General features: G+C 46.4%; 4 protein-coding genes and 3 non-coding genes across 13 annotated transcripts; 3 read left to right on the plus strand and 4 right to left on the minus strand.

Moving 5' to 3' along the window:
• Positions 1–771: 771 nt before the first annotated feature.
• On the plus strand, positions 772–20557 carry Ift46 (intraflagellar transport 46). Of its 2 annotated transcripts, none has more exons than XM_052758573.1 (12): positions 772–931; positions 1541–1637; positions 5958–6034; positions 9852–9985; positions 12128–12202; positions 12359–12452; positions 13050–13178; positions 15423–15544; positions 15984–16050; positions 19215–19275; positions 19546–19631; positions 20131–20557. In XM_052758573.1, the coding sequence occupies exons 3-12, from the start codon at positions 5993–5995 to the stop codon at positions 20224–20226; spliced, it is 906 nt and encodes a 301-aa protein (XP_052614533.1). In that variant the 5' UTR covers positions 772–931; positions 1541–1637; positions 5958–5992; the 3' UTR covers positions 20227–20557. The 2 variants fall into 2 exon arrangements, with proteins under 2 accessions (XP_052614533.1, XP_052614542.1); XM_052758582.1 differs by lacking the exon at positions 772–931 and adding an exon at positions 1053–1196.
• Positions 4424–4526, minus strand: LOC128105665 (U6 spliceosomal RNA). Its single transcript, XR_008216440.1, has one exon. It is a non-coding gene; the product is annotated as a U6 spliceosomal RNA (small nuclear RNA).
• A 2375-nt stretch (positions 20558–22932) lies between the features above and the next one.
• On the plus strand, positions 22933–23035 carry LOC128105691 (U6 spliceosomal RNA). Its single transcript, XR_008216451.1, has one exon. It is a non-coding gene; the product is annotated as a U6 spliceosomal RNA (small nuclear RNA).
• Positions 23036–23451: 416 nt separating this feature from the next.
• On the minus strand, positions 23452–28776 carry Tmem25 (transmembrane protein 25). 6 transcript variants are annotated; one of them, XM_052758562.1, is made up of 9 exons: positions 28649–28776; positions 28013–28106; positions 27455–27766; positions 26036–26326; positions 25696–25827; positions 25358–25388; positions 25087–25187; positions 24865–24951; positions 23452–24718 (listed from the first exon to the last, which is right to left on the minus strand). In XM_052758562.1, exons 2-9 carry the CDS (start codon positions 28080–28082, stop codon positions 24645–24647), a joined length of 1098 nt encoding a protein of 365 aa, XP_052614522.1. In that variant the 5' UTR covers positions 28083–28106; positions 28649–28776; the 3' UTR covers positions 23452–24644. The 6 variants fall into 6 exon arrangements, with proteins under 6 accessions (XP_052614522.1, XP_052614511.1, XP_052614488.1 ...); XM_052758551.1 differs by having other exon boundaries at positions 28013–28109; XM_052758528.1 differs by having other exon boundaries at positions 28013–28158; positions 28649–28763.
• Positions 28777–28856: 80 nt separating this feature from the next.
• Positions 28857–32902, minus strand: Ttc36 (tetratricopeptide repeat domain 36). The gene is made up of 3 exons (XM_052758590.1): positions 32394–32902; positions 31324–31512; positions 28857–29190 (listed from the first exon to the last, which is right to left on the minus strand). The coding sequence occupies exons 1-3, from the start codon at positions 32500–32502 to the stop codon at positions 28928–28930; spliced, it is 561 nt and encodes a 186-aa protein (XP_052614550.1). The 5' UTR covers positions 32503–32902; the 3' UTR covers positions 28857–28927.
• A 172-nt stretch (positions 32903–33074) lies between these two features.
• Positions 33075–117924, minus strand: Kmt2a (lysine methyltransferase 2A). The gene is given in 38 exon segments (XM_052758598.1): positions 33075–37945; positions 38802–38931; positions 39544–39627; positions 40658–40761; positions 40924–41102; positions 43127–43201; positions 45372–45542; positions 47431–47492; positions 49200–49280; positions 49770–54018; positions 54187–54369; positions 54903–55063; positions 55918–55996; positions 56113–56230; positions 57342–57500; positions 59471–59608; positions 61702–61808; positions 62020–62213; positions 63021–63094; positions 63558–63668; positions 64369–64542; positions 66369–66553; positions 67348–67461; positions 69637–69757; positions 69965–70060; positions 70411–70557; positions 73429–73542; positions 74188–74319; positions 74951–75024; positions 75335–75715; positions 76148–76212; positions 79496–79590; positions 79592–79731; positions 81446–81623; positions 82011–82373; positions 82375–84662; positions 87587–87656; positions 117484–117924. Coding segments are annotated over 38 exon segments (11904 nt in total). The 5' UTR covers positions 117916–117924; the 3' UTR covers positions 33075–37669.
• Positions 117925–137902: 19978 nt separating this feature from the next.
• LOC128105892 (U6atac minor spliceosomal RNA) lies at positions 137903–138033 on the plus strand. The gene has a single exon (XR_008216529.1). It is a non-coding gene; the product is annotated as a U6atac minor spliceosomal RNA (small nuclear RNA).
• Positions 138034–141202: the final 3169 nt, after the last annotated feature.

The raw sequence follows: 141202 nt of genomic DNA on the forward strand, positions 1-141202 counted from the left end.
TAGCCCAGGCTGGCCTCAAACTCACCAAGTTTGAAGCTGACCTTGAACTTCTTTTTTTTTTTTAAATTTATTTATTTATTATGCACACAGAGGAGGCTGCCAGGTCTCATTACAGATGGTTGTGAACCACCATGTGGGTGCTGGGAATTGAACTCAGGACCTCTGGAAGAGCAGTCGGTGCTCTTAACCTCTGAGCCATCTCTCCAGCCCGACCTTGAACTTCTGATCCTCCTGCCTCTACCTCCCAAGTGCTGGGACTGCAGCCATGCACCACTTCGCCAGGCTCACAATTCTCTTTAGCAAGTTAAAAACACAGGAAACAGTTAAATCCTAATCTCAGTTAAAGGAAGAATAAAGTACGTGACACAGGGCACCGTGAGGAAAAGAGCTATCGTATCATAGTATCATAGGGATGCTATAAAAGGGCTTTTAGACATTCTTGGACTTTCCCCCTGAAGAGTGTCTAAATTCTGATTAGGCTTATCTAGCACAAACTGCATGACAAGTGAGCCTTGTCTTTGAGGTGACAGTTTCCAGTCGGAGGGAAGAAATTCAACAGCCTGCCCTACCACCTTTGACCACTAGATGTCACAACCGACTCAGTTGCGGAAACCATGGACAAGTCGTCTGCCTGGCCACCTAGAGCGCCGGGCCGCTCTATCCCAGCACCGCGACCCCACTTCCGCCATCACCGGGAGGGGGTGGGGCGGGGGTGGGCGGGCCGTGCTGTAGGTCTCGCGATTATTCCTCCTCGCTCTCGCTCTATTTTTTTTTTTTTTTTTTTAAATTTATTTATCCTTTTGCCTAGCGACTGACAACAGCCGGCTTACTGCTCTTAGGGATCCCTGAAGTGGCCGGGCCTGAGAGTGAGACCCCAGTCCTCGGCTGGGGTTCTTTCCAAATAGAGGAAACGGATCCAGAGGGGCTACAGGTAATTAATTGGTGCTCACGCCAGGAGACTACCCACCGCGTTCTTCGCTCTCCGCGCCCAACCAGCTACTCTGGATCCTTGGCTCTCCAAGAAACCAATGGGATCCTGTCTTCAAAACGGGTGGAAGGGTAGAGGTGATGCTTTGGGGATTAGTGGATGGGGCTGAGACTGGAGTCGGCCTTCTCTCAGGACCATCTTTCCCTTCTCGGCCCAGAGGTGACCCACAGGCTGAACTCTGTCTAGACTCTAAAACCTCTGTAGTCCGGTACGGTCCCTATACTCTCGCCCCCACCCCCCGCCAGAAGCCTCAACATCTGTGGGAAAACTGACCAAACCCGAGACGATCGCAGTCTACCTATGCATGCTGTGCTTCCCTTGAGCGCATCTTATATTAGCTTTTGGTTTACTGCTGGAAAAGGTTGGATGTCTTTTTCCTCCGCGGTTCTCTCGGCTCTCAGCCAGTGCTAGTAGCTAAATAAGCGTTGAAGCTGGCTAGCCGCTTGCTCTGAGATCAGGGGAAAGCTTGGGTAGGAGTGAGTGCATCTCTGCGCGGAGTCTTCAATGTGTATGCCGTGGTAGGAGCTATGTAACCGACCTCCTTTTGCTTAGACCAAAATCGTTGAGAACCAGACTTACGATGAGCGTCTAGAGATTAACGACTCCGAAGAGGTTGCCAGTGTTAGCCCTCCAGCCCCAGGACATCAAGGTAAGAGAAGAAGAAAAGAGAGATAAGAAGGGAGGTGGTTTTCAAAACGCTAGCACAGATTGGGTTCATGTTTGTATTCAGTAAGCTCCTAGGTTGTTAACTTGGTGAGCCGAGCACTTGCTGCAGTTTTCTCGCTAGTGGAGGGAGAAATCGGTTCATCCGGAGAAATCAGTTCATCGGATTGCAGTCTTGGACTGCAAACCCATCCGCTATCACTGTGTGCTTCATGTTACTTGCACTGTAGAGATTCTGCCACCGGTTCGCTGTGCTTAGTTGTTTTTTAATTACTATTTTTAAACATTTTATGTGTGTGAGTGTTGTCTTGTTTTTCTCTTTGTCTCCATGTGTGTCTGTGTACCACCTGCGTGCCTGGTGCCCCCAGAGGCCAGAAGAGGGCGTTGGATTCCCTTGAACTGGAGCTACAAATGGTTGTGAGCTGCCATGTGGGTGCTGGGAATTGAACCCTGGGTCCTCTGGAAGATTAGCCAGTGCTCTTAATCATTGAGCCATCTCTCCAGCAGGGTTCACTGCTGTGTTTTTCTCTTTAACTCATTAAGATGTGTCATAGCCTGCCTTTAACCTGCCACCCCAACTGTGATTGCAGCAGAGTTTTAGCAGAGGACTTGACATTATTCATTTATTCACTTAACATTTTTTGTATGTGGTTATTTTAGATGTTTTTTTTTGTTTGTTTGTTTTGTTTTGTTTTCTCAAGACAGGGTTTCCCCTGCTGCCCTGCAACTCACTCTAGACCAGGCCTGCCTCTGCCTCCCCATTGCTGAGAATAAAGGCATGTGCCATCACACCCAGCCCCCTAACATTTTTGAATGCTTGCTATGTGCCATGCTAGCACTGGGTAATACAGTGGTAAACAAAAGACACATTGTCTGCCATCGTGATGCTTGTAATTGTAGAAGACAGATGGCCAGTGTATAAACAGTCATTATTACACATGTCATGTATGCATTGATGTAGGCAGATTGTTTACTGCTATGAAACATAATGGTGATGGGTGAGACCCATTTGTGGCCAGGGAAGACTCAAGAGAAAAGACCAGTGTATGATGAGAGGGGTCTGATCAGGAAGGAGGGAAGAGGCGTAAGAAGCGGGATGCAGAATTTCAGAGGCGGTGCTGCTGTCACGTGTAGAATTTCTTGGAGGGTTCACAGATGAAAATGAGGCTGCAGGTAGAAGTGCTGTGGTAGAGGCTGGGTGGAGATGGTAATGGTTTGGACTGTGGCTTAAAGAGACATGACACAAATACAGGGTAGACTGTGGTTACAGAATCATCAAGGCTTGCTCAGATTCCGGTCCTGGGTTGGGGATCACACCCATGTATATTTTGCCATAATAAACAAAAACTAAGGGACTGGAGAGATGGCTCAGAGGTTCAGAGGGCTGGCTGCTCTTCCAGAGGACTCAGGTTCAATTCCCAGCACCCACATGGCAGCTCACAACTGTCTATAAGTCCAGTTCCAGAGGATCTGACACCCTCACACAGACATCCATATGTAGGCAAAACACCAGTGCACATAAAATAAAAATAAATAAACTAAAAAACAAAAAAAACCAACTGAGTGTGATCGCCAACTCAGTGTTTATTGTAGTAACATATACGTGGTATAGAATACTATTTTAGCCACTTTAAACGGCATTTGAAGTTAAATGGCTTTACGTACATTTACATTGTCTGGTAACTGTCACCACTGCCTTAGTTACTTTTCTGTTGCTGTGATAAGACACCATGGCCAAGGCAACTTAAAGAAGAAAGAGTTTATTTGAGGCTTACAGTTTCAGGGGATTAGAGTTCATGATGACTGAGTGAAATCATGGCCGTAGGAACAGCTGAGAGCTTACATCTTTAGACAGAGCCGTGAGGCAGCTAACTGGGAAAGGCATGGATTTTTGAACTCTCAAAGCTCATCTCCAGTGACACACCTCCAAGAAGACCACACTTCCTAATCCTTCCCAAACAGCTCTACCAGCTGCTAACCAAGCATTGAAACAGATGAGCCTCTGGGAGCTGTTCTCATTCAAAATCCCACAGCTACGTTTCTAGAACTCCCTCATGGTTAAACAGTGACTGCTGCCAGGCATGGGGGTATATGCCTTTAGTCCAGCACTGGGGAGGCAGACGGGTGGATCTGTATGAGTTTGAGGCCAGCCTGATCTGGCCTCCCATAGTGAATTCCAGGCTAGCCAGCGCTATATAGTGAGACCCTGCCTGAGAAACAAACAAACAAACAAACAGATCTCTTGACTCCTTTCTTCCTGCTAACCACTATTTTGCCACTGTGAGTTTGCCTATTAGGGGTACTTTGTAGGTAAATCATGTCCTTTTTTGGCTGGCTCTTGTCATGTATACATGTTTCAAGGTTTGTTTATGCTATAGCATGTATCATAATTATGTTCAATTTTATGGCTGAATAGTATTCTATTAATAGAGTCTATTGTGTGGATATACAACATTTTTTTAAAGATTTATTTATTATGTATACAGTGTTCTGCCTGCATGCCAGAGAGGGCACCAGATTACAGATGGTTGTGAGCCACCATGTGGTTGCTGGGAATTGAACTCAGGACCTCTGGAAGAGCAGCCAGTGCTCTCAACCTCTGAGCCATCCCTCCAGCCCCGACATACAACATTTTTAAATACCTTCATCTCCTGACAGACAGTTGTGTTGCTCACTTGCGGCTGTTGTGAACAATGTTGATGTATGTGGTGCTGTACAATTATTTGTCTGAATTCTTGTTTTCAGTACTTTTCAGTATATACTTTATTTTCCAAAATTATGGAATGCTTCATGGATTTCCATGTGATCCTTGCACAGGGGCTGTGGGAATCTCTGCATCATTCCAAATTTTAGTATATGTACTGTGGAAGTGAACATGTTGAGTATTACTGAGCCACTAGGGTTTTTACTCCATCATGTTTGGTTTTTATGTGTTTATTTCAAAATAGGGTTTTACTCAGTGGTGCCTAGGCTAAACTGGTACTCACTATGCAGCTCAGGCTGGCCCTGAATTTGAGGTACCCTTCTTGCCTTAGTCTTCCGAGTGTTGTAAGCTACCATGTCCAGTGACTTGAGCAAATTTATGCTCTTGCTAGCTGTGGACTTGTTTGCAGCTGGGTAATTTAATAAGTCAAAAATGTTGATTTGCATGTGTTTGACTTAGGGTTCATCTAACATGTTTTCATGCTGGTTAGTCTGACATCTGGTTATACTTTCAATTTCAGAATATGCTGTTATTTTTACAGATTCTCTTACTGCTCGTATGCCCTGATTCAAATTCAAATTCACAACTAGCTGCTATTTGCCAGGCTCTAGGCCACTCTCTTCCAGATAGGCTTTTCACCCGATCCTGTCACTGACCCCATTTAGGCAATACTGACACTCGGAGAGGGTAAGTCATTTTGTGCAAGTGATAGAGTTGCCCTCAGACCGATCCTCCTATTAACCAAATACTCTTTCACTTTATTAATCACATACCTCAGTTTGCCCCAGTACAGTTCAGTTTCTAGTCGTATAATTGCAGGTAATCAATTAGTATAACATCTAGCCCAGTGCGTAGGCAAAGGAATATTTATAGTAATGTCTTGAATTGACAGAGCTATGACTAGAATTCAGTATCCTGTCTTTCCTCCCAAGTTTTGTTTTATTTTATTTTATTTTTGAGACAAGGTCTCACCATGTAGCCATGGCTGGCCTGAAACTCACTATGTAGATCAAGCTGGCCTTGAGCTCATAGATCCACCTGCCTCTGCCTCCCTGGACCTGGGGCTAAAACATACCATCACACCCGGCTTGTTTTTTATTTGTGTGTGTGTGTGTGTGTGTGTGTGTGTGTGTGTGTGTGTGTAGGCCAGAGGACAACTTTCAGAAGTCCTTTCTCTTCTTTCACTGTGAGTGCTGGGGATGGAATGCAGGTCTTGAGGTTTAAAAGGCCATGAGGTTTCCCCCAATCTGAGCTATCTCATTGGCTCCCTTCATGTTCCTATAAATGTTGTTACATAAAATATTGTAACTTTAGGCTGGGCGTGGTGGCTTATGTCTTTTAATCCCAGCACTCAGGAGGCAGAGGCAGGTGGATTTCTGAGTTTGAGGCCAGCCTGGTCTATAAAGTGAGTTCCAGGACAGCCAGGGATACACAGAGAAACCTGTCTTGGGAAAAAAAAAAAAAAAAAAAGAAAAGAAATAAGAAAAAAAAGAAGAACCAAAAATAAATAAAATGACAAATTAAAAAGGTTATGAAGTGAAATTTTTGGTTTTGTTTATTTTCACGATGATTTTGCACTAACTGGGAAACTCTTCCTCTAAGGCCCCCCTCTTTCTGCTGGCCTCCCTAACAAGACTATGGCTGACAACAGCAGTGACGAGTACGAAGAGGAAAACAAGGTGCAGTACAGCCACAGCTTCCTCAGGGCTCTGGTGGTGGGTGTGAGAGGACCCGAGTCAGCAGGAAGCATTTCCTGAGCACTCACCTAGTGGCTTCACATTTACTGATGAGACCATCCCCGACTCAGACTATCATTATGGCTGGCTTTTTTTTTGAAATGTGCATTGATGTTTTGCCTGCATGTTTGTCTGTGTGATGATGTCAGAAACCCTGGAACTGGAGTAACAGATAGCTATAAGCTGCCATGTGGGTGCTAGGAATTGAACCCAGGTCCTCTAGAAGAGCAGTCAGTGTACTTAACCACTGAGCCAGCTCTCCAGCCCCTGTAGCTGGCTTTTAGTGAGGAGCTTCATCTAAAATCGACAGAGTTTCAGAGTTTATTGATTATAAAAATCAACTGGAATACTTGCTCTTAAAAATACAGATTCCAGCTAGGCAGTGGTGGTGCACACCTTTAATCCCAGCACTGGAAGGCTAAGGTAGGCAAATCTCTGTGAGTTTGAGGCCAGCCTGATCTACAGAGAGTTCCAGGACAGCCAGGGCTACACAGAGAAACCCTATCAAAAATGTGTGTGTGTGTGTGTGTGTGTGTGTGTGTGTGTGTGTGTGTGTGTGTACATGTATTCATTGTTTGGCTAGAGATATGTCTCAGCGGTTAAGAGCACTGATTGCTCTTCTAGAGGAAGGTTCCCATCCCCCAGATGACAGCTCACAACCTTCTGTAACTCCCATTCCAGGGAATCTCTGTTCTCTTCTGGCCACTCTGGGCACCAGATACATACACAATAAAATAGTGACACATAAAAGTATAGATTCCTAGTCCCCTTCTCAAAGGTACTACCTAAGAACTTGTGTGTTTGTGTGTGTGTGTATAAATTTTGTTTTGTTTTGTTTTTTTGGAGACAGGGTTTCTCTGTGTAGCCCTAGCTGGTATGAAACTTGCTTTTGAGACCAGGCTGGCTTCTAACTCAGAGATCCACCTGTCTCTGCCTCCCGAGTGCTGAATAAGCAGCGTAGGCAATTCATATGCTAAACAAGTTTGGAATTATTGGCCCAGGGATGATTTTATTCCCAGCACTTGTGGTGATGCCAATATTTTATGAAACTTCAATGTCTTAAGATACATGTCCCTCAGTTATTATCCTGTGAGCAGTCACTTGTTTTGAGGAAAGGCTGGGAACGCCATAGTCTAGCCAGTTAGGAGTGGCACCTGTGCCCTGCATAGCACCTTTTTATGCTTTGGCCTCCACTCCTGGCCCATTGCTCATGTCTTATTTGTCCTTGGTTATTGTGGCACATGTCTATAATCCCAAAACTTGGGAGGCTGAGGCAGGATGGTGAAGAATTTAAGGTCAGCCTGGACTCCATAATGAGTTCCAGCACAGATTGGATTACAGAAAGACCCTGTCTCATAAACAACAACAAAAGTCCTCACATTTTTATTGTCCTTTAAATGGGGGTATTGATGACTGGAGATTGGCACTTGCCTAACATCCCTAAGGCCCTGGCTTTAATCCCCAGCACCATAAAACAAAGAAATGGACTGGAGAGATGGCTCAGTAGTTAAGAGCACTGGCTGCTCTTCCAGAGGACCCAGGTTCAATTCCCAGCACCTGCATGGCTGCTCACAACTGTCTGTATTCCAGTCCCAGGAGAATGAAACATCCTCTTCTGTCCTCCATGGGCACCAAACACTCATGTTGTGCACAGACATACATGTAAGCAAAACACCTATACATATAGAATTATAAAGGAAGAAACAACAACAAAAACTTTGGAAGTTTATATGAAGAGTATTTATAGTAATGCAAGAAGCTGAAATGATACAAATTGACTACATTAAAACATGAGGAAGTAAGGTTTTTAAGGTCTCACTCTATGACTAGTGCATCATTTTATCGTCTTATACACAAGATAGTATCCTAGTCATTTGTCTGTAGAAAGCATCTGACATTGTGTCAGGAAGTTCCCAAAGCATGACTCTGAAGAACAGTCAGAGAAAAGTGAGCCCTTTTCCTGGTTGGTCTCCACAGTTGGTGGAGCCATACTACATTCTTTTAGGCTTCATGCAGTGGACGGTAGTCAAGGCTGGTTTATCTTTCCAATTTAGTACACATCTATAACTAGAAGAAGCCATCTATTTTTGAACTAAAACGACAGTCAATTTTTTTGTTTTTTGTTATTCTTTTTTTTTTTTAAAAAAGATTTATTTATTTATTATGTATGCAGCATGTTTTGCCTGCAGGCCAGAAGAGGGCACCAGATCTCACTACAGATGGTTGTGAGCCACCATGTGGTTGCTGGGAACCGAACTCAGGACCTCTGGAAGGGCAGCCAGTGCTCCCAACCTCTGAGCCATCTCTCCAGCCCCCGTTTTTTGTTATTCTTGAGAGGGTTTCTCGGTGTAGCCCTGGCTGTCCTGGAACTCATTCTGTAGACCAGGCTGGCCTCGAACTCACAGAGATCTGCCTACCTTTGCTTCCCAAGTGCTGGATTAAAGGCATTTGCTGCCACCGCCCACCTTCCTGCATATTTTTCTATGCATATATTTTTATGCACCATGTGTATCTTGTGCCCATGGAGGCTAGAAGAGGGCATTGGATCCCTGAAACTGGGATTATAGATGGTTGTGAGCTGCTATGTCGGTGTTGGGAATTGAATCCATATCCTTAACAATGCTCTTAACCCCTGAGCTATCTCCCCAGACCCTAAAAGCTACTTTTAAAGGAGGCTAGTTGACCACCTGTCAGGTCCCAAGGCAAAGCATGCTACAGGCTACAGGCCACAGAGACAAAGATAAGGACCCTGTCCCAACTGTCTCTGCAAGTGCAGATACCAGTAGACCCTCTCTCAAGGACCTGAGAGCATAGGATGCAGCATAGCCAGCCAGCTCAAAAATATAGACTGTTGCCGGGCGGTGGTGGTGCATGCCTTTGATCGCAGCACTCAGGAGGCAGAGGCAAGTGGATCTACAGAGTGAGTTCCAGGACAGCCAGCCAGGGCTACACAATAAAACCCTGTCTGGAAAAACCAAAATCAAAACCAAAAAACCCAGCAACAATGACAATGACAAAAAACTCAAAAAACTTAGGCTGTAATGCCAAGGACAAAGGAGCCCTCATCCTGAACTAGAGTACATAGTCACTTAACTCACAGGGAAAGGTACTGTGAAGAAACCACTGAGCAGAAATAGGAAGCCCCGACTCTCCAGAGCTGCTTGTGTGAATCCAGGCTCAGGGTTGAGTATCCACTTATTCTCGTGATAGTTTCCAGCCCTTACTGTGAGCATTCTTACAAATTAGATGCTAGGTTTCTCTATGATCTTTATGAGTACCATATGCCTATATAAATTTTCTCTGCCCCACTTCTTCTTTCCTTACTCCCTAAACTCAAGTTGTTACCCTTTTCCAATGTTTATTTTATTTTTAAATTATGTTTGTGTGTCTGTGCATGTGAGTGCAGGTACCCATGGAGGCCAGAAGAGATCAGATCCCCTTGAGCTGGTGTTACAGGAGGGGAGGTTGTGGGCTGCCTTTTGTAGGTGTCAGGAGCTAAATTTTGGTCCTCTGCAAGAGCAGTATGTGCTCTTGGCCACTGAGCTTTTTCTTCCACTCTATATGATTTATTTTACCCTTAATTATGTATAAATGTGTGTGTGTGTGCAGGAGTGCGGGTATGTGAATGTGAGTGCCGGTGCCCTGTTGTAGAATATTATTTTAAGGTGTGTTACTTTTGTTTATGGTGCATTTGTTTAACTCTGTGAAGCTGTGTTCTCTTTCTGTAATTGTTTCTCCCCTGCCCACCTGCCCTGCCCAGGAGAAGAAGAAGCCCTCACAGTTGACACCTCAGCGGGGCTTCAGTGAAAATGATGATGACGACGATGATGACTCATCCGAGACTGATTCTGATGACGATGATGATGATGAGGAGCATGGAGCGCCTCTGGAAGGGTAGGAAGGACCCTGCACCAAGGGGGATTTTGTTCAGAGTGGCAGTTAGAAGGGCTTATCTGGGAATAGACTGCAGTGTCTTTTGATATCGTCTGCTTAGGGTTTTCTCATGTCTCAGGAGCCTGGCATTGTGAGTTGTCATTTCTCTCTGGCTCCACTGCTTGATCTGCTCCTGTGATGTCACCTAAACTATCTGAAACATTTGTGGGCTCAGCAAGTACACAGGGTTAACTGAAAGCATGGCCTCTGCCTTCCAGGAGCTCCCAGTTTGGGGAAGAAGTGCACTTGTGCATATACCAAAGCCTGTCTGTCTAGGGGGCAAACTACATGCACATAAGCATTTCCATTGTAGGCTGAGATCCTTCAGGACAGGAGAGAAGAGCTTCAGGGGCCTCATGTCGAGGCAAGGTTCTTGGGTGGTGCTAAGTCAACAACAACAATAACAACAACAACATTTTACTCTGTTGCAGCCCCGTTGTCACAGTGAGTCATGATTCACTCCTGTAAGTTATAATCAACATATACACTGGGGATATAGATACAGCTCAGTGGTCGTGTATTTGCCGCTATATGTGAGGCCTTGGGTTCAATCCCCAGAACTGCAAAACAAACATATAAAATACAATTACTAGCCAAGTGTAATGGCACATACCCAAAGTCTCAGCTACTTGGAAGGCTGAGATAAGAGGATCTCTTGAACCCAGTAGTTTAAGGCCAACTTGGGCAACATAGCAAGGCTTCATCTTAAACAGATAAATATAACAAAAAAAATTAAGAAGTTATGTATATAAAATTACCAGTGAACTAAATGGTCAAATAACCAATCAAAATTTTGTCTACTTGTTGAAAGTATGTGTTGCAGCCAAGTGTGGTGGCTCTGTGCTTAAGAGTGCTTTTTTTCTTCCAGAGGACCCAACTTTGGTTCCCAGCACCTATGTTGGCTGGCTCAAATTCACCTGTTACTCCAGTTCCAGGGATCCAGTGCCCTCTATTGGCCTTTGCAGTGTTCATGCATGTGCATGCACATGCACTAGCATATCTATATAAAAAATAAATCTTTTTAAAATATGTATAAAATATATCTAGTAAGTTGGACATGGTGGCACAGACCTGTAATCCCAACACTCAGGAGGCTGAAACAGGAGTATTGCAGGCCTGTGACCAGCTTGAGCTACATACACAACAAGGCCCTATCTCAGAAAACCCAAGGGTTGGGTCAGCCGGCTCAGAGGGTAAAGGCACCTGCCACCAAGCCTGAAGACTTCAGTCCATTCCTTGGGACCCACGTGGTGGAAGGAGAGGACCAACTCCCTCTAGTTGTCTCTGATCTTCACACACACACATCTCTTCACTTACACACCAGCCCTCTCTCACCTCCATGTGCATTCCCTGGCATGTGCACCTGCACACACATGTGTGCATGCATCACATTCACCACACATGCTTGCGTACACACGTATACTCAAAGATTTTTAAAAGTCATGTTGTGGGGCTGGAGAGATGGCTGAGGGGTGAAGAGCACTGGCTGCTCTTACAGAGGACCTGGATTCAGTTCCCAGAATTCACATGGAAGCTCACAGCTGTCTGTAACTCCAATCCCAGGGGATTTGACACAATCTTCTGGCCTCCTTGGGCATAAGATATAAACGTGGTGCACAGACATACTTGGCAAAACACCCATACACATTAAAATAATAATAATAATAATAATGATAATGATAATAATAATTGGAGCTAGAGAGATGGCTCAATGGTTAAGAGCACTGGCTGCTCTTCCAGAGGACCTGATTTCAATTCCCAGCAACCACATGGTGGTTCACAACCATCTATAATGTGATCCAGTGCCCTCTTCTGGCATGTAGGCATACATGCAGACAGAGCACTTATACCTAAGAAAAAGTACATAAATAAAATTTTAAAAAATCACATGGGTTTTCTGAAGCTTTTTCCTTTAATTAGAGATCATTGAGAAGTAATTATAATCAATGTCAAAGTTTCTTTGTAAGCCACCAGAAAAGTAGGCAGGGGCAGGTGGTAGGTTCAGGCTCACATCTCTATAGTGCAGATCACATGGGCTGGCCAGGGCCCTGCCACCTGTGCTCCTCGAGGGTGGCTTTGACCTGCCTGTGTCTCCTTCCCCAGGGCCTACGATCCTGCAGACTATGAGCATCTGCCGGTCTCGGCTGAGATCAAGGAGCTCTTTGAGTACATCAGCCGGTAAGCACTCGAGCATCTGCTGTACCCGACCATGCCTGCCTTGCCCGAGCCATTCCACTCCCTAGTTCGAAGCAACACTCAGTGCTTCTGATGCTTTTTAACCCAGTCAAGTGACATTTCTGACTGCTTCCACCTTCCCTTAACTGTCTCTTGTAGGTACACACCTCAGCTGATCGATCTGGACCATAAACTGAAACCTTTCATTCCTGATTTTATTCCAGCTGTTGGAGATATTGATGCATTTTTAAAGGTACAGATGGTGAATCCTAAAAATGATTCCCCTGGGGTTTGCTCCAGCTCATCTGTTCTAATAGTTCCTCTAATTTCTCTGATGACAATGGCTACCTTAATAGTCTTCATTGCATTGGAGTTCTTTTTGTTTGTTTGTTTGTTTTGTTTTTCAAGAGAGGGTTTCTTTGCATAGCCTTGGCTGTCTTAGAACTCACTCTTTAGACCAGGCTGTCCTCAAACTCGCAGAGATCCACATGCCTGCCTCTCAAGTGCTGGGATTAAAGGTCTGCAGTGCACCACCACTGCCTGGTGTTGCATTGGAGTTCTTAACCTTGCTGTCTCCTCAGATTCCACTCACTGGGTTATGTGATGCATTATTATGTGTTTATTCCCTAACTGACCATGAATTTAGCCCCATATTTATGCTCCATACATCATGTTGGTTCATTCTAGGACTCAGTCTAGTATAATAGAGGGGCATGCTTTTTACTGTTGACACACTACTGGAAATTCACTCTGGAAATAATAATTTCAGCAGTTTATGGGAAGCAGAAGCCATGGCTCTGCTGTGAATCTCCCATTTCCCCTCAGTGCTCCTAACCTTTCTCTGAACCAGGTGCCACGTCCTGACGGAAAACCTGACCACCTTGGCCTCTTGGTGTTAGATGAGCCATCTACAAAGCAGTCAGACCCTACTGTGCTCTCACTCTGGTTAACAGAGAATTCCAAGCAGCACAACATCACGGTAAGCTGCTGGTCAGAGCAGGGCCCAGCGTGAAAGCAGGGGATTAGGTCAGAGGCTGCACTGACCATTGCCTGTTGAAAGGGGATGTGGCTTCAGACCAGCCTGAGTTTTTTTCTTTTTTGTTTTTCAAGACAGGGTTTCTCTGTGTAGTTTTGGTGCCTGTTCTGGAACTCACTCTGTAGACCAGGCTGGCCTGGAACTCACAGAGATCCGTCTGGCTCTGTTTCCCAGATTAAAGGCATGCACCACCACCGCACGGCCAGCCTGGGTTTTTAGTGATGGCTTTATTGAGATAGTTTACATATCATAGGAGTCACATACACACCTTTTTTTATTTGAAGATTTGTGTGTTTGTGCCTCACATGAATGCAGTGCCCGGGGGGCCAAGAGAGCATCAGATCCCCTGGAGCTGGAGCTACCAATGGTTGTGAGCTGCCATGTGGGTGCTGGGAATTGAACCTGGGTCCTCCATAAGAGCAGCCAGTACTCTTAACCCCTGAACCATCTCTTTAGCCCCAGGAGTCCCCCTTTTAAATTGGACAATTCACTCACTGACTTTCAGTACATTCACGGAGTTGTATGCTTATTACTCTACAGTGCTTTTCTGTTCCAGCCAGGTGTCCTGGCACTGAGTCTCCTTCACTGACTTACAAAGCTTCCTCCCTTCAGAAAGGAGCCATAGCTGGTCTCTCTTCCTAGCTCTACGGGCCACGTCATTCCTCCTGTGACTAATACTCTTTTTAGTGTAAGCCACATTTCCTTAGGCTCGTCAGTTCCCACTTCCGTTAGGAACACAGCTAGAGCATTCAAGTGTATGTCTTTGTATGGCGGATGTGTGATCTCTCTTGCATATATGTGGAGGAGGAGGAGGATTGCATTGCTGTTTATTGACTCTGGTCAAAATTTTGAAGAACTGCCGGAAAGTTTTCTGAGCTAGTAGCAGTCCCACCAGCAATGAAGGAGAATTGAAGATTCTCCAAATCCTAACTTACACTTGTGATTGGCCCTTTTGATTCCAGCCGTCCTAGCAGATGTGAAATGGCATTTCACTGTGGTCAGCCCCCCTTTTACTGTGCCTCCTTCTCATGGCTCCACCAGTCTTTTTCTTTCTTTTTTTTTTTCTTTTTGAGACAAGTTCTCAGGTAGCCCAGGCTAGCCTCAAACTCCTGATCTTCCTGCCTCTACTTCCCAAGTGCTGGGATTGTAGTTGGCAGGTGTGCATCACTGTGCTCAGCGAACAGCACTTTTTCTTCTCAAAAGAGAAGGCTTTTTGAGATAGGGTCTGTCTATATAGCCCTGGCTGGCATGGAACCCACTATAGAGCAGGATGGCCCACCGAAATCTACCTACCTCTACCTCCCAAGTGCTGGGATTAAATTATGTGCCATCAGGCCCAGCAAACAGCACTCTTCCAATTAATGGTTTTAAATTACTGTCCTAATCTGCTTCCTGTTGCTGTGATAAACGTCATGACCAAAAACATCTTGGGAAGGAAAGGGTTAATTTGGCTTACACATCCCATGTCACAGTTCATTCATTGAGGGAAGTCAAGTCAGGAACCTTAAGGCAGGAACTGAAAGTGAACCATGGAAGAAGTGCTGCTTGCTGGCTTGTTCTTCCTGCCTGTTCTGGATCTCGCTCTGTAGACCAGGCTGGCCTCGAACTCACAGAGATCTGCCTGGCTCTGCCTCCCCAGTGCTGGGATTAAAAGCGTGCACCACCACCCAGTGCTCAGCCTGCTTTCTTATACACCCAAGACCGCCTTCTTAGGGGCTGGGTCCTTCCACATCAATCATCAACAGAGAAAATGCCCCCCTCCCCCCCACTTACCCGCAGGCCAAATTAATGGAGGCAGTTCCTCAGCTGCTGCTCCCTCTTCTCAGAGGACTCCAGCTTGTGTCAAGTTGACATAAAACACCACCACCCTGGGGCTGGAGAGATGGCTCTGAGGTTAAGAGCACCAACCAGCTGCTCTTCCAAAGAACCCAGGTTCAATTCCCAGCACCCACATGGCAGCTCACAACTGTCTGTAACTCCAGTTCTAAGGGACCCAGCACCCTCACACAGACATGCAGTCAAAACACTAATGTTCATAAAATAAAAATAAATAAAATTAAACGATTATTAAAACCCCCCCCCCACACACACACCAAAAAATAAATAAATAAAACAAGTAACTCAGTTATACAAAATAATGGGTTTCATTATAATGTATCTGTATCATTGTTCTCCTTATTTTTCTAGCAACATATGAAAGTAAAGAGCCTGGAAGATGCAGAAAAGAATCCCAAAGCCATTGACACCTGGATTGAGAGCATCTCTGAGTTACACCGTTCTAAGCCCCCTGCGACTGTGCACTACACCAGGTGATGATAACTAGAGGCCGCTGTGTAGTCTTAGCTGGCCTTCAACTCAGTCTTCTTCCTGCTTCTGCCTCCTCATGACAGTACATGGCAGAGACGTGACTTCTCTGCTGTAGTGTATAGTGACCCTTTGCTCCTGAGGAAAGGCCAAAACCTGGGGGTAAAGCAGCTTAGCATGAGATCCTTAAAAAGATGTACATCACACTGTGCCTCATCTGACTTAGAAATCGGAAAGTTGGCAGCTGCTGGCACAGATTGCAGATGCAAAGATGAGCGTTCTCTGCATCATTACGTAGCTGGCTGCTTCAAACCACGCCATGGTACATATGCTTTTCCCTTCTAGGTTCTCCTGCAGCCCTGGCTCACCCAGTTGAGTGCCTGGGTTAGAGGTAGCTGATGCCGTTGGTCAGTGATTCTCTTCATATTTACTTCTCCACTCTAGGCCCATGCCTGACATTGACATGCTGATGCAGGAGTGGTCCCCAGAGTTTGAAGAGCTCTTGGGAAAGGTGAGTGGGAAGGAGCAGGAGTGAGTGTGGCTTCCATCCAGGGCCCAGGGGTTTCTCTCTTCTGTGTTAGCACTCTGACTTATAAATAGAACTGGAACCCATGATAGAAATATATTCATACTGTAAAGCTTGATCATTTTGCCACCTGACCACACTTATGTAATCAACACATTAGATTAGTAAACCATACACTGCCAGCCTTCCAAAAACCCCTCTGCTCTCCCCATCCAAAGTGACCACTGTCCTGTTTTTGTATTTTCTCTAAATCTTGCCCCTTTCCATCCCTGCACTGGAGGTTGAACCTGGGAACTCATCCAAGGTAGGCAGGTGCTCTACCACTGAGCTAGTCATAGGATCAGCCCCTAAACCTACTTTGATGCCCTCTTCTCTACATGGTGGGAGACTCATCCATGTTCTAGGTCTTGTTTACTCATTTTCATCAATGAATTGTAGACTCATCCATGTTCTAGGTCTTGTTTACTCATTTTCATCAATGAATTGTAGACTCATCCATGTTCTAGGTCTTGTTTACTCATTTTCATCAATGAATTGTAGACTCATCCATGTTCTAGGTCTTGTTTACTCATTTTCATAAATGAATTGTAGACTGTTCTTTAATCTGTAGTGACTGGCATTTAGAGAGTTTCCAGTTCCCATGTATTGCAGTAATGCTCCTGGGACATTCCCTTGAGCAGCCGGCTCTGATAAACATGTCTCCCCTGCGTTATTACTGTCGGTGGCACTTTCTCTGGAGGTGTTGTCTATGTTAGAAGCTGATGTCTCATTCTTAATTGCCAGATGTTTAAATCTTATCTGTCTGCCCATCCGTCCATCCATCCATCCATCCATCCATCTCTATCTATCCATCCTTCCATCCATTTTTTGTCTGTCTGTCTAACAATCATCTTTTTCTTGGGGATTGAACCAAGAGCTTCCTGCATATTAGGCAGGTACTTTGCCAAGTGAGCTATATTCTTGCCCTACACTCTTAATTTTTATAACCAAGAGAAAAAAACTTAGGAAAAAATAAAATTTAGGAAAAAAATAGGAAACCATTTTGTTTGTTTGTTTTAGAGACAGAGTCTCACGGTGAATCCTAAATTAGAACTCATTCAATATCTAAGGTTGGCCTCCAACCCATGGGACTTCTGCTTCAACCTCCTGAGGTCTGGGATTACAGGCGTAAGCCACCAACCCACGCCAAACCAACTCTATTTTTAATTCTTTTCACTAGCATACAGACTAACAGCTTTAATTATGACACGTTCACGCACACTGACCTGCAGTTGGTCCTGTCATACTGCTGTGTTCACGCACACTGACCTGCAGTTGGTCCTGTCATAGTGACGTGTTCACGCACACTGACCTGCAGTTGGTCCTGTCATAGTGACGTGTTCACGCACACTGACCTGCAGTTGGTCCTGTCATACTGCTGTGTTCACGCACACTGACCTGCAGTTGGTCCTGTCATAGTGACGTGTTCACGCACACTGACCTGCAGTTGGTCCTGTCATAGTGACGTGTTCACACACACTGACCTGCAGTTGGTCCTGTCATACTGACGTGTTCACACACACTGACCTGCAGTTGGTCCTGTCATACTGACGTGTTCACACACACTGACCTGCAGTTGGTCCTGTCATACTGACGTGTTCACGCACACTGACCTGCAGTTGGTCCTGTCATACTGACGTGTTCACGCACACTGACCTGCAGTTGGTCCTGTCATACTGACGTGTTCACGCACACTGACCTGCAGTTGGTCCTGTCATAGTGACGTGTTCACGCACACTGACCTGCAGTTGGTCCTGTCATATTGACGTGTTCACGCACACTGACCTGCAGTTGGTCCTGTCATATTGACGTGTTCACACACACTGACCTGCAGTTGGTCCTGTCATAGTGACGTGTTCACACACACTGACCTGCAGTTGGTCCTGTCATAGTGACGTGTTCACACACACTGACCTGCAGTTGGTCCTGTCATAGTGACGTGTTCACGCACACTGACCTGCAGTTGGTCCTGTCATAGTGACGTGTTCACACACACTGACCTGCAGTTGGTCCTGTCATAGTGACGTGTTCACACACACTGACCTGCAGTTGGTCCAGTCATAGTGACGTGTTCACACACACTGACCTGCAGTTGGTCCTGTCATATTGACGTGTTCACACACACTGACCTGCAGTTGGTCCTGTCATATTGACGTGTTCACACACACTGACCTGCAGTTGGTCCTGTCATAGTGACGTGTTCACGCACACTGACCTGCAGTTGGTCCTGTCATATTGACGTGTTCATGCACACTGACCTGCAGTTGGTTCTTTCCCGAGTCTTGTCTCCATCACTCTGTCCTCCCAGGGAACTCCTTTCTACCCTCATGTGGTGTATTCTGTGACCCTTTCCACTCACTCACACCCTCGTTTTTCCCTTCTCAAGGGCCCCTTTCTCATTTCCTAGCCTCTTCCAACACTCACGCTCACAGAAGTACACATTTACAAAACTGAAAATGAGAGGACATATGTTATTTGTCTGTCCATGTTCCTGTATATTTCATTTCATCTTTCTTTGTGGCTAAACGAAATTCTGTTGTGAATAGGTACCCATTTTCACTATCCATTCATCTGTTGATGGACATCTAGACTGAATCCATTTCCTGGCCATTGTGAATAAATCAGCAATAAACATTTATGAGTGAGTGTGTCTGTAGTAGGCAACCTTTTGGGCATGTGCCCAGGAGTAGTAGAGCTGAGTCATATATTTTTATTGTCTATTTTTAGTGTTTTGTTTTTCTTTTTCTTTTTCTTTTTTTTTTTTTTTTTTGGTTTTTTTCAAGACAGGGTTTCTCTGTGTAGCTTTGGTGCTTTTCCTGAAACTCACCCTGTAGCCCAGGTTGGCCTCGAACTCACGGAGATCCGCCTGGCTCTGCCTCCCGAGTGCTGGGATTAAAGTCCTGTGCCACCACTGCCCGGCTTCCAGTCCCTTTTTTTGTTTGTTTGCTTTTGACAATTTCACAATGGAGGTGCAGATGGCCTGGAACTTACTATGTAGACCAGGCTATCCTGGAACTGGTAGAGATCTGTCCATGAGTTTTGTCTCCCAAGTGTTGGGCTTAAAGGCCCTCTTGAGCCTTTTGACTGTGTCCATCCTGTGTTGCTGTCAGGTGAGTCTGCCCACCGTTGAGATTGACTGCAGCCTGGCCGAGTACATCGACATGATCTGTGGTGAGCTCCTCCCTGCCTCTACCCTGTCTCTGGCAGCTGCGTTCTGGGCCTTTGGAAGGGCTTGCTGATCCCTGTACAGTGGTATCTTGATTTACAGTCTTCACTGGAAGCCAGCTGTACTGTTGGCAGCCCTCTAGGGTGGTGTTGGGGCTGAACATTGAACCCCAAAGTAACATGTCCCATTTGGGAGAGGAGAGGCATCCGGAACAGAAGTGCCTCCAGTTCTGGAGTGTGTTGGCGTCTGTCCCTGTGAGCTCTTCTCTGTTACAGCTATCCTGGACATTCCTTTCTACAAGAGCCGCATTCAGTCCCTCCACCTCCTCTTTTCCCTCTACTCAGAATTCAAGAACTCCCAGGTGAGACAGGCTGTCCAGGGCCCTGCTGTGCCTGTGTTCCCGTTGGGGTCACAGTGCCTGTTACATGATTATGTGAGCAGCAGAGGAGACTGGGGTGTGGGAGGAAGAGAGGATGGGCTTAAACAGAACTTAGTGAGGAGGCACACAGAAGCAGGCGGCCTCAGGAATGCGAGCAGGGAGGAGACAGACACGGGATTGTTTTGAAGGGATGGGTACATCACTGTCTCTTTCAAAGATAAACCAATGCATTAGTTGGAAGTAGACTTAGGACATGTTTTTGGACATGTCTCACTGTGGCCAAGGCTGACCTGGAAATGATGGTGTAACCCAGGCTAGTTTTGAACTCACAGTGATCCTCCTGCCTCATCCTCCCAGTTGCTAGGATTCCAAGCCTGTGCCACCTTGCTCAGTTTGGCTTAAAGGGGTTTTAAAGTAGTCATCCTTGTTAAAATGTAGCAACTGGCATGTTCCAAACTCTGTCCTCTCCCTTTTCTTGCAGCATTTTAAAGCTCTCGCTGAAGGCAAGAAAGCATTCACCCCTCCCTCCAACTCGGCCTCCCAGGCTGGGGATGCAGAGACACTGACTTTCATCTGAGCCGCCTCCTAGGGCTGCTTCAAAGTCAGATGAAGACATGGGCTTTGGTGGAGCTTAACATCTGCCTGCCCCACAGCTAGCTCGGGCAGCACAGGTCCTGCTGCCCGTCGGCAAGCGCAGGGCACACATTTACCACTGGGCTCCTTCCACCCACCTCCGATTGCCTTCCCCAAGGAAGGACGTGGCCACACTGCTCTGGGCATCTGAGTTAGAAGAACCGGATTTTGGAGAGCCATAGGACACAGGTTGGGGGTGGAGCTTCCAAAAACACTCTTTAGTTAACTGGAAGAATGTTCTGTCAGGTTGTGATAGAATATATATTTGGTTTTCACCCACGGCTCCTGACTCATTCCTCCCCCACTGTCCTGGTGATTTCCAGCGTGACTAGGCTAGAGCTCGGGCCTGCCTCTGCCTTTGGACTCGGTCTTCCTGTCTCTGACTCCCTCCCCCTTTCGCCTGCTCTCTTTTCTCCCCAAGCAGCCACAAAGACTGAATCTCTTCCTCAAGGCAAGTTGTGGATATTCGCCCTTACAGTCTTACCTTCTTCTATTTTTCTTTTGTTGGGGGTATGAGACAGGGTCTCATGTAACCCAGGCTGGCTTTGAACTGGCTGTGCAGACTAGTCTTGAAAACTTGATCTTCCTGCCTCTATCTACCTCCACCTCCCAGGTTGAGGCTTACAGACATCTTCAGCCAAGCCCAGCTTATTCTCAAATCCTTTGACCCACTTGGCTGATGATAATAGATCAAGACCCTCATTTAGATGAGGTCTTGCCCCTTCTTAGCAAGGAAGCAATACTGCGGAATTTCCAGACCCCACGCCCCACAAATCCACAGTATTAGATCAGACCATTTTTGCCCGGTCACATGTCAGCCCAGCAGTCCATGTTTCAGCTGTGCCTTTGTGTGAAGTCAGTCTCCGTGGAAACTTCAAACGTCAGGGCGTGGAGAACTTTCAGACAGAGGCAGGGAGGTTCTGAGAAGGTGGCATGCATCTTACGTGTCTTTTTTAATTTTAAAATAATCTTACTAGTTTATTTTAGACAGGGTGTCTGTACAGCCCAGAGTGGTCTGTAATTCACTGTGTAGCTCAGGCTAGCATGAACTCATTATTCTCTTCCCTTTGCCTCCTGGGTGTGAGGATTACAGACCTGAGTCACCATGCCCACTGTCCACCCCTTCACCTGTATCCTTTGAGTGTCCTTTATGAGAATCTGGGAAAGGTGTTTCTCTGAGTTCTGCAAGCTGATGAAACCCGAGGAGCAGGTTGTGGGGACACCTAACTTACTGGTGGGTGTTAAGAAGCACAGGCAAGGCCTTTAATCCCAGCACTTGGGAGACAGAGGCAGGGGGATCTCTGTGAGTTCAAGTCCAGCCTGGTCTGCTGGAGTGCTATCAGCCACTGTCCTGTCAGGAAACCTGAAACCGTTCTAATTGTTTTAACAGAGGATATTGAACATAACAAAGTGGTTACAAAAGTATGTGCAAGATGGTACAGCAGGTAAAGGTGCTTGCCACAGAGCCTGCCAACCCGAGTTCAGTCCCTGGAACTCACAAGGAAAAGGAGAGAACTTTTTCTGGTAGCCACATGCACTTGCATGAATATACACACAACACACATGTAATTTTTAAAAAGTTTGGCGTGGGAAAACAGTAAAACAAGGGAGAATAGGAACTGATGGAAGTTAAAGATTGGTACCTAGGACAGGAGTTGGCTGTGGCTGGATGCTGAGGGCTAAGAAAGATTGCAGAGCCTCATCCATCACTGCAGGGACTTTGAGCAAAGCTGTTGCTTCCTCTCTCCCCTGCCTGCCTCCTGTGACAGACACGAATGCAGGCCAGGAGCACGAGAACAAGGAATTGTGTGTGTGTGTGTGTGTGTGTGTGTGTGTGTGTGTGTGTGTGTGTGTTTGGAAGCTCTGAGCCCCGTCTTCTGGAATTTTTATGGGGACCTCGTTGCACAAGCTTGACTGACTCCAGGACAAATATGAGAAATAAGACTAGCCCCAAAGACTGTAATCGATTGCTAGATGCTGGGGAGGGAAAGCTAGCAAGGCCCGTCTGCTTGCTCCTTCAGTATTCCCTGCTCTGGAGAAACAGGCCAGTAGAGGTAGAGCCAACAGAGCCTGATAGAGACTAGACATGGCGGATGGAGAGAAAGGCAGCTTGGGCGTAAGCAACTGTATTAATGGATAATGGAGCCAAGTACTGACGGGAAGCAAGTGGGACCTCGATGGATTAGGGGGAAGGTTCCACTGTCAGCCTGACAGACCAACACACACAGACGATAGGTCACGTTTCTACGAACGCAAACCATCTGTGATCACGTCAGGCTGGAGGCTTTGGTGCTGCTCACTTGGACATGAGGCCAGGCAGTCTGTTCTGTTCTCTTAGCATCAGTGTTAGTGTTTAACTGGAGGGGAGGTGTGCTGGGATAGGAGCTCAGATACTGCATTAGGTTTTCAGGGAACAGACCACCTTGGCTGTGGTTCTTACCCATGGTAGTTAATGTTCCATGTTAAACTAACAGACACTGAACTGCTGCTCCTGGGGGTACACAGGTGCTTGCTGTGACTGAAAACTCAGTACAGAGAAGATTGGCATGGCTGAACTGCTGCTCCTGGGGGTACACAGGCGCTTGCTGTGACTGAAAACTCACTTAGTACAGAGAAGATTGGCATGGCTGAACTGCTGCTCCTGGGGGTACACAGGCGCTTGCTGTGACTGAAAACTCACTTAGTACAGAGAAGATTGGCATGACCCCCTACACAAGTATGACACACACATTGGTGAAGTGCTCTGTGTTTTCCCTCTGTTTGAATCTGTTGTGTTTTGTACAGGATGTGTTTTGCACATCCTGTGTGCTATTTTGTGATTGTAAAACTGTTGGAAATGTTTAAAAGAGAGGGAGGGAGAAGGCTGTGTATACACTGGCAGTGTAGATTAGTAGCTGAGCACTTGTGTGGCATGCACCAAGCCTTGGGTTCCGTCATTAGCACAGCAAAAAGAAAGGGGGTGGGATTCATTCTAAAACTTACTTGGAAAACCAGGGTGGTGGTACCTGGCTGTAATCCCATGTACATTGTGGAGGCAGGCAGATCAGACGTTCAAGGTTATTGATCCTCCTCTGTCCAGTAGTGAATTCAAGGCTAACCTACACTACATGAGTCCTTATCTCAAAAAACAAACACAAATTAAAAAGTGTTGAAGGGATGAACAAAGACATACTTATTCAGTCAAGGTAGTTTACTGTGTGTGCAGCACGAAGCAGTAACAAGAGAAAAATTACAAAACAAGATACCAAGAAGGGAAAATAGACTCTGTACTCTATTGCTCTCCGGTCATTTACATGTTGCTGTTTAAAAGCATTCTTAGCTCCTTGGGGTTATGTGGGTTCCTGATTTCTCTATGTCCCTAAATCTTCTGGCACTGTTGACTTACATGCCCACTGTGACCATCTCCTAAATAGGGTGGGGCAGCCAGGGACTGGTCAGGGATGTTGCTGCATGGGGGAGAGGCATGCAGAGAGAGAAACCATTAATCCTGAGTGCTCAGAACACAGTGAATTGCTGAAGGCCAAACATGGGGAGCCTGAGAAAGCCATGGGCCCTTCTTTCCCTGGGGAATGTGCTTAAAGTGGGAACACTTGTATAAAACGATGCATAGCTACACGCCGTCCTGGGAGCCAGCCAACCTGTCCCCTCCTCCCGCTCATCTTGTGCTAACACCAGAGGCTGGCACCCGGGGGCTCCAGCCAGTGGAAGTCTAATGCCCAGTGAAGAAGAAGGTCTAGTGTATGACCTTTGATGCCCAAGAGGAGACGGGGACAGAAGGGCAGAGAGATATGCAGCAAAAGGGGCTAATTTGTGCTTGGCCAGGTCCCTGGGCAAGGGGTCGGTTCCTGAGCAAAGGGCAGTCTGGTTCTCTACGACTAGCAGGGGGATAGTTTCCCTGAGGGAAAAAGCTGCATAGCATAGGCAGGACATACATCCGAGCTGTGCAGGGACCCTCCTGTCCCCCACACAAGCATCCCTCTGCCTACTGTATGAGGTACAGAGGACACCAGTGTGGAGCACATAGTAGGCCAACCTCTTACATGTGGGGTGACACCTGAACATACCAGGTTCCATCTGCCTGGGCCCAGCTATCACATGCAAGACCCCAGACTGAGTGAGTACAAGGGGCCTAGCTCTGACCAATGGTTTTGCCAAGGCTAGACCATGCCTTTCAGGTTAGAGTGTAATAAAATCCATCATGCATGACCCACAGGGTACCCCTACCAGGAGGGCCATGTGGCAGTGGCATGGCTTCTTCATGGTCACAACATGGCCAGGCAGAGGAAGGCTTGAAGGAGACACTGGAGTGGGGTGCTCTGGGGAATCCACAAGCCGCCTGGGCCTCATGCCTCACCCTCAAGCTCAGAGCCAGATCTCATCACTGCTTACACTGGACACCCGGTAGATGTAGCCCAACATCGGGAGACGGATGAAGCCTGTGTGTCAGAGATGCCAAGGGCTTAGTGACGTTGGTTCTCTGGAGCTTGGGAGAGCCCTTTCTGCCCCAGCACCCAGGGGTGTTGGGTATGAGCACAGGGATGTGAAGAGGAGCTAAGGAGAACAGCAGGGCCCCGCTCAGTACCTTGGCTGGTGAGGAGTCCACCATGCTCGGCTTCTAGAAGCTCTGGACGGCTGCTGTGCTGAGCCACTGGCCGCTCTGTTGCTTTCCCTGTTGGGTAACAGATGGGGTGGTGCCAAGACAGGGCTTGGCCTAAAGGGACACATGTCCTCCTAAGAACCGGGGGCTCTCTCTCTTAGAAGTTCTAAAGATTAAGCCCAGGGAGGGAACTGGTCCCAGGCATACCTCTGAGATCCGGAGTGAGGTCATTGAGCTGAAGGTTGGATGGGAGGGACATGTTCTCACGCGGCAGGCGTACATTATTCAGTTTCAGGTTATTGGAGTCACTACAGGAGAGACAAAGGCTGAGACAGACCCTGGTACCAGCAGGCACGCAGTCTGCTTTGAGGCTCAATCCAGACCTCCCAGAAGCCCAGGTTACCACCTGTCCTTTAGTTTCAAATCCAGTGCCTTGCATTTTAGTTTAGCCCATCTGCCCAGCCCCAGGAAGCATTACCTAGATATCAGAGATGGGCGCCGGGAGGGGCCTGAGGACAAAGAAACCATGCCACAGAGTCAGTGTGCCCTCCCATGCTGGGCTCTGCCCCCTGCCCGTTCAGACTCAAGACCCTTGAGCCAAGAGTCTCTCAAATGCCCAGGCCTGGTCCTGGGACCGGAGACAGCTCCAGTACCTGTCCCTGCTGTCTGCAGGGCAGGCAGCCACACCCCCAGCCCTGCCCAGCAAGTGCTCTGCCACATGGCAGAGATGGCGGGCTCTGCCCAGCTCTGCCTGCCACCCCCCAACTTCACTGTCACTCTTCCACCACCCTCAGCCTCCACTGCCTCTGACCCTACCTTTAGTTTTCCTCTCTTTCCTGCAGACCAGGCAGGCCACCAAGGTACTGAACCCCACTAGAGTGCCCAAGGCAAGCCCTCCAGCCACAACGATGCCCAGCAGTGGCACTTCCACTCGGGAGGCCAGGAGCCCTGCAGATTGTCCACTGGTTAGTCACTGGTTAGTTTGCAAGTGAGCATCACCCCCGACCCTGACATGCCATAGCTCCAACTACTCCGCCCTTGCCCAAGGTGGCTGGGAACAACTCATGCACAAGACCCACCCACGGGGCAACAAGGCCTCCCTTTCCATTCCAGGACCCCGGCACCCACCCGAGGGTTTGCCAGGCCAGTGGCTTACCTGGAGCCGGAAGTGAGGCACTGGTGACACCCACATCATTGGTAGCCACCACTGAGAGGTTGTGTGCCAGGCTGTGGAGCTGCAGGTGCACGGTGTGGTTTGTGAGCCAGGGATAGTTCTGAGCATCCAGCACCAGGAAGTCAGAGGCATTCACAGTCACTGACCCATCCTGGTCAATCCAGGTGACATTGGCAGGCGGGTTGGCCCGCACCAGGGCAAACAGGACAACCAGAAGGCCTGGGCCCTGACCTTCCTGATACTTGGCCCCGACCTGGGCAATCTCTGGTTTAACTAGAGCAGAGCAGAGAAAAATGTGCTTTCGTTACAGTCCCTCACTCTGGCCCCTTTTCCCAAATGTGGATGGAAGCCAGGGCCTAGGAATTTCCCCAGAAGGATGTTAAGGAACAAGTAAGTAGCTGGGCCAGCCTGCTGGCCCAGCATTAACTCACAGTGATTAAGAGAATAAAAGCCAGGGGACTGGGCTTGTGGCTCAGTCAGTAGTGTTTGCCTACCATGCAAAAAGCTCTGAGTTTGATACCTAGCAAAGCACAAAACCAGATGTGGTCGTCATGCCTGTAATCTCAGCACTCAGGAAGCTGAGGCAGGGATTTCCAGTTTGAGGCCACTTTTGGACACACAGCAAGACTCTGTCTTAAAATTTAAAAACCCAGCTGGGTGGTGGTGGCGCATGTCTTTAATCCCAGCACTTGGGAGGTAGAGGCAACGGATCTCTGTGAGTTCGAGGTCAGCCTGGTCTACAGAGGGAGATCCAGGACGGGCTCCAAAGCTACACAGAGAAACCCTGTCTCAAAAAACAAACAAACAAACAAATTTAAAAAACCCTGGGCTGAGGCTGTAGCTTAGTTGGTAGAGACTTTGCCTACCATGCACAAAGTCCTGGGTTCAGTCATACCAGGCATGGTTGCACCTGCCTATGATCTCGGCACTGGAGAGGTAGAAGAAGACCAGAAGTTGATAGTCACCCTTGGCTATGTAGTAGCTTTGAAGAAAGTCTCAAAGTATAAAAATAAAAAAGAATAGAAAGCTAGCCAAAGGGTCTAGATTTGCATCCTGGCCCTGCTTCTTTATGTCTGTATGACTTTAGGCAGACTGTTTAACATGTTTGTGCCTCAATTTCTCATTTGCAAAATAGGGACAAAAATAGAAATTCCCTTATAAGATCAATGAGGATAAAGCAAGCTGCATTGCAAAGTGTTTAATGTTTGTGAATGTCCGGTTAAAGCTGAATGTGTCATGCATACCAGTAATCTCAGCACTAGAGAAGCTGAGACAGATTTGCAAGTTTGAGGCCAGCCTAGGCTATGTAGCAAGACTGCCTCAAAACGAAACACTCAACACTCAAAACTCTCTTGCTGGGGTCCAGTAATGTCTCTCCTTGCCCACCTCAGGAATACTTACATTGCACATTGAGAATGACAGAGGCGTTGGCTGACCGGCCACTCCCTGGGTCCTGTAGGGAGCAGTTAAGTTCATGCTGGGCACGCTGGGCAGTGACCGTAAAAGTGCTGGTGCCTCCAGAGAAGGCCTCCCCGCCCACACTCAGTAGTCTTGAAGTGGTGGCCTCCTGTAGCTGTCCATCCAGGTACCAGGCTAATCGGGGAGTGGCAGATCCCCCTGCCACCCGACAGGTGAAGGCATGGCGCTCATTCTCCCGAAGTGCTCTCTCAGCCCAGGTCTGACCATCAATCTGTGGCGCCAGTTCCCCCTGACCTGGAACACAGCAGGCAGCCTCTGGGAGGGGCTTAGACAGACCAGTTACAGAGGGTCAGCAGGCCAAGAGACAAGCAAGCTGGTTTCTCTCACCAGGGCCTGGCTGGACTTAGGATAGGGATGTGGGGATAGGGGAACCCAGATCAGGGGCCTGGAGCGGGTATTTTGAGAAGAGAGGCAACAAGGAGAGCAAAGAGGGGGCTCTGGCCCCTTAAATGTTTGGCCAAAGGATGAACAGGGGTGTACCTGAACTTAAGAGGGCTGGCAGGAGCAGCAGTGTGTGCCGGAGGGTAGCTTGGCTTAGAGGCAACTCCATGGTGGTCAGGGATCGACCTCCAGGCTGCTGAGAAAAGGGTATAGCCTCCGTACCAGCCAGGCAGGTCTAGCAATTCCTGCAAGAATTTACCATGCGCTGGTGTAGACTGGCCCACAGCGGCCAAGACACGGGCACAAACAGGCACAATCAACAAGATCCAAAGGAAGAGAGACACTCTGCGGGCACAGAAGCCAGCACTGACAGTAGGTGATGACAGACAGACAGACACATAACACACACACACACACACACACACACACACACACACACACACACACACACGTCCTTCCCCTTTCCTCCATGGGATGACAGACAGACAGACACATAACACACACACACACACACACACACACACACACACACACGTCCTTCCCCTTTCCTCCATGGGATCGTCCTTCTCCTGACCCGGTCCTCTCCTGGACTGGCTCTCCCTCCCAGCTCTCGCCATGCACCTCTTTCCCAATCTCCGCTGCTCAGGTGGACTTGTATTGAGAGCATCGCGGAGCCGGGGGCGGGAGGGGGGGAAATCGGCGGAGCATCCGGGGCTTCGGAGCATCCTGGCTCACCTGGCTCCCTCCCGGAGCAGCGCCCCAGCAATTGCTTAAATCTGGGGAGCGCCGCAGTCCGCTGCAAGGGCGGGGCCCACGCCAGGCAGGACCAATCGCTGCCCGAGTACGGGCAGGTGGCCGCTCCAGCCCCGCCTTCTCCCGTCCGCTCCGGGGTCCCCACCCTGAGGCTGGCTGGTGAGTCGGCGGACGCAAAGCAGACGCAGTCGGCAGTCCAGGAAGTTTTATTGGGTCCTGGTTGGGTCAGGGTTCCCCTTCTCCATCATCCCGCGGCCGCGCTCAGCGCCCATTGGTGGGCGCGCGCAGCTGCCCCATCATGTCGGCCAGCATCCGGTTGCACAGCGCGGCGTACGGGTTGAGCAGCACCAGCTGGCGCCGCGCGAACGGGCTGCCCAGTCGCGCCGCCTGCTCGAAGTCCCTGCGGGCGTCGTCGTCCCGGCCCTGCAATCGCGCCAGCAGCCCGCGCTGCACGAAGCTCTGGCAGGCGGCACGACCCCGGCCGCCGCTCAATGTCACCGCGCGCTCCAAGTCCTCCAGGGCGCCTGCGGGCCGACGAGGGAGGGGGAGGGGGGATGGCGCGGGTCAGCGGGGTGCGGGCATCCGAGCCCCAGCCCACCCGCTGAGCAGCCCATCCCCGCAATTCACAACCCGCCTTTGTGTGGCATACTTTTGAGCCAAGAGGGATTGTCATTCCTAATAGGGAGGTGCCGGGTTAATAGACGTGGCTTGGGGGCCACCCACGGGCAAAGCTGAGATTAAAGTCCAAGGCTCGCCCTGGCCTCGTCCCCGGTATGTTCTACCACTGATGGACCCAAACGTGAATGTTGCTGAGAGCATTTGGTCATTGTATTAGTGAATCTGCCAACTGCCAAAGAACTGAGGCTCACACCGCGGATAAATAGCTAAGCATCTACTGTATGCTTGGTGACCCACTCTGAATCCTAGAGTTCAAAAAACGTATCATTGGGGCTGAAGAGATGGCTCAGCGGTTAAGAGCACTGACTGACTGCTCACAACCGTCTATAACTCCAGGTCCAGGGGATCAGACACCTTCACACCAACGCACTTAAAGTTAATAAGAAACATACCATTAGCTACACAACGGTTTCCTGCTATAAAGTCAATCTCCTCTTTTCGTCTTTTCCCCTCTTTTCTACTGCAGGCTATGAAAGCGGCATTCTTCTCATTTCCTCCTTCATTATCTCCATGGTCTTTATTACCCTGTATCTAATTTCACTGGAAGAAGGTCGTGGAGCCAGAGCTGGCTGCCCTGTTTTATTTTTGTGATTCTCAGAGGAATGTACTTGGGTTGAGTCTCAGAACTCAGAACCTCAGGCAGCCAGTTTGGGGGTTTTGTGAAGTCCACCAGCTGCTGTCTCTGGACCCTGCTTCAATCCATATTCTCTATAGTCTCCTAAAGTGGCTGCCAGGCCCCTGGCTTTGCTCAGCACCATCCCAGAGAAAGGCTAGTTCTGGTTCAGGAAACACAGTAGAGCTACGCTCCCTACCCAACCCAGACTGCAAACTGAGCCCCTCTGGGACCAGGCATTGCTCAGTTTCCCTCTCCACGGCTAGTCTGCTGGAATCCAAAGCCCCTACAGGTGGAGTCACCTCTGACACCCCGCTTTCCATCTGCAGGCTCTCACCAACAGCCTATGGCAGACAAGCCTACAAAAGGAGCTCTTTGGGTATCTTCTACTGTCATTAGAATGGAGTCCAATTCTCTAGTTTAGGTTCTAGGACACCCCTGCCAACTAGTCCTATCTATGACCTGGTTCTCTACCAGGTCTCTGGCTTACATACACTTCACACCCACCTGGCCTCCAATCCCTAGTACTATTCCTTTCTGTCCCATGATCCCCATTCTAGTCACAGTAACCTGAATACACCAGGTTTGATCCCAGTTACCTTCTCTGGCCAAGCTAAATCCTTGAGTGACGACCACCTTCTCAGTCTGACACTTGTAGTTTGTCACCCTCGGGTCTCTGCACACTTCTGCAAAGCTCCGCTTTCCATCCTTCCATGGGGGCTGCTGCAGCCAGCCTGGAGAGCTGAGGCTCCTCGGACCTAGGCATGCTTTCTAGGCTCCTGCAGACTGTATCAACTGATTCCTCATCTTTCAGAACTTGCCCTTCAGGAAGAGGTCTAACGCTGCTTTCTCTCAAATGTGCCCGCTGTTAGCCTAGTTATGAGTTCCCTGGGGAGCAGTACCATGGGATTTAGAGCCCCGCCACCCCTCAGCTGGAGGACACTGGGGAAGCTATTTAACCTCTGTATGCTTCCTTTTCTCCATCTTCACAATGGAATGACAACACATACCTTTTCGGGTGGTCATGAGGATTGTTAGTACAGCCTAGTTGAGTACATCATGCCTATCCACAGTGACTGCTATATAAATCTTTTATCCTCGCGCCCTCTACTTCTAGCTTATTGTTGCCTGGAAGGCTCTTATTAAATGTTCCTTAAGTTCATGAACAGAATGTAGCCTCTTGGTTTTCCTAACAATTTCATGAAGCTAGCAGAATCCATACCCTGTCCTGGATTTTATAGGCAAGAACATGGGTGTCAGGGAGTTTAGGGTTTCTGTTCCTGTGCTCTCACCCCACAGCCAATTCATCTCTGCCCTTCATGGAAGGGATTCTTTCTGTGGAGAATCTCCGGTGTCTTCCCCTCACCTGCTACATCCCCCTGGAGCCGCCGGGCTTGAGCCCGGTTGTTGTAGGCAGAGGCTCTCTCAGGTAGCAGGCCAATGGCTTGGCCAAACCTCTCCAGGGCTGTGTGGAGGTCCCCAGCTTCGGCGGCCCTCACTCCCTGCAGCTCCAGGGCCTTGGCCTGCTCCAACTGTGCTTGAGGGAAAACTCCATCTGCACCGGGCAAGAAACAAGGTGGCGACGTGTGCAGTGGGGGAGAAAATGAAAAGACACCTTGGGCTTCAGCATTATGGCACCTGAACCAGAGCTGCCCGGGTGTGAATCACAGCAGAGGTAACTTGCGGAGTCAGGGAGGGAGAGGTGTAGCTGAGGTCATGAAAACTGCGAACTAGCACTAAGAGACCCGAGAAAGGGACACTTGTACATTGGTGACTTGTTCTAGACCACAGTCCCAGGTTGTGGAGCTTAGATGTGAACCCTTCTCTTTGGCTCTTTTGCTTGTCCTCATTTTGCTTTACACACTGCCTTTGACACAAAGGCCACCATAACAGTCCCAGGTTGTGAAAATCACTCCAGATCTGTCCTTCAGATTTTCAGCCTGAGGCTGTGGTAAGGCTCAACTCCTGCAGAAGCAAAGCCCCGACCATCTTCATTATCAGGCAATGCCCCCCCCCCGCCCCCCGCTGTTCCCCCCTGGGGGGGGAGGGGGAGGGGGGGAGCTAGCTAGCTCTCGGGTGTGTCAAGCCGCCATCCCGCCCGGTTGGTCCTCCACCCTTGTTGCTGCGGGGGAGGGTGTGTGTAACATCCCTTATGTCAAAGCTTTGCGAGTTTGACTTCAGCCAGCACTTATGCTCGAATCATGGGAAGATTAGTTTAGTGGTATGAGGGCTGAATGACTGAGAAACTCTGGCCTTCTCTGGCAGAGCGATTCCTGCCAACCCTAAGCCCTGAACTTTAGAGGACCTCTCTGGTTCCAATCGCAGACATAATCTGCAAGGGTGGAATGAGTGAGGGGTCCTGCCTCACCACATCCTTCACCTCAGGCGCCAGCCAGCCGGCCTATGGAGAGGGAGATGCCAGGGTCAAAGATTTACCTTCATCTTCTTTCTTTGCTTCTTCTAGGTCCAAGCCAATGACATCTCCAAACGGGGAATCAGGGTTGAAGATGGCCTGCAGCACTGCCTGATCATTTGGACTCCCCATGGTGCTCAGCTCCCAAAGTCCCAAAAGGTAACTCAGGGTACAAGGGAAGATGGGGAACAGGGTAGGGCTTTTGGCTGGTAGTTGTGAATGGAGGAGGTTCTGTTTGGGGACCACCCCCGAGTCAGAAGGAGTGTCTTCCAGCCCTTGGCTCAGCCTCCATGGCTAGGGTTAGTGACCTGGCCTGGTAGTTATACAGTATTTCCCAACTGGACCCATACCCCTAACACAGAATAAACAAATCCTGTTTCAGTCTTAAGGTGGAGTAGAACACCGAGGCTACCAAATGCTTTCATTTTATTATGGCTGGGTTAGAAACCACTAACCTATTAGAGGAGATAGGTAGACAGAAAGGAAGTCCTTCGACCCAGAATCTGTGAGGTCCTCGATACACATCGCTGCTCAGTGGAGGACACTCCAGGCAAGGGAACCATCTTAAAGAAGAGAGGTTGATCGAAAAACCAAAAAAAAAAAAAAAAAAAAAAAAAAAAAAGGGAGGTGGGAAGGCACCGGTAACTCATTCACAAGCCCCTCCCTTCCCCACCCCCACCGAGGCCAAAGGAATCGAGGCAGAGTGCAGCAATAAACTTGACATGTTTATTAATTAAACTATCACTTAAATAAAAAAAAGTGCATAGAAAATAAACATGTTTAAAAACTCCTTTTTTTGTTTTTACAACTATGTACACTTTTTACTTTTACATTCAGTCTTTCGTAGAGAGCTTTCAGCATTATTATTTTTTGAACTATTAAAGTATTCTCCTTCATCCCTGTCTCAGGGAGTTAACACTGATGGACTTTAGACACATTTTCCTCCCCCACCCCCGCTTTTTCTCTAACCAGAAGCTTGGAAGAACACAAGGGAAAAAAGGGAAACAAAACAAAACAAAACAAAAAAACCCCCAAAAGATCCATTTTACATGATACAGCTGCTGAGAAATGTCTTATTCTAGAAATGAAGCTTGTCACTGTTCAGCTCTTGAAACAATTATTCAACTACCTGTATTTGCTAAGGAGACTGTTAAGTTCAGGAAAAGAAACACCACAAATCTATTTTCTTGGTTGAAAGACAGAACTAGTGTACCTCAGAACAAGAAACCAGAAAGCACAGAACACAATTTCCCCTAAATGCAGGTGGTAACCCCAACATTCATAACCAAAAGTAGAGAAACGAGGAGTACAGGTACCAGCCGGCAATGTTCACAGGCAGGAAGAGCCCAGGTGATCGTCTCTGCATTGCACTCTGACCTTGGGGACGGGCATCTGTCATCCCTTTGTGGTTCGGGGTTCCTGTGCAGGAATCAGAGGCTCCAGGAACCTGATGTTTTCCTGCCTCTACTAGCAACTGCAACACAATCCTTATCTATAGTGTTAAGAGAAGTAAAAGCCATGGACTGAACTAGGCTTTGTTACACTGGTGCATTCCTATATTAGTTCCTATATATATATATATTTATATTTATTTGAAAACCAAAACAAACAAACAAACAGAAAGGTTGCAAGTTTTCCGAGTGTGAGACTTGACTGGTATTCATGATTTTTCATGATTCGGCACAAAACTATCTGTTCAATAACTTTGTATTGCTTTAAAACGAAGGAAAGGAAACGTAAAATTACACCCAGCCCTTTGCAATGACCCGCTTTTCCTTAAAAACAACAACAACAACAACAACAACCCAACTTGGTTTCTATGAAAAAGAATCCCAAATCCAAAAAAAGTGAACATCTGATGAGGCTCTGACCTTTAGTATTTTCAGGTATCTGATTGAGCGTCAGTCCTTTAGAAAGATACATTCATTAAAATATTTTTTTGTCTTTTTTATATGCGTGTTGTATTTTTTTAATTTTTAGGTTGGTTTTTTTTTTTTGCTTTTTTTTTTTTTTTTTTTTTTTTAGTCTTTTTTTGTTTTTTTAAATCAAGGTTGCTGCATGGTGCTCATTGGATTGGCCGGGGGTTGATAGAGGTGAGCTGGGTCCTGGCAAAGGAGGTTGGGTTGAAAACCTAAGAGGTGCCAGGGCTTCCTCCTAAATTGTGATTGGTCTAAAAACAGGGAAGGGGTTGTGCTGGACATGGTGGATAACGATGAAGGAGTCCAGGGACCAAGTTCCGGCCAAAGGGTCAGCGCCATGCAGCTATTCTGGTTCCACAGTTGTCCTGGCCACCAGGAGATGCAGCCACAACAGGTTCTAGCAGCAAAGCCTTAGTGAGCTGGCTCTGAGAACCTAGGGTTTGCAGCTGTCACTCCTGGGGATGGGGATCGCCCCTTGGGGGATTCTCGGGAATGACCCACCACACAAGTCCTCAAGCTGCACTCTTGTGAGGAGGTTCTCTTGGTCACTTTCACAATGAAGTCAGACATGTTTTGGAGACAGCTGTGCCCTTTGTTCTGTCGCCCCCGTCCCCCCTTGTGGGGAGACTGACTTATCCCCCAAGTTGCTGGCAGGTATGCTGAGTTTTGGCAATGGACTCAAGGCTGAGCTGAAAGAAGGATTTCTCTTTCTGTGGTTGACAGTGGGTGGGAAGCAAGGCAAACCTTCTGCAGCTGGTAGGAGGAGGAAGGTGGATTCCTCCCCTGTCCTCAGGGATCAGGGTTGTAGAAAGAGGATGAGGAGGGGGCTCACAGTACAGCATGGCCTAGCAGGGCAGTAACTAGGTCTGTTAGCTGAGTTTCCCCCACCCTCTGACTGGCCTTTGGGTCTCTCTCAAGGTGAATGCATGACCCATCAGTGCATTAATCGTTTCAGTAACAAATGCAGCTTCAATTTTTCTCATTAAAAAAAATAGGAATACAAGGATTTACAAAAAAACCTCACACAGTGCAATAAGAAAGGAAGCCAGACACGAGTGGAGCCCCTCGGGCCACTGCGTCTTGTTCATGGGCAAAAGGAGGGTGGGAGGTGAGGTCTGGGCAGAGTGCTTTCCCCAGTCCCCTGCTGGCACTTCTCCACGATGACAAGGAAGTCTCTGCCATCCTGGCCACAGTGCTGGGCGTCCCACATGACAGTGGAAACAGTGACAATGTTCCAGCAAAGCCACCAGACAAAGTTCTTAAGGTCATGGAAGAAAAGGGAGCCCAGGATGGAAGGCACAGCAGAGCCGTGAGTCCTGGGCAGAGAGTGCTGGGCTGTATCATATTGCTTGGCTGACTTCCGCAGGAGAAAAGGACGCCCCACCCTCTACGTGGACTCCACTACCCTGAAACCTTGTGGCAGGTGCAGAGATCTGCTTGATCGCGAGCGGTCAGGCTGTGCTTCAGTTTCGACAGGCTGCCCCCGAAGAGGGCACGAGGTGTCAGTGGGTTCTTTGTAGGAACAAGGACTTGGCAGGCAGAGAGGAAGGAAAGGGGATGATCTATGAGGCAGACAGGAATGGCAAATGTCAGGTCGCCAACTTGTTGGCTGCTAACTCTGAAAGAGAAAGGCGAGGGAAATGGAGCGCTGCTCGGTACTCTGGAGCTGCTCCAGAGGGAGGGGGCAGTGCAGGAGACTGGTGTGCCAAGGTACTGTAGCCTCTAGGAGCTTCCTTGGCAATGGAGGGCAGTGCCTAACGGAGCGGGTGACCTTCCTTCTCCATTACCATAAAGAGCAGAGCCAGGGAACGTCTAGTCAACGGGCACGAACAAGCTACACATGGAACAACAAAAAGTACGCCTTCCAGGGGGAGCTGGGCGGGAAACCAGACTCTGTGTGGACAGCTGAGCATCTTCTCTAACCTCATCCTATGAAAATAAAAAGTCATTAAAAACCGGTCTTCTTTTAAATTAGGATAATACCACGGTTTAAAAAATAGCCTCGTCGTTAAGTGCTTCTCCCTATGAAGTGCTTCGCATAGAAAAATATACAAAATATATTTACATTTATAAAACCTTAAATAGTAAACTGTAAACAGAACAGAGCAAAATCCAATGACTTAATTGAACAGGTTCAAGACACTAGCGTGGGGGAGGAAAGAAACATTGGCTGCTGTTTGTCCACAAGTAACCGGGGCAGTAGTGCCATTAATCTGCTCAGCCGGGCGGCACACAGCTGGCAGAGGTCCCTCAGCTCGGGAGGCCTAGTCCCCCAAGTCTAGGGCCTTGAGATCTCATTAGTGTTCTTTTAGCTGGACACTGACCATTTGGAAATTCATCATCCTATGTCTTTTAAGAAAGGGAAGAGGACGTAAGCCTGTCCTAGGAAGGGGCTGGGGCTTATCCCGGTTACTGTACTCTGGCTGCTGCATGACTCAGATCCTATTTAAATTATCTTTAGCTTGCTTAAAAAAAAAAATCTTGCTACATATATCACTTTAAAACTCCCAGTGGAGCTTTATGAGATCTCGGAATTCCGTCTGGTTATGGCCAAGGGCTCCTGTCCATTTCCCCGCCTGGAGTACTTACAGGCTCAGAGGACTTTCTGTAGGCACTTCCTATACCCAATAGGGAGTGTCCTTGAGCAGGGCGGTAAGCCCTGCCACCCAGAAAGAAGAATGGGAAAGCAGCAGATGGAGGAGGGGGGAGGGAGGAGGGGTGAAAGGAGGGATGGAGAGGGAGCCGCTCCTATCGTCAAGAAAGGTCACTGGCTGCGGTAAGGCTCACAGGTAACACTCCCACTTACAGCCACAGGCTCAATGTTTGGTAATTAATTGGCACAACCCCAAGACAGCCTTTTGACACCAGAGGTGCTAGGAAACCTGTCTCCCAACCAAAGTGAACTCATAAGCAGTAGGGAAAACCACCAGCCCCTCTGTTTGTTAACAGATGGCCACAGGCCAGGCCGAACTGGTAAACTACCAGGTATCCCACCAGCCCTGTATCTGGGGTCTTATCTGACCATCGCTCACAGGGCGAGGGCTGAGGCGAGGATGACAAATGCTCTGAGGACATGCTCAGATCCCATCTCCTCCTGTAGGTAACCCTCTCCACGCTCCTTCCGGGCCAGTCTCCCAGGAGCCCTTCCCACACTTAACAACAAACACAGAGGCCCCAGGAGAAAGCCAACAGTGGTTGTTTCTTTGAGACCCCTCTCCCTCACTATGATCACATGATGTGAATGTGGGACACCAGGGTGCTCGGCCAGAGGACCCTCAACTGCCCGCTCAATCCTGGAGCTCCTGGCTGCTGGGAAATCCTTCAGCATGGCTTTGGGTGGCCCTGGGTCCTGGCACGCCATCACAGGAAGATGAGCAGCATTAGTTCAGGAACTTCCGGCATTTCTTGGCGCCACAGTTGCAGGGCAGCTTGTTGCTGGCATCCTCGATGGGGAACTTGTAGTCATAGGTGAGCTCTTCCCCTCGGTAGATCTTACGCATGGCGAAGATGACTATGTGCTTCTGCCCATCGATATTGATGACCCGAGAGTAGCAGTTAGGCTCACAGGAGTGATTGATGAAGCGTGCGGCATTCCCATGCATGGTGGCATCCACTACCTCCGAGTCATCAATTCGGAACATGTAGCAACCAATGCCCTACACAAGTAGGAAAAAGAACCATTTATTTACTTATTAATTTACTGAATCAGACCCAAAGTCGTGCACATGCTAAGTAGGAAAGCACTCTACTTCTGAGCCACATTCCCAGCCCTGAACTTACTCTTTCTTTCAAGAGCTTTAGGACGTGGGTGGGGGCCAGAGGACAACTTTCACGAGTCAGGTCTTCCCCTCTACCACATGGGTTCTGAGGACAGAATTCCGGGCATCAAGCCTGAGCCATTTTGATTTTTGAGATAGGATTTCTCTGTGTAGCCCAGGCTGACCTTGAACCTGAGGCCTGAGGCTTCCCCCTCAAGCTCAAGTGCTGGGATGGCAGGTATGGAATCACCATACCTGGCTGAACTTATCACTGCCCAGGTTTAAGAACATTTCCTATGTTGTTCCTGATGTTACCAGAGAGGAGCCAGTTTCTTCTAAAATTTCCAAATTTCTCTCCTAGTTCCTATTTTTCAACATGCTTTGAGGAGGAATTTCTAAACTATAGAAATTCATTAGACTACAGGAAGACTGTTCATGTCCTGGTAAAAACCTAAAACTTCTGTAGCCATGTACTTCAGATCCTGGGATACACAGACCAATCACTAAAGAGTACCTTCATTTACTGATCCTTAGAGGAGTTCAGATGGGGTTCATCACCAAATATGGAGATGTAAATGGTTTTTACAGTTTTTGTGGACTCAACACCCCTCCTCACCAAACAACAACAAAAGCAACAACCCACCTCCGAAGTGAAGTCATGTTATTATTTCTTCTGGGATCCAAGGACTGTGCTAAGAGTTCATGGCCCCTTTCCAGAGCAAATGAGAATCTAGGGAGGGAGCTAGGCACTCACCTTGCTGTCATAGTATTTCTCCCGCTTGTCAGTTTGGATGGAGCGGATGACGTTGCCAGCATACTCAATCACCATCTCACCTGCGTCAATGTTTCTCTTACAGAACAGACCGCGACCGTGGATGGGAGACCTAGGCCATGGGCACAGGAAAGACCAGACACAGATTTCCTCTTTCAAATTTTTTAGGTCTATTTATTTGTGGGTATGAGTATTTTGCTTACATGTATGTATGTGTACCACATACACGCCTGCTGCCTGTGGAGGTCAGAAGGCAGCATTGAACTTCCTAGAACTGTAGTCACAGATGGTTGTGAGCCACTGTGTGGGTGCCGGGAACCAAACGTAGGTCCTCTACAAGAGCAACTGGTGCTCTTAATGGTTGAGCCATCTCTCCAGACACAAGATACAAATTTTCAAATTAATGAATTGTGTGACTAGGTGAAAGAAGTCTGTTAGTTTTCTAGTAGAGACAGACACCTGGTCAGGGAGGTCTGGCCTCACCTCATTTGTGTGTATTATACTGTACTGATAAATTACCAAACATTAATGATTTCTCCACTGTAGCCCACTAGAAGAAGCAGAAGTCTTAAGTTAAATTCCTGTTCAACACTGAGAGCTGCAGCTATGACATGCCAGACTCAACAAATCTATTAAAAACCTCAATGACTGAAGGAGAGAGGTATTTGGTCCACTTTCTTTGGAAAAATTTTAGTTTTGTGAAATTCAAAAATCGCAGCCCTACCTGTAGACACCGACCGCCTCCTTCGAAGTCTTTTTTAAGTGCCGGAAACGCATGGGCATCGGGAGATCCATGCTTGTTGCCCTCCTAAGAGATAAGAATGCTGTTAGGAATTCAGTTCTGAGGGGTGGGCCGGGCTGCTACAGGGCGGGCACACTTGCTCCATGTCAGCCAAGAGTGCCTCAGGCTCTTCTGCCTCTGCCTCCCAAAAGTCACCACCAGACTTCATTTTGGGTTTTTTTGAGACAAGACCCTTGTGGCCCAGGGTAGTCTCAAACTGGAGGCAACACTCCTGCCTCAGCCTCCTGAGTGTTGGGACCATACGCATGTGCCCATGGTGACTGGCTCCACTGTAATATATACAGCTCTTTGGGACAATAGTAACAAGTATCACAAGAACAGTTATTGGGATAGAATACTGTTAAAGAAAACATGCATCCCACAATTTTTCAAATTTCATATTCATATTTTTTTTTAACTTTTATTTTTTTGTGCATTGGTGTTTGGCCTGCATGTCTGTGTGAGGGATTCGGATCCACTGGATCTTGAAATAGACAGTGGTGAGCTGCCATTTGGGTGCTGGGAATTGAACCCAGGTCCTCTGGAAGAGCAGCCAGTGCTCCCAACCACTGAGGCATCTCTCCAGTCCCTTCATATTCTTTATGTTACCAGCCAGCTAATGCTACTTCAGTGGAAACTATGTCTCAGTCTTCCAAACGTCACCCAAGAAACTGCCATCCCATCAGACAGTGCCCTGTGCACTGGTGTGAAAACAAGTTTTTCTTTTGTGTTTTTTATTTGTTTTGTTTTTTTGAGACAGGGTCTTATGTAGCCTAGGGTGGCTTTCCACTTAAGCTCAGAATGTAGCTGACGATGATCTTGAACCTGAGATGCTTTTGCTTCTAATTCCTGAGTGCTGGGATTGCAGATGTGTAGCACCATGCCCAGCTGAAGAAGGGAGTTCTAATGACTATTAGCAAATTTCCCAATTTTAATGACCATTTCCCTCTCCAGCCCACAAGCAGCAGCAGCAGTCTCATGTATATATAGTACACTAACCATTGTTAACCAAGAGCTGCAGGAGTCAGGCTGTCAGGTGACTGGCACCGGGACTTACCGGGCAGACTTCAGCTGTACCTCTTCCTCTTCCTCATCGTTAGGGTTGTATTCAGGAGGCTGTCGATGTTTAGACGCCAGGAAGTTAAACATGTCAAATGCCGACTTCCTGGAGGCAAAAGATTAAGGTTTGTTTTCAGAGAGAGGTTCTAATAACGGAGTGAAGATGGCGTCACCAACGCTGAAGACCTCAGAAGGTCAGTGGGACGAGAGCTGTCACTAGATAACAAGGCCAAGACCTCAAATGCTTGTAAGACAAAACGGAACTTGCCTCAGGTGGACCTCAGCCCTGGCTGAGCCGTGAGGGTTCAAGGGGGGTTCATTGGCCTCTTCCGGTTTGTGGAAACGGAATTTGTAATTCCGACAGTGCTTGGCACCAGACAGCTGCTCAATCAGGAACACAACCGCATCATGGAGAATCCCGAGCATCCTCAAACCGTTCACACCTATAGAATGAAAGGTACCTGGATGGTGAGTGGTGTAGCCAATGGGAAGCTGTACAACATTAACACATGGCTGCATTAGAGAGTAATAGCCAGAGGCCACCCAAGGGTAGGTGACATTAATGATGATTTGGAAATTAGCATTAGAATGCTACTGAAAAAAATACCCGATTAATCTAGAATGTTTACCATAAATTGCTTCCCCCAAACTCTGGCCTGTTTCCTACATGCTGCACATATACAGGTACCAGACGCCCTTTCATTTCATGTTCACAATGGCGCCCAATGTAGGAATCACCAGCTCTTTTTTTTTTTTTTTTTTTGGTAAGTGAAGGGACCAGTATCAGCTCAAGACCCCCAAAACCAAGTTCTCAGCACAAAAGAGGTTTATTTGCCCAAAAGGGACAAAGGGCAGAGAATAGGACAAGAGACAGAGGGTGAAGGAGAAGGGGTAAAGGAACAAGGGACAGGGGGAGGGTGTTTGCTGTGGCGGGGCAGCAACAAAGGACCGCCTCTGGATAGAGAGGAGACAGATGTGGCCCATAGACAAACGGCAGTTTACAAAGGTAAAGGGGGAAACCTTGTGTTAGGATGAGGTGTTTAATTTTAATTGGGCATGTTAATTAGTGCAGCCAAAGGGGACTTTTGATTGGATTGCTGGACTTCAATACTTTGATAGCTGGACCTCGGTAGTCATCCTCAGGAGGAGGAAATGGCCAAATAAGGAAGTAGACCTTGGGACTAGCTTTAGGAATGTAATCTAATGGTTTTTAGCAAGGCAGAGGGAATGGGGGAGCAGGGCAAGGCCTGCCAGAGCTTTGTTTGTCATGCTCGGGCAGAGTCCCTTTAGTAATTTTGAACCAGAGGCTTGTATATACCAGGTAAGCACTCTGTCACTTGAGACACACCCCCAGCCCATTAAAAGCTTTATTTTAAAGAGAGCAAACTAAGTCTTATAGAGAATTTAACACACCCCAGGTCACATAGCTGGTAGCTGGGATTTGAGCTTTATATTCTCTAACTTCAAATCTGATCTCTGTTTTGTTTATAAGTACTAGAGCACCTGGTTCTGTGAGTTCACATATACCAAATTTGAAAGGAGTCTTCACATTTTAGACACAGCCCTCCTGGCTCTTACAGTGAATGTGGGAGCTATACACTTCATAGCTGTTTGGTTTTCCTCAGCCTCATGATGGTAGCTTTCAAATTTTCTCTGTATTTTATGAAAACATTTCTATAAATCTGCTGGCATGGATGGCTGAAAGTATATTTAAAGACAAGAAACAAGGCACTGAAATCAATGTCATGTTTCTTTCTGAGAGTAGCAAAGAGCTAATGTTCTACATATTTTTATTAAGTATGTGAAATTTCAGCTAAAATATTACTTCTTAGAGCCTGTAAATATGGCTGTGTGGAGTACTTGCTTAGTATGTGTGATGTCCTAGGTTTAATTCCCAGTACTGCAGAAACTCTGGTATTATTAGATAGAGAATAAAGGTGTTTATTGTGGATAAGAGCTCCATTTCAGGAGTGTGTGTGAACTAGGACTCTATACAATCCCAACAAATACCAAGCGAGTGTTCGTGGCACACTTAGAAACAAAATCCTGCTGAGGTGGTGCTAGGGATAAGCCTGAAGCCTCACGGGAGCCAAGCATAATCACTGGGCAACATGCCCCAGTGGAGAAAGGAACCTTGAAACACCCTGAGTAAAAGAAGACAGTCATATCTCACTTACATGAACTATCCAGCAGGCAAATCCAAAGAGAAAGCAAGCAAACCCCTAGGTGCCAGCATCAGGACTGGGGCTCAGGTCATGAGATAGTAACACACAATGTGAATACACTGGAAATCACTGAATTTCATGGTAAGTGGATAAACTGGAGGAGTTACACCCCAGAGCTGTGAATTATTTTATTTTTTATTTAAGTAGTTTTTTTTTTCCCTTTAGATTCAACTCTGTGGCTTACACTAACAAGCTGCCAGAATATTTGGAGTCTACAGCAAAGTAAGAGCTGCTGCCGTTACCTGCAAAGGAGAGCTGCTTCAGTCGGGCATTCGATCGGGCCTCCTGGACTTTATCTGTCAGTGACTTCCATGCATCTGAAAGGAAACAAGGAAACTAGAGGCAGGAAAGAATTGGTGCCGACACGTCTTACTGCCAAACCGTGTGCTTGGCCACTGGTGTGGGAATCACACTGCATCTGACGTCAGTGCTCTGGCATTTTCCTCCAAATCTCAATTCAATACATGAAAAACAGCCAGGAATACCCTGTTCACAGTGCTCCCCTTTACCACAGCCAGAGGATACACTTATCTTCTGAATCCCCAGAGTATTTACATTCCTGACAAATCGCCATACTTGACCTTAACATTAATTTTAAAAAAGTAAACAGGGCTGGATGTGGTTGTTTCTGCCTTTAATTTCACCTCTCTAGAGTTGGTAGATCTCTGTGAGTCTGAGGTCAGCCTGGTCTACAAAGTGAGATCCAGGCCAGTGAATAGTGAGACCCTGTCTCAACAACCAAAGCTAATATACAAAAGAACGGGATTCATTATGATCCCATTTTCTTTCTAAAAAGAGACAGTTTCATACCGTAGGCTAGTCTGGAATTCACTGGGTCGCCCAAACTAGCCTTGAATGCGTGGCAATCTTCTTGGCTCTGCTTCCCGAGTGCTGGGATCACAGGTATGCTCTACCAGGCCAAGCTCACACTCAGCTTTGTTACATTTTCATACATCACATGCTTATTATGATTGAACTTTGAGGACTCATATTTTCAAATTCTTTCTTCCTTTATTTACTTATTTAAGCAGTCTTTTTTTTTTGGTTTTTCGAGACAGGGTTTCTCTGTGTAGCTTTGCGCCTTTCCCGGAACTCGCTTGGTAGCCCAGGCTGGCCTTGAACTCAGAGATCCGCCTGGCTCTACCTCCCGAGTGCTGGGATTAAAGGCGTGCGCCACCACCGCCCGGCGTATTTAAGCAGTCTTATTGCATTGCCTAGGCTGGTCTTGACTCAACTCCTGGGTTCAAGTAATCTCCGTCTCTGGCTCCACAGTAGCTAGGCATAGAGGCCTGCACTACCACACCCAGGTCTGAGTGTCTCTGATTCTCCTCCCTTTCCCCTTTATATTGAAGTAGTCACCAAGTCTGTCCACCCTTCCTTCCTTCCTTCCTTTTCCCACGTGGTCTTTATTACCCGGCATTTCTACTATAGCTAGCGATAGGTTTATTAATAATTCCATGCTTCCCTGTGTCTCCAATTCAACGTTGTCCCATCCCCACCTTGAGGCGCTGGGGACCAAACCTAAGGCTCTGCACATGCTAGATAAAAGCATTTAACACAGTGGTCTGTACCCAGCCCTTGATTGTTTATTTATTTTAGTTTGAAAAGGTCCCGCTAGGTTGTACCAGGCCCGGTCAGCCTGTCTTATAAAGAGCTGCTACACTGAGCTTCCTGAATTTCTGCTTTTACTGTACTTAAGTTTCCAAGATCTCAAGGTTTGTCACTATGGGCTCTCCCTCAAACTTGTACCTAATTCACCTTCCAATTTTCCTTTCACTTCAAAGTCCTTTTCTCATCCAAAACTACTCAAAACCAAAGTTTTTCTAACTTCGTTCCATTCTCTTTGTGGAACGCTCCCTGCATTCCTCTTCAGCTAACCCAAACTCTATTTCCCCTTAGCTGATCTGTTGCTGTAGCCATCTTCTGGGGTTCTGGGGAGCCCCAGCTCACCCATTTCCCCTTAACTGATCTGTTGCTGTAGCCATCTCCCGGGGTTCTGGGGAGCCCTAGTCTACTGCAGTGATCTTTCATTCCTTTAATGTTCCCAGGACTTAGCCTAGGAGGCCTTCATTAGTTCTCCAGCAGCTAACGAACACCTGACAAACTAAGGACGAACAAGAAAGTAAAATCCCAGCCTGTCCTGAAGAGCCCGTGGCTCAATGAGAGAGACCGACTGGACCATAACATCTGCACGCAGGGCTTTCTGCTGCGGCAGACAGAAGAGGCAGAGCTAGCAGTGACCAGGGCAGAGGAACAACGTGGGAGCACGTGTGGGAGCACCCCTGGAGGAGGGGCAGCACCCCTGGAGGAGGAGCAGCCCTGCCGGGGATAAGGTGGAGAGAGCAGCTCTGCTCGGTGTGAGTGACACAGACCTGCAGCACCCGAGGCTTCTCAAGATTGACAGCTGCTTCTTCAACGAGAAAGTGTCTCCTGTGCAGGGCAGCCACGGCCACAGAGGCCCTGGCGGAAGGCGGCTTAACCACTAACCTTCAATACTTTCCGCACAGATCTGAAAACCGTCATCGCTTGAAATCTCAAACACAAGTCCTTTCTTGGGCTTCTGCTCAGTGATACTTTCCTTCCTCTTCTGTTCCTGCTGGAGCCAGAGCATCAGCGGAGAGCTGAAGCTGCTCTCCTCTTCCTCCACCGCTTTAGGTTCTGGAAGGGAAACAAGGGCATGGAGTGCTATGTGCAGAATGCTCTACGCCAGAGCTTCTCAACCTGTAGATCGCAACCCCTTTGGGGATCAAACGACCGTTCACAGGGGTCACCCAAGACCATCAGAAAACACAGATATTACAGTTATGAAATAGCAACAAAAATAATGTTATGTTGGGAGTCACCACAACATGAGGAACTGTATTAAAGGGTGGCAGCATTAGGAGGTTGAGAACCACTGCTCTACACCCATCACCTCCATTTCTGAGGACATGCTGTATCTTGTGCTATCTCTCCTCACCAGTAAGAGCACTGAGGCTCAAAGGAACTTGCCCTGGGACGCAGCTACCAAGTATTAAAATGGTGAGGGTATGTGTGCATGTGTGTGTGTTATTTAATAGGTGTTTTTTGTAGCAGAGCTTCTGGAATGACAATGTGATTGTTTTGTTTTGTTTTTTTTTCAATACACAACTGCTCTCAATAGGATCAAGGCCAAGTCAAACCAAAGTTAACAAAAACTCCCTTTACTCCAGGTGAATGTCTCAGATACTCTTCTAGGCCCAGATCACCTCATGTGATCCTCACAACAACCACTGAGACAGTTATTATTGACTCCCCTCTCTTTTTTCTTCCTTTTTTTGAGATAAGGTTTTACTGTGTAGTCCTGCCTGGTCTGGAACTTGCTATGGAGACCATGATGGCCTCAAACTCACAGATATCAGTCTGCCTTTGCTTCCCAAGTGCTACACTTAGAAGCATGCTGTACCAAGCCCAGCTTGACTCCTTTTTAAAGGTGAGAAAACTGAGTTGGGTGTGGTGGTGTGTGCCTGTGACCCTCTGTTGTGAAAATGAGGAAGGATGATCAATGCTAGCGTGAGCTGCCTAGCAAAGTTCTAGGCCAGCCAGGACAACCCAGTGAAACCTCATTCAACGCAATGCAATGAATGAATCAATACATGAATAAAAATGGGGAAACTGAGGCAGGCCATGTAAAAGCCAAGTTCGTACAGCTAAAGTAAACATGTGATTTGAACTCAGCCACCATGCCTGCGTGTAATCAGGACTCAGGCTTGAGGAACTGGCCACTCATCAAGATATGGTTAACAGCCCAAATCAAGCCTAAGCCTTTCTCTTCTGGGAAGTCATTTTTTATTATCATTTATTTACTTAATCAGTTTTCCTAAGACAAGAGCTCACTCTGAGGTCCAGGCTTAGCCTGGGCCTCAGTATGTAGCCCAGGCTATCTTCAAACTCATGACAACCCGCCTACCTCTGCTTCTGGTGCCAAGTGCTCAGGTTCTGTGTGTCTACTATGCTAATTGTAAAGTGACCAAATTGCAGTAGGCCAAGAAGAGAGCGCTGTGACATGCATGTGGTTTTAGGATCAAATCCCAACCACCTAAGAGAGACGGCTCCAGTACCTGGAAGGGAATTCACCCTATGTGAGAAACAACTCAAGGACCGACTAAAGGTCGTTGCCAGCCACCGAGAGTGTCACTGCCCTTAAATCCAGTTCAGCAGGGCGCATCCACCCTGGCATGTGATGACAGACCACGACTGAGGGAAGAGGGGAGAAAGGGCTGAGTTTGACTCCAGGACTTTACACCACTTAACTTCATGGGACTTCGGTGGGTTTCCTCTCCCATCTAGAGTTTCAGGAGATAGGCAGGCAGTTCTTTTGTTTCTAGGCTGGGACTTGTGAGGTAGCACAGGCTGTCCCTCCTGCCCACTATGCAGCTCAGGCTCTCCCTGAACTCACAATTCTGTCTCAGTTTTCCAAGTGTTGGGGTTGCAAGTGCATCCCACCATGAGCAGCTAACATACATGATTTTCAACAGACCTTCTAGCTTTAGAGTTCTCTATTATAACCCAGTAACCAACCACATACCTGCATTTTCTTGCTCACTTGCTGGATTTGTTGCCTGAATCTCTGGAAGAGCAGCCACTGGTCTGAATGAAAATAAAACCAGACATGAGAGAAGAGGCCAGTTGGTTTTCAACTCAAAGATAAAACAACTGTTCATAATCTGCCACATATTCTATCAGTTATTTAAAACAGCTACTAAGAAAGTGAGCATAAAATGCTTTAAAATTTTTTATTTATTCGTGTGTGGGGGTGGGGGAGTATGCATGCCTGGGTGTTGAAAAGCTCCTTGCACTGAGGAATCCAGGGATCAAACTTAGGTCATCAAGGTTTTAAATTTGTATTTGTGTATGGTGTGTGTGGCGGGACTGTATGGGTGCCCACAGAAGCTGGAGAGGCACTGGACCCGAACAAGGATGCTCTGGGAGAACAGAGAGCACTCTTAACTGCTTTGCCTTCTCTCTAGCCCTAAAACCATGCTTATGAGAGTTCTTCCCAAACATCAGCAGGAAGCATCTGATTTTGAGATTGGGGATGGCACCTCTGAGGTTCTTCTCATAATCTTATAGTAGGAAATATGCAAAGACACTTGTCAGGACAGTGCTGTATAATTTAAATAAGTCAGCTGGCTTAACACGGGTAAGCTGCACGAGCTAGTACACCACCTAGCTCCAGTTTTTCAAACTTAGTAACTCCTGAAACAGCCCAGTGCATACTAATATGCATGAAGTTAACTAGTTGAGTAAATTACTGTAGAGCACACAGCAGCACTGGAAGCTGCAGAGAAACACCTGGAACATAGCATGGACACATGTCATTCCAGGAAGAGGTACAGGAAACAATGAAACAATAGAGTGAAAAAACAAGAACAGTAGGTATAGCAGCATCCATTGACTATAAAAGTTAACATACGAGTACACACACAGAAATAGCTGCAGAATAAAACCAAACCATGGGGCTGGAGAGATGGCTCAGTGGTTAAGAGCACTGGCTGCTCTTCCAGGAGACCCAGGTTCAATCTCCAGCACCCACATGGCAGCTCACAACTGTCTGTAACTCCAGTTCCAGGGGATCTGACAACCTCACACAGACACACATGGAGGCAAAACACCAACGCACATAAAATAAAAATAAATAAATTATAAGACAAACAAACAAACAAACAAACAAACCCAAACACCAAACCACTACCAAAGCGACTTCTAGGGAACAGACTGAGAAGGGGTGAACAGGACATACAGGAACCATCAGAAATCATTTAAATAATTCTAGCTTAGAAAAAGGGAAGAAGAGTGGGGAGGGCATGGAGGAGTTGGGCCAGCAAGATGGCTCAGAGAGTAAAATGCCTTGCTGTGTAAGCCTGACCATCTGCATCTGATCTTTGGAGCCCAGGTAAAGGCAGGAGGAGCAAAATGATTGCAGAGCTGTCCTCTGACCTCTACCCGTGTCATACACAAGTGCATGTACACACACAGAGATAAGAACTACAATTTAAAAAGATCAAAGATATTTACTTCAGTTTTGTTTTACAAGCCTGTCTGTATTTAGTTTCATTAAAACAACATAGGACCTTTTTTTTGGGGAGGGGGGCGCGGCCAAGGTCTTACTATGTGGCCTTGACTGGCCTCAAACTCATAGAGGTCTGCCTGCCTCAGCCTCCCCAATACTGGGATTAAAGACATCCATACCATGTGATACCTGTCAAGAACAATTCTGCCAACAAAACAAAACCCAATGCAAATCAGGAGGAAGTCTGTTTTACATGTGGTGGATATAAGAGATCTGCAGCTCACCCCACAGGCTGCCCACACTCCTTCTGTGAAGGCTGCTCCATACCAGCTGCATCCTTCTGCTCCCTGTCAGCTCTAGGAGTCCTAGAACAGAATCGGTTGTATCTCTTTTCAAGAAACCATCAGCAAATATGCATTGGACAGATAAAGTTCACAAGCCTGCAACAGTAACTAAGGTCACAAAAGCTAGTTAAGAGGGCACAGGGACTGTCTAGGAGAAGGGAAGTCTCCTCTATACTTTGTATGTTATACTTCCAATGAGGTTTTTAAGAATGAGAGGGCTTCATGAGATGCCACAGCAGGAGCCCTTGTCCATCAGACAGGACCATCATTCTCTCGAATCCCCAAATCTCAGCAAAACAGAAACAGAAACAGGTATCAGCACTGTCTAAGATCAAAGCAAAGGACAATCAAAACTGTAGTTCTCAGTCAAACCATCTACTGATGAGCTAGTTTTGCTCCACTGATCACTAAAGGCCAAGTGATGGAAGTAACCCCCAGTACCAACGAGCAGCGTCACACCCACAACACAGAACCCCACACTGCAGCAGAATGGACCTGCCCATCACTTACCGTGTGGCTGAGGGCTGGGGTGCCGGGTTGGCGTCTTGGTCTGGAATGTGTGCTTCAGAAGAACTGGACCGCAAATGGGAGACTTTGTGCTTCTTGCCGTTCCCTTTGTCTAGGGGCAACTGAATCCTTTTGACTTTTGGTTTTGGTTTAGTGGTACCTGGCACTGAGGAACTTGCTGACTGCTGACCAGAGGATGGGGCACTCCCCGGAGAGGTGGAGCTGGCTTGCTTAGCTGAGGGTAAAGCCTTGCTCTGCTCTGGCCTCACACCGTTAGGAGCATCTGCCGCCTGGGTGAAGTTGGATGGCTGGGTCCCCGAAGCAGAGTCGGGATCCCGTTCCCGCTGTGAAGAGAGGATGCTGGTTTTGCCAGCTAGGAGCTGGTTCACTTGCTGCAGCTTATAGTGCTCTTCAGCCTCCCCAGAAGGGGATGCAGCCGTCATGCCCGTAGTCTGAGGTGAGGGGAGCACACAGATGCTAGATGCTGCTGTCACTGCAGCAGCGGAAGGAGTCTGTGATGTCCCCAGTTGTGGGAACATTCCTGAACTTGGTGGTAAAGCCAGAGGCTGGTCCTGAATGCCCAGGCTCTGCTGGCTGGCTTTGATTAGAAGATTGCTTATTGAGCCAATGTCTGGGGTCCCAAGCAACCTCTGGTTGGATAGGGTGACATGTCCTGGAACTGATGCACTACTTGTAGGGGCTGTTGTACTTTGCATGGATACCACATTCAAGACGGAGGAACCGGATGCCAAGGCAGACACAGGCCCAGATGTGAGGTGGCTAGTATCCTGGCTTATCGTTGATGTGCCCGCCACTGTGGCAGTGGTTCCGCCCACACTCTGTGGTGGTAACAGGGGTGCCTGTTCAAAATACATGATGCCAGATTTAGATCTTTTGATGATGTTGGGGACAGTTCGGTGAGATGAAGTGTTAAGTGACCCCAAATCTAACAGGTTGGGATGGTTTGAAAGCTGGGAGGGTGTGAAATTAATCAGTGTCATGTTAGAAACCACATCAGAAGGGGCAATGTTGGAAGGGGCACTAGAGGGAGCAAGTTTTTTATTCTTTCGAGTGTGCAGACGAGATATGGGTCTTTTCTTGAGTCCAGAGGATGGAGTGGCTACTGTGGTAGTGAGGTCTGTCCTCTGGTTGGCTTCTGAACCCAAAAGTTGGGGATCTGGAGGAGGCTGAACCCCAATAAGTAGGCCTGATGGAGGGCTGCTGATGTTAGGTGGGAAGCTGCTTTGAGCAGCTGTAGGGAAGGAATGTAAGTGCTGGTGATGAGGCATGGAGAGCAATCCTTTGCTAGCAGGAGGGAACAGAGACTGAGAAGGTGGCAAGCTTGGATTTAGTCCTGCAGTTAGGGTGAGCCCACTTCCCATGGGCCCCAGTACCGAAGTATTTGTCTCCATCACACTGGATGTAGAACTAACAGGAGAGGTCAACTGGATTTTTTGGGTCACTCCATTTGGAAGAGTTTGGAGAACATAAAGTGGCTGCATGTTCTGGTTAACAACAATGAGTTTCTCAGTGGCTGGTTTCAGGTGGGGTGGAGTGGTTTGCACAGCTGCGTTAGAGATCTGAGATGGGCCAGGGCTATCAGTAGAATTGGGCACATACTTCTGGTTCTGGATGGGAACAGTAGGGGAAACAGGTACCTGAAGGCCAGGGGTGCTACTGTTTCTAGTTAAATCCTGATTGTTGCCATGACCTTGTTCCACTGAACCACAGGGAGGGCTGGAGATATGATCTGCATCCATGTGTCCTTGGATGAAATGATCAGGAGTCATGTGGCCTTCAGGAGTAGAGTCTACTCCCGGACTCAGCAGTGCTGGGTCACCCTCAGTAGAGGCTACAGACTTTTCTGTCATGGTCACTCGCTTCTCCCCTGAATCTGAGATTACGGCCAATCTACTGGGATTCTGGCTGGGGACAGTGGGACTGCGGGTGGTCAGGACAGAGAGGTCCGACGGCAGCTCAAGAGGCAGCTCAAATTGCTCCTCTGCTGAGATGGAAGAGGAGACACTACTGTCCACAGGCTCTGTCGCGGGCAGCTGCTGAGAAAACACTTCAAAGAGACCCATATCCTTTTCCCGATTACTGTCAAGACCCAGCCCTTCACCCAGAGTCAGGAGTTCCGAAGATGAGGACTCTGGACTCTCCCCCAGAGCCTGCATGGATGGAGTGTTCTTTAGTACGAAGTCCATGATGTCCGAAGGCAGAATGTTTCCACAGTCGTCACTGTTGTTGTTGTCAGAGTCAGATTTCAGGAGCTCGGTGTTGTAGGTGTCCAGCAAGTTTTTGTCTGAGGGAGTACTTGTGTGGACTCTGCGGCTTGACTCCAAAGAGCTGAGCTGAGCTTCCAAGGAGTCCTGGCCCTGTGCTTTCACTCTGCTTACAGAGTGGCAGTTGTCCAACTTTGGCTCGTTTTTATGGCCAATGGCACTCTTAATGACATGTTCTTTTTCCCCAGCCTCGTCAGGTCGATCAATCTTTAAGTTTTCTGTTCCGTTTTCTTTACCGTTTCTTTTTGGAATCTGGCTGCTCTTCCTGGTTGTGGCAGTGACACTCGTATCACTCTCTGTCCCATCATCAACACCATCCAATTGTGAAATTTTTGGAAGATCACATTGTTCCTCCTCCCGAAATAAATTATGGGGTGCCAGTCGCTCCTCACCACCCGAAGAAATGACCGTTCTAGTGAAGTTGTAATAGTACACGTCGTCTTCATCTGAAGTGCTCAAGTCATCGGCCCCATCCACCTGCCCTTCTGCTGATCTCTTTCCTCGCTTTTTCCCAGTAGAACTGCTATAGAACGGAAGGTCCTCTTCACCATAAGACCTGACTCCATAGAGTGGGGTGAGCCCAAAGAACATATTAGACCGTGCACGGGCACTGCGGCGGGGATACCGCCTCTTAAAAGAGCCATCCTCCTGAGGTTTGGGGCCATCTGGAATCATCAGGTTTCTGTCCTGTTCTGGAAGATTCTGATAGTTGTTACTTTGAGGGTCTTGGGATGAGGTATTGTTGGGGCTCGGCTGAACCCCTGGGCCAGCTCCTGGACTTCTGGAAGCTGAAACTGGTTCTATCGGACATGCTGGCTCTATTTGTACAGGAGAGCCAGGGCCGCTTTCTTTTGCGGAACTTTTGGATTGATTCTCACTTTCCATTTTCAGAGGTGTCACTTTGACGGAGCACTTCCGGGGTGCCTGTAACTCCTTGGAAGATCCTTCTACTTGTGTGGATTGACCTTTAGGGACTCCTGAAATAGGAAGGACTTTATCCCCAATTTTATCAGATGAAACATTATTACATGGCCGTTGCCCCAGAAACCCAGGAGTCCAAACCTCATCAGCAAACCCTGGCTTCAGTTTTCCTTCCTCACCAGTCGTTAGCTGACCAGGCTCCAAAGAGGACTTACTGGAATGCTTCTCTTTGCAAGCCTCTTTAGAAGCCTTTTTCCCTTTCTGTCTCCTGTCTCTGGAACTAGACCCAACATGCTCATGAAGAATGGATGGCCTGTGGCTCACACCAGGAAGCTTTAAGGTTTTGATTTCACCATCTTCATTTGGAGAGGGCTTTGCTGACTGGGCAGAATCTGTGTGCTGGTCTCGATCATTCCTTTGCCCCCTCAAGTGGAGTTGTGGGTAGGAGAGAGTCTCTTTAGAAGAAAATGGCACTGAAGAGGGTTCAGCAAAAGTGCCCATTTTACTAACATTGACTTCTCCGGGAGCGGTATTATGAACCTGTGCTACCAGCTTAGGGATTCCAGAGTAAGCTGTGTTATGTGCAGACCCATCTGAGCTCTTGGAACTCACAGTTCTGTTTTTCTCTCCCTTTAACGAGGAGCCCTTGGGTGCCAAGTCTGAAGCACTGGAGCGCTTTATTTCTGAGGATGAAGACCCATCCAAATGACTGGATTTGGAGCCCCCGGGGACCACTGTCCTTTGTGAACCTGAGGCGGTGGGAGTGCCATGCCCTAGATTAGCACTGGAGTTCAGCGGCCCTACGGCACGGTCAGTTGCTTTGGCACTTGACCCGGGATCTGCAGCAGTCCCAAGGGTGGAGACTGAGGAAACACTATTCCTGGAGTAGACACTCCCAGTTCTCAGTGGAGACATGATCCGGAGCTTGGACCGCAGGGGTGACAAGGAAGAAGTACTATGCCGCCTGGAGCCAATGCTCCGCAGACCAGAGGAAAGCAAAGGATCGCCTACTGTGACGATTTCATGAGTGGTTGGGGTAGGACTTCCTGAAGAAGAGAGAAAAAAGAAAGCTGATCAGGGACAGAACAAACATGTCAAGTCACTAGTTTCAACCATTGGGATGCACCTGTTTATAGGCAACCTTTCGGTTAGTCAAAGTCACCAAGTTAAGGTTACCTAAGAGAACGGTCTCGTAGGTCAGAGATGTCCTTTACCTGCAGAAGGCAACGGCCGGCAACCTGGGGACCTCTGTGTAGAGGAGTAGCTGGGTGTTCGAATCCTAGGGACCTTTGAGATGACATGGTAATAGCAGGAGCTCGAGGTCTGTGCATGAGGTCGGTCCGGGGACGGAGGACGTAGAATGGCCGCTGTACTTTGACTGTCCTTACATGAAGATTCTGTGACAGGGATAAAAACTCGTAACTGAAAGAGGGCAGTTAAAATATCTAACGGATAAACCAATATCATGCCAGCTGGCTATTAGGCCAGCAGCCACAATGGGTATGAGTGCTCAGGTATGATTTCTGAGCTGGAACCCACAGTGGAAGGAAAGAACCAACGCCACAAGTTGTTTCCAGCCCCTGGGACACACCATGCCACATACACCAGCACGCACACACAGACTTACAGACTGCTATTTGATGAATGCCAAACTGGAGAAAAAGGGGGTGTCCCAAATTAAATTGTCCCCCATTTTTCTTTTTTTCCTTTTGGTTTTTCAAGACAGGGTTTCTCTGTGTAGCTTTGCGCCTTTCCTAGAACTCACTCTGTAGCCCAGGCTGGCCTCAAACTCACAGAGATCCGCCTGCTTCTGCCTCCTGAGTGCTGGGATTAAAGGCGTGCGCCACCACCGCCCGGCTGTCCCCCATTTTTCAATCCCAGTGCATAGTCAAAACACTTGCGCTCAAGTCCCACTCGGGTCAAGTCTAACCTAGAAATGAGGATGGACTGTGCGCAATGGTCCTGTTGTCGTCGTGGTCAACTGTGCTGTTGATATCTGGCTCTACGACAGGCGGCCGGCACTCCACGATCTTGCAGGTGTACACACAGCGCTTGCGAGCATCCGTGGTGCTCCAATACACCCGGGAACACCTGGAGAACACAGGACAACCACAAATGGAGGACGGCTGCACAAACTACCCCCTCCCCCAGATTTCCCCCATCACGGGTCTCTGGTCTCAACTCAGAGAATATAGCTTTATTTCTTAGGTTCTTAATGGAGATTATCCTTGTATGGTGGTTTTAAACTTTGGGAAGTCCTTAATGTTTCTTAGGCTCTCAGAAAGTTGTATGACCTTTCCAAAAAAAGTACCTGAAACAGTAAAGTGTTCTACCCACAGAAAAAGAAGAACAGTAACTATGATGCCACTGCCTTCCATGAGGGATTAATGCCTCAAGTGCATGTAACCTGAGACCGTAAAAAGGTCAAACCTGAGGTACTTCTCTGTCAGCAAAGTTCTACAGGACGAACACAGGTGTAGACTGTGTTAGAGCTGGAATGCAGAATTAGAAAAGGTGCTGCAAAATCAGCTTCTCAAGAGGGAGACAGGATCTCCCCGTGGCCCTAGCTGGCTGGAACTCAAGAGATCCACCTGCCTCAGCTTTTCTTCCAAGTGCCTGTGTTAAAGATGTACACAATACCAAATGGCTCTAGAAGGTGCATTTTGATCATTCACTGTCAGCTTGTCAAATAATTTAATCAACGTAAAAGATTATAAATTATTTGCTTGGAGACAGGGTCTCACTATGTAGCCCAGGCTAAATTTATAATCTGTTAGCTGGGCATGGTTAATGCATGAGGCTAAGGCAGACGTGACAGCCTGGGCCTATGAGAACTGGTGAGTGGTGGGTTTTGACAGCTAACAAGTATATCTCCACACTTAATGACCCCGAATTTTCAGGGAGCCACACTGTGGGCTCCTGTGCCCTGTCTTCCCTGGACTTACTGGTAGCCGATAGGAAAGAGCTTATCTTCACAGTCAGAGAGGTCATTCAGAATCCCCAAACAGTCGATCGTCAGTGAGCCTAACCAAGGAAGGAAGAACAGATTAGAAGCCATGAGGAGCATCATTTTGTAACCAAGGACCAGAAAGGCACAAATGGCAATACAGTCTTCCCATTAATGAAGGCCTGTGTCATACCAATCATCATGTGGATGTTTTCTGGTTCCAAGCCGTTGAGGAACTTCCTTCGCAAGCTGATTCCTTCAAAATCTACAAACACTCTTCTAAAAACTTCAAATCCATTCTCAGGAACCACCTTAAATGAAACCCAAAGTTGCTGTTAATGGGTTGTCCCTTTACATGTTACATTCAGAGTACCAACTCCTGGAAGCAAAGCAGAGAATCCATCTCAAAATCACCCTTCTTTTTACTCCCACCCTCTTTATTTCTTATAAGAGGAGATAATCTCTTTGGGGCATCTGAGACGTGAAAAACTGAGTTTACCACCTTTCTGTTTTTCAGTATTTCCCTCTTAAATTCATAGAGACTTCAAAAGATGAGGAGGCATCTTCAACGCTTATTGCTAAGCAAAAGTCAGAGCAAAAAAGCTACAAACTGCAAGGTTCCAGCCTAAGAAGCCCTGGAGTGGAAACTGCCATGGATGTTAAGGTAAGACTACTTGTAGATATTAGCAAAAAGATCAGTGGTTTTCAGGGGGAACGTCAGAAAACCAGGCAGAACATAGGATTCTTAGGACAATGAAAATATTTATACAAACCACAATGGTGAATTGTAGTTGGAGTTTTAGTTTTGTGCTATAGATGATTGATTGATAAATAAAACACTGATTGGCCAGTAGCCAGACAAAAAGTATAGACAGAACAAAGAGGGGAAAGGTCTGAGACAGAAAGACACTGCCAGTCGCAGCCATGAGGAACAGGATGTAAAGTACCGGTAAGCCATGAGCCATGTGACAGCTTATAGATTAATAAAAATGGGTTAATTTAAGATATAAAAACAGCTAGCTAAAAGCCTGAGCCACTAGGCCAAACAGTTTAAATAATATAAGGGTCTGTGTGTTTATTTTATAAGTGGGCTGCGGGACTGCGGGGGCTTGGCAGAACCCAGAGAGAAGCTCTCCAGCTACAGTGAATACACATTGTGAGACATTTGTCCAAACCCACACCATGTACAACATCAAGAATGAACCCTAACGCAAAGGATAACTGTGTGAAATGCATTTCGATGTAGACCCATCCACTGTAACAAATACACCACTCTGGTGGAAGAGGCTACGTAAGTGTGGAGGCGGGACTGGGAAATCTCTACCCTTCGCTAGTCTTACTGTGAACGGAAGTCTGCTCTGAGATAATAAAGCCTGTAATTAACAGCTACAACAGAAGCAACCAAATAGAAGAGCTTCTCACCTCGCCTTTGATCAAATCCCGATGCCGCTGACAATACACTTTCTTGTCATCCAGGAAGACGCAGTTCTTGGCTCGGGAACACATGAAATGGTAGTTGCTGGTGCAGGACGTGAGACAGCAGCCCACGGTGGCCCCTGGCTTTTGGCAGAATTCACACCTCTACAAGTCCAGAAAGAACAGCCCTATTTAGACAGGCAGGCGTTTGAAGACATCTGTCATTTCTTCTAGGACTTGCCCCTTCTGAGCACCCCATGTCCACTTTCTCGACTGCCCGCCTGCTGAGCTACAGGGAATCAGAACGAACCCCGTGGTAACTAGAAAATTTCAACGCTAAATTGGATTTGCCATTTGGACTAAAATATGTTTTTACTAGAATGCATGGACTTGAAACTATGAAGATCAATGTCAAAAAACACGGGCTTACAAGAAAGTTGTTACATCTCAAAGCAACTCAGTGTTAATAAAATTTACTAGTAAGAAACTAGTCTGAGTTAGGGTTACTATTGCTGTGATAAAACACCATGACCAAAAGCAACTTGGGGAAGACAGGGTTCATTTCTCTCACTGTTCCATGTAACAGCCCATCATCAAAAGCAGCAAGTGCCGGGCGGTGGTGGCGCACGCCTTTAATCCCAGTACTCGGGAGGCAGAGCCAGGCGGATCTCTGTGAGTTCGAGGCCAGCCTGGTCTCCAAAGCGAGTTCCAGGAAAGGCGCAAAGCTACACAGAGAAACCCTGTCTCGAAAAACCAAAAAAAAAAAAAAAAAAAAAAAAAAAGCAGCAAGTGCAGGGACTTGAGCAGGCCAGGAACCAGCACCGAGGCCAGCGAGGGGTGCTGCTCACCCGCTTGCTCATCCTGCTTTTCTTTTTCTTTCTTTCTTTCTTTCTTTCTTTCTTTCTTTCTTTCTTTCTTTCTTTCTTTTTCTTTCTTTCTCTTTCTTTCTTCCTCTCTCTCTCTCTCTCTCTCTCTCTCTCTTTCCTTTTCTTTTCAGGGGGGGGGGGTAGTTTTTGAGACAGGCTTTCTCTGTAGCCCTGGCTGTCCTGGAACTGCTCTGTAGACCAGGCTGGCCTCGAAATCAAGATATCTACTTGCCTCTACCTCCAGGATGCTGGGATTAAAGGTGTGTGCCACTACTGCCCCAGCCCTCAGCCCAGGAACAGCACTACCCACAAATGGGCTGGGCCCTCCTCATCAATCACTAATTAAGAAAATGCACTATAGCCGATCTTATGGAGGCATTTTTCTCAAGATTCTCTCCTTTTTAGATAACTGTGTCAAGCTGACGTAACGCTAGCCAGCTCACTAGCTCTGTAGTGTTAGACTTCACAGCTAACTACCTATTCCTTGATTTGAAGGTTTCATTCACTAGGCCCTGGTCATCACCCTTACTCTATTGGACAGTCCGTGTGCTCTTCTCTGCTCTTCCCACAGCCCACACATTCTTCTCTCATGAGCTGTCTATTGGCTCCATTCCTTCTGGTAACTTTTCATGCGCAAACTCTAGCTTCAAATGTTTACTCCTTCAACACCACTGTGACTGCTCTCAGCTGCTCTGACAACTTCCCTTCCTATCCTCTTCTGTCAATACGCACATACATGGGCTTATTCTGTGGAACTGCAGAATGGTGATTTAACTTGGCCTCTGAGCTGATTCTGTCTACGACTTAAACTGATGCTCCTCACATATTTTGAATGATGCTCAAATTAGATGATGCTTTGTTTTTCTATTTCTTTTTAAAATTTTTTGCTTTTGAAAAAAAGTAGTTTTTGCTTTTGATGATTTATTTATTTTTATTTTTATGCACTGGTGTTTTTCCTGCACTTACGTCTGTGTGACGGTGTCAGATCCCCTGGAACTGAAACCACAGACAGTTGTGAGCTGCCACATAGGTCCTGGGAATTGAACTTAGATCCCCTGGAAGAGCAGCTAGTGCTCTTAACTGCTGAGCCATCTCTCCAGGCCCCTCTTTTTCTATTTCTTTTGTTTCTTTTTTCAAAAGATCAGACCCACAACATCCACCAGTACTCACTGGCAAGCTCCTGACAGCGTTGTCAAGATGAGAAAGGCTGTATTCACGCCCGGGACAAACACGAGAACCACCTCACAAATGCACAAACTAAGTTCTTACCAGCTGCTTGCCCCTTATCACAGCCATGTGCACGTTCTTCAGTGAGCCATCATCGTCTTCAAACACTTCTGCAGACCACAAGGCACAGTTCACATGTGTCCACTCATTTTGGCCAATGTACAGCAAGCGGCCAGCATCCTGAAGAACATAACACCAAAGGAACTCATATTAGATTTTCCTTAGACAAGATACCTCAAGAAAGCAACTATAATTCCTCAAAGATTAAATCATAATCCAGTGTTCAATATTTCTTCTATAGTCTTTATAATTATTTTTTCTGCAAAATGGAAATGTTTTGTAATTCTATTGAAAACAAAAGATCAATATATGGAAGGTTTACATAAATGTGCAAACTACTTTAAAACCGTATTTTAAATTCAATTCTCTCAGACCACACTAGAAACTCTCCCCTAAGTGCTTGTGGACTGAATGAAGTAGGGCTTCATGCATGCAGACACTCTACTACCAACCCACATTCCCCCAAATGTTGTATTTTAAGTTCTCAGTGTAAAGCCATTAAATGAAGACTTTACATATATTATTTCACTTTATTCTTACAACCATGCTAGGTTAAGAACTATTTTCTTGTGGGACTGGGGAGATGGCTCAGCAGCTAAGAATATTCTCTATTCTTCCAGAGGATCCAGGTTTGACTCCAGTATCCAGCACGGTAGCTCACAAATATCCTTCACACTGTTTCCAGAGGATCCAACTCCCTCTTTCAGGCACTGTATGCATGGCATGCACATACATACACGGAGAAAAGATGGGGGTTAAAAAGATGGCGCAGCAGTTAAGAGCACTGACTGTTCTTCCAGAGGTCCCGAGTTCAATCCCCAGCACCCAAATGGCAGCTCATAACTGCCTGTAACTATGGTTCCAAGGGATCCCACACCCTCATGCAGACATGGATGTGGACAAAACACTAATGCACATAAAATAAAAATAAAGTTAAAAAAAAAAAGAAAAGACATTCATGTGTGCCTGTACACATAAAATAAAAATAAGAATTAAAAATAAAGTCATGTTTCAAAAAAAGGGATCATCTTCATTTTAAGGATGTAGCTGAAGAGCCGGGTGGTGGTGGCGCATGCCTTTAATCCCAGCACTTGGGAGGCAGAGGCAAGCGGATCTCTGTGAGTTCGTGGCCAGCCTGGTTTACCTACAGAGTGAGATCCAGGACAGGCACCAAAACTACACAGAGAAACCCTGTCTCGAAAAAACCACACACACACACACACACACACACACACACACACACACACACACACACACACACACACAAAGGATATAGCTGAGGGTCATGAAGGGTAAGCTCTTGGCAAAGTTAGCAAGCAGGAATGCACAGAATGAATTCAGGCAGTCCGTCAGAACTGGGGCGCTAACCATTCAGCTACTTTACATTAAACACAGGCTATCTAATATACAACTTAAGTTTGATTAAGACTTCATAAAGTATTTCTGAGGATTAGTTATCAGTAAGTTCATTTAGGGTGAAATCACTTTTTGAAGAAACTCATCAGTTATTTAAAACTCTCGAAGGCCAGGACTGGGGCTGGCTGAGTAGTTAAGAGCACTTGTTGCCTTGCAAAGAACCTGGGTTCGGTTCCCGGCACCTACACAATGACTCACAAGCATCCATAACTCTAGTTCCAAAGGATCCCACACCCTCCTCTAAACTCCATATGTGGTACGCATACATATATGCAGGTTAAACATTAATACATTTTTAAAAAATATAAAATTTAAAGAAAAGGAATCTCTAAAGCTAAGCACAGTATCACTTGTCTAGAAAACCAGCCACTAAGGAGGCTGAGGCAAGAGGATCGGAAGTTCTTGGCCAGCCTGGACAATATGGTTAAGACCCTGTCCCCAAGTGAAAACAGAAACAAAACAACTCTAGCTGCCACAAACTCACAAGTAAATACCCATTACAGTCATCAAGTACTGACACAGAGGACAGATGGTTCGGCCAGGTGGGGGTGGTGCATGCCTTCAGTCCCAGCACTCAGGAGGCAGAGGCAGGCAGATCTCTGTGAGTTCAGAGCCAGCCTGGTCTACAAAGTGGATGCCAGGACAGCCGGCAGGCAGATCTCTGTGAGTTCAAAGACAGCCTGGTCTACAAAGTGGATGCCAAGACAGCCAGGACCATTATAGAGAAACTGTGTCTCGAAAAAACCACGCACGCACGAGGTTTTTAACAACCAGGACCCATGTCCCAAAGTACTTACATTTGCACTGTCATCCCCATACATGAGACACAGTGCACACTGTCTGTTGTCATCAATGCCCGGGGGTGGATTCAGCTCTGGACTGTCTTCTCGACTTCTATCAGTACCTTAGAACCAGAAAGATGTGCAGTTAAAATTGGTAATACTACGGTTCTCTAGGGGAGAATTCAGCTTAAGTAGTCTATAAATACTTTCAAAGGGTGTTCACAGTTGTGTTATCTGAAATTCCTTTCTGATATCCAAGTACATTCAATTCACTAAGCCAATCATCTGCATCTAGAAAGAAATAGGCAATGACTATCTATTTTGATGACTTACTCAAGACTGGTGGCGTAGGCGGATGCAGAGGCGTGGGTGAGTCTGGTTCTCCAGGGCCTTTGGGTTTGGGAGCTGGAATGATTTTCTTCATTAGAGGAGGCTGCTCAGTGTGGCTGTTCTCCTCTCGCTCCTGCCACTGAGCATAATTATGGTCAAGTGAAGGCGGAAGCACTGCGTTGGGTAACATCCCACTGCTGGAAACAATTGATTCGACAAGCATTTACTGAGCGCCTACAGTATACCCAGCGCCATCCAAAACCATCAGCTCTTGCTATCAGCAGGTCCTGGACCCATGTACAAGCCCTTTACAGAATTTAAGAATAAGTCACAGAATCTGCAAACTGCCTAACTATACTCAACATTTTAAAAACTTTTAATTTTGTCCGGGACGGGGTCTCACAATGTAGTCCAGGCTGGCCTTGAATTCCTGATCCTCCTGCGTTAGTCTTCCAACTGCAGGGGTTACAGGTGACTACCATCACACCTGGCTTAAATAATTATCTTAACATGTGAGCCATGTGGCTGGGAATAGATCTCAGTGGTAGTAGAGATGACTAGTATACAAGAGGTCCTGGGTTCCCTCCCCAGTACTGCAGTAGGGGGAGACTGCACACATAACTTTTGGTTAACTATCCAGAACCAGTGACAACTCTACTAATAAATCAATAAATAAAAATAGGCTATTGGAATAAAAAATAAAGGTTAGATACAAGAACCAAGAGCAAGGACAGGCCCAGTCTGAACTAAATAACACAGAACCTGATTCCTCTAAGGACAATGCAATGGTTCTAGCACACACACTGTCCACATGCGATGTCAAACTATTTTTTACAAGATAATAAATGCCAATGTGGAGGGGAAAAAGCACCAGCCCACAAGCAACACCAAAGTCATTTGTCATTTCCAAACTAGCACAGAAGACGACTTTCCAGTTGGTTGACTTTTATTATCAAAATACCTCAGGAACCCTCAATCTACAAACATGAAACGTCTTTACTCACTTGTTTGATACTTTATTTGGCTCCCAAAATCTGGACTTTTTGACACTGAACCAAGGAAAAACCCGCTCCATTTGCTAAAAGAAAACAAACAATTCAACTGAGAAGATCCACATAGAAACTAAATCAAAGTAACCCCAGACCAGTGTCTCAGTCCATGATCTCAGGCCAAGGCAAAGATCCATCCATGCTGGTAACCTTACCAGCTTCCCAACCTCCTCCCAAAGAATTAGAGGAAAAACATTAAACCCAAGAAGCTTTCTGCACATCCTAAAGCAAGTAACAGAAGAAAAGGAGGTATTCATAGAGCCATTACGGATAGTGAGCATTAAAAACATCAACTACTGGCCAGGCGGCGGTGGTGCACGCCTTTAATTCCAATAATCAGGAGGCAGGTGGATCTTAGTGAGTTCGAGGCCACCCTGGTCTACATAGTGAGTTCCAGGACAGCCAAGGCTACCCAGAGAAACCCTGTCTTAAAAACAAAACAAAACAAAAAAACCAACCCCCCCCCCCCCAAGAACTATTAATCTCATTCACCCGAATAAAGAAAGACTTGACCATGCTGTTGGCTTTTTTAATTTCTGGCTGCCCTCCATCTGAATTAATGGCTGCTTGAATGATCTTCACAATATCATCACTGAACTCCAACTGTATACAAAAATAAAACATCAATTATTCATAAAACAGTACTACGCTCTCAAATCACCTCCTCCTCCCTCCATCACTCAGCGCAGGAGCCCAACAGAAAACCCACAACCCATTTACTACAGTCTAATTACTCTCGGAGGCCTTTAGAATTCAGTTCACAATTAACTTGGGGCAATCAAGAGATGCCAGGCTAACAAGGCGAGACCGCAGAGAAACTGGCTGTCATGGTGGAGGACCAAAACCGGCTCACGGTTTGCTATCTGTACTCATATGCATAAGCCTCGCAACAGCACGGAAGGACGACACAGTGAGTGACTTCTCCCGACAAATTTTTAAAAGCATCAAGTTTATCTACAAATGAATAAATAAGGAAGGCACAATATTCAGATCTAAGCTTAAAAGGGGAGACATTCCGACTTCACGTTAGCATTCTCCATAAGTAGTTTGGTCCTTTCTTGTAACATAAAAATAACTTAAATAACTCAAAGGAAAGACAACTAAAATATTTTAGGGATCACCACATCATCACCCTTCTGAAACACACAGCTGAAATAACTCATATTCTGGGGACCTGAAGCTGCATGACACCTCTAAATGCAATATAAATCACCCTGAAATTTATTCATACCCATCTGTATTCCCAAAGAGCCAAGAAGGCTGAAATAAACACTTGAAACTTGGTCATGCGCTCGAGACGTACCACGGACACATAGTTGCCCTGGTCCATTTTCCTCTTGACTCCCTCCAGGTCTAGTGGCTGCTGTTCATCCTGTTTGCTGACCTCAGTAAGAACCGGAGGATCCGGCCCTTCTGGGGAGCTTCGGGAAGGTATGCTCTCCTCCGTCTCAGGGTTTAAGTCTGGCGGCTTGGCAGCCTGTGGCAGTAAGGAAGTTTCTGTTATCAAACCTCAAGAATGAGGCATCTATGCACACTCTATAAAAATTAGTAAGATGGTACTAGAAACAAAACAGAACATGAAAACAACCAGAGAGTTCTTAACTAGAGAAATTAAAAATGGACCTATTTCCTAATGGCTTGTCTAGGAAAACATTAAGCATTGTGCTCCATAATCTGTAAAGGTAGAATTAAAAAAAGGCCAAAACTGTGTTCAGTTCTTTGGGTACGAGAGAGCCATTAATTCTCCTACTCCAAAATGGGGGACTCCAATGGGTAATGGTGTGCCATCAGCCAGACAGCATGAGTTTAATTTCCAAGACCCACAAAGTGGAAAGAGAAGTGAGTCTGCACACCATAGCATACATACATGCACATGCATACACACAAACACACACACACAAAATAAAACATGACAAAAACGTTTAAAAGCTAGAGCTTTGCCTGGCGGTGGTGGTGCACGCCTTTAATCCCAGCACTTGGGAGGCAGAGGCAGGCGGATCTCTGTGAGTTCGAAGCCAGCCTGGTCTACAGAGTTCGTTCCAGGAAAGGTGCCAAAGCTACACAGAGAAACCCTGTCTCGAAAAACCGGAAAAAAAAAAAAAAAAAGCTGGAGCTTTAGATTGAATGATGAATCAAGCACCTAGCTCCGTGCTCAGGTGATGCACTCGCTCTCCCAGGGGACTGTTTAGTTGTCAATGACCACTTTGTAAATGAGAACTTCACAGCAGGCTCTTAGCTGCCTGCTGAAACTGCTGTCAGGCCCAGGTCTCGTCAGCCCCTCCTCTTCAGTCGGGAGAAGTATTTTCTAAGAAGCAACTCAGATCAGGTTGCTCTCATGCAGCCCTTCACTGAATCCCCATCAATGATGGCAGATGAAGTCCAAACTTCCTTTGTTTTGTCTTTCGAGATGGGGAATTACTGTGTAAGCCTCAAACTCACAGCAATAGTCCTGCCTCTGCCTCCTAAGTGCTGGAGTTATAAGCATAACCCACCACATGGGGCCAAACAGCCTGGGAGTGAGGCCTGGGAAGACACAGACACTTCCTATTTCTTTTCTTCTTTTTTTGTTTTTCAAGACAAGGTTTCTTTGTATATCCCTGGCTGTCCTGGAACTCACTCTGTAGCCCAGGCTGGCCTGGAACTCACAGAGATCTGCCTGCCTCTGCCTCCCGAGTGCTGGGATTAAAGGCGTGCGCCACCACCGCCTGGCCACTTCCTATTTCCTAACCACCAAATGTCCTACTCTGCTGTTGTTTAGAAGTGCGTTGCCTACGTGTACTATGTGCACTACATGTATGCTTGGTGCCCAGGAAGGTTGGAAGAAGGCAGTAGATTCCCCGGAACTGTTGTAAGCCACAGTACGAGGGCTATGAATCAAACCTGGGTCTCCTACAAGAGTAGGAGGTGTTGTTGACTGCTGACCCAAGTCCCTCCGAACCCCTAGGTCTTTTTCTTAGCTCTAAAAAATTCCCTGTTATGACCAAGAGAAGAAACTCTATAAAAAGCAAACGAAGGCCGGGCGGTGGCGGCGCACGCCTTTAATCCCAGCACTCGGGAGGCAGAGGCAGGCGGATCTCTGTGAGTTCGAGGCCAGCCTGGACTACCAAGTGAGTTCCAGGAAAGGCGCAAAGCTACACAGAGAAACCCTGTCTCGAAAAAAAACAAAAACCAAAAAAAAAAAAAAAAAAAAAAAAAGCAAACGAAGGATGAAGTTAACTAAAGATGTAATAGGCAGCCTTACTTCATGACTAGTTAAAACCACCCAAGATCAAGTTCTCAGAACAAAAAGACCCTCTGGCCCACCTGGCGGTAGCGAAGCAAGTGACTGGTAGTCCGAGAATTCAACAAGGCTGTGAGAACCTGCTTCAGAGATGCCTGCAGTTCCTTCTCCAGGGCCAGCCGCCACTCTGCAGGGTGCCGCTCCGTGCAGTTCACACACGTGTAGGCGACACTCTCTGGCAGATTAGACAGAATCTCGTACATCTCATCTAGGAAAACAAAACCCAGGACAATGAGGGCTTTTGAAGGGTGAGACAGGAAGAAGGGCTAACTATCCACTGACCCACAAAGCTGCATGAGGATCCAAGCCAAGCTGTCAATCTCTGACGGCAGTGGTTCTCAACCTTCCCAATTCTGCAACCCTTTAGTACAGTTCCTCATGGTGTGGTGACTCAAACCATAAAGTTATTTCATTGCTACTTCATATCTGTAATTTTGCAACTGTTATGAACTGTAATATAAATATCTGTGTTTTCTGATGGTCTTGGGTGACCCCTGTAAAAGGGTCATTTGACCCTCAAAGGGGTCTCTACCCACAGGTTGAGAACCATTATCTTATAGGATACCCATATTCTGACCCTGAAAAAGGGTATTATTAACTAACATGAACCCATTACAGCGTAGTAACCAGTAGGTTTGGAGAACCAATAGGGTTTGGTGTGCAGAAATGGATGTGCTTAAGAGAAATAAGCACAAATGAAATGTATTATTAATTAACATGAACCCATGACTTCGTACTAACCAGCAGATGTGGAGAATCGATAGGGTTTGGTGTGCAGAAATGTAGTCCTCTAAACCATGGGCCAAAAGGAAGCCTGCCTCCCGGTAACTAGTCACAGCCAAGGTAGCTGCTTACTCTGGAGACAGAAAACTGAACTACAGAGAATGCAAGGTCCCACCCCACCCCACCTTAGTCCACAGTCCTGTACTCGCAGCACTAGGAAGAGACTAAACCCTATGAAGCCTCCCGCGGCCGGCCCTCCGGCCCTCCGGCCCCCCGTACCTGAGAGGCTCTCGCACTTGGAGTGGACCCAGCGGTCGCACCGCCCACACTGCATCATCTTGCTCTCGTAGTCGTCATCATCGTAGCACTTGTCACAGAGAGGGCAGAAGTTTCCTGGAAGCCAAGGAGACGGCAGCGCTCTGACCCACACAGATGCTCTCAGAGCCTACGCACCCCCCCCCCCCCCCCCCCCCCCCCCCCCCCCCCCCCCCCCCCCCCCCGAGTGTCAGCCTCATCTAAACCCACCATCCTCTGGAGTCACTAATGACACCAGCAGAGTGCTGCACCAGGACGGCCAGACAGGGCCAGACAGCCACCATGTAAGATGATCTGAGCTCCAAACACACTACCGCGACTCCCCAGACACCTATGCAAGGGCCAGGAGGTATTTCCTCCCCCCCCCCCCCCCGCCCCCGCCCCCCCAGACAGGGTTTCTCTGTGTGGTTTTGGTGCCTGTCCTGGATCTCACGCTGTAGACCAGGCTGGCCTCGAACTCACAGAGATCCGCCCGGCTCTGCCTCCCGAGTGCTGGGATTAAAGGCCTGACATGAGGTAGATTTTAATGATAGTGATAACGGAACAAAAAGAACAGAGGCTGGTGGACAACTGTAACTCAAATCTTGTGAGGTAGAGGCAGGAGGATTAAGAGTTTAAGGATAGCCTTAGCACCAGAGGTGGGGGAGGGGCGTCAGAAAAGAGAACATATCTTTCAAACATAATGTCTGGATTTATAAAGAGGTAGTAATCCTGAAGTAAGAAACAGTTCATTTAAATGTTTTCCTTGTCAGGTCCCAAAGAAACCCAGGACAAGCTCGCTGGTATCTGTGGCTCTCCCAGCACTTCTCACCCCACCCCTTACCTTAAACCTCTCTAGCACAGGGGTGGGGGTTCTGCTTCTCATGCCTACATAAAGCTGCCACTCTGGCCGTGTGCTCTCCAGGCCCTCCACGCCTGGCCTCGGCCCTCTCTCTCCTCTTCCTCTCTTGCTCCCCACACCCCAGTTCAGTCTGGACTCTTCAGATGCCTCTGGCTGTGCTCTCCCTCATATCTACAATAAAATCCTCCTCAGCCATGCCCTGGAGTGGTCATGTCCTCCTCTTCCTTCACTCCTTATTCTTACAGCCGTTTTTTAGAGTTCAGACCAGCACTTTCTAAGATTCACTTCTAAGTACAGCCTTTAGACATCTGACTGACCCACGCAGCCCTATATATCTTACTATTTAATAAATATCCTTGGCTGGGCGGTGGTGGCGCACGCCTTTAATCCCAGCACTCGGGAGGCAGAGGCAGGCGGATCTCTGAGAGTTCGAGGCCAGCCTGGGCTACAGAGTGAGATCCAGGACAGGCACTCAAACTACACAGAGAAACCCTGTCTCGAAAAACCAAAAAGAATGAGTAAATAAGTATCCTTAGGTGTGTCTGCTTGTTTTATCTGAAGGACCCTAGGCTGGGTGTGGAGGCACACTCACAATCCCAGCACTGAGAAGGGAACAGTGACAGTCATTCGAGACAAAACCAGAAGGTGGGAAGGGGGCGAGAGGGGAAATGACAGCCACTTCTTATCACCTTTACTGCAAGTCATTAAGACTGTGGGCTGAACGTGTTAGCTGGAGTCTTAGCAGTTATTTTCTGCCCTGCTAAGGACTGTACCCAGGGCCTTGCAATCTAGGCAAGAACTCTACTGATGACACCCCCAGGTCTTTCCTGACCCCCCCCACCTTTATTTTGAGAAAGGTTCTTGCTGAGTTCCCAGGGCTGGCCTTGAACAACTGCCTCTGCATCCTGAGTGCTGGGATTATGGGCCTGTGTTATCAAGTCTGACTTCCAGTGTAATTATTAGAGCAAAATGTTTATATATCACCTCAACTTTGTTCTGAAAACAAATGTGTATTTTCCGCAATTTGGTTTGCTGTTTTAGAGCAGTTGTTTCTAATTAGCAATAATAAAATTTCCCCAGAATTCTTCCTATATAAGTCAGAAAGATGTTCCAAGTTGGCTGCCTATGTAAATAAAGAAGCAAAAGGCAGGGAATGGTGGCCCACACCCTTAATCTCTGTATTTAGGGGGCTGAGGCATGTGGAACTCTGTGAGTTAAAGATCACTCTAGTCCTCACAATGAATTCCAGGACAGCCAAGGCTACATAGAGACCCTTTCTCAAAACAAAACAACAAAACAAACTAGAAATAAGAAGAGCAAGAGCAGAACATGTGTCTAAATCACATCTGTGACCCACAGAGCAGGGCTTCTCCCCAAACGACGAACCGGACCAATCACTCATCACTAGGTACCTTTAGCAAAGAGTTTGGCACAGTCATGGCACAGTGAGAAGTCATGAGACCACTGTGCATCCCACCCTTTGCCTGGAGTCGTGGACCCACAGCTCTTGCAGCGAACACACTTGGTGCAGATCTGGAAAAGAACAGACGCATTCATTCAGTAGGATGTTTGTTACTTAAAAAGACTCATGCTATTATCCCTGGAGTAGACTTCCTTACTGAGATTACTGTTAAACAATCGTTACGCTGGCACACTGAAGCAGGGACATCCTGTTACAAGTCACCAGCCTCACCCAGCCACCACAATACTTGGGGAAGGAGCGCAGTGCGTTGTACCCACCCACACTTTCTTTTTCTTCGTGGGTTTGGTGGGGTAGTTTGGTCCCAGGCACTCAGGGTGATAGCTGTTTCGGCACTTGTTACACTCCAGTAGCTGCTGTGGGGAAAGACAACAAGAGGACACAAATCACACTGCCCTCCGTCGATCTGTTCCCAGCCCCCGACGACGACACCTCAGGTTCCGTCATGCACTGCTTACTCCCCAGGAAACACAGAGAAACTCAAAGTCACTCCGTAATAAGTAAATTTATCAGACAGATTTTACTTAATTTTGGATTTTATTTCCTAAACTCATTTTCTGCTATTTGCCAAAAATTAAAAGGAAAAATCAAGAAATCAGTTTCGAACAGACAGAAAACTGTCAGCGGAGACAGTGCTATTGACATGAAATCCCGGCACAGAAGGCGGGGTGGAAGCGGAGGCTCCACTACTGACTAGGTCTTCTACCTTGGTAGCCTGATGCTGCCTTCCACAAACATGGCAGAATTTACAGCGGCGACAACACCAGTTTTCCAGCTGGTCCTCCAGGGGGCGCTCATTCTCCTCTAAGCAAAACTTGTGGAAGGGTTCGCAACACACTTGGCAATACACAAACTGTAGCAAGAAGATGAGAACAAAGTGTGTAACCAGGGTGCAGAAAGAAAGAACAACCACATCCTGTGGGTCCTAGGAACCCACAGGTGATATCCCATGACCCAGTGCACCAAAATGTCAATCTTGCAGTCTTACAGGATGTCCATGAAGAAAACTGCACTCCCAACCTCCCTTGTTCAATGTACACAAAATTGTCTCATAGCCCAACCTATTGAAAATAAGTATAAGCTGGGCATGGTAGCGCACACCTTTAATCCCAGTACTGGAGAGGCAGGCAGATCTCTGAATTTGAGGCCATCCTGGTCTACAAAGTAAGTTCCAGGCCAGTCAGGGATACACAGTGCGACCCTATCTCAAAAATTATTGTCTAAAATTACCTTTGAGATATGTATAGCAAATATGAAATAAAATAAAGTAAATTTCATTTTTATGCTTGGGTCCCATCCCCCAAATATCTCATTAAGTATAGGTATATGCAAATATTCTAAACTTGAAAGAAAACACACACATCTCAACATACCTAAAACATTTCTGGTTTTCAGATAAGAGGAAATACTTGACCTGTTTTTAACTCAACATATGGAACTAAGCACACACCTCTAAATACAACACTTGGGAGGGTAAGAATGAGGACAAAGAGTTTGGGACTAGCCTGGGCTACACAGCACGACCCTGTCTCAAAAGATTTAACAGAATGTGCTAAGTGCAGTGAGAGAGACCCCCCAGAGAGGTCTAAACGGAACTGCAGAGAGAAAGGGTGGGAGACAGGACGGCTTTCAAGTTTTAATTCTTTTTTTTTTTTTAAAGATTTGTTTATTTATTGTGCATACAGTACTCTGCCTGCATGAATCCCTGCAGGCCAGAAGAGGGCACCAGATCTCATTACAGATGGTTGTGAGCCACCATGTAGTTGCTGGGGATTGAACTCAGGACCTTTGGAAGAGCAGCCAGTGCTCTTAACCTCTGAGCCATCTCTCCAGCTCAAGTTTTAATTCTTACAAACATACTAACCACTGGTTTACATTTTCCACCTGTAATTGAAAAGTAAGCTTCACATTGGCAGAGGATTTAAAAAGTATGTAACAACCAGAGCTGGAGATGGCTAAGTGGTTAAGAGTGCCTTCCTGAGGACCTGAGTTCAATTCCTAGCACCCCCATGGTTCACAACTACCTACAATTCCAGTTCCTTTGGTCTTCTAGGGCATTGCACTCAAGTGTACATACCCCCACACAGACACTTAAAAATAATGAAAATAACCTGAATTTTCTCCTGACGAAAAAACAAAACAAAACAAAACCATTTTTGTTACAGGGAAAAGTGGTCAGACCTAAAGAAGGCCTACAATTAGGTGCCAGCAACGCACCAGTATTAACTTCCTAATTTTGATAATTATACTTGTTAGCATTAGGCATCTGTACTGGTCTGTCCTTAGGGTCCTGACAGGATACATCCTCAGCTGCAGCCACTAAGAGCACCCTTTGTGCACATTCACTACAATTCCTTATAAAAGGCAGCCTTGCCCACCTCCTGTCTCTTTCTCTTCCTTCGCTTTCATCCCCAGGGACCGGTCTCTGCCCCCTTCTCTGCTCCTTCAATCCCCTCCCCTCAATAAACCTCCCATGTGGGCCCTGTTGTACAGTGTGACTCCTTCGTGCCACTTTTAAAATAAAACGATACTGTGGTTATGCAAGAGAGTGTCCTTGATTTTAGGAAATACACACTATCATCAAGACACAATGGCTTTTGTTTGCAACTTGCTCAGTTTTTAGAAAATGGAATATATATAACATGCATATACATTTCATTTCTTATTTTACACTTGATCTGAGCTGAAAGACTGAAAATCATTTTGTATTTTGGAAAAATTCATACATATAAGCAAAAACAGAAAAAGGAACGAACTCTATTCACATTTGGAGAATCTAAGCAGAGGGTATTGGCCTTTTTTCCCCCAGACTTCAGCTGCTTTCCTATAAACCTGGCCTGAAATGTGTTACTAGGAAAAAATTTAAATGGAAAATTCCTCAAGCAATGGTCATAATCTGCAATACAGTGCAGACTGTGTGCTGATCACTCTTCTTTTTTTCTTAAGACTTATTTCTACTCTTATTTATGTGTTTTGTGTTGATGTGAGTGGATGCCACCTGTGTGTGGGATGCCAGCAGAGGCCAGAATTAGACACTGGATCCCCTGAAGCTGGAGTTGCAATGAGCCACCTGATGTGGGGGCTGGAACTGAACTTGTATCCTCTGAAGAGCAGCAAGTCTTTTAACCACTGAGGCACCTTTTCAGCCACTAATTCTTTCTTTTTCTTTTCATCAGGTTTTCATTCTGTGGCTCTGGCTAGCCTGAAATTCCCAGGGATCCACCTGCCTCTCTACCTCCTGAATGTGGAGATTAATAAAGGGTGTACGCTACATGCTGGCTCCCCAGTTCTTCATTTCATTTCACCTTATTTTTTGGTTTTTCAAGACAGGGCTTTTCTGTGTAGCCCTGGCTGTCCTGGAACTCACTCTATAGCCAAGGCTGGCCTGGAACTCAGAGATCCACCTGGCTCTGCCTCCCGAGTGCTGAGATTAAGGATGTGTGCCACCGCCGTCCAGTGCCAAGAGCTTATATTCACAGGTATTCAACATAATAGCAATCTTTTTTATTCTAAGAGAAAAGAACTCTAGTAAAGACTAAGTTCAAGAGAGGAAAGTACTTCCTACTAGATTCCTTCTTAAAATTTCTAAAAATGTAAAAGCTCTTCAGTAGCTGGCTTCAGGAGACAGGGCCTGCTAACTCCTAACACAGTGCATCCAGTCACTCCTTCTGCACACAGCACAGTGACCCATCATCACACAGCAGACAGAGGCCAAGGACCTTACCTCCACGTGCCCACTACTGGCACACAGAAAACAAACTACTCTTGGTGTTATGGGGACCGAAGTCAAGATTCCTAAGCCTCCCATCTCCCACACATTTTCTGCTTCACAATCTTCCTGTGGAGAAAGAGACAGAAAGACCACTTATGAAAGCTTTACAATGGCAAAACCAAGACAAAAAGCATAAAAATAGAGTGACACCAGAATGCCAAGAGTGTTTCACTTCCGTCAGTCCAAAAATAACTGCTGCTTAAAAAATTATAAACTTGGGGCTGGAGAGATGGCTCAGAGGTTAAGAGCACCGACTACTCTTCCAGAGGTCCTGAGTTCAATTCCCAGCAACCACATGGTGGCTCACAACCATCTGTAATGAGATCTGGTGCCCTCTTCTGGCCTGCAGGCATACATGCAGACAGAACACTGTATACATAATAAATAAATACATCTTTAAAAAAAAAAAAAAAAATTATAAACTTGGTCAGGCAGTGGTGGTGGACATCTTTAATCACAGCACTCGGGAGGCAGAGACAAGCAGATCTCTGTGAGTTAGAGGCCAGCCTGGTCTACAGAGCAAACTCCAGGACAGCCAGGGTTACACGGAGAAACCCTGTCTGGGAAAACCAACTAGGATCACACCTGAACCCATCTGCTAACTGTAGTTCTTATTTGTTCCTCTAGTGGGTGCTGTTTCTCTTTCAACACACACCCTTTTCTTTAAAGGTCATACTGCTCAATAAAGGCATGACCACTAAACACTTTTACCTTAAAGTCCACTCTGATCCTGTGGACTCCATCTGCTGGGATTTTCTGCTTAGAACTGATGCCATTCGAAAGAGGGTTGAGGATGTTCAAAGTGCCTACATTCTCTTGCTTATTTACTGGAGGTGGCTTCTCCTGAGACATAAAGTAGATGTAGAAAACAACAACAACAAATCACTTGCCCTCACATTTGCAACAAGTGAGAATACAAACGTCAATTCTCAGACATAGAAAACCTGTTTCAGGATAAGCATCCTATAGAAGGAGAAAGCGAGCTAGGTGTGGTGGCTCACTTTGGATGTTGAAGCAGGAGGACTGCTGGGAGTTCAAGGCCAGCTTGAGTTACAGAGTTAGACCTTGTCTCAAGAGAGGGAAAGGGTAATCTACAGAAAATTCTGAAATTCTCTGTCTCCATCCATAACAGAAACAGTGGGCACAGGTAGGGGGTGCTTTCATAGACAATTGCTATTAACCACATAGAGGGCAGAAAACACCGCAAATGGCTATTAGAATAAGCTGCTGCCCACACTACCACATGCAAGGCCACGGAGAAGAGGAAGACACCAAGGAAGAGAAAGCACAGAAACAAAATACCAAGCAAACAGAAAGGGCTAAAGCCTATACCTTAACTCTGTGAGATCCCAGCAGCACCTACACAGAAGCAGGAAGACTGCTTGGCTCAGCCCGGAAACTGTCAAGGTCAAGGCTTTCCCGTACAGAACAGAACAAACACATCCCAAGGAATCACACGCAGCTCTGCTCTCACCTTGTCTTTTGGTTTCTGTTTCACAGGGATACTTGGGCGGGGGGCCACTTTTTTCTGCTTGCTCTGCTCTGGACCTAAAGGATTCAAAGGAGACTCTGGTCAGATGCTAGCAATGACTGCTTTCAGACTGAATGGCCTGTGGAGAGAGGGGCACGCAAACAATCTCTAGACCTCAAAGAAGAAACATGGCAGCATAGCTAATCTAACTTTCTGTTTTGCATCTGGTTATTGTAATGTAACAGTAAAGAGTCCACTTTCTTTAACCAAAAGGTGTGAACAAATGACAGAGAGATGGCAGCATTCAGGCTCCGACAGCCTGTCTGAGACCCGGGGCTTCTGGGCTGGCTCTGCTAGCCTGACATTCTCCCGGCCTTCAGCGCTCACCTGGTTCTGGCGGTGGAGGCTGCTTTTTCTTGGGCTCACTTGGAGTGGTCTTGGGAACTTCCTTCTTCTGTGGTGCTGCTGTGCTGGGTGGCTGAGGGGGTATGACTGGTGCCGGCTGGGAGACCTGCTTGCTGGACTTCCGAGAAGCTGGAGTGGTGACCTGTTTGGGTTCAGGTGCGGGCGCAGGGGTGTTCCCTTCCTCACTCTTTTCTTCCACGGGCTTGCGGGGTGGGGGCTCACTGCTGCTCTTCTTTGGGGCAGGCTCCTCCCGTGCTGGTGGGGTAGGCTTCTGACCAGAGTCCACCGAGCTCTTCACAACAGTGCTCTCTCTGTTCTCTTTCTTTTCAGTGGTCTTAGACTTCTTCTCTTTCTTTTTCACAGCTAGGAGAACAAAACAAGATCATCTATCCATAAGGGAGAAAATTTCAGTGAGAAGAAGAAATACAGAGAGATCTGTAACACAGACTTGTTCCCGCAGCCAAAGCTGGCACTCAAATTCTCCACAAAGTTGAGGCCATGTTGACCAGGTGATGCAGAGGGATTTTCTAGCAGAGCAGAGCTATATTTTTTTTAACATGAATTTTAAACAAATTTCTTAATTAGGGAAAATTTCAAACATACCCCCAAATAAAAAGAAGAGTCAAATGAACCCCCATGTACCTATCATCCAGCTTCAACAACCACCAACTCCCCGGGAGAGAGCAGTACTTTAAAAGAAAAACAAAAACAAAAACAAAAACCTAGTATTCTCTTTACACTGACTGTGTACAGCTGTAAGCATGGACACTGTGGGAGGCCCTTGCACACCATTACCTTTAGCCTGCTTCTGTAGGTAAGCTTTGGAAGGCATCCACTGGAGGTTCTGACATTTTCTCATCCTAGAATAACAAAGGAGAAAGCATAAAACACCGCATTAAAAGAGGAGACATGAAATAAATTCTCCCTTGTCTGCAGAAGACAGTGAGTCGCCATTTAGGTTCACCTGACAGAACAAGGGTTTCTTCCTCCTCAGGTTAAGGTGAACCTTTAAAATCCTTGCGTCAGCAATTTTACCTACCTTTAGGATGTAAAAGGAGCAAATGTCAATATCACTGGCTCCCTCCCTCCCTCCCTCCTGTCCTTCTGCTTTGTTTTGAGACAGGGTTCCATAGAGCCCAGGTTACACTATATAGCAGAGCATGGTCCCAAAGTCTTGATCCTCCAGCCTCTGCCTCTCAAGTGCTGGCATCAGAGTGTACACTGACATGATGAACAATATTTCTTACAGTCAACTAGTTACTGCTCTCTCATGGGATTTACTAGTCATGTTCACAAGCAGCATCTAAAAACCACCGAGTCCTTTGTTACTATAAAACTACAGCTGCATCTCATGGCTTTGATATATTTTACCCCTTAGTTTAAATTTAATAAAATTTAAACCTCACTTGAAGACTCCATCCGCACTGAATCCATCCTAAGCTCTCCACAACTCAGTACACTCCTGGCCCCAAACAAAGGTTCTATTTTTGGAACTGTGGAGTAAATATCAGGTCTTGCATGTGTAAGGCAAGCAGTACCTGAGCTCCATGCCTCACTCACATCAAACCCAGTGACACATGAAAATGGAGTTCATGCACTTCTTTACATTATGTAAATTAAATTACTTCTTGCCACTAAAGTACCTAAAGACAAGATTCGCGCTTAAGTTTAGAAACTAAAACAGTACTTTTTTTTTTTAGATGGTCTCACTGTATAATCCAAACCCATCTTGAACTCTTAGCAATCTTCCTGCCTCCACGTCCTAAGTGCTAGAATTACAGGCATAAGCCTCCACAACCAGCTGAGAATTACTTCTTGTCTCCCAGAAACTGTATTCCCTGAGTAAACAATGAAGAATCTTTCAACTACATTTGATGTTAATTGGTTTAATGTCATTCATTTGGTAAATATCTCTTGTGCCAGGCACTGTGTAGGAGACCCAGTGACCAGAATTTCTGTTTACACAATTCTCCTAATACATTAAAAAAATAAATAAATAAAATAAAAACCCAGATGGCAGAGAGTGTGCCCACAAACTGACTGGAAAAGTAGAATATTTTCAAAAGTCTTTATCAAAACCTCCACATGCTGGGCTGAGAGTTTAACTCTATGGCAGAGCACTGGCCTAGCACATTTGCAGCCATATACAAAAACCCTTGTATGAACGAAAATATTTTGAAACCCGATGGTGGTGGCGCACGCCTTTAATCCCAGCACTCAGGAGGCAGAGGCAGGTGGATCTCTGAGTGTGAGGCTAGCCTGGTCTATAGGGTGAGTTCCAGGACAGCCAAAGCTACAAAAGGAAACCCTGTCTGAGAAAAAAAAAAAAAAAAAGAAGAAGAAAATATTCTGAAAGACTCAGAAAGTCAAGTGTAGTGCTATAGATCTATAATCTTGGTACTGGGAAGTGTAGGCAGGAAGATTACAAGTTTGAGGCGGGCCTGAAATGCATATGGAGACCCTAATCTCAAAATTCAAAATAAAAGCCGGGCGGTGGTGGCGCACACCTTTAATCCCAGCACTCGGGAGGCAGAGCCAGGCAGATCTCTGTGAGTTCGAGGCCAGCCTGGGCTACCAAGCGAGTCCCAGGAAAGGCGCAAAGCTACACAGAGAAACCCTGTCTCGAAAAACCAAAAAAAAAAATAAATAAATAAAAATAAAAAATAAAAAAATAAAATAAAATAAAATTAAAAATAAAAATAAAAAAAGAGGGCCCAGAGACTTAGACAAAAATGTCTCCAGCTTCCTGAATGCTATAAAGCTAAAAGTGACTCTAAGAACTGGAAGATGGCCTGAGGAACCAAGCTCAGACTCTCAGCACCCATGTTAGAAATCTGAATGTGAAGCCAGGCATAGTGGCCACGCCTTTCATCCCAGCACTGGGAGGCAGAGGCAGACGGACCTTTGTGAGTTCAAAGCCAGCCTGTCTATATAGTGAGTTCCAGGACAGCCAGAGTTGTTACACAGAGAAAACCTGTCTTGGAAGAAAAAAAAAGGATGTGAATGTGGTCCCACATGCTTATAGTCCCAGTATTGTCTGAGGCGGCTCTAGAGTTTCTTGGCCACAGGCCGAGTTCCAGGTTCAGGAAGAGACCAAGGAAATAAGTAGAAGAGTGATAGAGTAGGACTAAAACAAGAAGACATCTTCCTCTGGCCTCTGTATGTGCATGGGAGGATGTACACAAACATACACGACACACACATCAATGATTAGTAATAATAATAATAATTAGTAATCATAATAAAGTGATTTCAGTCCGTCAAAAAAATTCTATGCGTAAATTTGTCAAGTTTTTAAAATATCATTTTATTCTCAGTTTAATACTTAAAAATCTTTATTTTACTATTTGATATGTATGGTTGTTTTTGCCTGCATGTATGTATGTGCATCGTGTGCATGTTTGGTTCCTGTGGAGATCAAAAGAGAGCATCAGATCCCCTGGAACTAGAGTTATATAGAAGATTTGTGAGTGGTCATGTGGGTGCTGGGAATTGAACCTGTGTCCTCTAGAAGAGCAGTCGGTGCTCTTAACCACTGAGCCATCTCTCCAGCCCCTGATTTGTCAAGTTTCAGGCAACTGTCCAAAGCTACCTTGACTGATATAGTAGTCATGAATTGCATGCAGATGTTTAAAATTAAAATAATTAAAATAAAAACATTTTTTTTTGGGGGGGAAGGGGTTTCAAGACAAGGTTTCTCTGTGTAACAGCCCTGACTGTCCTGGAACTCTCTTTGTAGACCAGGCTGGCCTCAAACTCACCTGTCTCCAAGTGCTAGTATTAAAGGTGTGCTCCGCCACCACCACCCAGCTTTTAGAAACCATTTTTTAAAATGTAACTCTTCGGTCACATTAATCACATGCCAAGTCCTCAATAGCCCCATGTAGCTATGACTGTCACACTGAACTGAGTACAAAAAGAATGTTTTCATTGTTGAGAATGTTCTACGAGATGATACTGCCACAAAATACTTATTTAGCTTAAATCTCATCACATCACAAAACCCAACTCTACAACCAACCTAGAAACCTGAGCAGACGGAGGCAACCACACCAGGTTTTCCGAAGCCTCTCTGAGACAAACCAGGGGCGACAGAGATCTATGTGACCATCAGGTCACCGCCTCTGAGGAAGACCCACTCACTTGCAGCATTGCTTCTTTATATTGCGGCCACCAAACTTGGGCTTGTCCAAGCAATTAGTGCAAACTCCACAGTCCTCAGGCACCTGGCAGCCGGGGGCACTGGCCACACCGCCTCGATCGCCGCCCTTTCTTCACTGGAGGCTCCTGGGGAGCCTTGTTTCTGGTGACAGGCTTAATTGGTTTGATGGGTGGAGCAAGAGGTTCAGCATCTTCTGAGCCAGCAATTGATGACTTATCTGTTAAAGAAATGTGTCTTTAGTTCCAAGGGAATGTCTAATGCCTTCTTGAGAGATCCTCAAAGTCCCGTTGTATCATTAGATACATTAAACTCATTTGAATTGCTAGTCAAAACAGAAAAGTTTATAATATACCCATACACAGAACTCAGAGGTGTTGTAGAATATGATTTTAAGATGTGTTATTTATGTTTATGGTGCATTTGTTTAACTCTGTGAAGCTGTGTTACTGTGCCTGTGTAAAACACCTGATGGTCTAATAAAGAACTAAATGGCCAATAGCAAGGCAAGAGAAAGGATAAATCTCTCTGCCTGCCAGTCCCCGCCTATCCTTTCTCTTGAGATCTGGGAAGAGAGGAAGTAGCCAGAGAAGGAGGAGGACTCTAGGGGCCAGACACTCAGATACACAGCAAGCCGCCAAGTAAAAATAAGATTTACAGAAGTAAGAGAATGGGAAAAGCCCCAAGGCCAAAGATAGATGGGATAATTTAAAGTTAAGGGAAGCTAGCTAGAAACAGCCATTTATAAGTCAGAATAAGCCTCGGTGTGTGATTTATTTGGGAGCTGGGTGGTGGGAAAAGAAAAAACAAACAACATAGGTGTTTAAAGAAATTATCTAAAGGTTTTAAATGTCTACTCCTTATAGAAATACTGAAAACAAAACGATCTAACTGAAAATCAAGAATAAGCTGCATGTGTCTAAGAATTCTCTCAAATGACTAACTCCATTAGAGAAGGTGCCCAGCACTGGAGTTGTATGGCGGTCATGAGAACTTGCCTGTCCTGGGGTTATTTTGTTTTTGTCAACTTGACACAAACTAGAGTTATCTGCAAGAGGAAACTCAATTGAGGACATGCCTCCACCAGACTGTCTGTAGTCAAGCCTGTGGGGGCATTTTCTTGATAAACAGCTGATGAGTGGGGGACCAGGCCATTATGGGTGATGCCACCCCCGGGCACGAGGTCCTGAGTTGTCTAAGAAAACAAGCCTAACAAACCATGAGGACAAGCCAGTATGCAGTACTCCTCCATGGTCTCTGCTTCAGTTCCTGCCTCCAGGCTCCTGCCTTAAGTTCCTGTCCTGGCTTCCCTTGGTGATGGAGTATGACCTGAGAATTTTAAGATGAAATAAACCCTTTCCTCCCCAGTTGCCTTTGACCCTGGTATTTTATCAGAGTCACAGGTGAAACCCTGATTAACATAATGCTGCACAGGCCTCTAATTCCTTGAAGTATAAATAACCAGGAGATCCAGCTGCTGTGTTCTGAAAACTACTGGTACAAAGAGGTCACATTCAACACAGCTGCTTCCAGGCAGGTTCTTAGTGTGGTCGAGACACTAACCTTGTTTTTGAGACATGAGACGCCTCTGACAGCCTCGCCAAACCTTTCTTCTACTGCATGGCAGTCTAGGCAGGTTCTAGGCAGGCTCTACCCCTTCTTCCCTCTTCTCTGTCAGGAGCTAGACTTGCATCACAGTCTGATGGCTTACCAGTCTTCCTGGGGTAGCTCACCTTTTCTTTATGAGGCATTTCCTCTAACGAAATCTTCAAATATTTAATCCCCTCCAGCTATCTGACTTTGGTTTTTTTTTTTTGTCTTTTTGTTTTTTTTTTAAATCCAGTCTAATGAACTATGAAGATCCTATTGGCATCTGCAGAGAAAGCAAATGAATAGGTCTGCTCACAATTCCAAGGTCGATTTCCTTGACTTACCATCATTTCCCATGGAAGACAAAATTTTTTCTCGTTCTTCCCATGGTAAGGCACTCAAGGTGGGCATGTCATCAGGAAACACAGCTCGTTTCCGGCCAAGGGCAACAGCAGCTCTTCTGCAGACGTGTTTAATCCGGGGTCCTCGCACAGAGGTTTCTGATGAATCACTTTCTTGACCCTGAATAGGAGATACACAACAAATAAAGACTACCGTGCATGCCACAAATGCAATTAAACGAAGCCAAAGTGTATCTGACCAAGTAATTATGACCTATCATCAAAGTATACAACTCTAGCTAGCTATTCCTAGCTGGTAAGCCAATATATGGAAGTCAACTACTTCTGCATCCTAAAATTAGCAGCAATCTCTACCTATACTGTCCCCTCTATGTTACATTAGAACATAATTTTCTACTTCTCAAAAGTCCTACTGGTCCTTGAAAGACCACTGCACATACTACCATCTCTACCATTTGTCTCCTAGCAGTTCAAATGTTTAACCTAACTAAGACTTGCCCCAAGGGCTCGGGAAACTTGGTTTTAACGGCAAGGTGGGCAAGAGTACCTGTGCTTTGGGCTGGTCAGTTTGCTTGAGACTCTTACTCTTCTCAATCTTGCAGAGCTGGGCTTTGGCCTTTTTTAGGAGGCTGGCAACCCTCTTGTCAGTCATTGGAAGCTTGTCTGCCTGAGCCAACATGGAGCCTATGGAGGAAGTGGAATGTTTAACAGTGCTAGATGAAGGAGTGGAAAGGCAGAGGGTTTTCTCCTTCTCCAGGGATGGGGCAGTTGGGCCGAGGTCCAAGTTGGTTTTTTCCAGATTTCCTCTCCCTTTCTTTATAAGTATTTTGGTTTTGACAGCTGTTGTATCCCCAAGAGTCACAGAAGCAATATCGGTCCCCGAATCGAGCGATGAAGACTTCTTCCGCCCCCGCTGCTTTTTTGGCAGAAGATGAAGTGCCAACATCTTCTCCAGCAGCCTTCTCTTTGGAAACCCGACCCACAGGATACAAAGCAGAGCTACTCTGCATTTCTGAGCCCTTTTTCCTCTTCTCTTTCCTGGACTCGCGCTTATTCTCCTTCTCTCTCTCCCGGTCTCGCTCTCGGCTCTTGTCCTTCTCCACGCTCTTGTCAGCATCCCGCCCTTTGGACAGCTCCTCCGGGGCCTGGTCTCTGTTCCTCCCCTTCTCAGTCTGCGAGCCTGGGGTGAACCACGGGAAGAGTGTCGGGCCGTCCGATGAGAACGGCTCTGCTGGAGCACTGCTCTGCTTCCTCGGTCTCTGAGTTTTCTCTGAAGACTCCCCAGACTGAGTTAGGGAATGAGAAGGAAAAGTAAAAGTTGGGTTTAAGGCACTAGCGGCAAGAGGACTAACAGGAATGCTTAATGAGGAGGAGACAGAAGACTGGGGAGTGAGAGGTGGCAGCTCAGAAGTACTAAGCCTTCCGCTTCTTGTCCTCATGGAGTGAGAGGGTGACCTTGGTTCAGACCGAATGGGACTAAACACTTTCCTTTTCCTCTTTCTGTTAGATGCTCCCGAAGAGGATGCTCCAGCAGAAGTCCGATTACTAGGCAGGGTCACAGACTCGAATATTCTAGAGTGTGCCTCACTTGGAGTAAATCTTGGAGCTCTCAGAATGGGGCTCCTTTTGTGGATATCAAACCTTGTTCCAGAATGGAGTGGTGAAAACAACCGGGCTGAAGCGGCAGTACCAGACGCGGAAAAACCAGAAGCGAAGCCAACATCCTCGGGAGTTAGCGGAGGGGGTCGGAAATTATCAAATATCGGCTTGCGAATCAGACCTTCTTTGGCATACTTTGCTGAGGAGAAGTACTGTGGCTCTGACCTCGAGTGCTTTAAAGAAGTCCACCTAAATGTTGGCTCCCGCAAAATAGACTTCCGCTTCCCTTGCATGGGCGCAGCAGAGGGAGGCCGAAACGGCGAGGCTAGGGGGATGGTGGGAGGCATAAGCCAGGGCGTGTGGTCAGAGATGCTGGAGGCTGGCTGCAGGGGAGGGGGGGGGGAGAGGAGGGGCGGAGGCGGCGAGCACGAGGTCGGCTGCTGTGGGGCACTTTGTAGAGTTGGTAATTTCTTAGTTGTTCTAGATCCAAAGCTGCTCTCTGACATGGAATACCGTCTGCTTCTCCGACCGCTGCTCTCATTTTCTGGGGACTGGGAAATAGGCAGTGGAGTATGAACTTCAGGGGTGTTACTCCGCTCCTCAGGAAGTGCCTGGATCTCCTCAGAGGCCTGAGAATCTGAGGTGGTGTCGATGCTGGGGCTGCTGGATCGGGAGGAGTCCGAAGACATCTGAGAGGAGTGCTGGGAAGCTGCACTGGACTTTTCAGAAGATCCACAGGACGTGGCGCTGAATCTACTGTTTGGTGTGGATTCTAGTCGCGGAATTTTAATCGGAGGGTCGTAATCCTCATCCTCTATGAAGCGTCGGGGGGTTTTGATGATCCTCGAGGAGATGGCGCTGACCACAGGCATGATGAACTGCCGGATGTTTTTGACCTGCGTCTTCACCTTCCTCCCCTGCAGCTGAGCTGCTTCCTTCTCGATTTTCTTCTGTGCCCCCTTCTTTGCCCTCTGCAAGAGCTGCTTAGCGATTGCGGCATCGGTCCTTTTAGAAGAAGGAATAATCCTGACCGGTTTAATCCTTCGAGGGCTCTGTCTCACCGCGGTCTTGTCTTCTTTCGTGAGTGGGGGTGTCCCTTCCTTGTCTTTCCGGACCTTCTGGGGCTTTTCCAGTTCAGAGTTAAGGAGCAGACCTGAAGGGGTCTTTATCCGTTCTGTGGATGGTGGCCTTCCTCGCCGTCTTACAATCTGTACCCCCTTCCTTCCTATTTGGAGCTTCCCTGTCTTAAACTTAGACTTGAGAGGAGAGAGTTTACCTGCTCTTAATTTTTTAATCTTTGTGGCTTGCTGGAACATAGCAGAAGGGGTCCGTTTAATTTTTTTCAGACTATCTTCTTTGCTTCCTTTCGTTAACTCTGAAATGTCCTTTCCAGGTGCGATTTTGATTTTTACCCCAGGGAAGGTGGGAGGTCGTCCTCTCTTCTTTTCTATGCTTTTAGAATCTTTCTTCTTGATTTTCTCTGCAGATTTGGTCTCTGATTTACTTAGAGAGGGAAACATAGACGGATCTGAGAGGGTAGCTGAGTTTCGGTCAGAACCGCTTCTAGGTCTCCCGCGAGGTTTTCGAGGACTAGTTTTAACTGTGTATAGAAATTAAACAATGAAGAGCATATATTTAGCTGTGTAGTTCAGGTCTTAGCTAGGCTGAATATAATTTAGCACAGGCCATTTTGTACTGAACTCACTGGGACTATTGAGTCAATATTATATCTTAGTTGTGCTTAATTTCTTTTCATTGAATATTTACCTCAAAGAAATCAAGTCAGTAACATTCCACCTGAAAAAACATTTAATTATTTTTCTGGTACAAAAATGAAAGTTAAGTTTTTCACTGAACAAGTGACCTAGAAACAGAAATTCCCATTCCTCAGATTAGCAGAGTTTGGTTTTTCTTCCCTTTTCTAAAATTGAAAAAAAAATTGTTTAAAAAAATCTGCACTACATTATCCAGCTCACCAAGAGTGACATTTAAGAGCATGTTTCTTTCAAAAGTTGAGAGTGGCAGTACTCAGGAGGCTGGCAAGTCTGAGGTCAGCCTGGGCTATATAAGTTTCAGAACAGCCTTGGACTACACAGAGACCCTGTCTTTAAAAAAAAAAAAAAAAAGACCAAAACAAAAACAACCTCAACCCAACTAAGACAACGACAACCAACATTCCAACTTTTCAATGTATAATTATGGCCCTGAATAAATTTGAAAAATAGTATCAACTTTCATGGGCAAAGGTTCCTTCCTGGGCAGCTCAGCATCTTGTATTTTTACTGTTCTAGCAAAGTAAACTAAAAAATTTGACTTTGGAGGAAAACCGCTCATTCCTGTGTGGTCAGTCCACCCACCGGTGTGTAGCATGAGAGCTCCTGTGTGGTGAGCTTGCTAATCTACTTTTTTTTTTTTTTTTAAGATTTATTTATTATGTACACAGAAGAGGGCGCCAAATCTCATTACAGATGGTTGTGAGCCACCATGTGGGTGCTGGGAACTGAACTCAGGACCTCTGGAAGAGCAGTCAGTGCTCTTAACCTCAGAGCCATCTCTCCAGCCCGCTAATCTACTCTTTCCTAGGACTTCTTTAACTAGTTAGTCCAAGTTACAAAAAGATTTAACCTTAATTGATATTAAGGTCAAATCAACAATTTATTAAGATAGATCTTTGCTATTCTAAATAAAAGGAAATAGGTAGGTGTGATGAAGGTAGGTATGCCTGTAACCCCAACACTAGGGAGGCAGAGGCAGGAGACTACCCATAAGTTCAAGGTCAACTTGATCTGCCTATGGGGTTCCAGCCAGGGCCACACATTGAGATCTTACTGCAAACAGGAATTTCCCAAATTATAAAGATGCTTGACTTGCTACTATGAAGAGAGTCAAGGAGCAAAACTGTCTCTACCACCTAATGAAACCTGTATTTAAAATGCAGTACGAACTGGCTATGACAGCCATGCATGATGTACTTGTGATCCCAGTACTTGGGAAACTCAAGGTTAGCCAGGGCTACACAGGGAGCTCCAGGCCAACCTGGCTACAAAGTTGAGACCCTGCCTCAAAAAAAAAAAAAAAAGCCTATAGCATTCTTTTATTCTCTCTTAGCTTCTCAGGGCTATATAGTACAACATTCTTCTGAGACCAAAACCTCCCTCACCAGGCATCAAAGGAGACTGCAGCCTCTATGGATAGTTGTGATACAGAGCTGCTTTCCAACACAACAGAAATCAATGAAGTCTCCTGGCTGAACTTCGTAACATAAACACAAATGCCTTCCTTCCTCACCAAATAACTCAGCAGACTTCCCTTAAGAGAGTTAAAGAGTTTACAAATCAATTGTCAATATATACTAATTATAACAAAGACAGCAGGTAACAATTCATTTAAGTAGAACATAACCAGATGCTTCAAAACAACAACAATGTGAATGGACAGTCAAGAAAACACTCACAAGGAAACCACTGTGAAAGCTGTGAATTAACTAAGAGTGAAGACTTGACTCCTCAGCACTGTGGGCCATTTGACAGGGCTGCCCAGCTTCAGCAATTCTGAAACCTCTTCCATATGACTTTTTAAAAGAAGCTTTCATAGACAAGTAGAAAAAGGGGACCCGAGAAGTTCTAACTCAGCTGCTAACTTCTTACTGTCAGGGCCACACACCAGCTCCATCTAATTGCTTATGTCATTTTTTTGTCCCTTTCCTATATAAAAATTTAAGATTTTATCACCTCTTAAAGAAACCACTACCACTGTCTAAATAGCAGGTCCCAGATCACTGCTACCAGTCACTAGATGGCAATACCATCTTTAGGGAAAGACATCGTCAGCTTGGGTGTCTAATTAGATTAGTATATAATATATAATGACATAAATGGCAGCAACCATCACAAACTAAACAGAGTAAAAACATCTAACAACACAGTATTTAACCAGTCTGTTTATCCACAGAAACAAAACCACCCAAGTCAGGAGTTGACAAGGTGAGGAGTGTGTTTCCCATTAAAGACCCTCAGCCATTCCTCCAGAGAACTGACCTATACAAGCTATTAAAGGTGAAGCCCAGTGACCATCTTAGAAAACTGCCTGTACGTCTAGAACTTTGTTGAGAATTGATAAACAGTGCTAATAAATGGAAACACCCACATAATTTTCAGTTTCTTTATTTTAGTACAGCCTTTTAAAGGTTAGATAAAAGGTATCATAGAGCGCCAACATGTTGTTTCTGTATCTTTGACAACAGTACACTAAATTTCATCTACAAAAAGGGGGGAGGGCAATTCCCCCCCACAAGCATAAATACTACCATAGGATAGAAAACGATAAATTTGACCAGGTCTCCCTACATCATTCTGCGGAAACCTGCCTCCCACGCCCAAGTATTACCCAGAAAACCATGGTAAAGGAGTAACAAGTACAGGTAGCAGAAACCACCCCATACAGTCTGGTTCCTAAGTCGGAGAGAAGCCACACCCTCCCATCAAACAGACCGCAGACTGACAGCACACGCTTCGTTGGCCATACCTGAAGGAGACCTTGTGGGACTTCGTACTCTGACTTCTTCATCTGAGCCAAAACCTAAGAACTGCTCATCCTACAACGAAGGAAAATTATTTTACAATCGGAAGCAAAAACATAACCGTGAATAAATCCCAAAGAAATGCCCAGATGAAACAAATGCATTGGAAAATTAGCCTCTACATAGGAATATCATTATCCAAATGGATTCTATAAAATAACTAAGATTCAAATCATGGACTCAGTCATATAGTTTCATTATACATAATAGCTGTGTAGTAACAAAACAATGCATTGAAAGTTCATCTTTGGTGAACAGTAGATAAGGGATAGTCTAAATTTCAAACTACAGACACAACCCCAAACCATTAAAGGATAACTTTAATATAAATAAGCAAATCAGGATAATGTTAAAAGTACACAGCCACAAATAAAACAAGCACTTAAATCTACAAACATACAAGGAATGCCATAAACCAAATAATGATCTCTTGCCTACTAAATATTTTTATAGAGACTGTAAGTGCCATAAGTGTTAGTTCCTTAACTCAGGAACTGTTATTAGACGTGATTTCTATACATCTGAGATCAGAGTCTCCACGTGCACTTTAGAGAGCATCACCTTAAGATGCCCTGTGATAAGAGACTTAATGGCGGGCAGCAGTGTTGGCGACAGGGATCATAAAAACCTGACCACATACAGCGACTCCCTTCATCACTAATGGAAACATCTTTTTTCCAGTTCTGCTTGGGAAAGACAAAACAAACAAACAAAACCTCTCCTCACCTGCCCTTAAAAAATATTAAGGATCGGTCAGCCTATTTTGGACAAGTTCTACTGAGACATATTGACTAGGACAAATTTACTGATTCAGAAAAAGTTCTTTCTAGAAAGGTGTGTGTGTGTGTGTGTGTGTGTGTGTGTGTGTGTGTGTGTGTGTGTGTGTGTGAGAGAGAGAGAGAGAGAGAGAGAGAGAGAGAGAGAGAGAGAGAGAGAGAGAGAGAATATTTCACAAACACCACCACTCTGGAACGAAGTGCAGACTTGCTAGAGTCTGGTAAATCCTCAACTGTGTCCCAACAGGTAAAGTCCCCAGACTCTCCTCCTATGGACAGCGCCAGTGGATGACACTGTCCACTCCCACTGAAGAGCTCTTTCCTCAGTTTAAAACTAGAGCCCAGTGTTAATAAGGTCCTTAACCACTTATCACTGAGGAAAACAGTAACACGTAAATGGAACCTTTTAGACAAATTAGCAGTTCAACTCTTGAACTTGAAGGCTTTTAGGCAGCATTTATTTATTTATCCAAGTCTAAAACTATAAAGTATTTAAGGGGCTGGAGAGACGCCCCAGCTGTTTAAGAGCACTGGCTGCTCTTCTGGAGGACTTGGTTTGATTCCTAGCACCCAAACATGACTCATACCATCTGCAACTCTAGTTCCAGGAGATCTGACACCCTCTTCTGGCCTCCGAAAGCACCAGGCAGGTGCATAGCACACAAACATAAAACGTAGGCAAAAATCTATACACATAAAATAAGTATTTTTTAAAAAATGTTGAAATTCTCTTCAGAAATCTTTCTTTCTTTCTTTCTTTCTTTCCTCTCTTTCTTTCTTTTTTGGTTTTTTGAGACAGGGTTTCTCTGTGTAGCTTTGCGCCTTTCCTGAATCTCACTCCATAGACCAGGCTGGCCTCAAACTCACAGAGATCCGCCTGCCTCTGCCTCCCGAGTGCTGGGATTTAAGGTGTGCGCCACCACCGCCCGGCTAGAGAAATGTATTTCTTAATGTATTCTAATTCCAATGTATTCAGTCTAAGGAACACATACTAGAGTTCTTTTCTTTTATAACAGTTTCTTTTGTCACTAGGTTAAAAGCAATTAAAAAAAATTCTCTTAGTTTAAAATAAACACTTATTGTGAACATTATTTGTAAGAAAAACCTATGCCTTTATCTTAAAATAAAACAAGTCAAACAGGGCCGGAGAGATGGCTCAGTGGTGAAGAGCACCTGCTGCTCTTGCAGAGGACTGGGGTTTGGGTTTGATTCCTAGCATCCACATGGTGATCCACAACCATCTATAACCCAGTTCCAGGGGATCCAATGCCCTCTTCTGGTCTCAGGGCACTGTATGCATGTGGTGTACAGCCATATGTTTAGGCTAAACATCCACACACAAAATAAATTAAATTTTTAAAAAGTCAAATAAATTCTGTGGTGATCTTGGTATCAAAAAAGTTATTAAAACTCACAAAGGCCCAATCAACACAAAATGTCTCTTTTAGGGGGAAGGGATGCCAGAGCCTCAGTATCACAGCCCAGGTGACCTTAAGGATGCTTTTCCTTCCACTCCCCCTCCTCCCCTACCAGGTATGGGATTACAAGCATGTGCCAGCAAACCCAGCTTAATCCTTTCCCGATAGTTTTTGAGACAGGGTCTCTCTGTGTAGCCCTGGCTGTCCTGAACTTGCTCTGTAGACCAGGCTGACCTTGAATTCTAAAGGTGTGCACCACCACTGCCTGGCTTAATCCAATTTTTTAAATGAGAAGTCCATATTGTTCCACTTTCAATATATGCTTTGGGCAGACTTAGTTATTTTAAATTTTAGTGTTGGGGACTGAATCCAGGGCCTTAGACAAGAACTCTATCCCTTAGCTACATTCTCCACTCAGAAGTAAGACAATTAAATAGTAGTTTAGGAGAAAAAACAATAAAATCAAGCAAATAAGATAGGCAGTGGCAAATTATTTCAAAGAAGGAGAAAACTTAAAAAAAAATTAGAGAAGGCCAGACCACATTTCATGGACTGCAACACCAGAAGGCCTGGCTTTGGGACTCAGTTCTGCTATTTAAATTTTATTTATTTATTATTTACAGTGTTCTGTCTGCATGTATGTCTGCAGGGCAAAAGAGGGCGCCAAATCTCATTATAGATGGTTGTAAGCCACCATGTGGGTGCTGGGAACTGAACTCAGGACCTCTGGAAGAGCAGCCAGTGCTCTTAACCTCTGAGCCATCTCTCCAGTCCCAGTTCTGCTATTCTTAGGCTATGTGATCTTAGACAAGTCACTTTCTCTCCATGTCTTTCTTTACTGGAGCACTGTAAAAAGAGAAGGAAACCACTTATATAAAAATCACTTAGAAAACTAAAAAGCAGCATTCCTATTAATTTTTTTTGTGTTGTATTGAAGGAACAAGTTCTGGGAGGCCTAATGACCTATCCAAGATCACACATACAGGTAACAACAGGGAAAGTATGTGTTTAAAGAGGTTCAGTTGTTACTGGATGTAATCACTTTCATACCATAACAGTTACAACTGAACCTATAAAAAACTGAAGAAGTCAAAAAACCATCTACAGCCCAAGCTTTTTATTCTACAACTAAAGCATGGAACGGCCACTTTCTGATCCTTCAAGCTTCTGGGCAGTTTGCTCTTCTCTGCATCAGCCCCATCAAACAACCTGCTGATCCATGTGTCTCACAGTACCTGGATGCGGGCGGTCAAATACAGCCCAGGAGGCTACACCACTAACGCAATGAGTCTCGCTTATCTCCAAGTACAGGGAGAACGAACGGTGCAAGCAACTATACACAAAGTATCAGGTGACACATTTACAAGTTTTAAAGGAAACGAGAAAATACCATCTTGTTCACGATCAGCAACTCACGTCACCATCTGTACTGCAGACGCTCACAGAACCTAACTACACAATCCCCATTGTAAAGTCCTGTAAAACAGTCAGCGTGCTCCTGAGCTGTCAGTCAAGCAACTGTCAATACTTAGAATCTTCGGAGTATTTTCTAAGATGATAGGAAACATTTGTTCTCCTTCTGATCTCAGGATAAGATTAGAACGAGACAGGCAGAGAGTGTGCAGTCAAAAAGGACCGCTATCAGGCGTGCTGGCACATGCTTTAATCCCAGCATGTGGGAGGCTGAGGCAGGGGTTGAGACCCTCTGTGGACTGAGGCCAGCCTGGTCTACACAGTGAGTTCCAGACTAGCCAGTGCTACAGAGTGAGGCCCCTTTCCCCTAAAGGCTGCATTTCAACCCAAGAACTTTTTTGGCATTTGAGATAGACTGATTTCTAGACTATGCTTTAAAATAAAAGCCCACTCTTCAAAGATCCAAACAACCTGGTTAAAACAAAAGCTGTCGGCCGGGCGGTGGTGGCACACGCCTTTAATCCCAGCACTCGGGAGGCAGAGCCAGGCGGATCTCTGTGAGTTCAAGGCCAGCCTGGGCTACCAAGTGAGTTCCAGGAGAGGCGCAAAGCTACACAGAGAAACCCTGTCTCGAAAAACCATTAAAAAAAAAAAAAAAAAAAAAAAAGCTGTCATTGTTATGTCACAGAGCTCTAGTCTTCCGACTCTGAACTTCCAATTCTATGCTAAGATTCTTAAATAAACACATTAAGCAAAACAAAACAATCCTTACCCCACCCCCCACCCCCCAAAAAAACCCCAAGGGAGGCACTGTACTACCATCCCAATTGGCTTCTCATCCTGGTTCCATTGCTCACTTTATTCAGGTACCACCTCAGGGCAATGTAAAGAGATATCAGTCCTAGCTTCTAATAGGTCCAGACTTGCTGACAGACCAAAAGATCAAGGCATTGCGCGTGCAAACACACGCACGAGCGCGTGCCCAGCTAAAGAGAGTGTGCAGGAGATTTTATGTTACACATAGCCAAGGAGTCCTAGGCCACTTAGTACATACTTTTCTTTTTCTACTTCTTTTCTTCCTTTATGCTTTGTTTTGAGACAGTGTTTCACTCACCATGTAGCCCTGGCTAGCCTGCAACTCACTATGTAGACCAGGCTGGTCTCAAACTCAGGGAAATCTGGTACTAAGGGTGTGCACCACCATGCCTGGCCCAATACACACATTTTTCCCTTCCTTCATCACGGCCTTCTCTGAGGAGCACAGCATTCCTAGGCACAGTATAGGCATGAGCTCTTGTGGTCAATGATGTTCTTGGAGACTGGACTGCACTAAGATTTCAACATTTTTCTTAACACCAAGACAGAAAAGCACCCTAGCCAAGTTGAACTCTATAAATACTGTTAAATCATATTTAGTGTCCGGTGATTTATGGTAAATTAAGCTATCCAATGTCACCCCCTAAGTGAACTATAATTATAAAAATAATTAATGTAGAATTTACTGTTCCTTGCCATAATTCTAAGGCAGCTAGCTGGGAACTTCTACGCACACTTTTACTACTAAACTCCCTGACTCATAAATATCGTAGCATTCAAGATTTTTATTTGCTGGGCATGGTGGTAAACGTCTTTAATCCCAGAACCCAAGATGGGGAGATAAGTGGATCTCTCTGAGTTTGAGGCCAGTCTGAGCTACATAGGGAGTTTCAGGCGAGTCCCTGTCTTTAAAAAGAAAGAAGAGAAGAACGGAGGGGATGGGAGGGTAGGGTAGGGAAAGGAAGGGGAGGGGAGGGGAGGGAAAGGAAGGAGAGGGGAGGGAAAGGAAGGGGAGAGAGAGAATCTACATAGTGAGACGCCATTTCAAAAAAAACTAAGGAATAAGAATAATCTTCCCAGCTGTCCTGGTGGCACACACCTTTAATCCCAGCACTTGGGAGGCAGAGGCAAGTGGATCTCTGAGTTTGAGGCCAGCCTGGTCTACAGCTTGAGTTGCAGGACAGCCAGGACAAACAGAGAAATCCTGTCTTGGGGGAAAAAAATAGTCTTCCCACAAGAGAACCTGAGCCCAAAATAATATTATAGATAATAACGTTACATGTAAAACTTAGTAAAGGCATTTTAGAAAAATACATAAAAACCTGTGTTTCTAGGAAAGACTAAGAAAACTTTTCAAACAAAGTAATATTTTCATTTCCTGGTTCTTTTACAACCATTCACACACATGTCCCAGCCAGAGTGTGTTCTGGATGAAAAGTTGGAAAATACACAATTCCTGCTTCCAATAAGTACCTAAGCCAAAGACAGGCAGGTGCACAACTTAGCCTTCCTCCCAAAAATCAAAGTTTAGTTAAAATGTTACTGAGAACAAAATATGACTTAACTCATAATCCAGAATAAAAAACATGCTTACATCTGGACTAGCTCACTCTCCCTTACATCAGTAGTTGGTGGGTAAGAAACACTCAGTAGATTTCAAAGTTCTCCAAGGCATTTTTACCCCCTCACATATAACAAAGCACCTCAACAGGGCTGGAGATCGGAGACTGGACCCTCTTCAGCCATCAGGCATGACACAATTCCTAGTGTGGAACAGTCTTATAAAATGTCATTATTCATAGATAATCCTCCCTCCCTCCTATAGCCAACTAAAATAGTTAGCTTCCTGTCTTTTTTAAAAAAATTTATTTATTTTTATTTTACATTTTCCATGGGTGTTGGGTCCCTTGGAACTGGAGTTACAGACACTTGTGCGCCGCCATTCGGGTGCTGGGAACTGAACCCAGGTCCTCTGGGAGAGCAGTCAGCGCTCTTAACTGCTGAGCCATCTCTCCAGCCCCTCTGTGTCTTTCTTAATGCTCCCCAATGGAACATGGTGAGAGGAAGAAAAATCACCTATTTAGAATCCTTAACCTCTCAAGCTAAAGTGGATCGCCACCAAAGCTACACTAAAAACATCGACCGGGACAGGGAAGGAGCTCAGTGGCTAGAATAACTAACTGCCAAGCGAGCATGACCCCAGCACCACATGAAAGCAGGTGTGATTACACTCCTGTATCCTATTCCAGCACTTAGGAACTGGGGCAGGAGGGTCAAAGTTCAAGGTCATCCGAATCTACTCTACATAAGATTCTCAGTCTCCAACCAACCAACCAATGAGCCTACCAAACAAAGAACACCTACAGTACTACTCATAATACCTAAATTACAGAATCAACTTAGGTATCATCATCACCACCACCACCACCACCCCATACATCTCTATTAAACAAGCTCCATCAGCCCTAGCCTGAGATGGACAAGGTCTACCATGAACCCCTGTTCCTGCTCTTTCCTGGGCATCTCACTTTAACTAAGTGCTATGCAAATCACACATGCTCTTTAGCAACCTTAGCTCAGCATTCTGTCTCTAAAATGTCTAAAAATTCAAATTCCTCCAATTACAAAATTAACTTCACTGAATCAACGAGAAAAACATCAACGAACATATTATTCAAAATCATTCCTTGGAGCTGGAAAAAAGGACTGAAGGTTAAAAGCATGAAATGCTTTACCCAAGGACCTGAGTTCAATTCCCATGACCCACATCAAGGCAGTTCACAACTGCCTGTGACTCCAGCCTCAGGGCCATCAATGTCACTAGCCTCTGTGGGGACCCGCACTGAAAAGCACACCCTTCCCCACTTGCACATAATTGAAAAATAAAAACTTGCTGGGCAGTAGTGGCGCACACCTTTAATCCCAGCACTTGGGAGGCAGAGGCAGGCGGAGTTCAAGGCCAGCCTGGTCTACAGAGCGAGTTTCAGGACAGGCTCCAAAGCTACACAGAGAAACCCTGTCTCGAAAAAAACAAAATAAATAAATAAATAATCTTTTAAAACTACACGTAGGTAAAGGGATGAGCAGAGATAAAATGCATCTCTAAGCAGGGTATTGTGTGGTGGTTATAGTTAAAAACCCCAGAACTTGGGAGGCTGAAACAGATCCCTAATTTGAAGTTAGCCTCCACAGCTACGCGGTGAGACCCTGTAGAAAGAGGGAGGAGGGAGAATAGCTAAGTACAGGAACAGAATGTGGCACACAGGAGACCCTGCTAGAGGACCCTATGTGGGAACGCTGCGCAAAGGCAGCTAGTGAATAACACACACAAGCACAGAGGCACAGCCATTCAGAAGTTACTAGAGGTGGGGAGGTAGGAGGCAGATCATGGAAGGTCTCGCGGGCCTTCAAGTGCTTAAAACTACCTCCTAGCAGAGATGGACCTCATCCTAAAGGCTCCATGGGGCAGTGAGTCTCTAGACAGGGTGGCACACACCTGAGATCCCAGCACTCTGTAATCTCAGCATTTTGGCAAGAACTTGGAGTTTAAGGCCAGCCTGAGCTACCCGGGGAGACCTCGTCTCAACAAACAAACCAAATCACCGTGACTGAATGGAAAAGTAGATTGTTTTTCCTTCCTGTGTATGTAACTTTATATTAAAACACTGATGAAAGAATCCTTATCAACATTTCAGTTTTTAAACAAACCAACAGAAGGACTCTTTCTATCATTTAAACTACTTTGTTCCACCTAAGCCTACGAGTGACATTTGGGCTGCACTGCATGTGCCTATAAAACACACACATTCTTCCACTAGGTAAACAGCACAGAAATCCTTTCTGGATATCATACACTTTTAGAGACGGTGGTAGTTTGACTAAGAATGGTCCCCACAGGGTCACATACTTGACTGCTTAGTCATCAGGGAGTGATTTGAGAAGGATTAGGAGGTGTGGCCTTGTTGGAGAAAAGCGTGTCACCGAGGGGTGGGCTTTAAGGTTTCAAAAGCCCACGCCAGGCCCAGTCTCTCATAGCCTGCAAATCAGGATGTAGCTCTCAGCTACTGCTTCAGCACCATGAGTGCTGACATGCTGCTGACATGCTCCCACCATGCTCCCCATCATGCTGATAATGGACTAACCCGTTGAAGCTGTAAGCAATCCCTAATTGAATGCTTTCTTTTCTAAGAGTTGCCGTGGTCATGGTGTCTCTTCACAGCAACAGAACAGTGACCAAGACAGAGATAAAGTGGTAAATAAGCTGCCCACCTTCTGATACAACTAGACAGAGACCAAGTCAAAGTCCTTCCATCTGGCCATCTTATATTATTTTAATTATTTCTCTTGATTTTTTTATCTCATGTAGCCCAGGAGTTCTAGGCTGGCCTGGAACTCAGGACCTTCTGCCTTCACGGAGCTAGGGTTATGGGTGTACACAACCGTCTATGGCCTCTGAGGTTGTTACAGGGTCAGAGAGAGTGACTGCAGTGGCCAAGCGGGTTGAGCAAAAGGACAGATTCGACAAGAAGTTCACAGCCACCATGCTTTTAAAATTTTGGCTCTGGCAAGGCACAATGGCACGTGATGGAAGACGCATCCTTGACTAGATATCAAGTTCAAGAGCATCCTGGGCTAAAAGAGCATGCAGCTCCGAAGAAAACAAATTATGAAGATAGTAACAAGCCAAAGCTTATTCAGAGTAATGGGGAGAAGAGAAAACCAGATGCAGGAATTACTAGAAACTGGTTAGGCTGACCAAGAGTAGCCCCAGCAGGACAGAGAAGAAAGACAAAATGCCCATACACATAAGACAAAATTAAAAACAAAGGCAAAAACCGGACACTGTTTTTGAAACAGCGCACTGCCACCAGCTCACTAATGTCTGGCAGTAACACTACATAACGAACTACAGTAAGAAAGAGACCAGAAAACAAGGACAGCAGCCAGCAGCCGTAACTCAGCTGCGATCAGCATCCGTTCACTTAGCAAGTGGTTACTGAGTACTGCCAGGTACTGTCTGACCCTCAAGACCACAGACGCTCTTCTAGCTTGCCTCTCTTTGCTCTCAGAAAACACTAACCAAAGACAACCCGGGGAAGGAAGAGTTTACTTGCCTTACAGGTTACAGCCCTCCATCAAGAGAAGCTGAGGCAGGAACTGAAGCAGAGACCATGGAGGTGTGCTACTCACTGGCTTCTCAGCTACTCTTACACAGCCCAGGCCCACCTGCTCAGGGGAGCAGTGCCCACAGTGGCCTAGACCCTCCCACATCCTTTAGCAATTGAGAAAATGGCCCACAGACCATGCCTACAGGTCAATCTGAGGGAGGCACTTCCTCAATTGGGGTTTCCTTTTTCCAGGTGACTAGTTTGTGTCAAGTTGACAAAAACTAACTAGTACAGATGGGGAATGTCCTAGTTTGCTTTCTACTGCTGAACAAACAACTAAATCAAAAGCACCCTGGGGAGGAAAGGGTTTATTTGGCTTATATTACTCTCCCACAGTCTTCAAGGAGGAATTTGGAACAGGAACTCAAGCAGGAGCAGGGTCAGATCTATGAAGAAAAGCTGCTTACCAGGTTGTTCTCCAGGCTCACATTCAGCTACCTTTCTTGTATCTCCCAGGACCACCTGCCCAGGGATGGTACTACCCTGGGCATGTGGAATGGTACCCACACCAATCCTCAATCAAGAAAATGTCCCATAGACTTGCCTACAGGCCAGTCTGATGGAGACATTTTCTCAGCTCAAGTTCCCTCTTCCCAGAGGCCCTCACTGTGTCAAGTTGATAAAAACTAACTGGCCCAGGGAAGTAGCCTGCCCTGTGAGCATCCCGTCTAGTGGACAGGGAGAAGATACACACTGAGCGAGTCATAGACTGGAGAGCTCGATATGCCAGCTGTGCCAGCTGTGCCAGCTGTGCGGTGAGCCACTGAGAAATCAGGAAAGGCTTCTCGGAGGTGACACCAAGCCACAGACCAAAGGGGGCCCATTTTTGTTTGTTCTTGCAAAGCACCAGCACTGGTTCCCAGCACCCACACGGTGGCTCACAGCCATTCCTAACTCCAGTTCCAGAGGATCCAATGCCCTCTTCGGACCTCTCTGGGCATCAGGCATGCATGTGGCACACAAGGTAGGGAAAACACTCATACACATAAAACAAAGAAACCGAATTTTTAAGACTAAAATGTTTTATGCCACTTTTTTTCCCTAGATAGGGTTTCTCTGTATAGCCCTGGCTGTCCTAGAACTCACTCTGTAGACCAGGCTGGCCTCAAACTCACAGGAATCTACCTGCCTCTGCCTCCCTGAGTGTTGGGATTAAAGGTGTGCGCCACCACCATTCAGTCTTATGCCACTTTTAAATGGCTTGAAAGCCTAAAAGACTATTTCGCCAGGCGGTGGTGGCGCACACCTTTAATCCCAGCACTCGGGAGGCAGAGCCAGGCGGATCTCTGTGAGTTCGAGGCCAGCCTGGGCTACCAAGTGAGTTCCAGGAAAAGGCGCAAAGCTACACAGAGAAACCCTGTCTCGAAAAACCAAAAAAAAAGAGTATTTCACACACCTACAAATTACATGGGGGCTAGATTCCTCAGAGGGATACTTGTTGCCAAGCCTGATGAGCTGAGTTTGCCCTATGGGACCCACATTCTGGAAGGAGAGAACCAACTCCTGCCAAGTTATCCCCTGACTTCCACATGTGTGCATGCACACAACAGATAAATATAACTAAAAATTATATTAGGGAGACCTTGAATCAAAAAAGAAAAAATATATATACATGAAATGAGGATGGGGAGATGACTCAGTGGATAAAAATGTTCACAAGACAAGCACGAGGACTTGAGTTCAAATCTCTGACACCCACATAAAAGCCAGGTGTGGCTGTGTGCATCTATAACCTCAATGCTAGGTGAAGTAGAGACAGGCAGATTCCAGGAGTTTGCTGTCCAGTCAGTCTAGAGAGAAAGTGAATTTTGAGTTTAGTCAAAGTCCCTGTCCTAAAAAATAATGTGCAGAGCAATGGAGGAAAATACCCAAAGTTGACCTCTGGCCTCAACACATGTACACGCAAGCATACATGTATACACACAAGAATATACACTACATCACACAAATATGCAAAAGAAAAAGGTTATATTAAATATTTTGAGGTTTGTTTGTTTTTTTTTTTTTTGGTTTTTCGAGACAGGGTTTCTCTGTGTAGCTTTGCGCCTTTCCTGGAACTCGCTTTGGAGACCAGGCTGGCCTCGAACTCACAGAGATCCGCCTGGCTCTGCCTCCCGAGTGCTGGGATTAAAGGCGTGCGCCACCACCACCCGGCTGGTTTGTTTGTTTTTTGAGTCAGGGCCTCAAAGCCCAGGTAATCCTCCTGCCTCAGCTGACTGTTTTGTTTTGTTGAGACAAGTCTCCCTCTGCAGGCCCAGGCTGACCTGGAACTAAGCAGCCTAGGCTGGTCAAACTCACAACAGCCTTCCTGCTTCAGCCTCCTGAGTGCTGGGATCACAGCGTGACCCGTCAATAAAGAAACTTGTGTTGGTGCCAGAATCTCCCCCGTGGATGCACTCACTGTCTGCAGTTCCTAAACGGTAACAGACAGCAGCTGCCATTGCAGACAAGCGGGCTGAGTGCACCCAAATGAGGAAAATCCAAACACAAAGGCGCAACACGTGCAAAAGTCTAGAGAACAGCAAACAGAGCATGCACGGCAGCCAGTGGTTCTGCAGCAGAATGAATGAGAAGAGGTAAAAGAAAAGAAAAATCATGCTGGGCCAGAGGTGTCTCACCTCTGGCCATAGTTGAAGAATTTCGGTTTATTCTAGCAGTGGTGGCCGATTTACCATGAATAAACCATGTATCTGATCCTGGAATTCACAGTTGCTGTGTGAAATAAACTCTAGTGAGGACCAGCACATGTGAGGAGATAGATGAGATTATGAGGAGCGAAGGTGTGAGGAGGAGCTGGGAGTTGGGGTATGTTCTGGATGAAGTATAAAGAATTTACTGAACTCAGATTTGGGATAAGAATGAAGAGAAATCAAGCACATCTCTCATGGAGTTTTAGGCCTGAGCAACTAAGTACTTGGTACACTCAACCCAAAACAGACTGGGAATGGCAAAGGTTTGGGGGCGGGGGGCGGTGGTCGGAGACAGCTGGTGTGAAATACCTATTGGAGTCCAATCGCCTATTTCCTTGCCTCATAGAGAGAGGGTCATGAAGATTAGGTGAGAAAATATTTGTGAAGGGTCACAATACAGTCTGGCCCACAATAAACACTCAAGTAAATGTTAGCCAAGTTACTATTACTATCACCCAAACAGAAATGTCAAATATGCACTTGGTTATAAAGTCTGGAACTACACAAAGTAGCCAGTATTAAAAAGACTAAATTTTAGGCAGTAGTTTTCAGCATATAGATGAAAGCCTGGAGAAGACCACCTGGGGAGAGAAGGCAGCAGCAGGTGGACTCCTGGCTGCCTCAGGCAGGCTCAGGGAAGAGAAGGGCCAGGCCGAACACTAAAAATGAGGAACTTGTGAGTACAGAGTGACAGGTCCAAGGAAAGACCGAAGGGAGTGCTTAGCTGGTTCAAATGCTGCAAGAGTTTGACAGGATAAGGCTTATCTATCCAATCTGGTTAAGACAGAGACCTCCCCCTGCCAACACCTACACACACACACACACACACACACACACACACACACACACACAGCCCTTGATGAGAGCTACCTTAGCTGAGTCTTGGGGATAAAGCCCAACTGCAGGAGTTGAGGGCCTGGGGGGTAAGAAAGTGGAGACAGCAATTACAGCACTTTAAAGACGATGGTCTGCTGTAAAAGGTAAAGCTCAGGCAGTAACTGGAGGAGGCCATGGACCCAGGGGCTTTAAAAGGAAGACTGTATTCAGACAGATAGTTCATGCTGTGATGGATTGAGAAACAAACTGTATTCAGACAGATAGTTTATGCTGTGATGGGTTGAGAAACAAACTGTATTCAGACGGATAGTTTATGCTGTGATGGACTGAGAAACGGACTGTATTCAGACAGTTTATGCTGTGATGGACTGAGAAACGGACTGTATTCAGACAGTTTATGCTGTGATGGACTGAGAAACGGACTGTATTCAAACAGATAGTTTATGCTGTGATGGACTGAGAAACGGACTGTATTCAGACAGACAGTTTATGCTGTGATGGACTGAGAAACGAACTGTATTCAGACAGATAGTTTATGCTGTGATGGACTGAGAAACGGACTGTATTCAGACAGACAGTTTATGCTGTGATGGACTGAGAAACGGACTGTATTCAGACAGTTTATGCTGTGATGGACTGAGAAACAGACTGTATTCAGACAGATAGTTTATGCTGTGATGGATTGAGAAACAGACTGTATTCAGACGGATAGTTCATGCTGTGACGGACTGAGAAACGGACTGTATTCAGACAGATAGTTTATGCTGTGATGGACTGAGAAACGAACTGTATTCAGACAGATAGTTTTATACTGTGATGGGTTGAGAAACTGCCTATGCAAGAGAGGGGTTGCTGGCAGGAACAACAATGAGTAGTCAAAGAGCTGAAATCCAGGGCTCCAGGGGAGAGGACGGCCTTACAGAGGAAGGGGCACTTTTCTGATTAGAGAAGTTCCCTTAAACTGAAAAGGAAACACCAGCAAATACTTTGAGAATAGTTTTTAAATTTCTCTCTCTTTTTTTTCTATGCCCAGCCTAACACAACCCACTGTCAAATCAACACATAAACTGTTGTAATCCCAGGAACTTGGGAGGCGCAGGACGAGGACAGGGAAGCCTGGGCAATTTATCAAGATTCTGTCTCAAAGCAGAGTGGAGAGTACACGCTGCTAACCGCAGTGGTGGAATCAGGATGACCAAGAAGAGTTCACAGTCTCCTGGAGTGGTGCACACCTTCAGTCCCAGCACTCCGGAGGCAGAGGCAGGCAGGTTTCTGAGTTCAAGGCCAGCCTGCTCTACATAGAGAGTTCCAAGCCAGTCAGAGCTACATGAGACCCTGTCTTCAATTTAAAAAAAAAAAATCTTCAAAATAAAAATGAAATAATAATAGTTCAGTGGTAAAGTGTTTGTCCAACATATACAAAGTCCTAGGATCCCCAAGTTCCCAAGAAATTAGCAAGTGACCAAGCGCTGGGGTTCTAGCATTTGGCAAGCTCTGCCCCCAACCCTCAGCTTAATATCTAATTTCTTTTTTTAAAGTGCAGTTTAAAATATAACATGAATGTAAGTACTAAAATAATTATAGCACTTTGCAAGATACTTTGGGAATTGATAATTTGAAGGTTGGAGCTCTTAAAACTAATGTTAACAGGAATCGTCTAGGGGAATAATTCAGGTACCTAGGACTTTGTATATGTAGTGAGAGTCTTGCTAAGGAAAAAAAAAAAAGAAATGTATACAGTTACTGATCTGACACCAGTGTCTTGTGAGCTGGTCGGCAAGGTGGAGTGCCAATCCTCTCGGACTGCTGGTGCGTCGCAGGGACAGCTGACTGTCCCACCGCACCACAGCCAGGAAGGGACTTAAGCTCTTTTACATATGACTGCTAGTGAAAAAAATGTTAATGAGGAAAGGTCACCCAGGATTAAAAGGTGCAAAGACCGTAGCATACTGTTCTCCAGTAGCAATAGGAGGTCACAATATTCAACATACAAAAATGAACTCCAGTTTTCAAGCTTTTAATTCAGTTCTACCTAGCAACTGCCACCTAAGAACCACAGATCTATACCTTTTACAACAAGAGGAGACAGTGCCCCTCAAAGCCACTCCATGTCAACAAGAGCAAGAAGCAAAGATGCTCGAGAGAGCTAAGCAAATGAGCCAGGTGAATTCTACCCATCCTGCTTCGGAAAGAGAGGAAGTCATAAAATAGCTCATCTGTCTTTAAAAACAAAACAGTGGAATGCAAGCACCAGCTCAGACAGTAGGCTATTCAGATTCTTGGCAATGGCCCAAATTACTTTACAGAATCATTAAAAACAAGGCATGGTGGCACGGGCCTGTAATTCCAGCACTTTGGAGGTAGAGGCAAGAGGCAAGAGTTCAAGGCCATCCTCAGCTACACAGCAAGTTCAAGGCTCCATGAGACCCTGTCTCAACAAAACAAGAAGGAAATCAAGTATACTTCTAGCCTCCGCAGTTTCCAAGTCTGAACTGGCCTATCTGTTTGCCAAAGAAAAAGAAATCAACCCGCCTAACTGGCACATTGTAGAAAATTAAGTTAAGGATCAGAACCACAGGACTTAGTCTCTTCTAACAGGGAGGCACCACAAACAACCAGCTCTCCAGGCTAGAATGTTAAACAAACACTAACTTCAGAATGTCAGCCGACGGCTCTTTTCACTGTAAGAGAATATGGTCCCTCACACACCACCTTGAAGCAGTGAACTTCATTTTGAGCTATATCCTAATTGAAGCTGAGTTATTTTCTCTCTCCTCCCTCCCTCCTTCCCTTCCTCTTTTCCCTCTGAGATAAAGGTCTTGGGATGTAGACCTGGCTGGCCTATCACTCATACACTAACAATTCTCTTCACTCCTGAGTCCTGGGACTGCAGACATAAGGTACCATGCCTGGCTCTCCACTACATGTTTTCACTATAAAATTTCAGTTCCCTCCTGGTTTGTTCTTCTCATTAATATGCAAAGTCAAGTTTCGTCTTTCCTTTTAGGACCATGGGCTACTGAATGACCAACAGCAACGTGGGTATCACTGAGAAAGCCACAACTTCCTTCCCTCTAAAGTAAACAGGGCCATCTCTCTACAGAGGAGCAACATGAAGAATAACAACATGAATATCCCGTTTAGGAAAGCAACAGGGCTACCAGGTTCTCCATCAGACTCATTGTTCTTTTAGGACTTAATGTTCAAATATTAGGGTTGGGGAACTCATGTTCTCTTGACAACTACATCATATTTGGAAGTTTGCTATCAAGTTATGAGAAGCCTACAATGGGTGGCATTAACTACATTTTTTAAAAAGTCCCTTGTATTTTTAAAACTTGCTCTGATAGTAGAGGTCCTCAAGAAAAAAACAGAGACCAATATGGTAGTGCACACCTTTGATTCCAGTACTTGGGAGGCAAAGACATGTAGATCTCTGTGAGTTCAAGGCCAGCCCGGTCTACATAATGAGACCCTGTCTTAAAACAAAAACAAGAACAGAGAAAGCTTACGGGGTTAAGTGCTTCCCCTCTCCTCTGTGCATGTGACCAGTATGGTCGGTGACTGAAGTCTACAAGCAAAGTCTAAGTCCGCTCTTCCCCCAGTGCTCCAGTTTCTGCACACAGCAGCTGTCCGACCAGGGAGTCCCGGCCCTCCCATCTGACTCCACTGCAGTATCCTGCAGGGAACCAGTTTCTATACATTGTAGTCATTCCACGAGAGTAACTCGTTAAAAGTGGACGTGACTTGATGAAACTCAGAGAATAAACTCAGTAGCTCATTCTTTTATCACTTGTAAGAAGGCATTCATACACAATTCAAAAATTCTAACCGTTCAACAACCCCAATGGAGGTCCTGGCGGTGGGAAAGCTGGCTGGTGTTACCATGAACTCAGCCCAGAGTTTTAGTAATCTAGATGAATAATCCCAATTCACAGTTCTCGGTCTGACTGTACAGGAAATGCTTTCTGCAACCCAACATATCTAAAAAGGTTTCATTCTGAGTGATGCAAACCCTCCACAGAGACTCACAAGCCAAGGGTCAGAGGTTTATATAAGACTCATTCACATGAAGTGAGTTGATGTCAGACTGGAAGCAACTTGCAAGCATCTGTTAAGACCTTCCATCAGCAGTGGAACCCTAGGAAAGGGTGTTCTGGAGCCTTCCTCTTCCACGCACAACTGGAGACGGGCATGAAACCTCTAGGCAATTTCTTACTTCCTGTCTGAGGATCACATCTTGTTATTCCTGGCTCTTTTTGATATCTACAATTTGTCTTGTAGCTTCACTTTAAAAAGTTTTATCCTCCTATAAAACCACTACAAAAACCATATTTCATTTCTCTAGAAGACATCTCTCTGGAATCTTACTACAAAAATTAATTATTGTCATAAATTGACAATTCAAATCAAATACTTCTTGAGGAGCCAGTAAGGCCCTAGGACACCTTGAGGAATAAATAGTAAAAGATATAAACCATGATCCATGTCCTCAAGGAGCTGAGTAAGGCTGTATTTATTGATTCACAGGAAGATGGAGTGAAAGGTCACTTTATACATATGTAGACAGACTGGATTTTTCAAATCTACCTCCACAGTGCATTATTTTGGTAACCTTTTCCCATCACTATGACAACCATCACTAGCAACAAGTTCTTTTTTTCAACTGCCCCCGTTCAGTTTAAACCTATTTTCTCGTATTCCAGTATCAATGGAGCTAGAGAACAAACAGTTACCATTCCTAATAATGAATCCATTCATGGTTTTTGAACAATTATAGTTATCTCTTAACCTTTCATTCTCTCAACCTTACTGACTTCCAATCATATTATCATCTTTTGAATCTCCTCACAACCATCTCCAAGGTCTCCTCATCCTTTTTAAGCTGAGGAACCTAGAAATGGAAACAAGATTCAAGTAAAGGGCTGATCAGCGCTAAATGTTATCTATATAAATGACAATGCCATCTAATCAGAATACCCCAACATCACTTCCAAACCCATACCTGGGAGTACCTTTAAACTAAGTCCTGTATAGGAGGCAGAGGCAGGTGGATCCCTGAGTTTGAGGTCAACCTGGTCTACATAGGGAGTTCCAGACCAGCCAGGGCTACACAGCAAGACCTTGTCTCAAAAAGTAATTAATAATTATCAATTAAAAGGCCAGTGATGGGCTATGCATGCTGGTACACAGGTCAGGGGATGATGCCGCTCTCTGCTTTACCCCGCCTTGAGGTCTCTCACTGCACCCAGAGCTAAACATTTTTTGACAAGGCTGGCCGGCCAGTGAGCTCCAAGGATCGACCTGTCTTAGTCCTGGAGTTCCAGACACATGCATCATGCCTGGCTTTTATGGGTGCTGAGCATCCAAACTCAGGTCTTCGTGCTTGTTCAGCAAGCACTCTAACCAACAGAGCCCTCTCCCCAGGCTGCTTACTATTTTCTTTACAAACAAGTCAAAACTGCGGAGTTGTGCACAAGTTCTCCTAATTTACTACAATAAATCCTTGCAGTACTCCTAAGAGTTCAGTAGTCACGGATCCACTTTACACTTAGGAATCCAGTCTTCAAGGGAGCCATAAACTACTGGGGCAAAGACAGATGAATTTACAGGCATCCACAATGAAAGGAGTAAGGAAGCTCTTGGAGGGTTGGGAACAAAATTTTTAAAAAAGGAGAAACAGAATTTCAACTCACAGCAGTATCTGTGAATGTTTCATGGGAGAGTAGCGATACGAAGACCAGAGCTGAGCAGAGTTGAATAACCCAGGGGCAGGTGAACTGAAGGCTCACGCAAAGAGGCTCGGCAAAGGCACCGAGGCAGAGCAGAAAGCCCAGGGAGAACACATCAATGGTGTCCCCGTCCAATGTAGATGGAGCAGAGAAGTAAGAAAGTGTACTTAGCAGATAGAGTTCAAACGCAGACATGCAGACCGGGTGAGCTACGAAGGGCTGAGAATGAAAATCATCTATTTGTGAGAAGTCAAAGGGAAACAGTAACAGAACCGCTCTCTACTTAAGGAAAGCACTGGGCACACTGTGTGCGGTGAAGAGGGAGGTGGCCAGTTAGGAGCGCACCATAATGGTCTCAGTGACAGACATAGAGAGACTGACGGAAGAGACGCCGCAACAGCGTATCGGATCCGGCTCAGAAACCAGTGGCCGGGGTGGGAAGAGAAGGACTGTAACACAAGGCAAACACCAAGAGTGAACGCGTTAGGGCTGGGATCTCAGCTCTGCCACCTCCGAGCCACAGGACTCAAGGACAACTACTGCCTGGACCTGTGAAAGATGGCAGGTAGTGTTTCAGTAGGCATTTCCTTTTTTAAAAAAGTTTGGTTATATTTATTTTGTATGTGTAGGTGATCTATGTGCATAAGCGCAGGGGTGTGTGTGTGTGTGTGTGTGTGTGTGTGTGTGTGTGTGTACACCACAGTGTATGTGTGGAGGTCAGGAGACAACTTGCAGAAGTTGGTTCTCTCCTTCCACCATGTAGGCTGTAGGGGTCAAACTCAGGTCATCAAGGTCTGTGTCAAGGACCTTTTATTCACTGAGCCACCTCACTAACCCCCAACATGTCCTCATTGAAGAGAGGTACTGCAGGGCTGGAATGATTAAAGATTGCTCAGTGGTTAAGAGTACTTGTTGCTCTTCTTGCAGAGGATCTGAGTTCTTTCTTGTCCAGCACATGGTGGCTCACAACCACCTCTAACTCCAGGTCTAGGGCACCCAACACCCTCTTAGGGCAGGTACTGCATGCACACGGTGCACATACATACATACATACATACGTACGTACATACATACATTCAGGCCAAACATTCATATAGATAAAAATATTTTTTAGATTTATTTTATGGATGTTTTGACTGACTGTATGTGTGTACATATGTATGTGTGTATATACACCATGTGCATGTCTGGTGCCGGAGGAAGTCAGAAGAGGGCTTCAGAGCCCCTAGAACTGGAGCTATGAATGGTTGTGAAGCACAATGTGGGTGCTGGGAATCTAACCCATGTCTTCTGCAACAGCAATAAGTGCTCTTAACTGATGAGCCGTCTCTCCAGCCCCCAAATAAAAATATTTTTAAAAAGAAAGAGAGGTACTTACAGAACTGTATGTTTCCTTTTTTCTTTCCTTAATGGGCAGAAACATTTCAATTTTTTCTTTTTTTTTAAACTTTATGTGTATGATGTTTTTCCTACACGTATGTCTGTGTACCATGTCAGTGCATGGTGCCCACAGAAGCCGGAAGAAGGCACTGGATCCCCTAGAACTGGAATTACAGATGACTGAATTGCCATCTGGTGCTGGGAATCAAATACAGGCTTCTATTCAAGCAGACAGTACTCTTCCCCACAGAATCGTATCTCTAGGCTGGTATTTTTCTTTCTTAAGCTTACTATTCTTTCTACTAATTATTTTCAAATTTTAATTCATTTTTCACTACTTGAAGTCATTGTTATTTCTCAATAACAATAACAAGGTCCCATCCCCAGAAGTTGTAACTTACCACGCAACATCTCTTCTATAATTAAATTGTTGACTGCACTGCACTGATTTCTCTAAAACAGTGGTTCTCAACCTTCCTAACGCTGTGATCCTTTAGTAGTCCCTCATGTTGTGGTGACCCCAGCCATGAAATTATTTTCACTGCCACTTCATAACTATAATTTTGCTACTGTTATGAATTGGAATGTAAATGTCCTTTGTTTTCTGGTGGTCTTAGGCAACCTCTGTGAAAGGGTCGTTAGACACCCCCAAGGGGGTTGTGATTCCACAAGCTGACAAAGGCTACTGCAGATCAACATTGATTCTGTCCAAATTGAAACTTGAGGGCAAACATCACAGTAACCAATTACAAACCAATGGATCTGAACCTGGGAGGCAAAAAAACAAAACAACAGCAACAGAAAACCCCTGAGTTTTTGGTTAAAAGATCACCAAGTGATCCCATTAATAGATTAAGAATATTTTTAGTCATAAAGACCAAGGTAGCAACCCCTATGCAGCTGCCTGGGCCTGTCATCCTGTAAGTCAGGAGCCACCTTCCTTCCCTACTCCTTCTCCCTCTCTGGGTCTTCTCTCCAATTATGTCTTCCTTGGCTACCAATGATACCTTCTGTTACCAAGATGGATAGTTGTCCTTCAGTTCGGGTCCACTTAGCTGACAGGTAACTTGAAACCCAGAGCAAAAATCAGTAACATTCTGAAGTCAGGACACACAGAGCATTTGTCGCGTCGTGGCTGGGGTCAACCATAGCACTCAAATAGGTTTGTGCGCGCGCGCGCACACACACACACACACACACACACACACACACACACACACACACACACGCATACCTCAAAGTAATAAAACAATCCAGGTATGATGAAAAGGTTATAGTTCTTGTGTCCTTTCAATTTCTCATTCTAATAATAACTAGGGCTCCTACGTGCTAAGCAAAGTGGTAAGTGCTTTGCATGCATGGTCTCAATTAAGCCCCACAATACTCTTATGAAGCATGATTACCCCCAATTTGCAAATGAAGAAACTAAGTCATGAAGGAGTTAAACTCTGCAAGGTCACTCAGCTAATACATGGCTAAATTAAGATTTGAACCCAGGCAGTCTAAATCCAGAGCCAAGTCTTGGCAGCTCCTAATCACTGTGCTATATTATCTCCCACTATTCCAGATTAGACTATGAGATTCCCGGTCCCCTTTGTAAAGGCATTTATATATGCACAAATAAAAACTCCCAGTCAGAGAGATTACAAGAGGATTTCCTCATTAGCCAAGCTTAAAGAGATGTTATCCACAAGATTTTACTGCTTATAATTAAGGCAATAATCTAGGGACAGTATTGTGTTTGATCTAAAAATTAGTCTGTTTTGATGAACGGACAAAAGCTAAACTTCAGGCACCTATCAATATTCATTGCTCTAGGAGTGAAATATTTATTATGAATGTATGATCAACTTTTCTCTAGTTTTTAGAACCAAGTTCAAAAGTGAGCCCAGTGAAAAACATTTCCTCCAAAACCACTCCTCACAACTCAAGCTACTCTCCTACCTCAAGCCGGAGAGCCACATTTACTCTGCTGCAGTAAAATGAGAATCAGACAATGCTATTTCAGCAGCGCACGGGCAATGAGGGTCAGCGCTCTCAGGCGGGGAGATATCAGAAAGGTTCATGGTGCTGAAAGTCACCAATGCATGTACACACTGCAACACAACACAGAACCAGAAACGCACGGAAACGGGTAAAATATACAGAAGGCACTTCGACACCGAAATAAGCACCAGTGAAATAGACCCCACCCACCGGACCTCATACAGACCGAGAGGCAATACATCGGGGAAATCCCTCCAGTCTATTCGTCAAACAGAAAAAACAACTACTCATTTCAAGGAAGGGGAATTTTCATGCACTGTGCAGAAAACTGCCAACTAACTCTTACATTGATACCTTTGTTAAACAAAAACCTATTAGGGTGGTATATTCTAAATCTAAGAAGTTAAACCAACCTGGCCTCCAGGAAGCTTTGTATTAACCCCACAAGGGAACCTGTATTCTCTACAAGTCTACAACTGCAAGTCAGGTCTTTAAATGCAAACCTTAGGTAACGGCTTCAGCCTCATGGTTGGCTTCCCATGAGGTGTGTAACCTGACAAGGTAAAAAACTCACTGAAATATTTAACAGTGGTGGTGGTATGGATTTCTTTGGATAGGTCAAGCAAAGCAACCCATCCCTTTAAAAACATAAAGGACCATTTTATGGGAAGTCATTCTCTCATTTTAGTGTCTGAGCATTTCCTCGGGGCTTTCTCAGAGACCTTATTGAAGGAGAAAAGGAAAGGCTAACAAAGGGGGCCCTCTTCTCTCCCTATTCCCAGCATTAATCTACCTCAGCCACAGGGCCAGTAGCATCCACACTGTCATAAACGCCAGCAATTAGAGAATTAGGCCATAAAACCACCCACTCAGGTACAAGAGCACAGGCCTGCAGCTTATTTAATGCATGCCATAAAAGATCCTGTACTTCCTTCTTTCAGGCCTCCACCACCAAGACATGAGAATAACAACAACAAAATAGCCCTTTGTCTGCCTATCGGAGTGATGGGATCAATGAAAGCATCTGGGCCCAGGTGAAGGATTTAAGATCCTTCTTCATCAAGACTCCCTCCCCACTTCCTCCAGCATGCCACACTGCAGACCGACGGAAGGGTGGGCTACATTCTGAGCACCAGGATAGTGGAAACCAAAGCTGAGCTACCTTTTACAGAAATTCTTTTAGCTTATTCTGAAACTATTTCCAGAAGCTCAGTGCAGCCAGTTCCTGACCTCAAGAAATACTGACACCTACAATTAGTAAGACAATTTTAAAAAAGTTAATTCAGGGGCCCATGGGATGGCTCAGCAGGTAAAGGCGTTTGCTGGCAAACCTGACAACCTCAATTTGATCCCTAGGTCCCATGTGGTAGAAGGAGAGAAGCAACTTATACAAGTTGTCTGCTGCCTTCCATACATGTGTGTTCACACAGGCTCTTGTACACACACACACACGGACTCACACACACAGACTCACACACTCACACACAATAGATGTCATTTAAAAAAAGCTAATTCCAATCCCAATCTCAAAGCTACTTTATTCACTCTGTTCCAAAATCTGGTACAATTTGGGGTCAAACAATAATTTCATTTTATCACGTATCCTCACAACCTAGCAGCCCACAAAAATCACAGGCCTGTGATTTAATCCATGATAAAACTTAATTCCTCAAATTTCATGAGCCAATCTTGGTAAGCCCGGAGCAAGTGCTTTCTAAGAGTGACCTTTAGCGGCTGTCTCCTACCTGTGCCTAGAGGATTAAGGAGCTGGCTGAAATGGAGGTGCATCATGCAGACTCATTAGTAATTTCACCTATCTTAATCCCAGAAAATGGCATGCAAACAAAGTAAGGGTCCATCGCAGAGATCCCCAAGAAGGTTCCTACCAGTGCAGTGACAGTCACAAAGCTCCCCCTTCCTCAAAACCCAGGCCACCAGGCTCTCCACCTTGGCAGAAGAATGGAGACAAGATATTCACAAAAGGCCCGATTGAAGGCCTTCAGCTAAGTGCTAGAAGGGAGCTGAAGTTCTGTGCCAACACTAGAGGAATGTGGGCAGGCACAAAGAGATCTTAATTAGGAGACCTGCAATTAAAACACAGTGAGTCTCCGAGAGAGGCGCTGCAGTCTGCTACGCCTCCGAGCAGGCAAAAGTACCGCTGCCACCCCCTCCAGCCACCGAGTAAGGGAGGCAACTGGCAGGCACAGGCTGCACAGCTGTTCTCTGCCTGGAAGGACAGCTCCAAGGTGAGCAGAGATGAGAAATGAAACCCAAATGGGAGCATTTTCTCTTCACGTCAAATCAGAAGGGATCTCACTATTTTGTGAATCATTTCCTTCAGGAGCATGTGCCTTGAGATGTTTAACTGGGAGGGAAATGTGGGGACATGGAATGTGCTTCCGGGAAGAGGGAAAAGGTCTTGAAGACTGCATTCCTAATATTCAGCACTTCATTTCAGGACTTACTAAGAGCTGCTTCACTCAGAGAAGGTACTGTTGCTCTGGATTTATCTTCTTGTTTAAAGCTCATACACCTAGAGAAATACATCATCCAGACTGAAAGCAGCTTCCTTTTCGGTAAGGAAATTACAACAATGAAAACAAATCCAGCCAAACAAGAGCATAACGCCGAGGTTCTACAGATCCTCAGAACTTTATTTCAAACTTGGCCTTCAAGTCAGGCATAGTGGTATGTGTCCATAGTCCCAGCAACTTTAGGAGGCTGAGGCAGAACTGCTTGAGCCTAGAAGTTCAAGGTCAGCATAAGTAACACAGCTAGATCCCAAAGCATCTCCATTTTTGTTGATAACTTCAGCAAAACCCTTATGTTTTCCATACAATGAAAACTTTCCCACCAAGTTGAAATTTCTCCTAATAATAATGATGGTTAAATGGGCAAATGTACAATCTGATATTGAAAGGCATCAAAGAGTTTCACTAAATAAATGAATAAACAAACTCAGAATAAGAAATTCTCGTCTAGGTGTGGTAGTGTGTGTCTGTGATCCCAACACTTGGGAGACACCAAGGTAGGAGGCTTGATAAATCCAAGGCTAGCCTGTTCTTCATAGGGAGTTCCAGTATAAGCAGGGCTACATGGCAAGACTGTGTCTCGATGATGATGATGATGATGATGATGATGATGATGATGATGATAATGATGATGATGAAGAAGAGCTACATGGCAAGACCTGTCTCAATGATGAAGAGGAGGAGGAGGAGGAAGAGGAGGAGGAGGAAGAGAAAGGAATAAGAATAATGGAACAGAAAGGTTTATGAGCTATTTAGTACAACTTCATTTATCTATCAGAAATTTAAGGTTAAAAGTGAATCACCCAATTGGGCACAGTGGCACGTGCCTTCGATCCCAGCACTTACGAACTACCGGATGGCAGATCTCCACAAATTTAGGGCCAGCCTGGTCTACACAATAAGACCATGTCTCAAAAACAAACAAGCAAAAACTATGAACTGCTCGGTGTGTCCTAAGGGACAGTGACAGAGGATGAGTGAGACAGAGCTCACACACCCACTGATGTCCACTCCACTGTGTTCTCTCAGCTTCGTTCACCTTCTGCCAAGGCTTAGCTTGTGCTGTGAAGGCAACCAAAGAGCAACAACTCTTTGGGTACACACACCTGGTTAACATTATTATTATTTTTTTAATTAAAAGGGAAAAAAAAAATCCCAGACACTTCCAGCTGCCTTCCAGCTAGAGAACTACTGTCTTTCCTAAGCCCAACCTGAAAGCCTGCCTCAGGCCACAGGGATTTTACTGAAACTTTAGATGAAAACAAATATGCATCAATGTTGTAATTCAGTTTTAATATCACATATAATTATAAAGTGTGCGGTGTTGAGATCAAGAGAACACCGCTTTTAACATGCTGAGAGGTGATAGGAGAGGCATATGAAATCAATGAAGACTGCTGGCTGCTAAAATATTTCTGAAATTTATGTCAAATTACTGCAAACTCTAGCCAACAGAAGATGCTGCTCTGCTGTGCTTATTTAGACAGCAAAGAGCAATTTGAGTATCACCGGAGCCAGCCGCCAACACTATGAAGTGCGTGGGAAAGCAGCACAGGACACGGACCTCTGTGGTGCCCTACCGGAGACGGCGAAGCTTCGGTTCCACCTCCTAACTCACCCAGAACGCCCAAACAGCTCCGTATTTTGAAAAATCACCTCATTATAACAGAACGTAATCCCAAGGAACTCCTATGTACTTGTTACCAGAGAGATTTCAATCCAAGGAGAGCAAGGAGCCAATGGCAATGAAGGACGGGTCTCCTGTGAGTAACAACACGATTCCTACAGGGGGAATCTCGAAAGTTCTGTCACCTAGCTTTAGAAGAACTTAGCTTTGATGATGAGCAACTCCAAGTCATTATTCACTTAAAGTAAACCACAATTTAAAGAGGTTAGAATTGTTCTGGGTCATACAACCATTCGAGTCCAGGCAAGACCTCCTAAGAAAGCATGGGTAAGTTCTAAGAAGCAACTTTTAGGATAATATAAGTATGTCAGCTTGAAGGAAGACCTGTGGAACTCTATCACTGATGTGGAAGACCATGTCACCAAATGCTTGGTTTCTATGCTGAAAGCCAGCAGGCCAGAAGAGGCTGTCACTCTGGCTTACCATGACAACACACTCCATCAGCCCGTGCAACATGGACTCAAACTACCAGACAGAAAGTTTACCAACAGCTCACTCAAGCCCAGTTTAGGAAAAAAATAATAACACTGGAATTTAATGCAAGGAGTAAACCACCCTTCACAATAAAAGAGTGACTACCATTCAGGCACAAGTTCTGAAGAGAAACCTCCTCCCCATTACACTTGATCTCATTCATAGTAACTAAAATTCCTCGACTAGTCTTACACAACAAATTACCCGTTAAGGCAAAATAAAGAGCTTGCTCACAACCACATTACTGACAGGTAAGAAACCGTCAGCACCTGATTAAAACGTCACAGGTAGTTTGCCAAAGACCAACAGATAAAATATTCTGATGTCCAGACATTAGGTCCCGGAATCCAGGTGTCTCTCTTTCTAAACAGTCTCTTGAACAGTTATGATTGGAAGCTGCTGACATAAAACGCTGCTTTTAAATGTGTGATCAGAACATTTAGACCTTGGACACACGGTCCTTCCATACAAAATGCATAAGCATGCCGAACAACAAAATACTGCTGCTTCGGGGATCCCCATAAAGCAGACCAACTTCTCCTAATAGAGACTTTCCCTTTACACTCAAATATACGCAAGAATAGAAGTCTACATATAACCAGTCAAGTCTCAATTGTGAAAACATGCAGGTAAATGATATGTCAACGGAAGACTTTTCTTTTTTTCCTTTTTTTTTTCCTGCTGTATCTTTTAAAAAAGCAAAATTAACTCACATTTAAGCACCAACTCCATGCAAGGAACCTGAACGGTTCAGTCTTTTTGTCATGTATGAGGCCTTTGGTTCTCCAACTACATGGGATCTGTGTTGTTAGCTTAAAAAATACAGAATGGCCCTTTCAAAAATAATAATAATAATCTACAGCAACCAATAAAACACTCTCAAACAACCCTGCTTACTGCAGCAGCCTTCTGAAGGCTGGGAAAAGGAGGTGGGACAGAGCTGAGAGGGCCAGGCAGAGAGGATGCTGCAGGAGCTAGCTAGCTAACTACAGCAAGGAACACGCCCCCATCATGTCCTCCTTGCTCTGTCAGAAGGCGGGCTGTTGTCTGTCTCCAGAGCCGGCTGCCTTAGAAACAATCTTTAAAAGGAGGCTGGAGACCAACAACTTAAAAAAAAAAAAGAGGCCAGCTCCTTGAAAGGAGGGACAGGGGTTCCTGGGATCTCCTCCCTCCCTGTCTTCCCAAGGCCTTTGCTAAATCTAAAGGGGTGCAGGGCATAACGGGCCACAAGGGGTTTGCCCAGGATATTTTGTGTGCCCCAACGGCAGAGCACGCAGGAAACGGCTGGTTGCTATCTTTCCCTTTCTGTTTCAATCAACAGCACTCCAGAGCAGCAAACCCCTACCCCCCTTCACTTCAGCCCCTGGCAGCTGCTCTTCCTCCCCTAGCATCCCCCATCCCATTCTCCCCCCCCCCCCCCTCCCCTGCGATTCAAACTGCCCTTTCTGCATCCAATGGAAAACAAATGCGCAACACCACTGACTGAACCTGAACTCAACTTCCCTTCCCAGGGCAACTTTCCTTTTTGCTGAAAAAGGCTGAATAACACTAATCAAAGCATCCCCCGGTTCTCAACCGTTTACTAATTGGGAAGGGGCAAAGCACTGACCCTTCGCCCACCTTGAGTCTCCCAATAGGAATCGCAGACAACCTTACCTCCTCCTGAAGACTAACTTTGCTCCAGAATCCTCTTTTTCCCAACCCAAAGCAACCACCACTGCCACCACACTAACGTAAAACTGCCCCTTATCTACTCCCACCCCAACTCGGCCTTCCTCCACCCCTTCCAAGCCCCAGGACTGGCTAGGAAAAGATGGATCAATAATATAATGACGAGATAAAAAGAGAGAGAGAGAGAGAGAGAGAAAGGCGGGAGGGAGGGAGCCAGGGCCAGAGGCTGCAAGCTCTGAGGCGCAGTGGGTGGGGTAAGAGAGCAGCTGCTTCCCTTGGGAGGATGCTGCCCAAGTCCCCCCAGAAACACGGGGGGCCCCCTTTCTCTAGAGCTGGAGGGAAAGCCTGCTCCTCTCAAGGAGAATGCTGGAAAGTAGCCTTGCTCCAAGTGTAGGGGGACCCTGGGCCATTTTCCCTCTTAACACACGGATGGCCCTTCATCTGAAGGAGGGAAAGGGGTGGAGTTGGAGGGACATCCTGACACCAGCAGCCTAGGAACCGCAGCCCTGGAAGATGGGGAAAGAGGACTAGTGCAGAGGAAGAGCCCTGTTATCTTCGCAGGAGAGAGGAGCACAGGCAGGTAGAGAGGAAAGGTTTCCCGTGGGGTAGGGCGGGACGAGGAGGCCCGGTGTGCAGGAGGTGGGAGTGGGCTGGGAGAAGAGGTGAGAGAAGGGGGAGTGGCTGGCAAGGTGAAGACCTGGCTGGAGATGGAGCGAGGGGTGGTCAGGTTTTTCCGAAAGCAGGGTGCAGGAAGGGACCTGGATTTCCCACGGACCAGGAGAAGAACGTGGCCCTAGATGAAGCCACCACCCGAGAGATGTCCAAGGGGAAGGCTGCCTAGGAGTAACACATCTGCCCAGGAAGGGAGGCGGAGATGTGGCGGGATCAGGTCTCTGGCAGAGGGAGGGAGGAATCTGGCTCGGATGAGGTAATCTGTGAAAGGGAGGAGGGGTTCAGTCCCGGGATGGGAAACCCCCGCAAGGGGGTCTGTGCCAAGGGATTTGGGGAAGGGTCCAGGGGAAGAAAGCGGGGTGGGGGGGAAAACGCCCTCAGCCAGAAGGGTCTGAACCCCCGGGTAAGGGCGCCTGGGGGGGGGGGGGTCTGCAACCCCTAAGGGGGTCCCAAAATGGGAGGGCCATTTGCTCCGGGCTAGGGACCCCAGGATGTTTCCAGAATTGGGATGCTCCTCAAACCTGGATGGGGGAGGGGAGGGGCTCCGCAGAGGGTCGAGCCCCCGGACCTGGGGGTTCCTCGCCCCCTTACCTCTCCGCTGCCGCCTCCCCCGCCGCTCTCCCCAAACACTGCCCGGAACCGGCGCAGGTTGGTGCCGATGGCGGCCGAGACCTGCAGCGCCGCGTCGAAGCCCGGGCCCACCCGGAGCAGGGCCGGCCCTGAGGAGGCTGAGGACGATGACGAAGACGAAGACGAGGCAGACGACGAAGAGGCTGCTGAGGCGGCGGCGGCCGCTCCCCCTGGAACCCCAGCCCCGCTGCTTCCCGCCGCCGCCGCCGCCGCCACCGCCGGGGGGGAGGGGGGCGCCCCGGGGCCGCCACCGCCGGCCGGGGGCCCGGGGGGAAGCAGCAAGGCCGGGACGCGTTGCCGCGGGGCGCCCCCTAGGCCCCGGCGCCCCCCGCCGCCACCGCCCCCGGTGGTCCCGGGTCGGGCGGGGAAGCGCCACCGACAGCTGTGCGCCATGTTCGCCCCGTAAGTGAAGCAGCGAGAGGGAGAGGCGACAACACAGGGGGGCGGGGAGGCGGAGGGGGGGGGGAGCGGCGGGCCCCGGAACCTGCCTAACCCGCCTGGCGCCGCCTGGCCGCCCGCACCCCGCGGCCCTCTATGCCGAGCGCCGGGCTGCGCTCGCCGGCCCTGCAATCTGCATCCTGGCCTCTGGCCTCCGCCTCCGCCGCCCGGCGGCCGCTGCTCTATGCCGAGCCCCGGGCCCGGCTCCTCCCGCCCCGCAACCTGGATAAGTGCATGCCCCGCCCTCCGGGAGCGGCAGCGCCAGGGAAGATGAGGGGGGGAAGGAAGCCCTGGAGCCCGGAGCGGAGGCGGGTTCCGGGGAGAGGGGGAGGGGGCGAGGGCGGCGGGAGGATGGAGGCGGAGGGAGCGGGTGGCCCGCAGCCGGGAGAGCCGAGCGGCCGATTACACACGTTCCCGGGACGCGCAGGGACTCGAGCGGCCCAGGAGAGCCGCTTCCAGTGCGGCGCGGCTGCTGGGTCCCGGGAGGAGCGAGCCTTCTCCTCCGCCTTGGAGAGCAGCGGGCTTAGCCCTCATGGAACGCTTCTAGAATCCAGAAAGCCCCATTGTACTCCATGCAAAAACCGAAGCGTCGCCCAGTTGATTCTATGCAAAATGGCAAGGCCCCCGGTGAACGCGCTTTAAAAAATAAAATCCAATAAAAGAGGAGCCCCTCCCATCTTCATGCTTGGAGCTCTCTCCAAAATGCACACGACCGAGTGGCGGGCTTCCGCCACCTCCTCGCCCCGCTGTGCGCTGGAGGGAGGCGAGGAGCTTCTGGCTTTCGTGCCCTTCTGCCGAGTTGGGGTGTGTTTTCCCAGCCCGGGCGTTGGAGCCACGGCGTGCGCTGAGCGAACGACCTGGCGTTACAACGGAGCTGAAACTGCGTGGCTAACGGACGGGGCCTGGAGGGAAGAGGCGGGCAAAGGCGCCCCGCCCCTTCTTCCTCCGCTACCAGCCTGCCGCTGCATGCAAAGCAGACCCTAATGTATGCACGCGGAGGGAGGGGGCTCGCCAGCACATTTCTCATGACGGGGGTGGGGGGCGTTGGGCATTATGATACACTGGGTGGAAGGGGCCCCGCCGCCGGCGAGCTCTGGGCGCAGGGTTAGCAACCCTAGCAGGAGGGAGAGGGAAGAGGGATAGGGCAGCGGCGGGAGGGGGGGCGGTGTGTGAATATCCACGGGGTTTACTTTATTGCGGGAAATAGGAGAGGGCGCCTCCAGCAAGGCGTTAGAAGCCTTCGGGGATGGAAAAGCCAAGGAGGGAGGGAAGGAGGGATTGCTGCCCGAAGACTATGCGTTAGCTGAGGCTGGGGGATCGATACATTGCCTGCAGACCCAGAGCAGACTCCATCTCCCCCCACCCTCCAGCCGAGGTGGAGTTCGCTGGAAGGTCACGCAGCCTTCCAGGTCTCCCGCACCCGTACCGGGCACAGCTCGGACTAGGACAGCCCCAGGCAGCCGATTTAGGAAGGACAGCGAGGGTCGTAGAAAGGCAGGTAGAAACCAGCTCTAGTCCACTGGAGGTTGTACTGCACGCCTCCAGAGGTCCACGGCCTCCTGGTGCTGAAAAACCTACGTCCTTCTTAAGGAGAGACGTCTGTGCCTGACAAACGCATTGGGATGGGGGGGGGGGGGGGGGCGCGGGGAGGAAGGGAACCGAGAAAGGGAGGAGATATAGTCAAGCCCCAACTCCCCAAACTCGTCCGGGATCGATCGTCGTTCCAACCGCGCAGGATGGGGCCCAGATGGTTTGCAAAACGCACATTCACACAACGCGCGCACAACCAGATTCCGTTGTTGCTTCTCGTGGCTTACTAGGTGCAGAGGGTGGGAGCAGCGAGAGGCTATTAAACAGCAACCCCAAGACTCTGCTTAAGACATAACACACCCCATTGTGGATGATTTCTCTATTGCAATATATTTAGCGTTAGGCTCTGGGGGTTTTGCTTCAGTATAGCTGCTGTGATCAGTTACAGATTGGCGACCACGTGGATTCTCTCAAGCATCCTGATTTGTTCCCTCGTTCACTCTCTCTCGCTTATTTTTCTTTTGTATTTGCCGCCCCCCTTCTTTAACATGCATAACGGCCTACAGAGGTAGTAGGCAGGGGACTGAGTGACAGGCTTTATATAACTGTGTCAACAGAATTTCTTCCCGCCCTCCACCTTTGAGAAAACAAACCCGCGGGCTTCTGAGTAACCCCCTCCCTACAAGCACACTCACTCCTTTTAGCACAGGTGGGAGGTCTGCAGGGTGGGCGGCAGCAGCACGAACGGAGAATGTCTTTGCGCCTTGTGAAGACACGAGCCTGGGAAGTGGGGGAGAACTCCTTGAGAAATTATCTGGTTGGTCTCTCAAATTAGTGCAAAGAGAGCTCGGCTAGATCAAAATTTGGCTTATGACTGGATGGTTTAGAGGGGAAATAGTGATTAGAACTAGCTTTTATTGAGTACTTTTTATGAGCCCAAATGCTTCATGTGTATTCAATTCTTACTAATCATAGAAGACAATCCTTATTTTACAGGTGGGGAAACTGAGTCTTAGAGTAATGTCCTAGGCCACATACATAGTAATAGGTCTGCAACTCAGTGAGGTCTAACACCAATATCCAGAAACTGCTATGGACAGCAGAAAGACATTTGGAAAAGCCCTGGGTTTGATCCTGAGCACCAACACACACACACACACACACACACACACACACACAGAAGGGGGGTGGATTGGGGACACACAGAGAGACTATTTTATGCTTTTCTCACGTTACCTGAAACTGCATGTGCTTTATTTTTGGTGTTAAATTTTGACTCATTTCTCTTGAATACCTTATATAGTCACATGGTTAATTTTTTTGATATTTATTTTTGAGACATGGCCTTATCTCTATTTGAGACTGATCTTGAACTTACTATGTAGCCAAGGATGACACTGAACTTTCTACCTCCTAGTGCTTGGAATACAGGTGTATCCCCCCGCCCCCATACCTGTCTTAGTGTGGTGCTTGGGATCAAACCCAGGGCTTTTGCGAATGTTAGGCAGCAAGCACTCTATCTTCATCCCCATCGCCTATTTTTTTAAATACTATTTTGTTGTTTTGTGTGTCTACTTGTTTCTATGCACAGCAAGAGTTGCCCACAGAGGTCAAGAGAGGACATCGGAACCCCCGGAACTGGAGTGACGAGCAGTTGTGAACCACCTGGTGTAGGTGGGAAACAAACCTCAGTCCTCTGCAAGAACAGCTTGTCCTCTTAACTGCTGAGCCATCTCTCCAGCCCTAACTGCCACCGCCACCCCACCTCCCCCTTTTTAGATAGTCTAACTAGCCTAGACCCCAGCTATGAAAACCATCCTAGCCTCAGACTTACAAAGGTCCCCCTGCTTCTGTCTCTGAGTACTAGAATTACAGGCATGTGCCACCGTGTCTACTGTCCTGTGGTTGAATGTTAACGAGATTTCAAAGCCCACTGAGCGACCGTGAAGTCCTCAGTCCTATCTTACTCTCAGTGGCAGCAAATGTCACCCTTTGTGAATGTCCTTCCGAAGATGACCTACACCTAAAGAAGCAAATCCATAGAGAACTAAATGTAAGACTACCAAGTCCATTCCCGGCATCTCAATGGTTTCACTTAATAAAACTGGGAAATTGTTTTTATCACTCTTGGGGATTTTTGAGAAACACACAGTTGAATTTAAGCAGATGTCTATTGGTGGATACTTACATTACTTTCAGTCCACCAAATACCCTCCTCCTCCTCTTCCTTCATGTGTGTGGGTGCATATATGTCTAGGCACCACCTTCGTGCAGTGCCTGTGGAGGCCAGAAGGAGGGATGGGACTCCCCTTAGACTGGAGTTACAGATAGTTGTGAGCCGCCACGTGGGTGCTGGGAATCGAACTTGGGTCCTCTGCAGGAGCAGCCAGTGCTCTTAACCCCTAAGCCATCTCATTTAAAAACAAAAACAGTGTTTCACTGTGTAGCCCAGGCTCTCCTGGAACTCAGTCTGTAGCCCAGGCTGACCTCAAACTTGAGGCGATCTTCTTGCCTCGGTTGACTCTAAGATTATAGGGATGAGCCACCATGCCTAGCCAGTGTATTCAGTTTCTCACAGTAACACAGTGCACAACCTTAAACACACACCACCTTGCAATTGTGTAATATATCTTTGCTATAAAGTCCTAGAAATGGAATTGCTGAGCCCAAAGTATGTACATTTATGATTTTGATAGATATTACCAAATTGTCCCCAGCCAGTAAAGGTTGTTCTAGTAATTCATATTCCCACCAACAATATTGAAGAGGGCCTCTCTCTATAACCCTTCTGAAAGTTTTTTCTTAACCTTCTTGATCTTTGCCAACCTAATAAAAATGTACACATTTTACATTTTTTTTCCAAATTAGAGAAGGAACCTTTCAGGAAGGAAACTCCAAATTTTGCCCATTTCTGTGAACTCATAAATTACTCTGGCTTTAAAGAGACCTCTAGAGGCTGGAAAGATTGGCTCAAAAGTGAAGAGCACTTGCTGCTTTTGCAGAGGACCTGGGCTCAATTCTCAGCATCCACATGATGGATCACAACCATCCTAACTCCAGTTCCGGGGGATCCAAAGCACTCTTCTAACCTTCACGGACAGAGGCATGCACGTGATATGCATACATATATGCAAGCAAACACACATAATAAAAAATGAATAAACCTAAATTATTTTCAAAGAGACTCCTAGGTGTTGGCTCTCTTTTTTTCTACTCTGAGAAACCCTCACTGCAAAAGTGTTATCGTGGTGGGACTAAAATGAGCTCAGAGTCACAAAGCTAGGCTTGATTTGCAGATCCAATACTTTCAGTGACACACCTTGAGCCAGGTACCTAGCCATACACCTGTTTCCTCATTTGCAAAACTTAGAATATTAATAGCAACTTCACAAGATTGCTATGAAGATTAAATTGCTATGATATATTCTAAGCATCTTCTTTCTCATTCAAATAGAAACAACACACACACAAAATTGTTTTGTTGGGTTGTTTGTTAATGCTAAGGATAGAACCTACCCAGATTTCTTTTTTCTTTTTGTTTTGAAACAGGGTTTCAGGTAACCTAGGCTGATTTCAAACTTGCTACATAGCCTTAGCATGACCTTGAACTCCTAATCCTTCTGCTTCAACCTTCCAAGGGCTTCACCCAGGTTTTCTTTACCATTGGTGAAGACAGCTCTCTCGATTTCCTTTCCCCAAATAGACATAGTGCATTAATACAGAAGTCCCAGAGGTCTTTGAACTAAGACAAGAAGCTAGTTGAGTCAATTAAATTTCCCCCACAGCATCACCACAGAACATGGAACTGTTCAGAATCTCTGGATATTGCTTTCTTTTGGAAAGAAAGGGCCAAATCTATAACTCTTCAATAAAGGCACCCTTATATTAGGTGGGCATGTGATGTACACCTGTACTCCAGGTACTAGGGAAGTAGAGGCAGTGGGTGGAGAGTGCAAAGCCAGTCTGGTCTGCACATTGAGTTCAATGATAGCCTCCTGAGCTTAAAATAAAAAGCATGAGTTGGAGGCTGGAGAGATGGCTCGGGGGTTAAGAGCACTGACTACTCTTCCAGACAGACCCAGGTTCAATTCCCAGTACCCACATGGCAGCTAACAACTGTCTATAACTCCAAGATCTGACACCCTCACACAGACATATATGCAGGCAAAACATCAATGCAAATAAAATAAAAATAAAAAAGTTATTAAAAAATAATTGCAGTGCCTATGTCCATTGAGTTTTCATTTCTGAAGTTGAGAGGAATTTAGCATAGTTACATTTATGACTGAAAGGGTTTTACTGAATGTAGTAAAGATAGCAGCTGGCCTTCTGCCAAAGACTTGGTGTAAGTCTGCTCAAAGTCAAGGTCTAGCTAATTTGGGGGGCAAAGCTTTCTGAAGACAGGGACTGTGGATTAGTCATACTTGTATCTGCTGTGTCAATCTATATAAGCCCAATTAATGTTTTCTAAAGAAATGGTTCTTCCCAGCTATACTGTTAGATTTGGGGACTCACTCTAAAGGGCTTTAATTTTTATTTGTCTATTTATTTAGGTGTTTTTTAAACATTTATTTACTTGTTTTGTATGTGTGTTTATGTATGTGTATGGTTCGTGCATGCCATGCCGTGCATGCCATGCCATGCATGTGGGGAAGTCAGAGAATAACCTGCAGGAGTCCGTTTCCTCCTTCCATCACATGGCTTCCAGGGATTGAACTCAGGTAGCCAGGCTTGGAAGCAAACTGTCTTGTCGGTCCAAGAGATGGCCTTGTCAGAGGATTCTGGCATTTGCCTGTGCTAGTCTGGCTTTATTTTTGTTGCAATTTTACATTTAATCTGAAATAAGTCAAACTATCTCCTTTTAAAATTATACCAGTGATCAAAATTCATATATATATATATATGTTTTTCGAGACAGGGTTTCTCTGTGTAGCCTTGGCTGTCCTGGAACTCTCTCTGTAGCCCAGGCTGGCCTCAAACCCAGAGATCCGCCTGCCTCTGCCTCCTGAGTGCTGGGATGAAAGGTGTGAACCACCATGCCTGGCCAAAATTCATATTTTTCAAGGTGTTCTGTATTGGGGATTTCTTTCTCTTTCTTTCCAGATGTCTCTAAGTGGTAGTCATAGTGACTTCTGATGGGCACAGGTTAGGTCTGTTGCATAAGCTAAGCCAAACTGTCCAGTCACAGGAGGCAGAGGAAGCAATGGCCCCATGAAGTAGAGAAGGCTAGAGGAAACTGCAGGAACTGAGAAACTCTGAGGGTGCCCCGTCAAGAGATGGGGTTGGGGCTGTGGCAAGCGACATGCCTCAGCAGGTAAAAGTACTTGCCGCCAAGCCTGATTCCCTGAGTTCAATCTCCAGGACCCACATAGTTCACACACACACACACACACACACACACACACACACACACACACACACACTTAAAATGTAATAATAAGAGGCTGGGAAAATGGCTGAGAGGTTAAGAGCATTTGTTGCTGTCACAGAGGACCCTCATTAGGATTTCTGCTTCACATGGTAGCTCATAAAGGTTTCTCAGTTCCAGGGGATCAGACACCTTCTGACATCCTCAGGTACCAGGCATTCACATGGTACACATATATACATTCAGGAAAAACACTCACACACATAAAATAAAGACTTTTTTGATGTAGTAAGAATAAGGAAGAAGGCCGGGCGGTGGTGGCGCACGCCTTTAATCCCAGCACTCGGGAGGCAGAGCCAGGCGGATCTCTGTGAGTTCGAGGCCAGCCTGGGCTACTGAGTGAGTTCCAGGAAAGGCGCAAAGCTACACAGAGAAACCCTGTCTCGAAAAACCAAGAAAAAAAGAATAAGGAAGAAGCAAAGGGGTTGACAAGGGCTCATTGTGGAGTCCGACCCACGGCCATTGCTCCAAGACGTCAGTCACGAGCAACCACTGTCTTCTGGGGCAGACACCATGGTGTCTGTGGGAGGAGCTGTAGGGGAACGTCAAAGCCCAAGACAGACTTTTGGTTAAGAAGACAGGGAAAAGCAAGGGGAGGCACCTTTTCAGGAGGCACACCTGTGAAAGGAAAGAAAGGGGCTTTAGCTGGAACCCCCTAACCCACGGTTAAGAGGTTTCTGCATTTGTTTTTGAGACAAGGTCTCATACAGCCCAGGCCGGCCTGGAACACTCCTTGTAAGGGAGGTTGACACTAAACTCCTGATCATCCCACTTCCACCCCCCAGTGCTGGGATTGTAAGCATACACTACCATGCCTGGTGTATGGGAGAGGGAACCCAGGGCCCGCGGTGTGACAGGCAAGCACTCTACCAACTGAGCTCCATCCACAGCCCTATAATTTCTTTGTTTATTTCTTTCTTTGTTTGTTTGTTTAGGTTTTTTGAGACAGGGTTCTTTGTTTAACAGTCCTGGCTGTCCTGGAACTTGCTTTGTGGATCAGGCTGGCCTCAAACTCACAGAGATCCACCTGTTTCTGCCTCCCAAGTGCTGGGATTAAAGGCGTGCACCACCACTGCCCAACTACAAGGTAAAAATTTAAAATATCTTTAAAGAGCATTGTAGAGCCAATGAGAAGGCAGAACAGAAAGGCAATAAAAAGACAGGACACAGGAAGAAGGTCTCTCTCTCAGGGAAAGAGACGGCAGTGAGTGGTAAGCTAAAGGGAGTCTTGGGCTTCGCTAGTGCTCTGATCTCTTAGGCTTTAACTCCATATATGGCTCTGTGTTTCTTATTACTAAGACCGTTTAGAATTTCATCTACAGAGCATAAAATTAGGAGGTCTATATATGCTTGCTGTCCCTCTAATATCATATGTGCACATGTAAATATGCAAGCATATATGTCTATATGTAAATATATATGGATATATACTTTTAAAAAACGTTTTCTTGAGATATTGTCTCTCAATATAGACCAGACTGGCCTCTAAGTCATAGAGATCTGCCTGCCTTTGCCTCTGGAGTGGTAGGCATATATAGCTTCTAAACTGACATGAATATAGTACACAAATTTCTTCATTCGGTCCCTAACTTCATGCAAGTCCCAGAAGCCCTTATCTCCCTGACCTTATCTTCTGCCTCTCCTGAGCTCACGCTATCTTCAGTTGCTACTGCTTTGACCTTCTTGTAGTTCCTGGAATGGCCGGCACACTTATACCTTAAGGCTTTGCACTTGCTGTTCCCTCTGCCTGGAGTGTTCTTCCGCTACATAGCCTCTTGGCTGACTCACACTTCCTTCATATCTCTGCTCCTGTCCCCACCATTATCATTCAGGATACCGTATACTACTCCTCACACCCTTCCTTTTATAGCGCTAGAGACTGATCTGCCCTACCAAATTCTCTCCCCACCCCTCTTTATAAGAAATTGTTATGTATATAGGTGTTTTGCCTGAATGTATGTCTGTGCAAAGTTTTTGCCTGAAGAGGGCACTGGTCCCCTGGAGCTGGAGTTACAGATGCTTGTGAGGCAGCATTTGGGTACTGGGAATCAAACCCAGGTCCTCTGGAAGAGCAAGCAGCCAGGGTTCTTAACTGCTTATCTGTGTCTCCAGTCACTCTACCTTCCTCTTTCTGACTGAGGCTTGTATAGCCCAGGCTAGGCTCTGACTCAGTATGTTTTGGAGGATGGCCTTGAACTTCCTGATCCTTCTGCTTCCCCCACTGTCTTCTGTCTAGAAGGCAGGCCTCCCAGAATTTGCATTCCCCTTGTCTTAGGTCCTCTTCCTCTTGAAGGTCTCTCCCTGCCTACCACGAAGTTTGGGATATCTCTTTCTCCTAAGTGTGTCCCCCATCTGTCTCTTCCTTACAGGGGAGCAGCGCCACCCCTGGTTTTAATCAGTGCTGGGCATCCAACCCAGGGCCTCATACATGCTATGCAAACACTCTGCCAACAAACAGAGCTCTGTCCCCAGACTCTCCTGCAGCACTTACTGGATTTGCTTATTTTAAATCTTTTTTGATTACGTTTTAAAATTTATATATTTAATTGGGGGCACTCGTGCGGAGGTCAGAGGAGAACTTGCAGGAGTCAGTTTTCTCCTTCCATCGTGTGGGTCCCAGGGATCAAATTCAGGTTGTCAGACCTAGCAACAAGCTTCTTTCCTTGCTGAGTTGTCTCTCACTCGCCCGTGGGGCCCCTGCGAGCCCTATCTTAACACTTCTCACCTGTCTAGATTTTCTTACTTCACTATCAGTGTCCTTTACAAGGATCCAACTCCATGAATGGAGGGTCTGCACGTTCAGCTGCTGTACCCAGAGGCCGCAACAAGACATGACCCTGAACAGGTGTTTGGTGAAAGGAAAAAGCAGAGAGAGATGGCATCATAACACAGTGGTTCAGAGAAATGCCGGAGAGATGGTTCAGAGGTTAAGGAGCATCCTGCAGAAGAGCCACTGTTCAGGCCCCAGCACCCACTTCGGGAGCCTCTCAGCTGCCTTGTAACTCCAGCTCTGGGGGAGCTCAATGCCCCTGTCCTCCAAGGGAACCTGCACACACTTTCACATGCCCACACATAGACATGCACACACACACACACACACACACACACACACACACACACACACACACACCATTTAAAAAAATCTTGGGGTTGGGGATTTAGCTCAGTTGGTAGAGCACTTGCCTAGCAAGCATAAGGCCCTGGGTTTGGTCCTCAGCTCCTGGGGTAGGGGAATCTTAAAAGAAAAAGGATAGGAGCTCAAAGTGCTTGAGTTCAAACCTGTTTGGTTTTATTTTTTTCTCTCTGAGACAGGGTCTCGCTATGTAGCTCAGGCTACCTTAAAACTCAAGATCCTTCTGCCTCAGCCTCTAAGAGCTAGGATTACAGATGCCACCATGACTTTATTTCTTAGTGAATGTGTACACTTGGGAAGGTGAATAAGTCTCCTTCACTAAACCAGGTCATCCTAGTATCTAATCCTAGGTTTTTAAGAGGATTAATATATGGATCTATATAACGTGTTCACAGTAGTAACTGTCATTGGGAATGTTAGGACTCTTTGATTTTTATTTTTTGGTAGGGTTTTGGGGTGTGCGTGTTGTGAAGTGCCAGGGCCTCGTGCACACTAGGCAGTAGCTTTAGTGCTGGCCTTTCCGCAGCACTGGTGGTGGGTTTTATAAAGGCTGTTCAGCTAAGTTGATGGTATATGCCTATAATCCTAGCACTCAGGATACTGAAGCAGGAGGATCAAAAGTTTGAGGAAAGCCGAGGAAACACAAAGTTCTAGGCCAACCTGGGTGGGCTCCCTGACCCAGTCTCAAAACAAAGAAAATAACAATTCCCAAAAGGCCATCTAGTAGCTTGGTCATGGGTGGCCCTGCCCAGCTGGCTCTTCTCCATCTTCTAGGTGGTTCTTCCCAGACCCATTTCTCTGTCCTTCACTCTTAGACACCAGTGTCTCTGAGTGTCTGTCATTTCTGACATTCTCTTCTGGTGATCTCATGGTTTTAACTACTACCCAGGCTGCAGAGATCAGTAACTGCTGCCCCAAACAGCCCCTGCCCCAGAGCTTCAGCCTCTGGCGTCCAAATGCTTTAAGCATTTCCATTCTAATTACTTGTTAGGCTGCATGACTCACCAGAGTGTGGGTTCCTCAAGGGCAGGAATAACTTCTTGGTTATCTTTATCTCTGCTCCCCCAGCGGGTGAGGTGTTCTTGGTAGGTCTGCTTCCTCCATATTCACAGTCTATTGGAGGGAAGCAAACAATAAAGAACAAGAGAGGTCTGCTGTCTCAGAGGGCTATGTTAATGAGATAAAGACACCAGAGAGCCGGGGAGAAGCTAAGGCACAACAGTTGTTGGTAAGGATGACCAGGCATTGGGCAAAGGGAGAGTAAGTCAAAGGATGTTTTAGAAGAAAGGATTCCAAGCATAAACCAGCACACATACAAGCCCCGAGGTGCAGCATGTTTTGTAGAGTAGTTGGGAGACAACAGAGAGACCCTGGGACTGGATGTAGTAAGATGGACAGGACTAGTGGTAAGATGTGGGGCAGGGTGAGAGATGGGGGGGGGGCGGTGGTTTCAGATTTTACAGGGGCATCAAATCAAGTGAGAAGCCGTTGGAGGGTTCTGAAGAGAAGGTTGATAAGCTATGACTCAACATTTGAAGGATCATTCTGGCTGCCGTCAGAAACAGACAAAGAGGCTAGGGAGGCACTTAGTTGGCAGAGCGCTTTCTAGCATGCTTGAAACCCTGGGTTGAATCCCTAGTACTGAGATAAACTGGGCATAGTGGCACATGCCCCAATTTCAGAACTTAGTAAGCAAAGGTAAGAGGATGGCCCTAGTTTTTTTTTTTTTTTTTTTTTTTTTTTTTTTTTTTTTTTTTAAGATTTATTTATTCAGCTGGGTGGTGGTGGCACCTCTAATCCCAGCACTCGAGAGGCAGAGGCAGGCAGATCTCTGTGAGTTCTAGGCCAACCTGAGCTACAGAGTGAGTTTCAGGAAAGGCTCCAAAGCCACACAGAGAGACCTTCTCTCAAAAAACCAAAAAAATAAAAAATAATAATAGGAGGGCTGGAGAGATGGCTCAGAGGTTAAGAGCACTGGCTGTTCTTCCAGAGGTCCTGAGTTCAATTCCCAGCAACCACATGGTGGCTCACAACCATCTGAAATGAGATCTGGCGCCCTCTTCTGGCCTGCAAGCATGCATGTAGGCAGCACACTGTATCCATAATAAATAAATAAATCTTTAAAAAAAAAATAATAATAAGATTTATTTATTTATTTATTATGGATACAGTGTTTGGTCTGCATGTATCCCTGCCCACCAGAAGGGGGCACCAGCTCTCATTACAGATGGTTGTGAGCCACCATGTGGTTGCTGGGAACTGAACTCAGGACCTCTGGCACAGCAACTAGTGCACTTAACCTCTGAGCTGTCTCTCTAATCCCAAGGATGGCTCTAATTTAGAGGCCAGCCTGATTGTTGTCTCACAAAACTTTTCCTGAGGAGACTCAACACACGTTGACTCTCACCCCAGATAGGAATCCCACGACAGATCCAATAACAAATGCCACCAAAGTCCAACTTGGTGATCCAGTGAGTTTTATTGAGGTCACTTACAGGAGTATGGGTGAGGGGTTACTTACAGGAGCAGAAACAACTCAGCTGCATTACCAAAGCCCACTGCAGCATGGGTGACAGCTCACACAGCTGGGAACCTGGAGCACAGGTGCGGCCTACAGGCCGCTCAACAGGTTGGAGGGTGTCCTTTCCAGGTGCCTCAGTTGGTCTAAACTTCCTCCCAGCAGCACATCTGGTCTCTGCTTCTTCCAGGCAGCTGGTCTGGTCTCAGAGTCTTCTTTGCAGCTCAGTTTATCTGAGAGTCTTCTTAGTAGTTTGAAGCAGACTCTCAGCTTTTATTACTTACTCTGGCAGGAAGGGGGCTAGTGAATCTGGCCAGTTTCAGGGACTTCCTGATGCTATTTTGAGTTGTTTATCTTTCGGTTTAAAGAGAGTCCCTGGAATGTTTCTACCTCAGAGAAAACTGTTAGGTAACACTGGTTTACATAGTGAGTTCCAGGTGACCTAGGCTTATGTAATAAGACCCTGTCTCCAAGAACACTCCAAAAAAGGGGTGCAGGGGAAATACTTGGTTAAGTGCTGATGGCTTCCTGCTTGTGATCTTAGCACTGGGGAGTGAAGATAAGCAGATTCCTAGAGCTCAGGGGTTCACCTGCCTAATCTAATGGTCAGCTTCTCTAGGTGAGTGAAAAATCTATGGTAGAAGTAGATGGTACCTAAGAAAGGGCACCTGATTGTCCTCTGGGTTCCACATGTATGTGTAGACACGTACATATGTGCATACAGTTAGGATCCTGCCCTTACTCCTGTACATACGCAGCTCAGGGGGGGGTCTTGCGTCTTACGTTATCAGTGGGCACTGGCGACTACCTACACGCCTTAAAAAGCCAGATGCAGACCCCACACTCTCTCTCTGCTCTCTGCTCTGCTCCCCTCTTCCCCCACCCCACCATCTTTCTCTCTCACCAGGCCTGGTCCCCTTCCCCTGCCTTTTCCCTCCTTTTCTTTTCTTTTTTTGGTTTTTCGAGACAGGGTTTCTCTGTGTAGCTTTGCGCCTTTCCTGGAACTCACTTGGTAGTCCAGGCTGGCCTCGAACTCACAGAGATCCGCCTGGCTCTGCCTCCCGAGTGCTGGGATTAAAGGCATGCGCCACCACCTCCCGGCGCCTTTTCCCTCCTAATAAAGCTCTCTGTAACTAGGTAGTTGTGGCTGAGGCTCATGACTTTTCCACCGGTAACCAGTGCCGCCACCAGCGTCGTTTATCTTTCATTGGTGCTGTGGACTCGGATAGGAAATTCCGCTCACTTGGCATCCGGGGCTGAGTGTTGTCACAAACCTATATGGAGGACCTGCAACTGCCCACTACGCTATTTTCATTCATTTGACTAACTGCCACTGCCACCACTGTACTGAGTTGGGACTGTGCTGCCAGTTGCCACCATTGCCACCACGTCTCCCCCCACCACATGTGCTGCCAAGATTGGTGAGTTCCCCGCCGTTTCCTGCAGCTGTGGCCTGAGCTATATTCCTCGTGCCAGAGCCCCAAGGGGTCCTCGACCGCGTACCACAACACATTCTATATTGACAAAGTGTAGGATGCTGTCCAGGTCCCTGGGCAGTCCTTCCCCTTATCGTGGACAAAGGTTTGGGTAATTTGTGCTGTTGATGCTGGTCCACAGACTGCCTATTCTCAAGGACGCTTGAAATAGGAGCCTGGGATCCCATTTGATATTTTAATTTTTTATTTTTCTCTCTTGGTGCTGCAGCCATGGGACATAGGGGTGGATACCAGTAAATTTGGCATTTCAACCCTTATATTTCACAGGAATTATCTAACTCCTGCCAGCAAACAGGCAAACGTAAAGAGTTACCTTATCCCCAAGCTTTCTACCAAAGCTCTGAACCCTTTTCCCTCTCCATTTCTGATTCTTTCCCTGCCATGTGCAACCACTTCTGTCTATCTGAATTCCGCTTTCTGCTCTCTGGCATTGGGCGAGCTTTAACTCACCTTAACTCCTCCCACTCATTCTCAAGCTGCCATGAGAAGCACAGACGGGTCTGAAAGCAGGCTAGGATGCATGCAAATAAGTTTACAGTAATCAGGATGGCTCTTTAGCCAGAGATCAGTTTACATCCTACCTCCTGGCGGGTCTTCCAAAAGCTGTCCCCAAGCCAGCAGACATCAAAAAAAAAAAAAAAAAAAAAAAATTCAAGACATGGAGTAAAATCCATCTTCTTGTCTCCCCCCCCCCCCCCACCTCCCTGACATAAGGGCTAAAACTTAAGCATCTGGAGAGCAAGGCTCCTGACCCCACAGGCTGAAGTTTCAGCTGTGGCATTTAAGGTGTACCAGGGGAGAGATGAAAAAAGCCCGAGAACAGAATTGCCAAGTGCTGGCACACGCTGTCTGACTGGCTTCCGAAAGCCGCTGGGTCCCAAAAAAAGGCCACGAGGGCTAGTACATGCCCTGCCAGGCCATCAATTGAGCCTTGTTGAAAGTGCCACCTAGAGAGACAACTGGTCAGCTGACTGCACCCAGGCCCCCAGTGGCATGGGGACAAACAAAGACCTCCAGCAGACCTAGGCTTGGCCACAGGCTTACTCACAGGGAACCCAGAATGCAGCATGGAAGCAATCCATTTCTTTCCTTCTGGACACCAGAGCCACTTAGTTTTGGGGTCTCACCTCTCCTCATTTCCCTATTGTTGGGGTAGGGAGGACAGCCTTACCCACCTCACCAGATTTAATTGTACTTTCATGGTTACTTAATGAAAAAGATTTTGCAGCTAAGGTAGGAGCTTTCATTTCATTGCTCCCTCCATGTGCCTCACTCCAGACCTGTCAGCAGTGCTTCTCCTCCTCATGCACAGGGACACAGACAAGGCCCTGCTCTCTGCCTTGTCCCTAATTCCAAAGAAATAAGTTCTCATGCACCACAAGCTTTTCTCTTCCCAGTTCCCTCTTCTAATTAACTGCTCAGCTAATGGCTGCTTTGGACCAACACAGAACTGGAGTCCAGGGATCATCAAGTAAGTAACTATAACAGCTAAAAGGTATTGACACCCCCAGACCAAAAAGTGTCTGGGCTCTACAAAAATAGACTTTGATATAACCATCTATTACTGTTAAATGCTCTCAACAGTTGATCACCTGTGTCTCCTAAATGCTAAACTAATAAAGGAGACAGGTGCCTTAAAATAATCTGTCTCGGATAAAGCTTAAAAACATGTTCCAATCTCTGTCTCTCTCATTAACACTAACCAATACAAGCAGAGTACTAAACACTACCATGGTCACTAATTTTCTCATAGCTGCTTCTTAACATGTTCAAAAATTTTCCCAAGCTCCAGAAACCAGCTTAAATCCATCTGAACAGGTCAGATCTACTTCAGGCTTTTTCTGTCTCACCAGCATCTTGTCAGACACAAAAGCAGCCAGAGTGCCAAACCAAGAGGGATGGACAGTTCCAGGGCAGCAGGACAGCCCATCATCCCAGGATGCCTGTCTACCTCAGAAGGCCCCCTTCCCTACCCCCCACAAGAGCCAACCAATGCCCACCAAGTCAGCTGAAGCAGTTTTTCTGGGAGAAACAATGTCCCTATTCCTATTCACTCGCTTTTTTATAATAAGCAAAAGTCTGGAATGTTAGGATCCTGCCCTCACTCCTGTACATGTGCAGCTTGGGGTTTTGTGTCTTATGTCATCAGGGGGCACTGGTGACTACATGCACACCTTAAAAAGCTGGATGCCCCATGCTCTCTCTCTGCTCTTCTCCCCTCTTCCCCCACCCCACCATCTTTCTCTCTTACCAGGCCTGCTCCCTTCCCCCCACCTTTTCCCTCCTAATAAAGCTCTCTCTAACTAGGTAGTCCTGCCTGTGGCTCGTGACTTTTTCACCGATAACCAGCACTGCACGCCACAACCAGCACCACCAGCAGCACTGTTTACCTTTCACACACACACACACACATACACACACACACACACACACACACACACACACACACAAATAAGCACACATATACACACATGAAATCTGAAAGCAATAAAAAGAATCAACCAAGAGAGGGTGAAGGATATAGCTCAGTGGCAAAGCATTTGCCTAACCCATGTCAAGTGTAACACGAATCTTAAAGGGTCTTATTAATAAAAACAAACCTGGAGCCATGTATTGGGGTGAACGCTGGAAGATCAGAGAAGCAGAACAAGCCACAGCCACCTCACCTCGCCAGTTCCTCAGCTGATCCTGTTTCCTCAGACTGGAAGCCTCTGAGTCCTCATCCCAATAGATCTCTGCTGAACTGCTTCTCAAAAGCCTGAATGCTTAACCAGCTCTAGTTCCTGGTCCTCACACCTTATATACCTTTCTGCTTTCTGCCATCACTTCCTGGGATTAAAGGCATGAGCCACCATGCTTGGCTGTTTCCAGTGTGGCCTTGAACTCACAGAGACCCAGATGGATCTCTGCCTCCCAAGTGATAGGAGTGTGTGAGTGCCACCATTTTCTGGCTTCTATGTCTGTCTAGTAGCTGTTCTGTTCTCTGACCCCAGATAAATTTATTAGGGTGCATGATACCTTGGGGAACACAATATCACCACAGTCAGGCTCTGGGTTTGACTCCCAACATCTTCAAGAATACTAAAGACTACATAAAACTGTGAAGCAAAACCAAAAATATCTCTCCATTCCTATTTTTTTATTTTAAAATTTATTTATTTATTTGTGTATATTCATGCCACCACGTGAATGAGGAGGTCAAAGGATAACTTTGAGGACTCGATTCTTTCCTTCCACCACATGGGTCCCAGGGTGTGAATTCAGGTCATCCGGCATGGCTGTAAGGACCTTTACCTGCGGAGCCATCTCACTGGCCCCAGATGCAGAAGATCCTTGAAGCTAGATTAAGTCTTGTTGAAGTATTAAATGTAAGGATGAGAAGCCTGGTGGTGGTGGTGGTGGTGGTGGTGGTGGTGGTGGTGGTGGTGGTGGTGGAGTACACCTTTGATCCCAGCGCTTGGGAGGCAGAGGCAGGCAGAGCTCTATGAGTTAGAAGCCAGTCTGGTCTACAGAGTGAGTTCTAGGACAGCCAAAGAGGTGTTGCACAGAGAAACCCTGTCTTGAAAAAACAAAAACAAAAACAAAAACCCAAAAAAACAAACAAAAAACCAAACTGTAGGGAGTGGGAGAAAGAGTAGAAGCCACAATGAATGGATAAGAGATGAGTAAGTGAGCTGGGCAGTGGTGGCGCCCACCTTTAATCCCAGCACTCGGGAGGCAGAGGCAGGCAGAGCTCTGTGAGTTCGAGGCCAGCCTGGTCTACAGAGTGAGTTCTAACACAGCCAGGGCTACACAGAGAAACCGTAACAAAACAAAACTAAAACAAACAAACGAAAAGAAATGAGTTATTATGGGCTGGAGAGATGGATCAGCACTTAAGAGCACTTGCTGCTCTTGCAAAGGATCCGGGTTCAGTTCCCAGCAAAGCTGCTCATGACTGTCTGTAACTCCAGCTTCAGGGGATCTGATGCCCTCTTGTGTCCTCCATTGGCACCAGGCACCCATGTGGTACACATACGCACATGCAGGCAAAACACTCCTCTATATAAAATAAAGTAAATTCAAAGGTTCAAGCATCTAAAAAAAAGTGAGTAAATGTATGTGTGTGTGTGTGTGTGTGTGTGTGTGTGTGTGTGTATGACACATTACCAGCCTGCCTAGATCAGAAAACACATAAGAGAAAAGTATTAACAGAACCAATAGAAGACAGAAGATTTATGATATTTTTATACACTTCCATTTCCTAGCAAAGAGAAAAGAACTGGTCATCAGTATGAGAATAAGAGAACATTTAAAAAAAAAAAGAAATTTAAAGACAGAGAGAATTGAGCCTACCAACTTAAGGAGAAGGACTGAAGAAAAGGGAAAGACCAGATGTGGTAACACATCTGTAATCTCAATCCTGGAGAGACAGAGGCAGGAGGATCAGGAGTTTGAGACCAATCTAGGTTACATAGTTAGTTCAAAGCCAGTTTGGGCTACAGAGCAAGACCCTGTCTCAAAACAAAAGGAAACAAACAAACAAATAAGAAAAAAAAAGAAAGAAAAGAAAAGAAGGAAAGAGAAATGGCTTGGTGAAGACAGGGTCAAGTTCCTGGACACAGTGAACTGTAATTCACAGCCTCCACTTTCTCACAGCCTTCCAAACACTCCCCAAGCCACTATTATCTGACTGCCACCTCTGCTCAAGTTGTGGCCACCAGACACCAGGGATTTTCTTTTCTGTTGTGTTATTGTATTTACTTTGGTCTTTCGAGACAGGGTCTCAAAGCCTAGGCTGACCTGGTCCTTGCTGTGTAGCCCAGAATAGCCTCAGATTCCTGATCCTGTTGTCTCAGTTTCCCAAGTGCTGGGATTATAGATGTAAGCTACCATGGCCAGCTCAGACAATGACGACTTTCTTTCCTTTTTTTTTAATTACACGTATGAGCGCATGTGTGTTAGTCAGAGGACGACTTCTGGGAGTTCAGTCTCTCTTTCCACCATATTGGTCGTGGGGCTCAGACTCAGTCCTCACTTCCCTGACCTTTCCATCTGAAATCCTTGCCCTAGCCTCTCTCCATCTCTAAATGGTGGTTTCTCAGAGCCAGATTCTTAGACACCCTCTATTTTCATTATTTTATTTGTTAATTCAAATCCTAAGTGCTTCCTGCTGCCTGGAAGGTGCTGAGGATATAGGGGAACATTCTTGTGCTCAATTGGCTTGGGGTTCCTTCCTAAGCAGTCGCCCCTACTCCCCAAACTGCATATCCAGCAGTAAACGCCGTTCTGAATTTCAGACACACCCACCCAATGCTTTTGTTGGGCACCTTCTCTAGTATGTCCCTGCGCTGATGCCTCTTTGCCCTGGTTTGCCTCGCTGTTCCCTCTCCTAAGCACCCTGCCAGGTAGTACTGTTCTCCACAGTCTTTCTCAGTATTGTGCTCTGACATTGAACTTCCCAGGATGGAATCTGAGTGCAGCCCTTTAAAATACTTTACTATCCTTCGCTTCTTCAAGATCCTCCATTGACTCTAAATCTCCTTCACCCTTTGCGTCGGCGACCATCTCTTCCTGAGGCCCTGCCTTGCTGAACTAACCCTATGTAGCTGCTCAGAGCTATCGGACCCTGCTTTGGTACCCATTGTCCCCTTCCTGTCCTCTTGGCTGACGTCAAGCCCAGTGTCATCCTCTGCATCCCAGCCTTCCTCGGCCTCTCCTGGGCGTCCCCCCCGGAGTGCGGTACAGATGCCTGCTGCTGCTCACACCGTGTCTTGAGCTTGGATGGCTTGTGATTGCTTATTTTGCTATGTCTTCTATGGAACTGTAAGCCGCTTAGAGACAGGAAACATGGAGCTGTGTCGTATGGAAGGTGAGAAGTTCCACTCCCTTGATAAAGATGGAAGAAGCCCTCGGGTCCTCGGGTTTAATAACACATGCAGGGTTAAGGCGTTGCCTCACATTTTGCGGCATCTAACCGCTGTTGTACCTCTACCCCTGTGTGATATAGCCTGGATCCCAGGTTCAATCCCTGGCAGAGGGAAAACAATCTGGCAACCATCCAGGAAACATGCTTTTTTTTTTTTCTTTCTTTCTTTTAATTATTTTGGTTCTTTGACAGAGAATCTCACGCTGTGGGTTTTGCTGGCTAGCTTAGAACTCATTTGGTAGCTCAGACTGACCTTGAATTCGTAGCAATCCTCCTGCCTTAGCCTCCCAAGTACTAAGATTATAGGCATGCACCTCATGCCATGCTAGGAAGTAAGTCTTATAAAACGTCAGAACAAAGGCTGGCAAGGTGTCTCAGTGGTAAAGGCACTTGCCAGGCAACTCTAAATAAACTAGAGTGTCATCCCCAGAACACACGGTGGAAGTAGAGAATCGACTTCTGAAAGCTGTTCTCTGCCTCACCCTACATCATGGTATATGGGCACCTTACTCGCATCAACAACAATAAATAAAATAAAAAAGGGGGGGGGAAGCTTCCGAAGGGGCTGGGGAGACGGCTCAGTGGGTAAGAGCACTTGCTGAGCAAGCGTGAGGACCTGCGTTCGAATCCCCAGTGTCTGTATTAGAAGCCAGGTGTGGCTGCACAGGTAGGGGCTGAGCCAGGTGGACCACTAGGGCCTGCCAGCTACCAGCTTACCTCCAGATAAACGAGAGACCCTGCCTCAAGGGAATAAACTGGAGACTGATAAAGCAGGACACCTGATGTTCCCCTCTGGCCTCTGTTCATACTACACACACATACCACAGACATACACAACACACACACACACACACACACACACACACACACACACACACACACACACACACACAAATTGCTGTGGGATGTTCTGTATGTCAAATATGTTGCTCTGATTGGTTAGTAAATAAAACACTGATTGGCCAGTAGCCAGGCAGGAAGGATAGGTGGGACAAGCAGAGAAGAGAATTCTGGGAAGTGGAAGGCTGAGTCAGAAAGACACTGCCAGCCGCCATGATGACAAACAGCATGTGAAGATGCTGGTAAGCCATGAGCCACGTGGCAAGGTATAGATTTATAGAAATGGATTAATTTAAGCTGTAAGAACAGTTAGTAAGAAGCCTGGTACGGCCATACAGTTTGTAAGCAATGTAAGTCTCTGTGTTTACTTGGTTGGGTCTGAGCGGCTGTGGGACTGGCAGGTGAGAGAGATTTGTCCTGACTGTGGGCCAGGCAGGAAAACTCTAGCTAAACACAATCTTCAGAATCTCAAGCAATCATTCTAATATATAAATATACAACAGGAATGTAATAACGCGGTTGATCATTAAGTAAGTGAAGAAGTGATGTGGTGGATGAATACAAGGAGAGAATGCAAGACTAGATGGGAGGCGACTCAGGTGGAAATGGAGGAGGATAGTTTGGGCAAGTCTTTCCAGAGTGAAGAAGAATGGAGGGAAGGAGCAGAAGGGAGAGTCACAGGAGCGAATCAGTTCCAGATGAAAGGAGGAAGCGGGAAACCTGTGCTGAAAAGTGTCTGTTCCTCTGTCCAGAGATATTTCTTTTTCTTCTTTCAGACCAGGCAGGATGACGCACGCCTATAATCCTAGCACTGTGAGGTGGAAGCAGGGTAGGGAGTTTGAGGCCAGCCTTGACTACATAGTAAGTTCTAGGCCAATCTAAAATGAAACCCTGTTTTAATAACTAAATAAATACAGGCTGGAGAAACGGCTCAGTGGTTGAGACAGCTCACAACTGTCTGTAACTCCAGTTCTAGGGAATTGAAGCCTTCTTCTGGCCTTTGCAGGCTCCAGGCACACATGTGGTACACAGACACACATGCAGGCAAAATGTCCATATGAATAAAATAAAAATAATTAAATAACTAACTAACTAAAATTCTTCATTCTATTCTTTAATCTGACGACTTCGTCTCCTGCCTTGTGAGGCCCGAGGCTGGAGAGATGACTCTGTGATTAAGAATATATATTGCTCTTGCAGAGGACCTAGGCTCAGTTCCCAGCACTCATGTAGGGCAACTCACAATGCCTCTAACTCACAGCTACCGATAGCTCCAAGGGGATCCGATGCTTCTGGCCTCTGATGGCACTCTCATTTTCACACACAGATGCACAGAGATACAGTTAAATAAATACTTTTTTTAAAAAAGTTGCCAGGCAGTGATGGCGCACACCTTTAGTTCCAGAACTTGTAAAGCAGAGGCAGGCAAATCTCTTGTGAGTTCAAGATCAGCCTAGTCTAAAGAGCTAGTTCCAGAATAGCCAGGGCTACACAAAGAAACTCTGTCTCAAAGGAAAACCAATATTTAAATAATAAAATTGTGAAGGTCACACGGGACAGGCCTTTGAGTGGGCTCATAAGTCACCATTTACCTCTGACTCTAACTCACCCAGCTGGTAATTGCTCATTTCCAAAGCCACGCCCATTCATCCCACCTGTTCACTCTTCCTTTGTGTTGTCATGGCTGTGGTTCCAGGAACCGGAAGTATTCTGTTTGCCCTAAACTACCTTGAAAAAGTTTGCTGGATCTATCCTCACCAAGTAATGTTTGTTTTTTTAATACAAGTAAAACAAGGTAGGGGGATAAAACTGACAATATTATCCCTACCCGAGATGTCTGTCTGTTTCTAAATGTATCGTTTAAGATTCCCTGCAGCTATCCAGCCAATTCTCTAAGGCTAACGGGACCACAGTTCGGTAGATCTAATTCAGAACAAATTTTTATCCATAGATGGGATGGAAAATCTAGGTGAGGATTAAGGTCATGGCCAAGGTACAAGAGGAGGAGGAAGTCTGAGTTAATTATAACCTAGGTTTTGCCTTCTTAATTCCAGGAAGCTGTCCCTTAGCTAGGTGGACAACGTGTGGATTGAGGGACATTCTTAGCGGCATTAGAAGATGCTGGTTCTTGAGTTCTGAGATGTATTCCATAAGCGACTAGAAATCTGTTGTTTAGAAAGACGTTTGAGCAAGGATTTGGTTATTTTCTTTCTGGCAATCATGACTGGCCTGAAAGATTTGCCAAAAGCCATCACTCCCAAAACCAGTTGGATAAAGATAATTTGGTATGTTTTTGTTGTTTAAAGTGCTGAGAATTAGTACTGAGGGCCTTGATATATCAAGCAAACACTATTATTCCCACGTGCTACAAAGGGCTACATTTCCAGCC

This window comes from Peromyscus californicus, unplaced genomic scaffold (assembly GCF_007827085.1).
Source record: "Peromyscus californicus insignis strain IS unplaced genomic scaffold, ASM782708v3 Scaffold_11__1_contigs__length_118956290, whole genome shotgun sequence".
NCBI classification, from domain to species: domain Eukaryota; kingdom Metazoa; phylum Chordata; class Mammalia; order Rodentia; family Cricetidae; genus Peromyscus; species Peromyscus californicus.

What these genes read in the sequence shown, in the direction of transcription:
- Tmem25 (XM_052758562.1), bottom strand. Translation starts at nt 28,082, where the DNA reads ATGGAGTTGCCTCTAAGCCAAGCTACCCTCCGGCACACACTGCTGCTC. An exon ending in TGTCATTCTCAATGTGCAAT is followed by an intron (nt 26,327 to 27,454) that starts GTAAGTATTCCT and finishes GCTCTGCTCTAG; the next exon opens with TTAAACCAGAGATTGCCCAG. An exon ending in TGGACTCCTCACCAGCCAAG is followed by an intron (nt 24,719 to 24,864) that starts GTACTGAGCGGG and finishes TCTGACACACAG; the next exon opens with GCTTCATCCGTCTCCCGATG.
- Ift46 (XM_052758573.1), top strand. Translation starts at nt 5,993, where the DNA reads ATGGCTGACAACAGCAGTGACGAGTACGAAGAGGAAAACAAG. An exon ending in CTCTTTGAGTACATCAGCCG is followed by an intron (nt 12,203 to 12,358) that starts GTAAGCACTCGA and finishes TGTCTCTTGTAG; the next exon opens with GTACACACCTCAGCTGATCG. An exon ending in ATATTGATGCATTTTTAAAG is followed by an intron (nt 12,453 to 13,049) that starts GTACAGATGGTG and finishes TCTCTGAACCAG; the next exon opens with GTGCCACGTCCTGACGGAAA.
- Ttc36 (XM_052758590.1), bottom strand. Translation starts at nt 32,502, where the DNA reads ATGGGGAGTCCAAATGATCAGGCAGTGCTGCAGGCCATCTTCAACCCT. An exon ending in AGCAAAGAAAGAAGATGAAG is followed by an intron (nt 31,513 to 32,393) that starts GTAAATCTTTGA and finishes TGCCCGGTGCAG; the next exon opens with ATGGAGTTTTCCCTCAAGCA. An exon ending in GCTCCAGGGGGATGTAGCAG is followed by an intron (nt 29,191 to 31,323) that starts GTGAGGGGAAGA and finishes GTCGGCCCGCAG; the next exon opens with GCGCCCTGGAGGACTTGGAG.